Source organism: Cetorhinus maximus, chromosome 12, assembly GCF_964194155.1.
Source record: "Cetorhinus maximus chromosome 12, sCetMax3.hap1.1, whole genome shotgun sequence".
NCBI classification, from domain to species: Eukaryota; Metazoa; Chordata; class Chondrichthyes; order Lamniformes; family Cetorhinidae; genus Cetorhinus; species Cetorhinus maximus.
Window position 1 is genome coordinate 70,680,054 of NC_135890.1, and position 144,179 is coordinate 70,824,232.

Genomic DNA, 144,179 nt, shown 5'->3' on the forward strand with positions numbered 1-144,179 from the left:
CCTTCTCTTCTACAAGAAAAACAGCCCCAGCTTCTCCAATCTTTCCATGCAACTGAAATTCCTCACCCCTGGAATCATTCTCGCAAGTCTTTTCTGCACCCTCTCCAATGGCTTCACATCCTTCCTAAAGTGTGTGCCTAGAATTGAAGTTAAGGTCAAACCAGTATTTTATAAAGGTTCATCATAACTCCCTTGCTTTTGTGCTCTATGTCCCTATCTATAAAGTCCAGGACACTGTATGCTTTATTTACTGCTTTCTCACCCTGTCCTGCCACCTTCAATGAGTTGTGCAGATATACCCCCAGGTCCTTCTGCTCCTGCACATCTTTGAGAATTGTATCCTTTATTTTATATTGTCTTTCCTCATGCTTCCTGACAAAATATATCACTTCACATTTCTGTGCATTAAATTTCATCTGCCATGTGTTTGCCCATTCCACCAGCCTGTCTATATGCTCTTGAAGTCTATCATTATCCTCCTCACAGTTCACAATACTTCTAAGTTTTGAGTCACCTGCAAAATTTGAAATTGTGCCTTGCACGCAATAGGTAATTAGTATAGAATCATAAAATGGTTATTGCACAGAAAGAGGCCATTTGGCCTGCCATGTATGTGCTGTCCCTCTGAAGGACATTTTGCCTACTGCCACTCCCCTGCCTTTTCCCCGTAGTCCTGCAAATCTTTCGTTTTCGGATAATAACCAATTCTCTTTTCAAAGCCTCGATTAACACTGCCTCCACCACACTGAATTCCAGATCCCAACCACTCGCTGTGTGAAAATATTTTCCCTTATGTCATCATTGCTTCTTTTGCTAACTATCTTTATTCTGTGCCCAGTGGTTCTCGATCCTTCCACCAATGGGAACAGTTTCTCCTTATCTACTCTGTCCAGACCCCTCATGATTTTGAATGTATCAAATATCCTTTCAACCTTCTACATTTGAACATAAGAATTAGGAGCAGGAGTAGGCCACTCAGCCCCTCGAACCTGCTATACCATTCATGAAATCATGGCTGATCTGTTTGTAACCTCAACTCCACATTCTCACCTACCCCTGATAACGTTTCACCCCCTTGCTTATCAAGAATCTATCTACCTCTGCCTTAAAAATATACAAAGACTCCGCTTTTAAGAAAGAGAGTTCCAAAGACTCATGACCCTCTGAGAGAAAGAATTTCTCCTCATCCTTGCCTTAAATAGGTGACTCGTTATTTTTAAACAGTGACCCCTAGCTCTAGGTTCTCCCACAAGAGGAAACATCCTATTCACATCCACCCTGTCAAGACCCCTCAGGATCTTAAATGTTTCTATCAAGTCACCTCTTCTAAATTCCAATGGATACAAGCCTACCCTGTCTAACCTTTCCTCATAAGACAATCTGCCCATTTCTGTTATTAATGTAGTAAATCTTCTCTAAACTGTTCCTAATGTATTTATACCCTTCCTTAAATAAGAAGTCCAATGCTGTACACAGTACTCCAGATGCAGCCTCACCAATGCCCTGTATAACTGAAGCATAACCTCTCTACTTGTGTTCAATTCCCCTTACAATAAACAATAACATTCTATTTGCTTTCCTAATTACTTGCTGTAACTGCGATTCATATACTGGAACACCGAGATCCCTCTGAATCTCAGTGTTCTGCAATTTCTCACCATTAGGATAATATTCTTTATTATTCTTCCTGCCAACATGGACAATTTCACACTTTCTCACATTACACTCCATTTGCCAGATCTTTGTTCACTCACTTAACCTACCTATATTCCTTTGTAGTCTCCTTACGTCCTCGTCACATCTCACTTTCCTACCTATCTTTGTGTCATCAGCAAATTTAGCAAACATACCTTCGGTCCCTTCATCCAAGTCATTTATGTAAACTGTAAAGAGTTGAGGTCCCAGAATTGATCCCGGTTGCACACCGCTCGTTAGATCCTGCCAACCAGAACAGGACCCATTTATACCTATCCTCTGTTTCCTGTTAGCTAGCCAATCTTCTTTCCATGCCAATATGTTACCCTCTACACTGTGAGCTTTTCTTTTCCACAATAACCTTTCCTGTGGAGCCTTATTAAATGCCTTCTGGAAATCTAAGTACAGTACATCCACTGGTTCTCCTTTATCCACAACACATGTGACTCCTTCAAGGAACTCCAATAAATTAGTTAAACATTATTTCCCTTTAACAAAACCATATTGACTCTGCCTGATTACCCTGAATTTATCTAAGTGCCCTGCTATAAAGTCTGTAATAATAGCTTCTAACATTTTCTCTATGACAGATGTTAAGCTAACTGGCCTGAAGTTTCCTGCTTTCTGTTTCCCTTCCTTTTTGAATAAAGGAGTTATATTTGCTATTTCCCAATCTAATGGAGCCTTCCCCAAATCTAGGCAATTTTGGAAAATTGAAACCAATACAATAACTATCTCCCTAGCCACTTCTTTTAAGATCCTAGTATGAACTCCATCAGGACCCGGGAACTTGTCAGCCTGCAGCTCCAACAATTTTCTCAGTACCAATTCCCCGATGATTGTAATTTTCCTGAGTTCCTTCCTCCCTTCTCCTTCCCGATTTACAGCTATTTCTCTTCTCCAAGCAGAATAGTCCCAACTTTTCCAAGTTCCAAAATTAGTTTTGGAACTATATCACACTTCATTCACTGCCGCTGGGTCAAAATCCTGGAACTCCCTTCCTAACAGCACTCTGGGTGCACCTACACCACATGGACTGCAGCAGTTCAAGAAGGTGGCTCACCACCACCTTCTCAAGGGCAATTAGGGATGGGCAGTAAAAATGCTGGTCTAGCCAGTGGCACCCCCACCATCCCGCGAAAGAATAAAAAAAAGTTATTCCCCACTGTATACCATCCACCAATACACAATTTTCCTCCTTCAGGTACCATGCCATTAGAGGGCATTGGTGACCATGGACTTCCATTGGATAGGTCCATGGTTATGCTTTGTAAAGAACTGCAGTGGTTTGCTGTTGCCTTCTGCAGTATGGCCACTCTTACCCCTGCCATCAGGCGCATTGGAATGGTTTACAGACTGATAATCAATCTGTTTGGCTGCATTATGAACATGCCTTCCAAAGCCATCAAGCCCTGGAGTGGGACCCAGAGCTTCTGGCCCAGAGGTAGGGGCACTACCCACTGTGCTACCAGACCTCCACCACCCATAATCTAGTTAAATTCCAAGTATTCACCAGCATTCATTCTTTAACTCTTGGTTCCTTGGTCTCAGTAATATAGGAACCATCTTATTCCATGAAGTATTTATAACAACAACTTGTGTTCATATAGTGCCTTTAAATGTAGTAAAATGTCCCCAAGTGCTTCACAGGAGTGTTACCTGGTCAAAATTAAGGCATTAGAAATCCAAACTGATTTTTCAATCAGTAACCTTGCCCTGGACCACTGCACATCTGCCGAGTCCAGGTATCGGAATACTGAATGGCCCAGAGGGATTTGAGCCGCCATCCCCATTGTCAACTTGGAGCTACCACAACTCCAGGGAGCATGGGTTGGGCTGTCGTTGAGCAGACAGGAGGTACTGGGAAAACCTCCTGAGTGGGCACAGTGGGTGAGGGTGCAACTCATCATCAGGTGAGTGAATGTGCTGCCAAGACCCTCCTGACCACATCCCACAGCTACTCACTGTGGAGTTCAATTTGCATTCCACCCACCCACTCCCTTCCTTTACTCAAGGGCTGTTCGACCCAATGTTCCCATCCCACTCAACAGCCCCCAAGCAGTCAGATAACCAGGACATGACTGCAGAGGGGCAAGGCAACATCACATGTGCCAGTGAACTCAGCAATATTCCACTAGACATTTACCCATCAGAAGAACAGATAATGAGATAAACTTCATTATCTGTTTGTGGGACTTTGCTGTGCACAAATTGGCTGCTGCATCCCCCTACATTACAACAGCGACTAAACTTCAAAGGCACTTCATTAGTTCTAAAGACCTTTGGGATGTCCAGAGGATGCAAAAGATGCTATATAGATGCAGATTTTCTCTTTACATAAGAGAAGTGGGATCAGTATTGGTGCTAAGAGGAACCAATAAACACTTGGCTTTGTTTAGTTCTGTAGTTTTAAGTTTGTTTGCCGAGGCAGCCTATTTGCCTCCTGTTAGATTGTAGTCTTCAACCAGCAGGTTATTTGCACAAGATAGTTCCTAACCAACAGGTTTGTAAATATTCACATAAGGATTAAAACCCGAGGACAGTATCTCTTCATTGTCCTTTTTACTGCTTCATTTCCACGTCTTGTAATTTACTCGATTCTCTCCTGTTCTCCTCTGGCTGGGAATCTGGCTGTCTGAGATCCTGAAAGTATTGCCTTCCCTTGATATCCTAATCTCTTAAAATATATTTCAAATATAACAATTAAAATCAAGCACTTTGAATCAAACAACATAATTGGAACATACATAGTACTCACAAAAAGTACTTAGCAACCTACCAAGGCTCCTTAGGCAGCGCCTTCCAAACCTGTGACCACTACCATGTGGAAGGACAAGGGCAGCAGACACATGGGAACACCACAACCTGCAAGTTCCCCTCCAAGCCACACACCATCCCGACTTGGAAATATATCGCCGTTCCTTCACTGTCACTGGGTCAAAATCCTGGAACTCCCTCCCTAACAGCACCGTGGGTGTACCTACACCACATGAACTGCAGCGGCTAAAAAAGGCAGCTCACCACCACCTTCTCATGGGCAATTAGGGATGAGCAATTAAAATGTTGGCCTAGCCAGCGATGCCCACATCCCATGAAATAATAAGAAATTATGCTTGGGTTAATGGACAGGCATAGAAGAGTGAGCAGTTTGGGCTGAATTGTTAATGATATGTTAATTAGTGTCTTAAGTTACACAGGTGAAAGGCATTGATGAATTAAGAACTTAGAGCTAAGTGGAGAGATTGTCTGTGACTGGTGGGCACCGCAGGGGCTGGAGTGCGTTATCAGCCCTGGGAAGGTTATTTTAATTTGCTAAGTTCCCTCTGTAGTTTTATTTTAGTTACAGTGCCCCTTTAAATAATTGTTAATTTGTTAATTCATTAATTAGTTTGTTTTATTGGTACTCAAAAGAATATAAAGAGAGATTGCAGGGGCACTGGGCTGGTAGGTAGGAGGCAGACATATATAATGCTGCATTCTGTAAATAAACCAACCATCCAGAAAAGGATTTGTGTCTAGTTTCATGCTTCACCACCTGGCATGGTATCCATTTAAAATGTATTGTAGTTCTTTTTAAACCACATAACTGGTTTGCACCTATCTCTGGGCACAAATACTGAGGGAGTTCAAGGCCATGCATCCTTCCTGGTGTGTTTCCAGGCATTGCCAGGCTAGCATCTCTCAATGCTTTCTACCTGCCATCCTGGGGCCTCAGTAGACCGAGTACCATCCAAAAAGCAGGTGCTACATAGACCAATTTCAAGCCCAAAAGTCTCAGCCATGGTAAAGGGTGTAGATTTAACAAGCGGCCTTAGTGTCCATTCACAATGTGAAGAGGAACGTTAGTCAGGCTTCTGATCACTGACCTATACAGGGGGGGGAGGCAGGGTAAGTGTGGCCTGTGAAGGTCCTTACAGTACATCCCTACTGGTAATTATAGTCCATACTCACACATGATGAACGACCAACTTGAGAGCTCACTGAACTGTATCTCAAGAGGGGACAAAAGGCAGGTTCAAGATTTTCAGGGCTGCGCTGTTGCCCTGACATTTGGAAGAGACGTCAAACTGAGGTCTCGACTGTCGTCTCAGGTGGATGCAAAAGATTCCGCCGTGTTATTTCAAAGAAGTGCCAGAGAGTCCTCCCAGTGTCATGGAGTCATTCATACCACTGGACCAATCCAGTCAGTCCCATTCTCCTGTTCCATCCCAGGGGCCCTGCAGATTTATTTCTTCCAAGTAGCCATCTGATTTCTTTTTGAAATCATTGATCGTCTCCGCTTCCACCAACCTCATAGTCCCAGGTTATTTGCACTTGCCCTAGTCAATATTTATCCCACAGCCAACACCCCAAAACACACAATCCGCTCATCTATTTACTTGTTGGTGTTTGGCTGCTGTATTCCGAACATTATAACTGTGGCTACACTTCCAAACTATTTAATTGGCCGTGAAGCATTTGAGAAGTCCTGAGGTTATGAAAGGAGCTAAAAAAATGCAAATCTTTCTTTGTTTTCTGAAAACAACTGAACTGAAATGAGTGAAAATGACCATTTGAATAATATTTAGAATCTGACAATCATGAGGAAGAACAGGAGGTGAGATTTTATTATCTCTGATTCTTATTTTATTTTTTACAGCAGTGCTTTTGCACTTATTTTACGAATGTCATAAATTATCCCTGTTTAAAAAAAATTCTCTTCGGGGTTTCTTTCCTGAAGCCTCCTTGAGGCTGGAATCTTGACAGTTGTCTATTCCTAACCCGACAAACTTGTAGTCAAAGTATTTGTGTGCAAAGTGCCAATGCAGAGAAGGGAAAGATGCTTAGGCCTCAGGCTCCACCTGTGATTCTCAATATGACTTTTTAAAAGAATTCTTTTTAAAAACGAGGCTGCCAATTTTATTCTACTTTTTGATAAAAAAATGGGAACTATCAAGGCCTTATATTAGGAATGCCACATCTTAAAAGCACAAATCAGACAGTGCTGTGTTTAAATTGAGTCCAGTCCAGTAACAGAGAAAGTACCACAGCACGAATATGGGTTAAAGCAATTTGGAGAGGTTGGTCCTCAAGGGCATTTCTCTCTCTTGTTGAGCTATGCGTAGAATGCCCAGAAGAAGACGCAGACAGCCAGCAGAATGATGGCGTTAACGTTGACCACGTTTCTCCACAGGGGCACCTCCGAAATGTCGGTCAGCTTTTGCTTCAGGGCTTTCTGCTCCTCCTCGCTCAGCTTCTTGGTCTTCTGCTCGAACCCACAGAACCAGTTGTAGGCTTTCTTCCAGCAACTCACACCCTCGGGTGACTCTGAGGCAACAAGAACAATACAAAGCACAGGTTGTGAGTTCTACATCCTGGGGTTTGAATGGACACAGAAACAAGCCATTCAAATCTGCTCTGCCATTCAAATCGCTGACCGCTGATCTCTACCTCAACCTCATTCACACACGTTTGCTCCATAACCCTTAACACGTTCACCTAGCAAAAATCTAGCGATCTCAGTCTTGGAAATCCCATTGACCCCCCACCCCAGTACCCATAACCTTTTAGGGGAAGGGAATTCCCTATTTAACATAAGAAACAGGAGCAGGAGTAGGCCATTCGGCCCATTGAGCCTGTCATTCAATAAGATTGTGCTTGATCTGATTGCAGCCTTAACTCTACTTTCCTGCTTGTCCCCCATAATCCTCGACTCCCTTGAAGATCAAAAATATTTCCACTCTCCTTTCTATGAAAAAACGCTTCCTAATTTTGGTCCCAAGTGGCCTGACTCTAATTTTAAGATTATGTCACATTGTCCATGATTCCCCCACGTGATTGTAACCTCTGACCTCTCTGGCAGGTGCAATGTGGTGTCACACATTTACACCCTGACCCAAATGGGGAATAGGTTTCTGTTTGGGTATGCGGCACATAAAGTGCATTTTATATCCAAGACAAACACTCATCAGCTTTTAAACTTATTAAGCATTCACAGAGATGCGGGAGATAATCACTCATGTTATGTGTTTATTTATATACATATATACATACGTGTATATATATTTATGTATGCATGTATGTCTATAGTTATGTTTGTATTTGTGTGTATAGAATCATAGAATGATCCAGCCCAGAAGGAATCCATTCAGCTCATTGTGCTGGTGCTGGCTCTTCAATGGAGCTACCCAATTATTCCTACCCCCCTGCTTTTTTACCCATAAGCCCTGTAAATTTTTCATTCAAACATTTAATCAATTATCCTGTAAATGTTACAACTGAATCTGCTTCCTCCATCTTTTCAAGCAGTGCATTCCAAATCACAACTCGCTGTGTAAAACAAGGTTATCTCACGTGGCCTCTGGTTCTTTTCTAATCATGGCCAGGATTTTATGGCCCCGCCACGGTGTGTTTCCCCCCCGGCGGATGCGTGAAGCCATTTAAATCTCCATTCAGCTCAGCGGGGCCGTAATATCCCGCCGGGCGGGAGGGGCAATAAAATCCTGGCCCACCTTAAACCTGGGCCCTCTGCTTACTGACTCCTCTCCCACTGGAAACAGTTTCTTCTTATCGACTCTATCCACGCCCTGCATGATATTGAAAACCTCTGCTAAATCTCTTCTTAACCTTCCCTGCTCTAAGGAGAACAATCCCAGATTCTCCAGTCTCTCCACATTAACTGAAGTTCCTCCTCTCTGGTACTCTTCTGGTAAATCTTCTCAGCAGCCTCTCTCTAAGGCCTTCCTAATGCCTGGTGCCCAGTATCGAACACAATACTCCAGCTGAGGCTGAACCAGTGTTTTACAAAGGTTTAGCATAAACTTCCTTGCTTTTGTACTTTATTCCTCTGTTATAAGGATCTTATGTGTTTTTTAACTGGCTGTTTTTTTCACTTGTCCTATCATCTTCAAAGATTTGTGTCAATACACTCCCTCTTGCAGGTCCCTCCATTCTTACACCCGCTTTTAAATTTGTACCTTTTATTTTATATTGTCTCTCCATTTCTATCCACCAAGATGTGTCAATTCAGTTCTGTTGAAGGATCATTCGGACTCGAATTGTTAACTGTGTTCCTCTCCGCAGATGCTGCCAGACCTGCTGAGTTTTTCCAGGTATTTCTGTTTTTGTATCAATTCATACTTCTCTGCACTAAATTTCACCTGCCACATCTATAACCTTCTGACTATGCATGTTCGTGCACATGAGTGTGTGTGTGCGTGAGTATGCGTGTGCGTGCGCATGTGTGTTGTGTGTGTGTGTGCGAGAGTGTGTGTGTGCGTGTGTATGTGCATGAGAGTGTGTGCATGAGAGAGTGTGTGCGTGTGAGAGTGCGTGTATTTTTAAATCTTAAAAGAAATTATTCACGGGATGTGGGTGACGCTGGCTAGGCCAGCATTTATTGCCCATCCCGAATTGCCCTTGAGAAGGTGGTGGTGAGCTGCCTTCTTCAACCACTGCAGTCTATGTGGTGTAGGTACATCCACTGTGCTGTTAGGGAGGGAACTCCAGGATTTTAACCCAGTGACAGTGAAGGAACGGCGATATATTTCCAAGTCAGGATGGTGCGTGGCTTGGAGGGGAACTTCCAGGTCATGGTGTTCCCATGTGTCTGCTGCCCTTCTCCTTCTAGATGGTAGTGGTCATGGGTTTGGAAGGTGCGATTGAAGGAGCCTTGGTGAGTTGCTGCAGTGCATCTTGTAGATGGTACACACTGTTGCTACTATGTGTAGGGGGTGGAAGGAGTGAATGTTTAAGGTGGTGGATGGGTTGCCAATCAAATGGGCAGCTTTACACTGGATGGTGTCAAGCTTCTTGAGTGTTGTTGAAGCTGCACTATAATAAACTTGGAGGGTGCAGGACGGGTTTCTTATAAGAAACAGTGAACTTTATTAACAGACTTCAGAGGAGACTACACGCTTGTTCCTAGACTAAGGCTAAAAAGCTCTGCCCCTAAGATTCCCCACACTTAGGGCTGATTGGTCCATACAGTCACATGGTCCCCATAACTATAAGAAATTGTTTAACCTACAATCATTACATTCCTCCCCCTTTACTTTTGTTTAACCCTATCATTTACAAAACATCTTAACCCATATTATATACAATTATTTACAGTTCATGCCATTATAAATTTAGCCTTTGAGGAGGTTTTCAGATTCGGGTAGATCAACGCAACTCTACAGCTGGAGGTTCTTCCATCGAATTGACTTGCACAGAAACTGCAGCTTCAGGGACATCCCTAGACAATGGCAGCTCAAAATTATTTACTTCAACAGAGACATCGGGTATGTCTATACTATGTCGATCTGGCACTTCAGGGGCCAAAGTTTCGACTTCGATTTCAGGTGGACTGACTGGTTCTTGGAGGGTTTCTCAACTTCTGAGATGATCCACTGTTCCCTAACAATCCTGTTTTCCACTTCTACCTGATAAGATAACGATCCTGTTTCTGAGATGATTGTACCAGGGACCCATCTCGTCCCAGTTGCAAAATTCCATACAAAAAGCCTCTCCCACAGTAAACTCTTGACCTTTACTGTGAACATCATGATTCACTTTCTGACTCCCCTGGTTTCTCTCCCCCTTGCCCTCTAAATTAGGGAATATTAAACTCAATCTTGTATGAAGTCGGCAGTTCATTAACAATTCTGAAGGTGTTAAACCAGTGGCCGCATGAGGAGTTGTGCGCTAGCTGAACAGGAATCTTGAAATTTGTGTTTCTAATGTTCCCTCTGATAGTTTCTTCATGCCTGTTTTAAAGATTCGTACTGCTATTTCTGCCAAGTCATTAGAAGAGGGATGGTATGTGCTGTTCTGATGTGTTTAATCCCATTTACGTTCACAAATCTTTGGAATTCAGTGCTAGTGAAAGCAGTACCAATGTCTGACACAATAACTTCAGGTAAACCATGAGCACTGAAATTCTGGCGCAGTTTTTCAATGGTTGCAGATGAAGTAGGTGATCTCACTTCAAACATGTCCATCTATTTGGAATGTGCATCAATAACCACAAGAAACATGGTACCTAGAAATAGACCTACTTACTCTATATGTAGTCTAACTCAGGGTCGACCAGGCCACTCCAACGGGTGCAGTGGGGCTGAAATGGGCAACTTCTGCTGTTGCTGACAATGGAGACAGTGTTTCATCAATTTTTCTCTATCACTTTCTCTATCTGGCCACCAGATGTAAATTCGTGCGATCATCTTCATTTTCAAAATACCAGGATGCGCACTATGAAGTTCTTCCAATAATGGTTCTCTTCCTTGCACAGGGATAACTAAACTAGCTCCCCATAACAAGATACCATCTTAACAACTCAGTTCAGATCTACGGGTAAAGACTGGGTTTAATTCTTCTGGGACTTATGCATTTGACCATCGTTACAATACCTGTTCATAGACTCTTGCTAAAATTGGATCCCGGTTTGTCCAATTCTTTACCTGTCTCACGCAGACTGATGAGGAGTCCAGGAAATTTAATGCAAGTACTACCTCTTGAGGTACTGGAACATGTGTTATACCAACTGGCAAAGGGAGACAACTGAGGGCGTCTGCATTTGCTATACGCACACCCAGATGTTGCATTAAAGTGTACTCATATGCCGATAAAATTAAAGCCCATCTTTGAACTCTAGCAGAAGCTATCAGTGGGATTACCTTATCCTCACTAAATAATCCTAACAGTAGTTTGTGATCTGACACTATGGTGAAATGTCGACCGTGTAAATATTGATGGAAATTCTTTACTCCAAATATGATAGACAAGCCTCTTTTTCAATTTGCAAGTAACCTTTCTCAGCTTCAGAAAGGGTTCTGGATACATATCCTATCGGTCTTTCAGATCCATCTTGCTCCCACTCCATAGGGAGATGCATTACAAGTGAGTAGCAGACACGACGAGTATAAAAGCTTTTTGACTCTTGTGAAAGCTTCCTGTTGCTGTGCCTTCAAGGACCATCTGTGCTCCTTCTTCAATAATAAATGTAAGGGGACTAACACTAGATAGATTAGGCAAGAATCCACCGTAATAGTTTACCATGCCCGAAAAAGACTTGAGCTCTGCGACGTTAGTAGGAGAGGGCACTTCCTTGATTGCCTGGACTTTCTCCTCTAATGGATGAAACCCTTGGGCTTCCACTTGATGAAGCAGATATGTACCTTCCTTTGCTCGGAAGGTGCACTTTTCTTTTTTTTAAACGAGCGCCAGCCTCTAAAAATCTCTTCAGAACCTCTTCCAGGTTTGCCACATGCTCTGCTTCTGCAGATCCTGTGGTAAGGACATCGTCCAGGTACACTATAACTCCGGGGAGTCCTTGTAGTAAGCTTTCCATGGTTCTCTGGAAAATTTCACAGGCAGAGGACACCCTGAAGAGTAGGTGTGTATACTGGTACAGGCCCTTGTGCGTGTTTATGGTGACACAACTTCTTGATGTGTTGTCCGGCTCGAGCTGCTGATACGCATGACTCATATCCAGTTTAGTATAGGATCTTCCTCCAGTTACAACAAGTATTGGCAGCTGAGCTGTCTGTTGTCTGTATGTATGATACAGGTACACAGGTGATGCCTTTCACCTGTATTGCTTCACCTGTATATGTTTTTAACTGAGCAACGGTTTTCTCCAAACTCAATGGCTCGGTACCTTCTGTGAGGTATTTAAAGTTGTGTTCTCCCATCATTGTGGTTGATGCTCCTGTGTCCCCCTCCATGAGCAGAGGCTTCCCATTTACTTGAAGTGTAACAGTGATTGGTTCAGTTTTCCTGGCTTTCAGATTGTGTAGGGAATAAACATCAACTTCTGGCTCATCTATATTGTGCACTTCATTTAACTTGACCTGGTGTCTGAATGGCTGCCTTGATCGAGCTCTGCACTGTTTAACAACATGCCCTTTCTTGTGGCAGTGGTGGCATCCTGCCTCTTTAAATCTACAGACTTCAGGTGTGTGATTTCCCCCACGACGGTAACACTTTAACTCCTGGGTTACTGGTGAGCTGCTTCCAGCATCTCTTTTTGTTTTTCTAGCGGTAGGGACCGCTTCACTGTAGCCTTCCTGATCTTCGCGCCACGCCCAGTGGCAGGTTCCTGCCCTAGCTGCAGAACGACGCCATGTTGCACACTCTGCAGAGCCTTTGAGTCCCTCTCAGCACCCTCCATTGCTAGCGCTATCTCCATGGTCTATCTCAAATTCTGCAAACAAACGCCGCTGAATGGAGTCATCGTTTGTGCCTCAAGCCAAACAATCTCGCAACATATTGTTTAGAGTATCAATGAAGTCACAGTGCTCTGTTAACTGTTTTAACTTTGTGATGTACATTGCGATCAACTCACTGGGGGCCCTTACTCGAGAGTTAAACTTGAATCTTTGCATGATCAATGAGAGTTTAGGTTGAAAATGTCCTTTCTCGAGGTCGACTAGCTCGGTGAAGACCTGGAATTTGGTGCGTTTGGAGCTGTCACGCTACAGATTAGGTTATACATTTTGGTCTTGCAGACACTTAGGAGAATTGCCTTCTGTTTCTCCTCCACTGTTATTTCATTGGCTACAAAGTAGAAACCTAATCGCTCAATGTATTGACTCCAGTCCTTGATGGATGAGTTATACGGTCAATTCTGCCAAAGAGAGGCATTGCTGGTGAGTACACTTCTCTTTTCTTCCCTTAAAATATCGGAATATTCACAGTCGTGAGGTGAAGTGCTGCCTCGGCACTATCTATCCTCGTCCCCAGTTGTAATAAACTTGGAGAGTGCAAGATGGGTTTCTTATAAGAAACAGTGAACTTTGTTAACAGGTTCCTACGAGGCTACACGCTTGTTCCCAGACCAAGGCTAAAAAGTTCCACCCCTAAGATTCCCTGCACTTAGGGCTGATTGGTCTATATAGTCACATGATCTTCTTAACAGTCAGAAATGGGTTAACTTACAATCATTACATGCACTCATCCAGGCAAGTGGAGAGTATTCCATCACACTCCTGACTTGTGCCTTGTAGATGGTGGACAGGCTTTGGGGAGTCAGGAGGTGAGTTACTCACTGCAGGATTCCTAGCTTCTGACCTGCTCTTGTAGCCACAGTATTTATATGGCTGGTCCAGTTCAGTTTCTGCTCAATGGTAACTCCCAGGATGTGGTAGGACTGCAGAGCTTTGAACCGAGCCTTTGGTATAGGGACATTTGGCTTTGTCTATAACATGCTGCTTCCACTATACAGCTTACCTGTGTTGCAGCTTCAAGTTGGCATCTCATTTTCAGGTATGCCTGGTGCTGCTCCTGGCATGGTCTCCTGCACTGCAGGGTTGACTCCCTGGCTTGGTGGTAATGGTAGAGTGGGGGATATGCTGGGCCATGAGGTTATAGATTGTGTTCAAGTACAATTCTGCTGCTGCTGATAGCCCACAGCGCCTCATGGATGCCCAGTCTTGAGTTGCTAGATCTGTTCGAAATCTATCCTATTTAGCATGGTGGTAGTGCCACCACCAACACGATGGATGGTGTCCTTAATGTGAAGGTGGGACTTCATCTCCACAAGGACTGTGTGTTGGTCACTCCAACCAATACTGTCATGACAGATGCATCTGCAGCAGGTAGATTGGTGAGGGGAAAGTAAAATAGGTTTTTTACCTCTTGTTGGTCCTCTCACCAGCTACCACTGGCACAGTCTGGCAGATATCTCCATCAAGACTCAGCCAGCTCAGTCTGTAGTGGTGCTACCATGGCACTCTTGGTGATGGGCATTGAAGTCCCCCACCCAGAGTACATTCTGTGCCCTTGCCACCCTCAGTGCTTCTTTCAAGTGACGTTCAACATGGAGGAGCACTGATTCATCAGCTGAGGGAGGGCGGTATGTGGTAATCAGCAGGAGGTTTCCTTGCCCATGTTTGACCTGATGCCATGAGACTTCATGGGGTCTGGAGTCAATGTTGAGAACTCCCAGGGCAACTCCCTCCCAACTGTATAACACTGTGCTGCTACTGCCTCTGATGTGTGTGCAAATGTCTATGTGTTTGTCTATGTATTTGCTTGTGTTTATGTCTATGTGTTTGTGGGTGTTTGTGTGTATAAAGAGAAAGAAGAACCAAAGGTATTAAAGAGCAGAGATCAAGCAGAGATAGTTACAGGAAGGTAGATACAATCTTTTGTGAGAATGTCTTGTAATATCACCTTCATCCATGTCCATTTTGCTGTCATTATCTTCATTATTCCAGTTATCGTTATCCAAATCTACACGTTCTTCTTTGTTGTTCCGTAAGCTCCAACACAGACGGTAAAGCTGAAATGAAAATAACATTTTATTATAATTAAATTGTCAATGAAAAACCTACTTTCAAATCTTAGAGTGAGGATGATCCTACAATGGTTGTGCAGGGTTCAACATAAATATCGCAATATCTTCACTGTGGAGATCATCCACTAACATCCCAAATACACTGACTAACCCAAACATCCCAAAGACACTGATTATTCCAAACACACGGATCATCTCAAAGATCCCAAGCACATGGATCATTCCCAAACACAGATCATCCCAAACACACGGATTATTCCAAACACACGGATTATCCCAAACACATGGATCATTCCAAACACACGAATCATTCCAAACAGATCACGCTTTGCACTCTGATCACATTAACAGTTATAGGGTTGAATCTCCTCACTGTAATGAAGGCCACACTCACATGTATGTCATCTATTGGTTTTGTCAGGAAGGATATGATGAGCACCATCAGGCTGGTGGCTACAAAGAGGATGATTGCGAAGTACAGGTAGTGGATTCCACAAATAACCACGGGACAGTTGCTGGGATTCACACAGCTGCCAGTTCCAAACACAAACTCAGGGATCATTCGGGATAAGCCAGCAGCAAGGCCAAAAATCAACCCCCAAAACGCGCCCTGAAACAAAGAGATCACTTTAGTATATCTCAGAGAATCTATTTGGAGAGCAGCATAAACCGAGCAAAAACAAATCAGCCGCACGTTTTACACATTTTGTAGGTTCCAGAAGGGCGTCAGAAATAGGAGCTGGAGTAGGCCATTCGGCCCCTTGAGCCTGCCCTGTCATTCAATGAAATCATGGCTGATCCGCCTCAACTCCAATTTGTCGTCCCCTCCCCAAGTCCCTTAATTCCATTAGAGCCCAATTATCTATCAATCTCAGTTTTGAATATACTCAATGAGCAAACGTTCATAGCTCTCTGAGGAAGAGAATTACAAAAATTCACAATCCCCAGAGTGAAGGAACTTCTTCCCATCTCAGTCCTAATTGGTCGACTTCTTATTCTAAGACTAGGCCTCTTAGTTGTGGACACTCCAGTCAGGATGAAACATGCTGTCAGCATCTATCCTGTCAAACCCTCTCCGAATCTTAACTGTTTCAATGGAAACACCGCAGCCCCCCCCACCCCGCATTCTTTTATGGAGGAGAAAATTATTCTGAATATAAAACCAGTTGGTGATTAGCTATTGCCTAATGTCTTCTACCAGCCATGGGCCTGGATTTTCCCGATGGTGGGGTTTCCCTTCCCACCATCCAAAGACTGGGCGGAGGACACGTCCCTGCCGATACGGCCTGGCCCGCAGCGATTTAACACACCTACAAGTGTTAATTGGCTTCAGGCGGGACTCCCCCCCACCCCCCCCCCCCCTCACTCGGGAGGAAACCCTGCCTCACGGAGCTGCCGGTCAATCTGATTGGCCGTCAGCTGTCTCGTCCCTGCAGCGCCAGAAGCTGCAGTGGACAGGGCTGGGACTGCAGGCGGTATCCCAGAGTCCCAAGTCCTGGGAGTCCAGGAACAGGTAGGCTTTGGTGGTCTCAGGAAGGGGAGGGTGGGTGAGGCCTGGGGAGTTGGAGTGTCGGTCGAGAGGCTGGGGGCGGGGGGAGTAGCCCCCTCAGGGATAAGGCCTTTTGTGGGGGGGTAGGGGGGCACCCAATGTTAAACAAAGGCTGCTGATGGAGACGCCCCCCCCACCAAACCCCCTTCCTGCCCGAGGCCTGAACAGGGTTAATTTTTGGGTTCCTGCCTTGCCATTGAACTCCTCCCGCCAGCCTGAAAATTGAGGTTGGATGGAAAACAGCCCTTAAGTGGTCAATAATTGGCAGACCTCGCCCATCCCACTGTACGATTGCTGAGAGGTCAGCGGGAGATGTTGGAAAGACCATCTGACATATTTCAACATGAGCTACTTATGATGGAATCCACGGTCTCAACTCTTGTATTTTTGAGGTCAGACCCTAACCAAAAGGGAAACTGAACCTTCAGGTTTCAAGGAAAATGAAAACTGAAAATGAAACGGAAACTGAAGCTGAAACTAAAACTGAAACTGAAACCGACACTGAAACTGGTTGAAACCAGGTAAAAGGCACAGAGCTATCCGAGCCTCAGAGGACCCAGTGTAGTGCAGTGCAGGCAGGCTGCAGATAAAGAAGGCTGGATCCAGGAGCTGGCAACTGGCAAAGACAAGGTTGCTGCAGGTGATTCTGTTACTCAAGGTTATTAACTGACCAGACTTGGCCATACAATGCACGGGGTGGATACACACCATCAAGACAGTATTGAGCAGAGCTGAGGAGATTCTGCAGAAGTGCACCATTTTGGTGAAGATCAGGCCAATGGAACTCGAGTTTATTGTTCGGGAGCTACTTTTGGATGAGAATCGGTGGATAAATCCAAAAAGAAAAGGAGTTGGAATTCTACCTGAGGAACTTTATAGCTTTGAAGGACGTTGTGGCTGAAATTAGTGCCATATATGTGAAGTGGACTGTCCAGTAAATCCACAAGGTCTATCTTTGCTGCATCTGCTATTTAATGTGTAACTTATAGCTTATATTGGCTGCAATTTGCCTGTTAATTCACAATTAATTTATATTCATTTTGGTTAGATTGTAAAAGTTTTAAGAAGTGAAATCTTGTCCATTGGGTTTTCTCATTGGGATCATCCAATAAATTCGGTTCTTTTGGTTTGTTGGTCTCCATGGGGATCATAACAAAATTGGCGGCTCTTTCGGGATCAAACCGAATTAGCCTGTGAAAGGGGTTCACTGGAAACAAACAGGATCTCACGTTTATTTTTGATGCATTCACTGGGGTGTCAACATGAGTGACCTTGATGCCCAGGCCTTTCTAGAGAGAGAGGACTTGTTTCTTAGTGCCTTGAAACAGCTGACAAAAGATCATTTGTAGGCAGTAGCAGCTTAAAAGAAGGTAGAGATTGTTGAAGTATTGACTCATTATTTGAAGCTCAAGAAAGAAAAGGATAGTTCTGCTAGTGCTCAAGTAGAACTAGCTAGACCATGACTAGAAGAAAATAAATGTGAACTCAAAAGAGAAATGATGATGCGGGATATGATAGGGATAATTTTAATGTCCCCCCCACAAAAGAGGTTGGGTTTGGGTTGGATGTGAATTTTTTTGTAACTCCAAACCACCTCCAACTTCTCAGTTTCAGTTTTGACAGAGGCAGCACAGGAGGAGGGGGCTGGTTTTTTAAATGTTATAATGAGGCTGTGAACCTTATGCTAAACCTGCCCTATTGGGGTTAATCCTGACCAACTGGGTTTCCAGGCCTCGGAAATCCTGGAAGCTTGAGGGAGGTGAGGATAGCTTTGTGAAGAAGGTAACTGTCTTTACTGCACTTCTTGTGGGCGGGGGAATAGGAGTGCTTTCCTCCAGTGCACCATGTTCCCTTCTTCACTGACATTGGACACACCCCCAACACCCACCCATCGTCATTGAGCCACCTCCACCAAAAGAAACCCTTCCTCCATGGATAAGGGATCCACCCTCCCTCTGCCAGTGGGGTTTGGGGTTTGGAACCCTCACCTCAAGATCGAAACCAGACTTCCTCCCACCCTATGCTCCCGCTAATGCAGCAGCGGGTCCCTTCCCCCTCCTGTAGTCCCTTGTAGAGTGCTCCCACTTGGCAGGGAGCCAAGCCTGATTTTTCCAGTGGGGAACCCCATTAGGAAAATAAAGACGCATGTTGTGGAATTAAAGATTCACAGTATGTGGGGGAGCCCAAACTCCTGGCAGCAGTAATAATTTTTCCAGAGTTGTACATTCCAATAGATTGTCCACTTGCTACTTGAGCATAAAACCGGTGTTGCAGATAAACTGCCAGTTATAGGGCTCAATAGAAATAAAAATTGAACAAGCCTTTACAACTTATATTTACATAGCATCTTTAACGCCAAAACATCTCAAAGTGCTTCACAGGAGCATTATCAAACAAAATATGACACCAAGAGATATTAGGTCAGATGACTAAAAGCTTGGCCAAAGAGGTTGGTTTTAAGGAGTGTTCTTAAGGAGGAAAGCAAGGTACAGAGATGTATGGAGGGTATTCCAGAGTTTGGGGCCCACGCAATTGATAATGCGGCCACCAATGGTGGAACAGTTATGACTTGGAACGCACAAGATGCCAGAATTCGAGGAGCGTGAGCCAATGTAGGTCAGCGAGCACGGAGGTGAAGATCAGTGGCCAAGGTGTAGTGCTTGGTTTCACCTGCCAATCTAGTCCTATGCTTCAGTTCATGAGAGACCTGATTTGCTGCTGGAATCTGATGTTTACATGAGGATAGTGTTGGGTTGGAAGAGAAACCTGAACTGGAGCAGCCCCATCTCCCAAACCTCCAGGAATCAGGTGGATTGGAATGGGCGGGGGAGAACAAAGAGAAACAAGGAGGGACACAGGCGGCGAAATGTAAAAAACAACAGGAACTTACTTGTTCGTTGACACGCTTGACAAAGATGGCCAGCAAGAAGACCGAAGCTATGGGTGGGCCCAGGTAGCTGGTGATTGACTGGATGTAGTCAAAGAGCTGTCCACTCTGTGCTGTCTGAACAATTGGAATCCAGGCAATACTGATCCCAATCAGGACCAGGGTGAAGACTCTGAGATGAAGAATGAAAACAATGTCACTCTCTTCAAGTCCCATTTCTCAACAAAAATGAGAAACTGTAAGCTGCACCACAATGAGGTCAAAGTTTCCTCATAACTGCTCCAGCTTACATCTGAAATTATGGTGGTGGGGCGATACAAGAAAGTGTGTAAACTTGGTACAATTTAATAGGAAAAATGAATACAATGTAGCCCATTCGATAATGTGAGTGATTTGTTGACTGAGTTAAAGATATGACCAGTTAGTCGTGTCTTTGTCTGGGACGTACAGTGTGCTCCAAGCTATTAGACTATGTGTGAATTGCAGGCCCATCAGTCATTAAATCTGACATTCATTCCTTAGCTGAGGCTTAACTAGGAGGTCACTTGCTACATCCTAGTGAGCTTTAAGTCTGAGTGAATAAGCTAGGTTCTACAATGGTCCCAGGTGCGCTGTTTTTTCTGATATACCAGAGATGAGGGCCTGGGCAACTGAAGGCACAGTCATCAACGGTGGAACCATTAAAACTGGGGATGCTCAGAAGCCAGAATTTGAGGAGTGCAGAAATGTCAGAGGGTTGTGGGGTTGAGAGAGATTTCAGAGATAGACATGGGGTGAGGTCATGGAGGGATTGGAAAACAAGGATGAAAGTTTTAAAATCAAGATGTTGCTTGACCAGGAGTCAATGTGGATCAGTGAGTACAGTGGGAACAGTGACTAGGAATCGCTGCAAGTTAAGACACAGGAAACAGAGTTTTGGATGAACTTCAGTCTATGAAGGGTATAATGCAGGAGACAAGTAAGTTGGAATAATCGAGTTTAGAGGGAACGAAGGCATGAATGAGGGTTTCAGCAGCAGATGAGCTGAGACAGGGTGAAGTTGGGTGATGTTACCTAGGTGGAAATAGGCAGTCTTAATGATGGCATGAATAATAAGCCAGAAGCTCATCCTGGGGTCAAATATGGCACCAAGGTTGTGAACAGATTAGCTTAAATCTCAGACTGTCACCAGGGTGAGGGGTGAAGTCCAGTAGCTAAGAAACAAAGTTTGGAGCTGGGATCGAAAACAATGGCTTCAGTCTTCCCAATATTTAACTGGGGCAAAATTTCAGCTCATCTGGTACTGGATGTCGGATAAGCAATCTGATATTTAGCAACAGTGGAGGAATCAAGAGAGATGGTGGTGCAGTAGAGTTGGGTGTTATAAGTGTACACGTGAAGACCGACATTGTACTTTTGGATGATGTCTCTGAGGTCAGGAGCAGGGAGGGAACACATTGCAAGTGATATGCTGGCTACGATTAGATGGATAGGAGTGGAAGTATGTGAGAGCAGTCCCAGCCGGCTGGGCTACTTTGTCCTTGGGATGTGAGCATTCATTTTTTGCCCTTGAAGAATGTGATGGTGAGCCACCTACTTGAACTGATGCGTCCAGTTTTTTTTCAATTTATTCTTTCACGGGATGCAGGCATTGCTGGCTAGACCAGCATTTACTGCCCATCCCTAACTGCCCGTGAGAAATGCTTTCATCTGTAGTGGTTTTAGTATGACAGAGTGGCTCACTGGGACATTTCAGAGGGCAGCTAAGAGTCAACCACATTGCTGTGGGTCTGGAGTCACGTGTAGTCCAGACCAGGTAAGGACAGCAGATTTCCCTCCCTAAAGGACACTAGTGAACCAGATGGGTTTTTACGACAACCTGGCAGTTTCATGATCGTTATTAGTGAGACTGGCATTTTAATCCAGATTTTTTAATTAATTGAATTTAAATTCTCCCAGCTGCTATGGTGGGATTTGAACTCAGATCGTGGAGCATTAGTCCAGGCCTCTGGATTACTAATCCAGTGACATTATTACCATGCTTTTGTCCCCACTGAAGTTGGACGATGATGTTGTGGTCAACTGTGTCAAAGGCTACAGACAGATCGTGAAGGATGAGGAGGGATAGTTTACATGGGGTCCTTTGTGACTTGGATAAGAGCATTTTCAGTACTGTGGCTGGAGCAGAAACCTGACTGGAGGGGTTCAGACATGGAGTTCCAGGAAAGAGGGGAACAGATTTGGGAGGTGACAACACGCTCAAGGACTTAGGAGAGGAAAAGGAAGTTGGAGACTCTGTGGTAGTTTGCAAGGATGGAGGGATCAAGGGTTGGTTTTTTTTGAGAAGAGGGGTGATGAAGGCAGGTTTAAAGGAGAAAGGGACAACACCTGAAGAGAGGAAAGCCTTAACCTTATCAGCTAACACGGGGAAGTTGGGTGATCAGCAGTTTAGTGAGAATAGGCACGCGGGAGCAGGAGGTGGATGACAGGGCCAAAGTGAGCTCAGAGAGGGTATGAAGTGAGATAGGAGAGAAACTACAGAAAGATGGATGAAAATGGCCTGTTGGCCTTTATTGCAAGAAGATTTGAGTACAGGAGTAAAGAAGTATTACTGCAGTTGTACAGAACCTTGGTGAGACCACACCTGGAGTACTGTGGGCAGTTTTGGTCTCCTTACCTAAGGAAAGATATACTTGCCATAGACGGAGTGCAATGAATGTTGACTAAATTAATTCTTGGGATGGAGGGATTGTCCTATGAGGAAAGATTAAATAGACTGTGCCTTTATTCTCTGGACTTTAGAAGAATGAGGTGTGATCTCATTCAAACATACAAAATTCTTACAGGGCTCGACAGGGTGGATGCAGGAAGGATGTTTCCCCTGGCTAGGGGAGTCCAAAACCAGGGGACACAGTAAAAATAAGGGTTAGGCTGTTTAGGACAGAAATGAGGAGGAATTTCTTCACTCGGAGGGTGGTGAATCTTTGGAATTCTCTGCCCCAGAGGGCTGTGGAGGCTCAGTCATAGACAGGGATCGATAATATTTCTACATATTAAAAACACCAAGGGATATGGAGATAGTGCGAGAAAATGGCATTAAGGTAGATCATCAGCTATGATCTCATTGAATGGTGGAGCAGGCTCGAAGGGCTGAATGGCCTTCTCCAGCCCCTATTTCATACATGAGTTCAGGGCAGGGGCAGTGGGGTATCTTGAGAGTAAGTCTGGCCCAGGAGGCTAGTGGAAGGGAGGGACACAGCAGAGGTAGCTGATTGGATGGTCTCTATGTTAGTGACAGTAATACGGTTTAAGAAGATGGTTATTGAAATACAGAAAAGAAGTTTGGTCATCTTTGCATTCCAGAATGACCCTGGAATAATGAGCAGTTTTAGCAGAGAGCCTGATGGTATTTTGAGTGATCCTGTCAGATCTGGCAGAGGATGGCTAAACCAATTATCCATCGTGTTCTTTCAAGTCCCCTTGGACTTAAGGGAACGGAGATGAGGGCCATAATGGAGGAATGGTCAGGGTGAGAGAGAGAGTAATGTTTTTTTTGGGGATTAGAGCATCAAAGGTGGAGCTGAAGCTGAGGGTGTGGTTGAGCAAATCAGTAGCTGCAGAAATTTTGTGATGATCAGAGGGGTGAAGGCCAGAGAACTGGGATTTTGAATGTGCAGCTGTAAGTGAGTTGGGGGATGTTTTGTCCAGGGATGAATACAAAAGGGGGTAGTGTTGGGGTGTGGGTGGAGAGTGATATGAGGAAGTGATCAGAGGTGGTCTTATCCGTTATTGATACGATGGGACGAGCAAGACCACATAAGATGGCAACGTCAAGGGGGTGGCTGTGAATATAGATTGGGGAGTTTAGATGGAGGGAGAGACTTGGGGAGGATAAGAGGGCAGTGAACTCAGAGGAGAGAGAACGTGATGAGTTGAGATGGAGATTGAACTCACTGAGGTTGAGAAGTTGTTCAGTGCAAAGGCTGAGGGAGGAAAACAGTGAAGATATCTCGGTGAGAACATTTTTATTGTACTTGGGAGGGCGATAGAGAACGAGGATTTTGAATGAGAGGCGAGGATGTGGAATAAGATGACCTGCTCAGAGGAGGAAGGGCTCAGGGCAAAGTGATCTGGTGACAAGCACCACACACCATCACCGCGACTGTCTTGATGGGGCTGGTAGTTAAAGATATAACCGAGCTGGGAGGCTTCATTAGGGAGAGGGTATCATCACTCCTCAGCCAGGTTCCCATTAAGGCTGTGAAGTCGATGCAATCATCCACAATAAATTAATGGATGACAAGGGCACTTGTTCACAAAGTGAATGGACATTGCTGAGGGAGATGTGTAGACGGGGCGGTCAGAGCAGAGCCGTTAGCAGAGCCCACAGGGTCAGCAATGGGAGGGCTGAGTTAGACAGGAAGGACATTGACAAGGTTAACCCCAGGCGGGGCTTATGGAAAAGTGAAAGGGGGCATGATGATAGCCGAGAGTGGCCTAGGAAGGGTAAAGAGAAAAGAATGTAAAAAAAGAGCAAAAGTGGGAGTAGAGATACAGGCTCGGGTTCAGAGTGGCAGCCCCAGTGCACATGGGAATGGACTCAGGGGAAACTCAGGTTTCATAGGCCTGGTTACCAAAGTTACCCCATGAGGCTCTGACCAACTGGTTGTGTAGCTGTCAGCATTCACCAGGCAAAAACATAGTCTTCCCTAGTCCCACCAGCCCCTTTTAATAGAGGATTCATCTATATTGCCATTGCCATTGAGAATGCCTTGACCAATCGGAGTCAACCTGGCTGCTTTGAATTTAAACAAAAACTTGGCAGTTAACTGTTCTCTGGTGCATTTTTTATGGTAACACTTCTACCAATTAGAATCTACTTGCCAACCAATCAGCTCCCTCATCTCATGCAGTATAAACTGTTGTTCACTATTCTTGAAATCTGTCCTGATGAGTGCAAAATGAACAGATTTGACAGCATGTCTCTTTTTCAGTAATGCTCAAGTCTTACTACCAAATGACTATTTGTTTAACCGTCATAAATCTTATTTCTAGCATCTGCCTGTTGGGTTTCAAATGCCACATTAAAAAATGTCAAAAGTATGTAAAAAGAGAGGCATGATTTGGGCAGTGCGGATGGGGGCATCACACTGCATCTACCCCACGTTACTGTTTCTGCTGTTATGCGGAACTGGACAAGAAAATACTCTGCGCATACTTCCCTTCCCCTGTAATACTTTGGTTATGTTTTCTTCTGAAGTTTGAGGGTGTGGTTAATTTAACGTTAATTTTCAGATCAGTGTGATTCTTACCTTCCCGCTAACATGAGTTCTTTTTCTGAGGCCGTGGGCCTGATCTTGGTCCACATGTCCATGGTGAAGAGCGTACTGGCACTGTTAAAGATGGACGTCAGGGAACTCATCAAAGATGCCAACATTACAGACAGCATCAAGCCACGCAGACCTAACAGAAAACAAGTAACAGCTTATACAGTAATATATCACAGCTGTACAGACCTATTACTTTGGCGTCCACCCTGCCTCACCAGCATTATGAGAATATTAGGACAAGCTGAGACAGAAAGCTCCAGTTGCTAATGTATTTACTAGCTGACCTCCAGTAACGTTGCTCAAGGATCGTGGGAAGTGATAATGTCACTGGGCCAGAAACCCAGGGGCTCAGGTTAATGCCCTGGGGGGAAAGGGTACGTACAAATCCCACCACGGCAGCTGGTGGAATTTAAATGCAATGAACTAATCTGGAAATGAAAGCTAATCTCAGTAATGGTGACCATGAAGCTATCATTGATTGTTGTAAAAACCCATCTGGTTCATTAATGTCCTTTAGGGAAGGAAATCTGCCGTCCTTACCTGGTCTGGCCTACATGTGACTCCAGGCCCACAGTGACCTTAAGTGCCCTCTGAAACGACCTAGCAAGCCACTCAGTTCAAGAAGGTGGCTCACTACCAGCTTCTCAAGGGCAATTAGGAATGACCTAATCAGTGATGTCCACATCCCATGAAAGAATTCATTCATATAAATTTTATATTAATGTATAAAATTAATAATACTTGAAATAAAAGTGGAAACTTTAATCACATACAAAACCAGAATTACCTGGAAAAACTCAGCAGGTCTGGCAGCATCGGTGGAGAAGAAAACAGTTGACGTTTCGAGTCCTCACGACCCTTCGGCAGAACTGAAGTATAGTTAGGAGAGAGGTGAAATATAAGTTGGTCTAAGGTGGGGGGCGGGGGGAGAGAGAAGTTGAGGGTGGGGTGGTTGTAGGGTTAAGCAAGCAGTGATAGGAGCAGATAATCAAAAGATGTCACAGACAAAAGGATCAAAGAGGTGTTGAAGGTGGTGATATTATCTAAGAAAAGTGCTAATTAAGAATGGATGGCAGGATACTCAAGGTACAGCTCTAGTGGGGGTGGAGTGGAAAGACTAACAGTATTAGTTGTAGATTTAAAAATAATGGAAATAGGTGGGAAAAGAAGAATCTATATAAATTATTGAAAATTATTTAATCACATGCTTGTTATATTTAGTTGCTAAGATGGAGCTGTGTTTAAACTGACCTTTCAGGGCACTGAGCTACTAATTTCTGTGTGGACGTGGTCTTAATAAGTGTGGTCAGTTGAGGGTTAGCTGTAAGGGAGATTTTAAGCCTGATTATCAAAGTCAGGAAAACCATCAGGAAACGACTGGCTTTCTTTCTCTCTTTTTATATACTTTTGATGCTTTTTAGCTTGGCATCTGAAACCTGACAGGCAGATGCTATAAATAAGATTTATATATAAGTGAATCCTCTATTAAAGAAGGCTGGTGGGGCTAGGGAAGACTATGTTTCTGGCTGGTAAATTCTAACAGCTGCACAAGCAGCTGGTCAGAGCCTCACTTCTTGCCCTCTGTATTCTGGCTGGTCCCAAGGACCCAAGCATAGGCTCCAGACTCAAAAGAACACAAGAACATAGACTCATAGACGTTTACAGCACAGAAGGAGGCCATTCGGTCCATCATGTCTGTGCCAGTCACGAAATAGGAGCAGGAGTAGACCACACAGCTCATCGAGCCTGCTCCGCCATTCAATACGATCATGGCTGATCTTGGGCTTCACTCCCCATATCGCTCGATTCCCTGAGGGACCTCTGTCTATCTCAGCCTTAATGTATTCAATGATGGAGCACCCACGACCCTCTGGGGTAGAGAACTCCAAAGATTCACAACCCTTTGAGTGAAGAAATTTCTCCTCATCTCAGTCCTAAATGATCTAAGTCTCAATCTTATCCTGAGACTGTGCCCCCGTGTTTTAGATTCCCCGACCAGCGAGAACAATCTCTCTGCATCTGCCCTGTCAAGCCCGTTCTGAATCCTGTACATTTCATTCTTCTAAACTCCAGACAATATAAGCCCAATTTACTCAGTCTGTCATTATAGGACAACCCCATCATCCCAGGGACCAATTTAGTAAACATTCACTGTCCCACCTCCAATGCAAGTATAACCTTCCTTAAATGTGGAGATCTAAACTGTGTACAGTACTCCAGATGTGGTCTCACCAAAACCCTGTACAACTGTAGCAAGACTTCTTTATTATTGTACTCCAATTCCCTTGCAGCCAAGACCAACATGCCATTTGCCTTGCCAATTGCTTGCCGCACCTGCATGCTAACTTTCTGCATTCCTTGTACCAGCACACCCAAATCACTTTGAACATCAACACTTACAAGTTTCTGACCTTTTAAAAAATATTCTACTTCTTTAGTCTTACGACCAAAGTGAATAACTTCACACTTCCCTCATTACGCTCCATCTGTCATCTCATTGCCCACTCACAACCTATCTATATCTTTTTGCTGACTCTGTGTCCTCCCCACAGCTTAGCTCCCCACCTAGCTTTGTATCATCTGCAAACTTTGATACATTACTCTCTGTCTCATCATCTGAATCATTAACACAGCCCAGATCCTTGCGGCACTCCACTATTCACTGTCTGCCAGCTTGAAGAACCTGTCAGTAATACTGAAATGAGGGTGGCCTCCCCTTGGTCCCAGGAACATCAGGGATAAAGACCTTTGGCATCCAGTGAAGAGTTTCTGGGTCTTTGTGTGTGGGGTGGGGACATGATTTGGGCAGTGTGGATGGGGATATCACACTGCACCTACCTCACGCTACTGTTTCTGCTGCAATGCCGGAGGGTTCAAGCTGTCAGCCTCAGCTCAGTGGCTGCTTTGTTGCTCCTGAGTCAGAAGGTTGTGGATTCGTGTCCCACTCAGCTGATTTCCTACCCCACCCCTCCAACCCGCCTCCAACCCCTCCCTAGCTTGGAGGTAAATGCAGTGTCTGCACTGTGCAAGTATAGAATCGACTGGATGATCGAGTGTCCTACCTTTCCCAGAGAGGAGTGTACCTTGGGAATGTGTTGGTGGCTGGTGTGGTGGGTGTTGACACTCTTGTCATCAAGAGGGAGCTGGACTGGGGCAGAGATTGCACCATATAGAATGTAAGAATCTTTATAGATAGTACTTGGTCCCTGTGACTGGCTGGAGTGGTTTTTGCTTGCTCACGTGAGTCAGAGAGGAATTTCACAGAATTGTTACAGCACAGAATGAGGCCATTCGGCCCATTGTGTTTGCACTGGGTTTGCGAATGAGCAATTCCCTTTTCCCCGCTTTCTCCCCCTAACTGTACATTCTTCCTTTCAGGTAATCTAATTCCTTTTAGAAAGCCTTGATTGAACCTGCCTCCACCACACTCTCAGACAGTGCATTCCAGACCCTAACCACTCACTACACAAAATTTCCTCATGTTGCTATTGCTTCTTTTGCCAATTACCTTAAATCTGTGCCCTCTCGTTCTTCACCTTTCCACCAATGGGAGCAGGTTTCTCCCTATCTACTCTGTCCAGACCCTCCCCACAATTTCGAATAACCTCTATCAAATCTCCTTTCAGCCTTCCCTTCTCCAAGGAAACCAGTCCCAGCTCCTTCAATCTACCTACGTAACTGAAGTTTCTCGTCCCTGGAACCATTCTCGTGAATCTTTTCTGCACTCTCTCTAATGCCTTTACATTTGTCATAAAGTGTGCCGCCCAGAACTGGACTCAATACTCTAGCTGAGGTTGAACTAGTGTTTTATACAAGTTTAGCATAGTTTAACATTCATCACAGTATTAACTTAGACAGATCTCATGCCATCATTTAATAGTAATGACTCAGCTAACTGAGCACAGCCAGAGAGCTAACTTGGAGCCTCCTTGGTATAAGATGATTTGGAAGAATTATCAGGCAGTGTAAGTAGTCATCCGGGCAACCTCTACACTGGCAGACTTTATTAGGGTAGATTTTCAACTTGCCACTTGGGCATAAACATGGCACTGCAGGTGGACAGTCTCTGATTTAGAAACCGTCCAATTCTCATTTCAATTCAAATTGACAGTGATGAGAATTGGACAGTTTCTGTAACAGGCAACTTGTCCAGTGAGCCAGTTTTATACCCAGTTGGCAAGGTCCACACCCACAACCTTTCGACACCTTTCTTATTTTAAAGACTGGTACTCACCCATTGGCATTAGCTTTACCACCAACCTGGGATAGGCAATGTTGGTGCATCCAACTTCGGTATCGCAATACGTTTTGCAAATACTGGGCACAACACAAGCTATAACATCTGGCACAGAATGAGATCAAAGAAACTCCAATTAGCTTTCACCGATCCAAATACATCCAAAACGACTTACATTCCTATAGCACCTTTCACAACCTCAAGGTTCCAAAAGCATTTTGTAACCAATTAAGTACTTTTTTGGAAATGTTATCACGGTTGTAATGCTAAGCAGCAGCCAATTTGTGCACAGTAAGGTCCCACAAAGAGTCATGTGATAAAGACCAGATAATCGGTTTTGCTGATGTTGGGTTGAGGGATAAATATTGGACAGGACACCGGGGAGAACTCCTCTGCTCTTCTTCAAACAGTGTCATGGAATATGTTATATCCAGTGGAGAGAGCAGATGGTACCTCAGTCTCACAGTGCAGTCTTTCCTCCGCACTGTATTTAAGCGTCAACATAAATTTTGCGCTCAAGTCTCTGGAGCGGGATATGGACTAGGGCTGTCAATCTTCCAGTGGAATCTCTGGGAATTAAAGATTAATCTCCAGGACACTGCTCTGAGCATCGCCCAGGAGAAAGGTCCGAGGGTCATTTCCAGCCGGACTATTTGACTGATGCTCAAAGATCATCCATGATCATGACAGGTCTTCTTGCTTTCCAATGGTGCAGGAAGGCAGGGTGCCACGAGATGGACATGTCAGATGACCAGTGGCAAAAGGGACAGTTAGAGGTTGAGGGTCAAATGAATTAAACATCAGGATACAGTCAGCCAGAGTTGGCGAATGTAAACCAACCCTCTGACTCAAAGTCAAGAATGGTACCTTTGAGCCAAGGCTGAGATCTCAGGGAGAAGAAAAATAAGACTGAGGTGAGAAGAAATTACTTCATTCAAAGGGTTGCGAATCTTTGGAGTTCTCTACCCCAGAGAGTTGTGGATGCTCCATCGTTGAATACATTTAATGTTGGGATAGACAGATTTTGGGTCTCTCTGGGAATCGAAGGATATAGGGAGCGGGCAGGAAAATGGAGTTGAAGCTGAGAATAAGCCATGATCGTATTGAATGGTGGAGCAGCTCGATGGGTCGTGTGCTCTACTCCTGCTCCTATTTCTTATGTTCTTGAGAAAGAGCAGGAACTCAGATTGGAAGCTTGATGGTGTCTGATAGACCAAATAAAGCCTCCTATGCAATTCCAAGATAATCCCTTACCTGTGTACAGAATTCGGCTAATCATTCCTGGGAAGACCATAAGGTACATGGGCAGAAGCTTGAGATAGCCACACAGGATACAACCAGCCTTGACATGACTCAAATTCTTTGCTGAGAGACATCGTTGGACAATAACCTGGGAGGTACAATGAAGAGGATAAAACCACTGCGGGTACAAAGACTTAAACAATCTGAGTTAAATCTTGTAAACGGCCTATTTTGGAGATCACTATCAGCTTATTTTTGGGACGCTCATCCAGTAAAAATGTCCTCAAACATGGATTCCGATTGGGTCATTAGTCTCTGAGGAGTTGGGGTGACTGCTCTGCTCGTGTACTATAATGTTCATGATCAAGAGCCATAATCCCATGCCACAGCCATGAACCTGAAAGGTAGGGGGTGGGAGTGCTGGCGGTGGTGGCTGTTGTTGGGGGAAGGGAGGTAGATTGTGGCATAGTGGCTAAGTCACTGGGCTAGTAATCCAGCGGGCCCAGGCTAATGCTCTGGAGACATGGGCTCACAACCCATCAGGGCAGCTGGTGGAATTTAAATTCAATTCATAAAATCTGGAATATAAAGCTACTTTCATTAATGGTGGCCATGAAACTGCTATCTATTGCTGTAAAAACCCATCTAGTTCACTAATGCCCTTTAGTGAGGGAAATCTGCCGTCCTTACCTGGTCTGGACTACATGTGACTCCAGACCTACAGCAATGTGGTTGACTCTTAACTGCCCTCTGAAATGGACTAGTAAGCCATTCAGCTCAAGGGCAATTAGGGATGGGTAACAAACGCTGGCTTTGCCAGTGCCACCCACATCCCATGAAAGAATGAAAAAAGGATGCTGCCCAGCCAAGTCTGGTTGGTTGGCTGGCTGCTCGTTGAAGTCTCCAATTCTTTGAACAGGGTGACACAGTGAAGAGTGAAGTGGTGCTGTTTCATGGGAACATAGTACAAAGGAAAGGAGTTGGCTATTAGGTTCCTCAACCCTGTTCTGCCACTCAATGAGCGACCTAATTCCATATGCCTTCCTTTGTCCCATATCTCTTAATACCTCTGATTAATGAAAATCTATCGATCTCAGTTTTAAAACAAGTAAAAATGTAGAGTGTATACCCCTGCCATGCTGTGTTATCTCAACGTTATTACAATTGTGCAGCTCTTTCTCGAAGCTTTTCCCTGCCTGGTTGATGTTCTGTAACTACAAAGCCGAAAAGAGAAATCATTTTAACATCCCATCCCACTGAGGAGGCTTAAGGCGAATCCACGTCCAACAACCTACTCTGAAAACTCTGCTCACATTTTGACAGCTGTGACAAATTGCAGCTGAGACAATCCATAACATTCTAAATCAGACAACTCAACATTCTAAAAAGAAAAATCCATTTGCCCTATCTCTCAATGTTAACAGATCCTTTAAAAAGCTCAAGGAACTGGATTCGGATCCATATCAAAAACTAATCATTTCTTCCTTGGGCCATACCCTACCAGTGTACCAAGTTTTGTTGAAATTCATCCATTAGATTTTGAGATATATTGTTTACAGACAAACAGACTAATTAACGGGGTGAAAACATTACCTCTGCCCACCTTCAGCGATGGAGCTAATTAACAAGTGATCTATCATCAATTGCCTTTTGGGGAAGAGAGCTCCTACCACCCTTTGGGTGTAAATGTGTTTCCTAATTTCACTCCTGTAAGATCTGGCTTTAATTTTTAGACCATCCCTCCCAGTGAAAATAGTTTCTCTCTATCTACTCTATTCATCCAATCTTAGATCGGATCGGTTACTATGGATACCTCAGATGTCACCATTGTGCTTATCTTTCTTCTAGTTCTCAAAACCCTTTGTAATTATTTTACCCAACAAACTCTACACCTTGTTTTGGGATCTATGGACAGTGCTTTGGTGGGTGAGGTTCCCTCTCAGAAACAGAAATTTGGAATTTTAAAAAATTCATTCACGGGATGTGGGCTTCACTGGCTGGGCCAGAATTTATTGCCCATCCCTAAATTGCCCTTGAGAAGGTGGTGGTGAGTTTCTTTCTTGAACCGCTGCAGTCCATGTGGTGTAGGTACACCCACAGTGCTGTTAGGGAGGGAGTTCCAGGATTTTGATCCAGCGACAATGAAGGAACGCTGGTATATTTCCAAGTCAGGATGGTGAGTGGCTTGGAGGGGAACTTCTAGGTGGTGGTGTTCCCAATACCCTTTAAAGAGTCTGTAGTGCCAAGTAACGTGAGGTTCAAAAGGACTACAGTGATTTTAACCCTATCTTGAACCTCCTTGATCATGGACTGGCCACCACTCTTGGGTCTCCAGCTGTCAAGCTGCATGACCACTCTTGGGCACAGGATATATTTCTGCAGCACATCTGCACAGAAGAGAATCAGAGAATGGTTACAGCAGAGAAGGAGGCTATTCAGCCCATCACATGTATGCCAGGTCTCTGTAAGAGCAATTTACCTAATCCCACTGCCCCCTCCCCCACCATCTTTTTCCCAAAGCCCTGCAAATTCTTTCTCTTTAGATAATTGTCCAATTCTCTTTTGAAGGTCTAGATTGAACCTGCCTCCGCCACACTGTCAGGCAGTGCGTTCTAGATCCTAACCACTCGCTGTGTGAAAAAGTTTTTCCCCATATTGCCATTGCCTCTTAATTTACCAATTACCTTAAATCAATGTCCTGTGGTTCTGGGGATCCTTCTGCCAATGGGAGCAATTTCTACCTATTTACTCTGTCCAGATCCATCATGATTTTAAATTTCTTTATCAAATCTTCTCTTCTCCAAGGGAAACAACCCAGCATCTCCAAACTATCCATTTCACTGAAGTTCCTCATCCCCAGAACCATTCTCGTGCATCTTTTTTGCACTCTCTCTAAGGCCTTCACATCCTCCCTAAAGTGCGGTGCCAGAATTGAACACAATATTCTAGTTGAGGCCGAACCAGTGTTTCTCGCAGGTTTATTGTAATTTCCTTGCTTTTCTACTCCGTGTCCACTAAACTATATCCCACACTGTAGAGATCTTCTTCTTGTGTTCTCTGCCTAAAGGCAGTTCCTTTGGTGATTATTCACTGAACCACAGCAGGGTGCTGTGATTGTTTTTACTACAGGGCAGGGTGGGGAGGCTGGTTCCAAGGCTACCTCAGTTGGAGCCCGAATCGAACCCCGTGCTATTGGCATTAATCTGATCCACACACTAGCTATCCAGCCAACTGAGCTAACCGGCTCCCACCATAGACTTGTACCAAGTTAATGTGAATTGCCTCTGGCCTCCTACCCAGGGAAAGCATATTTAAAATGATACTGAACTAACATCTGGTCACTGGGAGCTGACAAACGGAGCTGTCCAGCACTGAGCCTAAACATTGTGAAATGACACTTGTGTTAATTTCATGCTTTGAGTAACAAAGAACATATTCCTCTGTTCAATGTTTAAAATAAATGGCTCGATGCCTTCGTTGGAAGAGCAGACAAGGGAACCTCATACATAAGGTGCTAATATTACAAGGCACTAATGTAACTGAGTGAATATTGATTATCCTCATCGTGACAGGACATAACCTCACAGCCAATTAGATATCAATGGCACCTGGGTTAGGTGGAACTGAGGGTGTTGGGTGAAGGAGATATGTTCTGTGGCCACAAGAGTGCAGGAGAGCTCAGTGTCTGTTGTCTTTCCCTGTCTGTTTTTCTCCCACGACAGTAATTTGCATTTATGTAAAGTCTTTAATGTAATCAGATATCCTGAGGCTTTTCATAGAAACGTTATAAAGCAACATTTGGCATTAAGCCACATAAGGCGATATTAGGGCAAATGACTAAAAGCTTTGACAATGAGGTAGGTTTTACAGAGTGCCTTAAAGGACCAAAGAGAGGTAGAGAGGTGTCGAGGTTTAGGGAGGGAATTAAAGAGCTTAGGGCCGAGGCAACTGAAGGCATGGCCACCAATGGTGGAGCGATTAAAATCAGGGGTGCTCAAGAGGCCAGAACTAGGGGAGCGCAGGTATCTTGGAGGGTTGTGGGCCTGAAGGAGATGCGACAGGGAGGGGGTGAGGCAATGGAGGGATTTGAAAACAAGGATGAGATTTTTGAAATCGAGGTTTTGTCTGACTGGGAGCCAATGCAGGTCAGAGAGCACAGCAGGGATAGGGGAATGGGACTTGGTGTGAGCTAGGACATAGGGAGCGAATTTTTCGATGATGTCAAGTTTATGAAGGGTAGAATGTGTGAATCCAGCCAGGAGCATGTTGGAATAGGCAAATCTAGGGGTAACAAAGGCATGGGTGAGATAATCTGAGGCAAGATTGGATTTGGACAAGGCTACAGGTGTGGGAGTAGGTGGTATCAGTGATCACACAAATATGTGGTCGTCAGCTCATCTCAGGATCAAATATGACACCAAGGTATGACACCAATCTGTCTCATTCAGCTGCAGGCAGTTCCCAGGGAGAGGGATGGAGTTGGGAGCTAAGGAATGGAGATTGTAGTGGCTGTACAGCTTCAACACGCTGCCTCTCAACCTGGAATCCCCCTTATTTTTAAAAACTTATTCTGAGGATGTGGGCTTCACTGGCTGGGCCAGCATTTATCGCCCATCCCTATTTGCCCTTGAGAAGGTGGTGGTGAGCTGCCTTCTTGAACCGCTGCAGTCCCTGTGGTGTAGGTACACCCACAATGCTGTTAGGGAGGGAATTCCAGGATTTTGACCCAGCAACAGTGAAAGAACGGCAATATATTTCCAAGTCAGGATGGTGTGGGGCTCAGAGGGGAACTTCCAGATGGCGTTCTGCTGATTTTGTCGCAGAATAAACACAGCTGAACTCATTTGTTAAAATCTATGCATAGTTTAAAAAGAACAATAATCTGTAAATTATATTGATACATTTATATTTATATGTTTCTTAAATATTTAAATGAAGAGCCCAGGTATGTACTGAACTTAACTGTCCAAAGAAGTTAATCCTTCTGGTGTATAAAGGCTAACTTCAATTAGAACAAAGCAGCCTTTGTGATTTTCATTCTAGCCAGAGTTCGTGTGACTATCTCTTACCTGGTCTGTGCACCAATACCAGATGGCCAAGATGGTTAGGCCGAAGACCAGGCCTGGCCAGGGTATATCCCCGGAGATGGGATTTCGGAACAAGTGGAACGAGTCTGGTCTGGGTGTGTAACAGGATGCGCTGATGTTCAGAATGGGATCTGTTGTCTGACTGGTAATGGCGTTCATGTATTTGTCCCTAATGGCGTCATAGCCACCAACTTCATTGAATGCTGCAACACAAAATGTCTGACCTTAGTTCCTGGCAATGCGCAAATGTTTGAAGAATTCTCTTGGTAATGGTGCAGAAAGAAATTCACAAGAGATGGGGTGATGGGTGGGGAGGAGGTGGGGTGGGGGGTTGCAGTTTTAACCCTTCCTGCTTGGTAGAAGCAAGAGGGACCTTCAAAATTAGACAATCAATCTTACATCTGGAGAGCCCCTATAACTATATAACAGGGAGCTATAACTGCTTACTGTAGCTCAGTGATAGTAGGTTGGAGCATTGTCAATTTAAGTGAATTATGCTCTGCCAATGGGATTGTGATGAAGATTTTAAAGTTGGCCCAAGCTGGAAATTTGCCGTGGCATTCCTACCTAAAGGCAGGTCAGAAGCGCTCTGGATACTCCTGTGTCCCAGGCCCAAAAGGAAATGAGGGCCACTTCGCCCTGGAGTCTTGTCCCCTTTTCTTCTGTGAGACCTTTCTCAATCTCCCACTCCATGAGTTACCCTCTTGCCAGCGAGCCTCCTTCTGGTGCCAGCTAGTCTCTGGCTGCCTGAACTCCCACTGACCAGCTGCTGATTAATTCCACTCATTTCGGGCAGGCATACAGATTGATGAGACCAGGTACCAAAATGTACATCAGTGAACAAAGTTCCATCCTACAACACATCAGAGAGCAGTGCTCTCCTCTAGAGCACATCAGAGAGCAGTGCTCCGCTCTAGGGCACATCCAAGAGCAGTGCTCCACTCTGGAGCAGATCCGGGAGCAGTGCTCTGGTCCAGAGCATAACAGAGAGCAGTGCTCTGATCTAGGGCACACCCGAGAACAGTACTGCATTCCAGAGCACATCAGAGAGCAGTGCTCCACTCCAGAGCACATTAGAGAGCAGTGCTCCACTCCAGAGCACATTAGAGAGCAGTGCTCCACTCCAGAGCACATCAGAGAGCAGTGCTCCACTCCAGAGCACATTAGAGAGCAGTGCTCCACTCTAGAGCACATTAGAGAGCAGTGCTCCACTCCAGAGCACATTAGAGAGCAGTGCTCCACTCTAGAGCACATTAGAGAGCAGTGCTCCACTCCAGAGCACATTAGAGAGCAGTGCTCCACTCCAGAGCACATCAGAGAGCAGTGCTCCACTCCAGAGCACATTAGAGAGCAGTGCTCCACTCTAGAGCACATTAGAGAGCAGTGCTCCACTCCAGAGCACATTAGAGAGCAGTGCTCCACTCTAGAGCACATTAGAGAGCAGTGCTCCACTCCAGAGCACATTAGAGAGCAGTGCTCCGCTCTAGGGCACATCCAAGAGCAGTGCTCCACTCTGGAGCAGATCTGGGAGCAGTGCTCTGGTCCAGAGCACAACAGAGAGCAGTGCTCTGATCTAGGGCACACCCGAGAACAGTACTGCATTCCAGAGCACATCAGGGAGCAATGTTCTGCTTTAGAGCAGATCAGGGAGCAGTGCTCCACTCTAGAGCACACCACAGAGTAGTTCTCTGATCTAGAGCACATCAGAGAGGAGCACTGCTCTAGAACACATAAGGGCGAGTTTGTTTTTATTCGTTCATGGGTTGTGTGTGTTGCTGGCTGGGCCACCATTTATTGCCCATCCCTAGTTGCCCTTGAGAAGGTGGTGGTGAGCTGCCTTCTTGAACCGCTGCAGTCCATGTGGTGTAGGTACACCCACAGTGCTGTTAGGAAGTGATTTCCGGGATTTTGACCCAGTGACAGTGAAGAAACGGCAATATATTTCCAAATCAGGATAGTGTGTGACAGGATTCCTAGCCTCTGACCTGCTCTTGTAGCCACAGTATTTATATGGCTAGTCCAGTTCAGTTTCAGGTCAATGGTAACACCCAGGATGTTGATAGTGGGGGATTCAGTGATGATAATGCCATTGAATGTCAAGGGGCGATGGTTGGATTCTCTCTTGTTGGAGATGGTCATTGCCTGGCACTTGTGTGGCATGAATGTCAGCTCAAACCTGCAAGTGCCGTCATCTGGCGGGGTTTGAGTGTCTGATTCCCATGCGGATCCAAGGTGTTTCTGGATCAAAATTTAAATTGAATTAATAAATCAGAAAATGAAAGCTAGTCTCAGTGGTGACAAACAGCTGGAGCAGACTGGCTTCTGGAGGTTGTCTCCATTTTGTGTGACATGGAATAAGAGAAGGAAAACACCAGAAAATGGAAATCAGTTTATTGGAAGATTTCAGCTTGGAGTGATTCAGAACTCCCGTGTCCGATAATCAGAAGCTGAATATGGGGGGTAATATTCTCCTGGATGAACATGGGGGGTAATATTCTCCTGGATGAACATGGGGGGTGAGGGTCTCCTGGATGAACATGGGGGGTGAGGGTCTCCTGGATGAACATGGGGGGTGAGGTACTCCTGGATGCAAGCTGCAGAAATATGGCATAACAAAGCTACTGGAATCAGAGAAATACCAGGAGAGAAGTAGGCCTTTCATCTCATTTTGCCGTGTGGGAGCAGTTCCTGCCTTTTCCCGGCTGTATTCATGGAATGATCCATAATGTGGCGATTACCCTACCATGACAGGAAGAAAGACTCGCACTTATATAGCACGGTTATGACCTCAGGATGTCCTAAAGCATCTTACAGCCAATGAAAGACTTTTGATGTCTAATCACTGTAGTAACACAGGAAAAACAGCAGCCAATTTGTGCACAGCAAGCTCCCACAAACAGCAATGAGGAATTAACCAGATAATCTTTTAGTATTGATGTTGGTTGAGGGATAAATATTGGTCAGGACACCGGGAGAACTCCTCCGTTCTTTGAAATGATGCTGTAGAACCTTCTACATCCAGCTGTGAGAGGAGACAGGGCCTCCGTTTAATGTCTCATTCAAGAGACGCTGATGGCTTCGAAAAGGCATCGCCTCGTGTACAGAGATGGTAAGGTGACTGTTGGAGACACAGAAGTATTGAGAAAAATAGGCAAGCCAAAAACTCCTATCTCCCTGCTCGTATTCCTGTATAATTTAGTGTTTACAATGTACACCAGCGACATTACATTCATCAGTGTACGTTGACAGACACTGTAGATTCTTTTTAAAATGTGTAAACCAGATAGCGAGCCTGTTACTGGGGGAAGGTGAACTATAAGGCTGATATTTTACCCACAATGCACTGTATAAAAGAGAAGCATTGGATCTATCTGGTGAGAATAAAAAAGCAACTTTGCTCTTCGATTTCTCTACCTCTCTTTGGCATGCAATTCAGAATACTCCGTTCAAAACTTTATTTCTGAACAAACTCCTGAGATTTGAGTTCTCCTTTGGTCAGTTTGAGCTGGTGGGGATTTTTGCCTCTTAAGGCATCTGATCCCTTTCACCAACACCCTGCCGCTGGGGGAAAGAGGCAATTGTAAAACACTTTAAACATCGTGGATGGCAAAGTATGAAGCACGGATTGACTTACCAAATCCCATTAGGATGAAGGAGCCCACCACCATGATGATGGTCTGCAACGTGTCGGTGTAGATCACAGCTGCCAAACCACCTGCCAACAAGACACAGAGTAACTTTCTATCAATACAGGTATGATGGTGTAAAAGAGGTCATTAGTGTTGACAAGTTTACAACATGTGTCCTAACAGGCAGGGCCCCAGACTTCAAGAAGATCCACACTTGACCAACTTGAGGAGGTGACCAATGGGGAATTGAAGTGGGTGTGGTGCTCATGGCCTTTCAGAAGGCTTTTGACAAGGTACCAAACAGGAGCCTATTGAAATAGATTAATGCGATATAAGATGAAAAAATGAGGATGACAGTAATTTGATTGATTAGAAGCAATGGAATTGTGAGTAGGCATTAAGGACAGTTCCTCAGAGGAGTTGGAAGTGGGCAGTGTGTCCAAAGGAGTTCTGTTCTGGTCAGCCATGATCTAATTAAATGGCCAACCAGGCCTGAGAGACTGTATGGCCTACTCGGACTAGTTTCCAAATTTGTCGATAATACCAAAATACAAGGCAGAGTGAATAATTCTAAGGACCATTGGAAGCTGCAAGATATTATCAATAAGATACTTCATGTCTTTCATTTGGAGAGTCAACCACTCTGTCAAGGGAGCGTGACCAGGAAAGAGGACATCTTACAACTCATTAACAAAGGTGAGGCAAGAATTCTTCAGCAAGTGACAATTTTTAAAATATTCGTTCATGGGATGTGGGTGCCGTTGGCTAGGCCAGCATTTATTGCCCATCCCTAAACTGCCCTCATTCAGAATGCATTTAAGAGCCAACCACATTGTTGTGGGCCTGCAGTCACATGTAGGGCGGACCAGGTAAGGACAGCAGATTTCCTTTCAGTGCATCAGTGAACCAGGTTGGTTTTTATTACAATTGACAATTTCATGGTCATCATCAGACTTTTAAATTCCAGATTTTTATTGAATTCAAATTTCACCATCTGCCATGGTCAGATTTGAACCCAGGCCCCCAGAGCATTACCCTGGGTCTTGGAATACAAGTCCAACGACAATACTGTTAATATGGCAGTCACCTTGTTTAACTAGCAATTAGTTTTAACAAGGTGAAGGGCATTGATTATCCCATCTAAACAGAATAAAAAGATACAGCTGGAACATTTTGTGTGGAAGCTACTTGGAAGTCAGTAGCACTGACGAGTTGTCTTGAAAATAAACCAGCTTGAATCAAAAGATCAGCCTGGATTAATTCTTCCACCATAACCTCTTACTCTGAGTAACAAATACCACCATGCCACTGCCTCCACTGCACCCCCCCCACCTCCGATGTGCACTTCCTTTCTGCTTGTTTATTGACCTTATTCAAATAATTAATGAAGAACTCACACAACTGCACCGTCTAATCGAGTAGTGAGTATTTTACCTTTTGCCAGATCTGGAGTTAGTCTGCTGAATGACCAGGGATATTGGAGACAAACAGTTCAGATATCAAGGGCGTAATGATCATTGCATGATGTATTATAATTACTTATTACATAGAATGTACTGCATAGAAACAGGCCATTCAGCTCAATCAGCCTCCTCTCCATTTAACCCTATCTTTTCTCATGTGTTTATCTAGCTTCTCTTGAATCAATGCCAATTGTCTCAATTACTCTTCGCAAATAGATAGTGATGTCATGGGATCCCCTCTAGGCCCAGCTCTTGCAAACATCTTTGTTTTGGGTTCCATGAGAAACGTGTCTTCGATGGAATGATGCCTAACCTCCTACCCCTCGCATATTTCCGATATGTGGATGATACGTTCGCTATATTTAAATCTGCAGCTGCAGGTAATAATTTCCTTTAGTGTCTTAATGGGCTCCATCCTGCACTCAAATTCATCTTTGAAATGGAGCAGTCAAACTAACCCCCTTTCCTTGATGTACTAGTTGAGAAATTTGCTGGGGTTCTCTACCACGGTCTACCGCAAGCCTACCTACACTGGTCAGTACATGCGTTGGGAATCTAATAGTTCCGCACGCTATAAATTGGTCTATCGGCAACCATGTAAATAGGGCCCGAGCCATTTGCTCACCATGCAAGCTTGATGCTGAAATAGGGGCATCAAAGGAATCCTGCGGGATAATAGCTACCAAGATTAGATCATTTCGAGCTGTATATCATGCAAACTCGTGAATAGGCCTAAGGCCATCACTTTAGGCCCTGAAAAGTGTGCAACCTACCTCAGATTACCCTGGAAGGGCAAGGTATCTCAAAAAATTTGAGCAACAGGTGAAGCTGGCTGTTTCACGTAGCTACTATGCAGTAGCAACAGGAGTGGCATTCGCCAGTAACAGAATGCTGCTGTCTGCCTATCACACAAATGAATAATGTGGTATATGAATTTCAGTGGCAGTGTGATGCTAGGTATGTAAGCCGTATGTCCCAAAGACTGGCAGACCGTATCAAACAGCATGTCCCTTCCGCTGTTCACAACAGGCAAGGCACAGACTGTACCCAACCAGCCCGTGCTTGCAAAACTCAAAGCACAGTGTACAACATTAGATGCGATTCTGAGATTGGACAACATTTGCTAAATAATCCTCAGGGCACTAAGAATTACACTGACAACCAATTTAAAATTGTCAGTCGGGCTCGCAGTGTGATGCATTTGCGTGTACTGGAAGCTACATATATTAATACACAGGGCCCTGTTCTTTGCAAACAGAAAGAACATGTACACAAATTGCACCTGTTTCAGCTAAACAAAATAAGTGACAGCCATTCGCTGACTCATTCCTCAGGGTAATGCCTAAGCCAATCAGCGTCAAGCTGCCTGGTTTAAAATTTCAAACATTGCTTGGCAGTTAACTGTCAAGTCACCATTAACTGGTGCATTCTCCACAGCAACGTCTCTACCAATCAGTGTCCACTTGCCAATCAATCAGCACTCTCTTCTCATGCAGTATAAAGTTGTTGCTTCCCCTGACATAGGTATTCTTGTGATTGTCCTGATGAGTGCAAGATGAAAAGTTTCAACAAAATGTCTTTTTTCAGCAATAATGCAATCTTTATATCCTAAGCTGCTTGGTGGTGTAGCAAAGAGTAACTGCAGCTGACAGAACCAGGAAACCAAACAAGGAACAATGGAGGTTTGGAGATTGATTGATTATCTGTCCCGTTCTATGTTTCAAAATGGCTGCCGAGCAACTGAGCTCCCCTCAAAGTCAGTGAGTTAGTCATCCCTGGGTGGCAGCTGATTGGAGCTTCCCACCCCTGGATAAAATTGGATACAGTTGGTAAATATTCCATTGAAATGTTCAAAGTAAATCAGCCAATTATGGTCAAGTACAAGACAGTTAAACAAGGGAAAATAGGAAGTCCTGATTCATCAAAGCCCATTCCTCCAGTATCCTAACTCTATCAACAAAGTCCATTCTTCCAAAACCTTCAGTCAACCATAGAGGATAAATTAAATATATTTTGAAGTGAAATCACTGTTGTAATGTAGGAAAAGTGGCAGACAGTTTGGGCACAGCAAGATCCCACAAATAAGAATGTGACAATGACCAGGTAATCTGTTTCTGTGATCTTGGTTGAAAAATAAATATTTGCCAGGACACTGGGGATAATTCTGCGGCATTTCTCCGTAACCGTGCCACGGAACCATTTACATCCGCGTGAGAGGGATAACAGGGCCTGGGTTTAATGCCTCACCCCAAAGACAGTACCTCCGATAGTGCAGCACTACCTCAGTACTTCACTGGAGTGTCAGCCTGGATTTGGGCTCGAGTCTCCAGAATGAGGAAAGACTTACATTTGTAAAGCACCTTTCACAACTTCAGGATGTCCCAAAGCACTTTACTATCAATGAAGTCCTTTTTGAAGTATAGTCAGCAATGTATGAAACATGGCAGCCAATCGTTACACAGTGAGGCTTGAGCCCAAACCTTCTGGCTTTAAACCATCACTGAGCCAAGACTGATGCTCTCTGGGCCAATCTGAGAGATGTATTGGTGAAAAAGAGACATGCTTTTGAATCTTTTCATCTTAGACTCATCAGAAGAGACGCAAGAATACCAAATCTGAAAGGGAACAGTTTATACTGCATGAAGAGGGTGCTGATTAGTTGGCAAGTGGACTTTTTTTACTCATTCACAGGATATGGGCTTCGCTGGCTGGACCAGCCTTTATTGCCCATCCCTAGTTACCCTTGAGAAGGTGGTGGTGAGCTGCCTTCTTGAACCGCTGCAGTCCATGTGTTGTAGGTACACCCACAGTGCTGTTAGGAAGGGAGTTCCAGGATTTTGACCCAGAGACAGTGAAGGAACGGTGATATATTTCCAAGTCAGGATGGTGAGTGACTTGGAGGGGAACTTTCAGGTGGTGGTGTTCCCACGTATCTGCTGCTCTTGTCCTTCTAGATGGTAGTGGTTGTGAGTTTGGAAGGTGCTGTCTAAGGAGGCTTGGTGAGTTGCTGCAGTGCATCATGTAGATGCCACACACTGCTGCCACTGTGCGTCAGTGGTGGAGGGAGTGAATGTTTGGTTGAGGTGTTGTCATGGATAATGAACCAGGGAACTGCCAAAAGTGGCCTCTTCAGACAGGCTTCTAGTGGGAAGACACGGCATCTTCCCCATTCAGGCCTTGGTTAAAAACACATTGGGCTCCTATTGACTTACAGGACCCCAATTTGCGTCATTTATAAGGCTCCTTTAGGTAGCCATCTTATTCGTCTGCAAAACGCTACAGGTCATAACCGGAAGCAGTCAGGATCTGAAGCAGGTATTTACCTCTTCATTTTTCCTGCCCAGTTTCTGCTGTGTGGCTCAGGTTAAGCTCAACCCCAGTTGTCTTTCAACCTACAGCACAGCCCAAGGATCAAGTGACATTTGATCTCACCTCTGAAAAAAGTTCAAGTTCCACTCCAGGGATTTGAGTACAAAATCAAGACAGCCACTCCAGTACAGAACCGAGGGAGTGCTGCACTATCGGAGGTGCTGTCTTCTGGATGTGACGTTAAACTGAGGCCTTGTCTTCATTCACAGGTGGAGGTAAAAGATCCCATGGCACTATTTTAAAGAAGAACATTCTCACCCGTGTCCTGGATGATATTTATGCTTCAACCGAAATCACAGAAACAGATTATCTGGTCATTATCACACAGCTGTTTATGGGATCTTGCTGTGCGCATGTTGGCTGCCCCGTTTCCTACATTACAGCAGCGACTACAAGTCAAAAACACTTCATTAGCTTCATTTCCTGTCATGATAGGCGTTTTATAAATATGCAAGTCTTTCTTTTCTGTGGCATTCCAGCCTCTTCAGAGAGTTCACCTCATCTATTATCAGCCATAAAAGCTAGGAGGGTTGTCTGGAATTCCTCCTAATGCTTTCATCTTTATAGCCCTGTCTACCCGAAACTTCTTCACACTTTCTATTTTGTCTCCTCTCCTGCAGAACGGTTCCATTGGCTGCTCACAATCCTCACCCAGATGGCCCATATAACTGTGTTAGTGCAGGATATTCTATAGTCTAGTCCTTACCTAATATCTGGACATGTGTGCTTCCCTGCAGCTTCAACTGGGTAGTAAAGATTAGGAACCCTGGCTGATTTGCCATCCCTGGTTGGGAAGCTGAGGTCAATTGTACCATCCATTCACGGGTCACACTGACTTCCTTCACACTACTATTGATGGCCGTGCCTTCAGCAGCCTAGTTCCTGAGCTCCGAAATTCCCTCCCTAAACCTTTCTGCCTCGCCACCCTCCCTCCATAAAGACAAAACATCTACCTCTCTGACCAAGCTCCTGTCCAAATATTTCCTTCTTTGGCTCAGTTTTTAAATTTGATAACGTTCCTGTGAAACACCTTATTGGGAGATTGAACAACATTAAAAGTGCCATTTAGATGCAAGTTGTTGTAGGTAGTAACTAATTCCAGATGGAATGGGAGGAGTTGAATTTAGAACCCTTGACCAGTGGGCAGCTTAGCATCACACCTGACTCTGACCCCCCATTAAATCTCTGGGCAGTGTTAACCCAAAGCTTCTGAGTAGAGGTTCATGGGGAGACATGATATAATCCCCTGGATCCTGATATCATTCTACAGCTTCATGAGTTACTCCCTGTTGTTCCCTGTTGGCAATGAGCCCTGATTTAGTCAGCCCCTGATTATACTGCTTCCTTTGCAATACTGTGAGCAACTGAATAACTTACATTATCTCTCACACTAGAATCCAAGATCAGTGAGAACACTCCTCCAGGATAAGGCAGGGCTTAACTGTTGCAACAAATGTGTGGAATGAACCCTTTGGAACTTAATTATTATGAGATTGTGAGAAAGTGCTTCAAAACTGCATGTGTATAGCCACACACACGCACGCACATAAACACACACAGAACCATTTAAACACACGCAAACACACACACACACACACACACACACACACAGAGAACCATTTAAACACACGCACACACACACACACAGAACTACTTAAACACACACACACACAGAACCACTTAAACACACACACACAGAACCACTTAAACACACACACACAGAACCAATTAAACACACACACAACCACTTAAACACACACAACCACACAAAATCACTTAAACACACACACACAGAACCACTTAAACACACACACACAGAACCAATTAAACACACACACAACCACTTAAACACACACAACCACACAAAATCACTTAAACACACACACACAGAACCACTTAAACACACACAGAACCACTTCAACACACACACACACACACACAGAACCACTTAAACACACATACATATATATACAAACACATACACACAAACACGTACAAACACACACACACACCTGCACACAGAACCACTTAAACACTCACACATACGCACAGAACCACTTAAACACACACACACAGAACCACTTAAACACACACACACAGAACCACTTAAACACACACAGACACACAGAACCACTTAAACACACACACACACACACACAGAACCACTTAAGCACACACACACAGAACCACTTAAACACACACACAGAACCACTTAAACACACACAATCACACAAAATCACTTACACACACACACAGAACCACTTAAACACACACAGAACCACTTAAACACACACATACACACACACACAGAACCACTTAAACACACACACACACCACTTAAACACACACAACCACACAAAATCACTTAAGCACACACACACAGAACCACTTAAACACACAAACACACACACAGAACCACTTAAACACACATACATGTATATACAAGCACATACACACAAACACGTACAAACACACACACACACATCTGCACACAACCACACAAAATCACTTAAACACACACACACACAACCACTTAAACACACACATACACACACACACACAGAACCACTTAAACACACACACACACACACACACACACAGAACCACTTAAACACATACACACACCACTTAAACACACACACACGCACAGAACCACTTAAACACACACACACAACCACTTAAACACACAACCACTTAAACACACACACAGCGAACCACTTAAACACACACTCACAGAACCACTTAAACACACACACACAGAACCACTTAAACACACACACACACACACACAACCACTTAAACACACATACATATATATACAAGCACATACACACAAACACGTCCAAACACACACACACCTGCACACAGAACCACTTAAACACTCACACATACACACAGAACTACTTCAATACACACACGTACAAACACACACATAGAGAACCACTTAAACATACACACACAGAACCACTTAAATACACACACACACAGAACCACTTAAACACACACACACACACAGAGGACCACTTAAACACACACACACATACACACCGAACCACTTAAACACACACACACATACACACAGAACCACTTAAACACACACACACATACATACAGAACCACTTAAACACACACACATATATACACAAGCACACACGTACACACACACACAGGACCACTTAAACATACACACACATATACAAACACACACACGCACGAAAACACACGCACACACACACACACGCATGCACATTCACACACACACACTTTCACACACACGTACACACACACACACGTACTCTCACACAAACACATACAAGCCACATGCATACATAGACACAAACACATATGGATACGACACAAAGCCACACACACACACACACACACACACACATATATAAAATATATATGGCCAGAAATTTACGTACCGTGGGTGGGCACACGCCCAACCCAAACAGGCATTAAATCATGTGAGAAGATGTCAGGCGAGCGTCCTGATGTCATCACACACTCGCGTGATATTTCGCTTGGCGGGTGCAAACGTCAGAAGAGCGCCCGCCGACAATTAAGCGGCAAATAAGCTCATTAACGGTGCAATTGTTAGCGATTTTTCGTGGTCCGTCCAACCTTACAGTTGGTGGATGAGCCAATCGGCCAGGCGGCCTTTACAGTTTTGATGAAACCTCATCCAAGGTTGGGATGGAATCTCCGTTAGGAAATAAAATAAAAAGAAATATCTGGGGACAGCTTTTTTATGGGGTACGCTGTCAGGTGCTTGATTGTGCTGTATGGACATTTCTTGCAGCTGTTTTGTGCTTTATTTTATTACATGGAGGACTGCAGCTCCCTGAGGCACCTGTCTGCCTTCAGGGAGCTCAGTGGAAGTGCTCACCAGCAGCTGCAGTGGTGGTGGCGCCCGCCCTCTTCCCGCTCCCACCCTGGCAGTGCTGACCTTTCTCAGGGTGTGTTTCATGCTGGCGGGATGTTAATTGGCCAGCCTAGAGTGAACTCGTGGTCGGGGGCCGATCGCAATCAGGGGACGGTTTCCCATTGGCTCACGGGCTGGCTGATTGCACGTGCCCAACGAGCACAAAATTCAGGTGTATGTGTGTGTGTACAAGAACCCGAATGAACACATATGAAGAGCGATACAGAATACAGCACACATAAACATATACAAACATAGACACGTGTGCGCATATATACATTCACAATTAGCCATTGAGTGGAATTTAATTGGAGATGCGGGTCACCCCAGCAGACCGGGAAATCAGCAGTGTTTCCAAGTGGGTCGGAGGTAGCCAGTCGACCATGATCATGTGGCAACCGGCCAATTAGCTTAGGTGACGGGGGCACGAGTCAGTGGGAGAATGCCGGCATCAGCTGATCGAAGTGCAGGAGGCTGCTGCCATTTTAGAATGATCGCCAGCCCCACCCTCAGACTCCTTCAAGGATCCTTGAGCGTTTCCCTGGAAGGTGCAGAGTTAGGGAGAGGAGCTGCTCCCGACAGCAGGCCTCAAATGGCTTCTCAGTGAGGAAATGGACACTCCAGAGTTCACAGGCCGATCCTGCACCCACAGAGGGCGGCATCGCGGACACAAGCTTCAGAATTTCAACGGTGAAGGGATGGTGCAGACCACGCAGAGGATAGCCCCACAGTTCAGCGATGCCTCCCTGCGTGACCACCTCCAGGAGCTTCAGGAATGGTGGGATGTATTGTTCCCAGCAGACGGAAGGAAGAGACCCTCTCGGCTAACCAAGGAGGCCTGGACAGAGGTTGCAGTGGAGGTGATCGTGGCCCTAGGGTCCAGCAACCGAGACAGGCTCCCTTTTGGAAGAAGGTGAGTGATCTACTCTGTACGCAGAGGGCGAGTCTGGGTAATTGAGGTGTGAACCGTGGATGAAAAGCAGGCAGGAACAGGTCAACACATCGTGAGCGATTGGATGGACGGTGATGTTTACACTGCCCCTCACCAGCTGCCTTAAGAATTTAAGCTGCATGTGGGTCACAGGTATCTGCATCTCACTCTTTACATTATCTGCCTTGTATGAGAGTGTAAGCTTGGGAGGAACGTGCAGACATGTCCCATCATGGGGCCTGGGGAAGTCCTGTGTTAAGGGATTCTCCTCATCAGCTTCTGGTGCCTAACTCACCTTCCCTTCTCCCAGGAGAAAAGGGCCCACAACAACAGGGAAAGGGCAAAGGCTGGTGGAGATGTCCCAAACATTCTCTCCTTGATCCCCATAGAGATGGAGGCACTTGAGTTGGCTAAAGAGCTGGGCCAACGATCTACCTCCGATGCTCACTCAAGAGGCTTGACACCATCCAGGACAAAGCAGCTGCTTGATTGGCACCCCATCCACCACGTTAAACATTCAGTCCTTCCACCACTGACACACAGAAGCAGCAGTGTGTACCATCTACAAGATGCACTGCAGGAACTCGCCAAGGCTCCTTAGACATCACTTTCCAAACCTGTGACTTCTACCACCTAGAAGGACAAGAGCAGCAGACACATGGGAACATCACCCCCTGGAAGTTCCCCTCCAAGCCATTCATCATCTTGACTTGGAAATATATCACCGTTCCTTCACTGTGGCTGGGTCAAAATCCTGGTGCTCCCTCCCTAACAGCACTGTGGGTGTACCTACACCACATGGACTGCAGCGATTCAAGAAGGCAGCTCACCACCACCTTCGCAAGGGCAACTAGGGATGGGAAATAAATGCTGGCCTAGCCAGCAATGCCCACGTCCCATGAACGAATAAAAAATACACTCATGAACCTGTGCTGCACCCCCCTAAGGCCAGTGAAGCAGTGCCTGGAACTGACTGCAGTGTGTCATGAGAAGCAGATTACAGCCACAAATTGCTTATGGCATATTGAACTTTATAAGAAAGACTTGTGTTTTTTTGAGCAAAGATACTGAGCGAAAGATGGCTGATAATGTAAAGTAAACACTCCCTGGACAAATTCCTATTATACTGACCCGTCCTGGGAGATTATGGAATGTCGCACCTGAGCAGGTGTCAAGGCCTTCTTCAAGCAGAGACACTTGAAAGGGAGATAGGAAAAATGCAGAAGGCTGAACTTTAATCTCCTGCGGTTGTGGTGCCAAAAGACTGATGACCACGTCTCTGCAGGCATCGAAAATCCATCTCCTGTTGATTCATATCTCAGAGTGTGTAATATGGTTGGAGATGAAAGAAAAAATGGACTTTGGGCCCAGACCGTGCCACCCGCAACCTCCCCCCCCCACTCCCTCACCCCCCACCACCACTGCGTCCCCAGAATGCAGAGGGAAAAATGGGTTACAAAGCTATCTGCAGAGCAGTGCAGTGTGTGCTAGTGTGCTGTGACAGTGACAGCAACAAGAAGACCAACCAATCATCTCTGAAGTTACAGGCAAAGTCTCTCTCTCTCTCTGTTGCTGGAGGCAAGGCTCAGCAGAAGCCACAACCAAAAAGGAAATAAGACAGCCTCTTCAGCTACCCTACAGAACTAAGAATCTCCGACCAACTATGAATCTGCCAAGGTCAGCTCTACTGGAATCACCCAACATAATGGCCGCAACATATCACCATCTATGCCTCACGTACAAGCAAAAGGACTGATTTGTATATTTTTAAAAACTTTTAATTGGCCTCTTAGCTTCTCATTTCTGAACTGCGTGTATATGTGTTGCATTTTTATTATTTTTCTCGGGTTTTAGTAACTAATAAACTTACTCTGTCAATGACTCAAGAAAGCCTGGTTGAAATGGCTCCTTCTGAAACATAAATACATTTGGACTGGGAAAAGGTATCCACTGGGAAAGGATTTTTAAATTAATCTTGTTGAGACCAACTAAGGGGGTTGAATGCAGAGCTCATTCCTGCTCACCTGTGATCGTAACAAAATTGGGGTCCTGCCCTGGTCGTAACAAATTGGGGACCTCATTTGGGGACCGGTTTTTAACAAGTAGTTAGTTATATAATGAGAGCTGTGGGCTGATAATCATTGGCCCCCTTGGGTCACCGAGCAAATGCTTTCTCAAGTCACACGCCAAGGCATTGTTTACCAATGCCTCCTCCCTCCGCACCTCCTCAATGTACACAATATTCAGGATGAGTTGGTTACGCCAGGATCACATCCGCCAGAGCCCTTGCTGCCTCTGCTTGGGTTTTAAGATGGCTTCAATCATCCTTGCCAATTACAAACAGGTCAAACAGTTGGAGAGCCAGCCTTTCCTGCTGAGCTCAGATGTGTTGCCCTTACCTGTCACGGTGTAGAGGGCCGTAATGGCAAGCAGTATCACCACGGCAACATACAGATTCAAACCCAGTGCCTCCCGGATAAATATGGCTCCTGAAAACATGTCAGCCTGGAAGAACAAGGTAACAGAACTGCACTCAATAAATATTTTGATACTTTTTGCTGGTGTGAAATGTTCCTTTGTGTGTATGACGGAGGACAATGTATAACATTTGGAGGAAATCGTCTCTCCCCCTCCCCATCCCACCCCAAACCAGCAGCTGAGACGCGCGGTGGGCGACTCTGGCTGGGCAATTCTTGGAGGTTTGACCATGTGACATCTGACCCCATTCTGTCAGGTCATGTGACATTCTGCAAATGTTATTGTATCTCTCGCCCTGCCACCTCAGTACCAGGGATTTACATGTTAAAGCTGGCTGGCACAGATTGACCTGAACCAAACTGAGAGATCACATAAAGGGCAACGTGGGGACTGGTGTTTAGGGCCCTTCATCTAGGCCACAGCCTAAACTCAGCCCAGCATTTCTAAATCATTCCCTAGGCTCCATAAAGGAGGTTTCATAGAATGGAGGATTCCTTCTAAAGGATATTTGACAAGTTCCTGAGGGGGAAAGTCCAGTTACAGAAGATCAATTGTTAACTTACTGCAGCTGTGAAAGGTTATAGGCCAGAATTTTCTGTTTGGCATGTGGGGGTGGGCCCCGCTCACCGATGCATGAAATATTGCGGGGTGATGTCGGGCGTGTGTCCCGGCATCATCATGTCATTCCGATTTTCAGTTCGGTGGGCGCGCACTGAAGTCGGCTGTCAAAGGCCTATTAAGGCCATTTAAAAACTAATTAAAATACTTAACGGAGCTGCCTGTCCAACCTTAAGGTTGGCGGGCAGGCGAAGAGCCCAAGCGGCCTTCACATTTATCATGAAACCTCATCCACAGGCGGGATGAGGTTTCATAAAGTGTTTATAAATTGAATAAAATTTTTTTATTAAAGTTCATTGACATGTCCCAGCTCATGTGACACTGTCACATGAGGAGACATGTCTGAATAATTTTTTTTTCTTTATTAAAATTTTTGATAATCAAACTAATCTCCCTGAGGCAGCTCTGTGCCTCAGGGAGACTTCTGCGCTCTCTGGCGTGCATGGTGAAAGAGCACAGGCCCCGACTCAGCCTACTCTCCCCGCCCGCACAGGGAGCGCTCAGCACTTCCGGGCGTGCGGCACGCTGGGTGGGCCTTAATTGGCCTGCCCACGTAAAATGGCGGCGCTCAGCCAATCGTGGGCAGCAATCGTCTGTGCGTCCGCCCATGCCCGGTCCCACTCAGCCCCACCGACGGGGAGAAAATTCTTCCCATAGGCTGCAGTGAACCTCAATTATCTTAAGAGAGGAATTCTTCCGAAAATTTTACTGATTGGGACACAGGCATTTTTCAGACGGCATAATTCTGTGGATGTTCTCATAGTGTAACCTCAGCAGGAACCCTGGCAAAAGAGTCTAAAGCATGATTTAAACCATTTCTATAGGAATTCCTCTGATTCACCAAAGTTAGAGTGGGCGAATTCCTCTTCCCGAGAAAGTAAAATTCTGGTTTACTAAGGGAAGAAAGTTATGCTTAATTCTGCAGAGTTTCGGTCTGACTCTATCTGGAGAGATATCTCAGCTTCAGAGAGGTTGCATTGCAAATGCACCAGGATAATACTGGACTTAAAGGGTTAAATTATGATGATAGGTGGTATAAGCTTGGCTCGTATTCCTTTGAATTTAGAAAACTGAGGGGTGATCTGATCGCAACATTTAAGGATTTATAGGGTAGTTTCATAGCAACCATTTCTCCTGGTGAAGGGGGAATCACCTTAAGATATGGCACCTGGAAGTTCCCCTCCAAGTTACTCACTAACCTGATTTGGAAATATATCGCCGTTCCTTCACTGTCGCTGGGTCAAAATCCCAGAACTCCCTCCCTAACAGCACTGTGGGTGTACCTACGCCACATGGACTGCAGCGGTTCAAGAAGGCAGCTCACCACCACCTTCTCAAGGGCAACTAGGGATGGGCAATAAATGCTGGCCCAGCCAGCGACACCCACACCCCATGAAAGAACAAACAAGAAATTGAAGTGGTTTTTTCAGGAGCAAAATCAGGAAACACTTTTTCGCACAAAAGTTGGTGGAAATTTGGAACCCACCCCCACAAAAGGCTGTGAATGTTGAAGTAATGAGAGCTTTCAAGGCTGAGATTAATTTTTGTTAGGTGAGGTTACTTGGGGTATGGAGCAAAGGTGGGATAATGTTTTGAGGTACAGATCAGCCATAATCTAATTGAATGGTGCAACAGGCTTGAGGGGCTAAACTAATGCTCCTCCTCCAGGTACCATGCACTTCCATTGGATTGATCCATGATTGTGTTCGGCAAAGTACTGCAGTGGTTTCCATTGCCTTCTGCAGTATGACTGACCAGGAAACTCTCCCACCTGCCATATTGTAAGGATTTACAGGCTGATAATCAACCTATCAGGCCACAGCTGCCAAGTCCTGAAGCGGGACTTAAACCCAAAGCCTCTAGCCCTGAGGTAGGGACACTACCACTGCACCACAAGACCTCCAAACTAATGTTACCATGTTTATTATAGACTATGTTAGAAATTTGATCATATATATAAAGAACTAGAATAGATTAGTCTTAGATTGATACAGGACATAAGGAAAAAAAGCAACAGGATTGGCAGCATAATGGATATGGCACAGTATTAGCAACCCAGGAATCTTGGCTAACAATTTGGAGATGCTAATTCAATTTGCATTGTGGCTGTTAGGGAATTTAAAATTTAGTCAATTAAATAAACCTTAATAAAAAAAAAACTAAGTTCAGTAATGGTAAGCATGATTGTTGAATGCAACTGGTTCACTTTATCCTTTAGAGAAGGAAATCTGCCACCCTTACCTGGTCTGGCCTACATAAAACTCCAGACCCACAGCAATGTAGTTGACACTGGAATCGCCCAGCAGGATGTTTGATTGTATCAAAACTGCTACCAAAAGTTAACCCCAACGAACTGTAGTGATCCAAGGAGGTTGCTTATCACCACTTTTTCAAGGACATTTAGGGATAGACAATAAATGCTGGCCTTGCCAGCGACTCCCAAATCCCATGAATAAAAAAACAGAGTAATGGGATTAGTTTGAGATTGGTACAGGGCAATGGGGAGAGGGCAGGGCAATGGGAATGGTTTTAAATTGACACAGGTCTATGGGGGAAGAGTGGGTGAGTGGATAAGGGGTCGCCCATTTAAGAGATTTTTTTCTCTCAGAGGGTTGTGAGTCTTTGGAACTCTCTGCCTCAAAAGGTGGTGGAAGCAGAGTCCTTGAATATTTTTAAGGCAGAGGTAGATAGATTCTTGATGAACAAGGGTGTGAAAGGTTATTGGGGGGTAGGCAGGAATGTGGAGTTGAGGTTATAATCAGATCAGCCATGATCTCATTGAATGGTGGAGCAGGCTCGAAGGACCAAGTGGCCTACTCCTGCTCCTAATTCATACGTTCATATGGATTTAGTTTTGGATTGATACAGAGCTATGGGTAGGGAATGGGGCAGTGAAATTCATTTTGATTGCTCTAGTAAAGAGCCAGCATAGACATGATGGGCCAAATAATCTCCTTCTGTAGCGTATTATTGGCTATCCTTTGCTAGTGAGGATAATTGTCTTCCATAAATCTGAAAATTGATGATGAGGCTGATTTGGATTTGCAGACTTTATGGCACGTAGGGAATTTGCTGTGACATGGGATGCCTGGTTGCGTGTTATCTGTACAGTTATCAGATCAACTGTTCGTGGCGTGAGTGAGTGGTGCACAGGGTTTCCCGATGATCTGTTTTATCCTTTCTCCATGATTTCTGCTGCTCTTCTGCTGGAGTTCCAGTAGACAATCAGGAAATTCACCCCTGGTTAATCAGGGGACACATACTAGACTGGACACATTGGAGCAAATCAGGAAACCCTTTCGCATTCTGCTCAGTCTCATTGCCACTGGACATTCAGCCTCCAAAATGGTACTGAATACTTATCCTTTGTTACAACAGGGAATACTCTTCACTCTCTGAAATGGAGGGACTACTAGAAACAATATACAGGAGTTGACCCAACACAAGGAAAGGGTAAAGACAATGTTAAGTCTGAGGGTGGGATTTTCTGGTCCTGCCCACTGCTGGGATCATCCAGTCCCGCTGGAAGTTAATGGACTTTTGGCTGGGCTGAATCTCCTGCGGCTGGTCCCACCACGACAGGGCTGGAAAATCCCGGCCCAAGGAGGTGTTGAATCTACTAAATCCAGTGTAGTCTGATGGGAAGAAAATCTCATTTCTAAGGTCAAGGAGTGAGCCCAGGCAAATCCTACTGGATATGGGCATGCTGCATAAAACTGGCAGAATTGGCACTAACTTGAGGGGGCAAAGCACGCCCGGTGCAGAGAATGGGGCCATCGCGAGGAGGGTCATTCTGCCATAGTCAGAGCTGTGACCCATCGCTGAGGCTGAGCAGAAGGAGCTTAGTGTAAAAAGTATAAATCCTTAGCCTTGAAAGAAGGTGAGTGAGATCCAAACTTTGCTTTTAGAGGGATGGAAGTTACTGAGGAGCAAGGAACACAATTCTAAGTTAAACCATGACTGCAGGACAGGGGCTGGTGGGGTGGGGGGTGTGGGGGGTGGGAGCATGTGGGATTAGCGCAATTTAGCCAAGGGAAAATCAGACCTGATTTTGGAACCACTTCCTCAAACTAAGAATGAAAGCCAGAACAGACTCAAGCAGAGACACTGGGATGAGGGATCGAAGAATGAAGTGGATGGGCCAAATGGCCTCCCTAATTTGTACCTAATTCTGGGATTGCTGCTCCGTAGCAGGATGTACAAAAATCTAACCTGGGAGAGCTTGGTGCTGACACTCGGTTGATGGAAGAGGTAAGCATCCCATTTTCCAGCACCACACCCTTCACCTTGATCAGTAAAGTGAGGCCAGAGGGTGAAGGTGAGAGTTAAAAAATATTGATCAGATATGACGTGTCCAACCTTCTCAGCTGAAGTATAAACCATCCCCCAGCCAATGGTTCAGGTACTGATAGTGCCCCATGTTTACTGAAGTCTCATTAAAAGTGAGATCTAATCACATGATATTATTATTACACTTGGCTATAATGCAAGAAGATGAAGTGGCCTCTGAACTCTCGCTTATGAAATTTTCTGTGTAATTGGTTTAACTAGAACATTCCATCTCAAAGTATTAAGTATTGTTATTGTATGCGTAGGCAAGAATGACAGCAATAAAGATCAATGTGGATCAGTAACACAGATCAACCTTCACTTCATGCCCCAGTGACTCAGTTTGTTGTATATATTCTAGGCGTGTGCACTGCTGGGCTAGCTGAGACCATTGCGAAATCTTGCTGAGGTGTCAGGCATCTCGCCTGCTGGCTAGAGAGCTGGCGAGAGACCCGTGCTCCCTCTTTTCAGGTAGGCCCGCCGAATCACATGCCAATCGGGCAGTGACGAGGCCACCATAGAAACCATAGAAAAGTTACAGCACAGAAGGAGGCCATTCAGCTCACCTTGTCCATGCCAGCCCGAGGACAGGTGCCCTTTCTAATCTTACCTTCCTGCACCCGGCCCATAGACCTGCAGCTTACAGCACTTAAGGTGCAGATCCAGGTACTTTTTAAAGGTGTTTAGTGTTTCTGCCTCTACCACCAACTTGGGCAGCAAATTCCAGACACCCACTACCCTCTGCGTAAAAAATTTCTTCCTCATGTCCCCCCTACACCTTCTGCCACTTATCTTCAATCTATGTCCCCTGGTTTTAGAATTCTCCACCAAGGGAAACAATTTTATCCTGTCCACTCTATCTATTCTCCTCATAATTTTGTACACCTCAATCAAGTCACCTCTCAGCCTTCTTTGTTCCAGGGAAAATAACCCCAATCTATCCAATCTCTCCTCGTAGCTACACTTTTCTAACCCTGGCAACATTCTTGTAAACCTCCCCTGCACTCTCTCCAAAGCTATTACATCCTTCCTGTAATGTGGTGACCAGGACTGCACACAATACTGCAGTTGTGGCCTCACCAGTGTTTTATACAATTCCAACATTATATCCTTACTTTTATATTCTATACCTCTGCCAATGAAGGAGAGCATTCCATATGCCTTCTTTACAACCTTGTCTACTTGAACTGCTGCCTCAGGGACCTGTGTACTTGTACGCCAAGATCTCTCACTTCATCTACCCCTCTTAGTATATTCCCATTTATTGTGTAATCCCTGTAACTGTTTGACCTCCCTAAATGTATAACCTCACACTTCTCTATGTTAAAATCCATCTGCCACTTTACCGCCCACTCCACCAACCCATCTATGTCCTTTTGGAGATTCTGGCTATCCTCCATACTATCCACTACTTGGCCAATCTTCGTGTCATCTGCAAATTTCCCAATCGTGCCCCCCACGTTCATGTCCAAATCGTTAATATATAACACAAACAGCAAGGGTCCCAACACCGAGCCCTGTGGAACACCACTTGAGACAACTTTCCATTCGCAAGGGCATCCATCGACCATTACCCTTTGTTTCCTGTTACAAAGCCAACCTTTTATCCAGTTTGCCACATTATCCTGAATCCCATGGGCTTTTACTTTCCTGACCAATCTGCCATTCGGGACCTTGTCAAATGCCTTGCTAAAATCCATGTACACAACATCCACTGCACTACCTTCATCAACCCTTCTTGTCACTTCCTCAAAGAATTCAATCAAATTTGTGAGGCAAGACCTTCCTTTAACAAATCCATGCTGACCATCCCTGAATAGTCCATGCCTTTCCACATGACAATTAATCCTATCTCTCAGGATTGATTCTACTAATTTGCTCACCACCGATGTAAGACTAACTGGCCTATAATTGTTTGGCATTTCCTTTGATCCCTTTTTAAACAATGGTTGCATTTCTCCAGTCCTCCGGTACCTCCCCTGTATCTAGTGAAGATTGGAAAATCATCAGTGGGCCTTCCCCTGGAATCAAGACCCAGGGACAGAAGTCTCACCCACTGAGAGCTGCCAGCCAATCAGAGGTCGGCAGCTCATGCACTCAGCAGCGCCACTGGGGAGGATGTGGCTGCTGCTGGAAGGACAGGCACCAGAGTCCCAGGATCACGAGGGCGACCTAGGCTACGGGTAAGTAATATGGGGGGAGGAGGGTTTCATGGGGTGGGGACTGGGGGGGGGAGAGGGGACAGAGGGGTCAGTAACAAGGGCAGGGGGGTAGCTCTCAGTGGGCACCCCCTCCCCTTTCCTGATGTCCAGTTCCTCAGTCAGGCACCGAGTGCCTTTAATAGAGGGACCAGCCCCCTGGAGGTGACAAACTGGCTGCATGGTTTGAGCTGTTGTGCAAGCCACATGGTGACAGGCCCGCCTGAGCCTGGTTAATCTCAGCGGCAGCGGGATGAGTCTCTTAAGCGGTCATTAATTGGTCACTTAGGAGACTCGATTGGCGGCAGGGCGGGAAAGTCGGCCATGGGCCTTCCCACCCAGAACTTAATTCAGGTGGAGGCGGTTAGGCGGTGGGGTTCAGGTATGCTACCATCTCACTTAATTACATGCCCTTCCAATCTCCAAGCTCACCACCAGCGAGAACAGAAGATTCCGGCACCTGTGGGTAAGAGTTCAAAGTCTCACCAACATTTAACAACAGGAAAGGAAGGTGGCCCATGAAACAGATTTTGAAGACATTTACAACAATGACAGTTAAGCACCTCTAAAATAGTTAAAAGTCTCAAGGTGCTTCCCAGGAGCAGTATCAAACAAGATATGACAGCAAGCCAGATAAGAGATTAGGGTAGGTGATCAAAAAGCTTGGTCAAAGGGTTAGGTTTTAAGGAATGTTTTAAGGGAGGAGAGAGGGGTGGAGTGGCAAAGAGGTTTAGCAAGGGAATTCCCCAGAGATTAGGAATAAAAACAGAAAATGCTGGAAAAGCTCAGCAGGTCTGGCAGCATCTGCGGAGAGAGAAACAGCATTAATGTTTCGAGTCCATGTGTGAAGAGTCATACGGACTCGAAACGTTAACTCTGTTTCTCTCTCCACAGATGCTAGCAGACCTGCTGAGTTTTTCCAGCATTTTCTGTTTTTATTTCAGATTTCCAGCATCCACAGTATTTTGCTTTTACCCTGAGGTTAGGGCCTCAGTAGCTGAAAGCACAGCCGCCAATGTTGGCACAAAGGAACTTGGAGATGTGCAAGAAGGCCAGAATTGGAGAAGTGAAGGGATCTTGGTGATGGGGGTGGGGCTGTAGGGCTGGAGGAGGTTACACGGATAGGTAGGAATTAGGCCATCGAAAGAATTTGAGCATTAGGATGAAGTAGAATTTCTTCAGAGTTTTATTCCTGCGTAGTATCATCATGAGGCCATACTTTTCTGGAATTTAGAAGAGTAAGAGGTGACTTGATTGAAACCTTTAAGATCCTGAGGGGTCCTGACAGGATGGATGTGGAGAGGATGTTTCCTCTTGTGGGAAAATCTAAACTTGGGGTCACTGCTTGAAAATAAGGGGTCGCTCATTTAAGACAGAGATGGGGAGAAAGCTTTTTGTCTCAGAGGGTTGAGTCTTTTGAACTCTCTTCCTCTAAAGGCAGTGGAAGCTGAGTCTTTGACAGCTTTCAAGGCAGAGCTAGATAGATTCTTGATTAACAAGGAGGTGAAAGGTTATCGGGGGCAGACAGGAATGTGAAGTTGAGGTTACATTCAGATCAGCCATGATCTTATTGAATGGTGGAGCAGGCTTGAAGGGCTGAGTGGCCTAGTCCTGTCCCTAAGTCGTGTGTTTGTATGCATGTTTGTATGTTCATATATCACGCCTAGATTGAGGTTAGGCCTTTTGGCCCATCAAGTTCATGCCTTCCATCGGCCACAAGCCCTATTATGGGTCTGAGCCCAATTATTTCATCCTCCTGAGAAGAGGTTCTGCTTAAAGATGTCCTGATTCCCAAAGGAAATGAAGTAAAACTCCAGAGTACTCAGCCCACACTCTTCTCTCCATGCTTTGTATTTTTGCATCAGGTATTATATACTGTATTAGATACTATTATTGTACTGTATTAGATATTACTGTTAAACATCTCCCAATGCTCAGTCTGCAGGGCAACCCTCATTCAACATCATATGGCTTTCAGGTTGAGGGGATGGAGCATATGTATTGTGATGTGCGAGGCAGTGGTATGGGGCACAATGGATGGAGCAGTGAGTCTGTTCCTGACAGTCATTGTGTGTTTGTGTGTTCCTGTGCTCCCAGTATGGAGTAGCACATGGTGGGAACGTGGGTTGGAGAATCTTTGCTATGATGTTGCAGCCCAATCTCATGGCTCGAGCTCCTGTCTAGTGACACTCTAGGCTGGACGTGCAGCAACCCATGATTTGTTCATCGGAGTACTTCGATCATTGAACTTACCCAAATTGTCGAGTACAAGAGCCCAGTGCTATTTGACTAACAGGACAGGCTTCTCTCCTGGCCCATGCTGGGCTCAAAGCCACTGCTAACTCACCGATATCTTGGTGAATATGTAGAGACACAGCGAGAGGGCAGATAGGTAAATCCTGATCCGATTGCCCCCGAATCGCTTCTTCAGATACTCAGGCATGGTCACAACCTTGAAGAGAGGAGACAGTCAGTGTCAGAATCCAAGCAGGAGGAGGTACAACAGTGGGATGCTCCACCAGCATGTGGTAAGGAAGAGGGCAGAAGATCAATGGGAGAAGTTACTTACCCCGGCTCTTATGTAGATTGGCACGAACAACCATCCCAGAACAATGACAATCACTAGGGCCTGTGAAATGAATAGGAGCGAAAGGTTATATCATATTGAAGTACGGTAAAATCTACAGATTACATTGATAATATGGAATCATAGAATGTAGTGGTTTCTGCCTCAACTGTTTCTAACAAAATAGTGGAAATATAGAGTTTGGAAGTGTTATGAAATGAGAGAATGTGATTTAAATAGCAGTAAAAATAAAGCACAGCCAATCACAGTGAACCTGTATGGTTCTTTACCATGTTCTTGTTGTACGGGGGCCGAGTTGTACTATTATTGATAGAGTTGATCTGCAGACACTTTCTGGGTGGAAACATTAAGTTTATTTACAATATACTCAGCAGCAACTACACCTGTGCTTTCAACTCCAACTCTTTCTCTACACTGGCTGCGGAGGTAGCCCACACTACTCTCCTATTGGTTACTTTAAAATCATGTGATCATCCTTAACAAGTATTATTCTTAAAGGTACATTACATGCTAAATAAAACCATATTTACCACATTCCTCTCCCTTTAACTTGGCTATACATATTATATTTACTAGTACATATTTTTCAAGACTACATAATATTTACACTGGGTGAGGAATTTACAAGTTCAGTCTTTCAGGTGGTTTCCTGGTACGTGTGGAACGACGCAGCTCCACAACTTCAGATTCTTTGTCAGGAATCTCCTTTTCCGGAGTTGCCTGAACATCAGGTGCTTTGGTGGAACTTGCAGTTCTGTATCCTCAACTCTTACAGGAACATCAGACATGTCTGTCCTGGGCTGAGTATCTTCAACAGGAAACGCAGACCCAGTCATGGTCACTGGTGGAACCAAATCTTGATGATTTGTCTCTCTTCCTTATATGGTCACATGTTTACAGATGATCCGGCCTTCCACCTCCACATGGTAAGATAGACGTCCAGTCACCGCACTTATTTCACACAGTAACCACTTTGGTCCTTCCCTGAATTTCTTCACGTATACCAGCTCTCACACGGTAAATTTCCTCTTGCGACTATCCCAGTCGTGTCTAGTTTTCTCACTTCCCTGACTCCTTTCCACCTTCCCCTCTAAATTCGACATTATTAAACTCAATCTCGTCCTGAGACAGCGTTTCAACAATAACTCCGCAGGTGGGACGCGTGTTGTTGTGTGAGGGGTGGTCCTGTAATGAAATAGAAAGCGTGCTGGCTTGGTTGCCAAGGATTCACCAGATAGTGTTTTCTTGCCTGCCTTGAACGTTTGAATTGCCCTTTCGGCCAGTCTGTTTGAGGAAGGGTGGTATGGTGTAGTTTTCACATGAGTCATACCGTTGAAGCTGATAAACCATTGAAACTCAGCACTTGTAAATGCCGTGCCATTATTGGAAATGACTACTTCTGGTAGTCTGTGAATGGCAAAACTCTGATGTAGTTTCTCAATCACAGTGGCCGACGTTGGTGGCTTCACCTCACATACATCCAACCATTTTGATTGGATATCAACAATGAGCAGAAACATTTTTCCCAGGAAAGGTCCAATGTAGCAAATGTGTAACCGCACCCAGGGTCTACCTGGCCACTCCCATAGGTGTAATGAAGCTGTCACTGGCAACTTTTGCAGTTGCTGACATTGCACACAGGGCTTTACTAAACTCTCTATTTCACCATCCATCCCTAGCCACCATAGATAGCTGCGTGCTATGGTCTTCATTCGGGAAATTCCTGGATGAGCACTATGTAGTTCAATTAAAAGAGGCTCCCTTCTCTTTGGAGGAACTATCACTCGTGCTTCCCACAATAAGATGACATCCTGGCTGGTTATTTCATGTCTTCTGTTGAAGTACGGTTTCATTTCGTCAGATACTGGCTCCTGAGACCAACCGTGTAGCACTTATTCTCGTACTTGAGATAGGACTGGGTCCTGACTTGTCCAGTCTCTGATCTGACGAGCACACATCAGCGAGGAATCTAAGAAATTTAACAGTAAAACAGGTTCCTGTGGAACTGGGACGTGCTCATCATTTTCTTGTAAAGGCAAACGAGTAAGGGCATCAGCGTTTACGACTTGGTTGCCAGGCCTATGTACGAAAGTGTATTTGTATGCTGCCAGAATTAAAGCCCACCGTTGTATTCTTGCTGAGGTTATGGGTAGTATAGCCTTTTCCTCACTAAACAAACCTAACAGTGGTTTGTGGTCTGAAACGATTGTAAAATGGCGTCTGTGTATATACTGGTGAAATTTCTTGACACCAAAGATGATGGACAGGTCTTCTTTTTCTATCTGCGAGTATCCCTTTTCCACTGGGGTGATTACCCTTGATACGTAACCTATTGGCCATTCCGAGCCTTCGTCCATCCGATGAGAGACCGCTGCTCCCATTCCATAGGGAGACGTATCACATGTCAGCACCAATTCTTTCGTCTGGTCATAATGCACTAATAGATTGGACGAGCGCAACAATTGTTTCACCTTTATTGAAGCTTCTTTCTGGGGTGCCTCCCAAGACCAACATTAATTCTTTTTGAGTGGAGAATGCAGGGGGGCCTGCACTGTAGGTAACTTAGATAAGAATCATCTGTAATAGTTGATCATTCCTAGGAATGATTTGAGCTCTGAGGCGTTCTTTGGTGCATGTGCCTCTCTTATGGCTCTCACTTTCTCCTCAACCTGGTGGAGGCCCTGTGAATCTACCCGGTGACCCAAATAAATTACCTCCCTCATTTGGAAAGTGCACTTTTTTTTTTGACACACTCCAGCTTGCAAGAAACATTTTAAGACTTCTTCTAAGTTTGCCAAATGCTCTCTTTCAGTGAATCCTGTCACCAATACATCGTCTAAATAGACTACAACCTGGGGCAGTCCCTGCAGTAAGCTTTCCATTGTTCTCTGAAAGATGGCACAAGCTGAGGAGACACCAAAAGGCAATCGTATATATTGGTACAACCCTTTGTGGGTATTAATTGTGACAAATTCCCTGGAGGCACTGTCCAATTCTAGTTGTTGATAAGTATGACTCATGTCAAGCTTTGTGTTCATTGTCCCTCCTGCCAGCTTGACATACAGGTCTGCCATTTTTGGAATGGGGTGCATGTCCAGTTTGGCTACTTTGTTAACTGTCAGTTTGTAGTCTCCACAAATTTGGACACTTTGGTCAAGTTTAAGGACGGGGACTATGGCTGCTGCCCATTCTGAGAACTGAACAGGTTGTGTAACGACCAGTTTCTCTAATCTGTTCAGCTCAGTGTCAACTTTTTCTCGCAAGGCATATGGCACCGATCTCGCCTTCATGAAGCGAGGGGTTGCTGCTAGATCCACATGAATCTTGGCCTGCAGCCCCTGGATTTTCCCCAGTTCGTCCTTGAAGATGGTGGCGTACTTTCTAAGTAGATCTGGTAGCCCACTTGCTCTCAACTGGAAAACTTCAGACCATTTTAGCTTAATCGTCTTTAACCAATTTTGCCCCAGGAGGCTTGGCCCTTCACCTGCTACCACCATATTGGCTTCCATAATGGACAGTTACTCTGCTTATGTCTTTTACTTGAATGCCTTCACCCGTATATGTTTTTAGCCTGGCAGCTGTTTCTTCTCAACTTAATTGATGTTCATCATTATTCAAATATCTGAAGGTATGTTCCCCAATTACTGTAGTGAAAGCTCCCATGTCCACTTCCATTCTAACAGGTTTGTCATTTACTTTCACTGTGACAAAGATTGATTCTGTCTTTCCAACTTTCAGATTAAATGAGTAAATGTCAGAATGTGTTGTTTCAGGCTCTTCTACATTGTAGATTTTATTGGGCTTCTTTTGTTTACAAGCCTGCTTTAATCTTTTCTTGCACTGCCTCGTCATATGTCAATTTCTGTGACAATAGTAGCGTTCGATTTTTAAAAAAATGCCAATCGCTAAAAGACTGATTGTTTCCACCTCTATTATTTTTCTTTATTCTTCAGCTAGTGGGGGCTGTTTCCTGCTTCTCGGTAGAGTCTCACTTTTTTGTGCCACTTTCGGCTGAGGTTTCCTGCCCGATGTGGAGGGCGGCGCCATTTTGCGCATCCTGTATTGCTTTTGAATCTCTTACTGCACTTTCTATGGCCAGCACTCTCTCTAGCACCTTCTTGAAATCCAGATTCACTTCAGATAATAATTTTTTCACACCACACACTAAGCGATCTCTGATCATGTCGTTCAGAGTTGTACTGAACTCACAATCTTCCGTTGGCTGCTCAAATTTGCCATGTAGCATGCAATGGTCTCACCCTGGGCTCTATTTCACGAATTAAACCTGAACCTCTGCATCGTGACTGAGGGCTTGGGTTGAATGTGACCCTTCACGAGGTCCACCAATTCATCAAAATTTTTGGAATCTGGGGCGCTGGGTGCTGTCAAACTTCAAATCAAGCCGTAGGTTTCACTCCCACAAGTACTCAAGAGGATCGCTCACCTCTTCTCTTCCCCCATAATCTCACTCGCTTGAAAAAAGTACGTGAGGCATTCTATGTATTGAGACCAATTGTCTGTGGCTGGTTCAAAAGGATCAATTCTCTGAAATTGTGGCATTTTAAGTGAGGATAACTTCTTCAATTCTAACGGCGCTTGCTACTTACAATCACTAGGCAAGGTACAATGCCGATTTATTTTTAACTTGATTTTTTTCTGTTCAATCCTGTTTACCCTCTTTGCCAGTTTGTTGTAGGGTGACCAAGTTGTACTATTAATGGTAGAGTTGATCTGCAGATACTTTTTTATTGCCAGTTTGTTGTAGGGTGGCCGAGTTGTGCTATTAATGATACAGTTGATCTGCAGACACTTCGTTAAGTTTATTTACAATATACTCAGCAGCAACTACATGTATGCTTTCAACTCTAACTCTACCTCTACACTGACTGCTGAGGTAGTCCATACTACTCTCCTATTGGTTACTACAGATCATGTGATCTTCCTTAACAAATAATTCTTAAAGGTACATTACACTCTAAATAAAACCATTATTACTACAGTTCTCTAGCCCCTAATGAAATATCAAAAGAGCTGCTTAGCCCAGCTGAGTGGTTGCAATATTTGTGGGAACTTAGTCCAGTGTCTGGTTTGTTTCATTGCTTGTTTTTTTCAAATGTGTGCCATAAACCCTCAGAACTTGTTTTCTGAATCTATCACCTTGAGAACTGAACTCTTCCCAATTTCTGCTGTTTATTTTGACCATTTCATATCCCGCTGTACATCAGTTTTCATTATTTATTTTCATACTGCAATTTACTCAGTCACCGTGGGCTATATCGCAGGCCTTTTATTCAGACCTTTTGTTCAGGCCTGTTGTTCAGGCCTGTTGTCTTCAGGCCTGTTTCTCAATCAGTTTTTGAGCTGTTTGTCTATTTTGGGCTCCGTGGAGGTGGAAAGGTGAGTGGGGCTGGTTTAAAGGTTGGGGTTTATCATCATTCCCAATTGAGGCTGGCATGTGTGGTCGCATGACTAGAAATAGGAAACAGCCAATCAGAAGCATGGCAATGTAATGAGTAATACTGTTACAACATGCAACCAATCCCAGGCCGTGCACAATTCTGAGCTGGCCAATTGGACAACTTTTGGACAACCATGGGCAGCGTGTTGCATAGAGGGCAACTGTGGGAACAGGGGAAAATCTGGGGCATAGAGGGAAAATGTGGGGCACAAGCAGAGGCTAAATATGAGGAAACAATCAGAGGGCAAACGTTTGGCAAAAATTGACTTCAGTGCTTAATGTCTTGCTCCTGCATGCTATTCCCAGTTATCTTGCTGAGAGATGTGGGCATGGACATTGGCTGGGGGCAGGAAGCAGGGAAAGCTTTGGGTGCGATGTGATGGTGTGAGCAGTTTACATATCCTGATCACCCCTGATTGGTTGGACTCACACTTGGAAAATGGTCACTTGATGAGATACTATAGGCATGAGCCACGGAACTGCACTCAACGTGAGTCTGCTTTCTGAAAGCAATGTTAAAGCGATTGAAAAGTATTTAATTCTTCTCTACATTGAATCTTAAAGCGTATTTGCTTGTTTGTCATAAACAAACTCAATGACTTGTTGTTCTCTGGAACCAAATAGCCACCTAAACTGCAATTTGTTACTCTCGTGTTCCAGCCTCTTGCCAGACTACCCATCACTGCGCTTATAGATACTGTCCTGTGCAATCAGATTAATGCAGGTTAAAATCAGATTAATACGTACATTCCATTCAAATCCTCCAGTAGCTATTCCACCAGCTGCACCATTACCAGCTAAACCCACAAAGTGACCACTGCCGATGTTACTGGCAAACAGAGAAGCTCCAATCTGAGGGAGAAAGAAACAGGGTTTAAATTCCAATCATATACCAGGAGGTACATTCCAGTCATATACCAGGAGTTATATTATAGCCATATATCAGGAGGTACATTCCAGTCATATACCAGGATTCACATTCCAATTATATACCAGAAGATACATTCACCCATATACCAGGAGTTACATTCCAGTCATATATTGGTAGGTACACTCCAGTCATATACCAAGATGTACATTACAGTCATATACCAGTGATTTGTAATTCAGCCATGGAGCATGTTCCAGATTTTTATCCTTACAGATAATGTCCCAGGCTCCACCATCACCATCCCTGGGTATGTCGTCTCCCACTGGCAGGACAGGCCCAGCAGAGGTGGCTGCACATTGGTATACAGTTGGGAGGGAGTTGCCCTGGGAGTCCTCAACATCAACTCCGGATCCCATGAAGTCTCATGGCATCGGGTCAAATATGGGCAAGGAAACCTCCTGCTGATTACCACATACCGCCCTCCCTCAGCTGATCAATCAGTGCTCCTCCATGTTGAACATCACTTGAAGGAAGCACTGAGGGTGGCAAGGGTGCAGAATGTATTCCGGGTGGGGGACTTCAATGTCCATCACCAAAAGTGGCTCGGTAGCACCACTACAGATCGAGCTGGCTGAGTCCTAAAGTATGTAGCTGCTAGACTGGGTCGGCAGCAGGTGGCGAGGGAACCAACAAGAGGGAAAAACATACTTGACCTCATCCTCACCGACCTGCCTGCCGCAGATACATCTGTCCATGACAGTATCGGTAGGAGTGACCACTGCACAGTCAATGTAGAGACGAAGACCCGCCTTCACATTGAGGATATCATCCATCATGTTGTGTGGCACTACCACCGTGCTAAGATCTAGCAACTCAAGACTGGGCATCCATGAGGCGGTGTGGGGGGCATTTAATTGCAGGACTTCCACCATTGGGGGGAAATCCTGCCCTGAGAGCTGCTGGCCAATCAGAAGCTGGCAGCTCGCTATTACCAGCAGCGCACTGGGGAGATGTGGTTTCTGCTGGTAATACACTTGGGCCTTCACCAGGGATCATCATTAGATCCTTGAGAAAGGGTAAGTGTGGGCAGGATGGGGGTCATGAGGAGGTGATGGGTGCAGAGGGGGTGGATCCAGAGTAAAGTGCATGGGTGGGTCTCTGCAGCACTCCCCCGACACTTACTGGTGCCAGGTCCCTCGATCGAGCATCGAGCACCTATGAACAAGGGTCCTCCCCTACAAGGGTTTGCTTGTCTATCTTCATTCGTGGCAAGTTCCCCAGCGGTGACAGGGTGAGGCCTTAGATGGGCATCAGTTGCCCACTTAAGAGTCTCAATTGGCGTCTGGGTGAGAAGCCTGCCCGGACTTAATCAGCGGAAGGCAGGGAGGCGGTGGGGGTCCCCACCCTGTTCCTTCCCACCCAATCAAACAGCGCCTCCCCCACCCCCTCGCTTCGGAACTTGCCTCTTGTGTGGGGGGGGGGGGGGGGGGGGGGGGGGGGGGCGCAGCGGGGGCTTTAAACTCCACCCCATGACTTCCCTTAACTCGGCGCCAGATTTAAACTGCTGTCAGCAAAATGGAAAACCTCCCCCCATAGAGTACACTGGATTTTGTGGGCTGCCTTCTTTGAGCTCAGCAGTGAGTGCCTTCACTTTCTACACCAACTCTAGCCATCTGTAATGAGTGAGATTTCAGTTGTATGATAATATACGACTGAAATGTGACAAGGTAAAAAGAACGATTGTTTCAGTGCAGAGTGAAAACCTACAAACTGAATGAGATACATGAACAGTTAATTAACTGTAACCTAGCTCTGTCTAATGGGACTGGATTATCTAACTCTGCTGTATGTGATCCAGGAGATCTTGATGATCTTTTTCCAGCACTGATAGTTTTCCACTTTAATGAGCAAAATATATATAGCACATTGTAAACTTGCAATACATTAATTTGTAAGGAAAGAATAATTAAAATGAAAGATACTGTCCCAGGACTGCATATAAACCAATAAACACATGATTAACAATTAATATTAGAATTAACTTTACCTCATTAATGTTACCAAATAAACCTTACATTCTCTGTTGACAGGGGATAATATATCTTGATTAGAGACCTATAATGATTCATAACATTTTATTAGTGGCACCGCCTGAACTTTTACTTTTGGAGATACTTTTTTGGAGTGAGCTTTGTGGGATTTCTTCATGCCATTCTTGATCTCAGTTCTGCTGATGCTGGGCTGCTGGATGTTGACAGGTTAGAAACCATTACTGCCTGGCATTTTGCTGAGTCGCAGGGATAGTGTCAGCGTCCTCGGCCACTTTAGGAGTGAAGGGCCAAGTTCTATACTGCAGGACCCTGCGAGGTTCACAAGAGTCAGAGAGAAAACAAGGCAAACCGAGCTGTGCACAACTTTAGTGTGAAGATTAGGGATTAAATGCCTGCAGGTTGCAGGTGGAAGGAGAAAGTGAGGGAGTCAAGAAACTGCACATGAAGGGACTCTGAAAGATCTTGGGGGAGATGGTGGTGTAGTGGTAATGTCTCTGGACTAGTAATGCAGAGGCCTACGTGAATATTCTGAGGACTTACAATGATGTTAGGGAGGGAGTTCCACGATTTTGACTAAGCGACACTGAGGCAGCTGGTGGAATTTAAATTTAATTAACAAATCTAGAATTGAAAGCTATCATTGATTGCTGTAAAAACTCATCTGGCTCACTAATAACCTGCCATCCTTACCTGGTCTGGCCTACATGTGATGGGTGCCAGATCCATGGCAATGTGGCTAACTCTGAAATGGCCTAGCAAGCTACTCAGTTCAACAAACGCTGGTCTTGTCAGTGACGCCCACATCCCATGAAAGAATATGGAGAACGAGTTGGAGTAGGAAGCTGTGCAATGAGCCTTCATTTCAATTTAGGCAAAGGTTAAAATGGAAGAAGACCTTGTACAAGAGCCAATGAGGGACAAGGCTGAACAGTTCAGAAGGGCACCGAACAATATGGAGAGAGAAGCAAAACAGTGATGGAGGGTTTGAGGCTAGAGATGAGGGCTCTAAAAGAGGCTGCAGACATAGTGGATGTGGCTATGACTTTCCAAAATTTCCTTGATGCAAGAATGGTCCCAATGGATTGGAAGTTGGCAAATGTAACACAGCTATTCAAGACAGGAGGGAGAGAGAAAACAGGGAAACCTACAGGCCAGTTAGCCTGACATCAGTTGTCAGGAAAGTGTTGGAATTTATTATTTTTTTCATTTGCAGGTTGGTGGCATCAATGGCCAGACCAGCATTTATTGCCCATCCCTAATTGCCCTTGAGAAGGCGGTGGTGAGCTGTCTTCTTGAGCCGCTGCAGTCCATGTGGTGTAGGTACATCAGGGAGGGGGTTCCAGGAATTTGACCCAGTGACAGTGAAGGAACGGTGATATATTTCCAAGTCAGGATGGTGAGTGACTTGGAGGGGAACTTGCAGTTGGTGGTGTTCCCATGGCCAGAATTTTGAGTTTGGCGGGCAGGCGCGGTCAGCGGGCGGGAAACGGCGCACTGCCGCGATCGGCCCCCAACCACAAGTTCACACTGGCGGGCCAATTGAGGTCCATGGAGCATGAACGGCGGGCGGCTCCCCAATGGTCAGGAAGGGGCGGGCGGGGCCGGGGGCCTATTGGTCATCGGGTCCAATGAGGATCCGGCAATCGGTTTAAAACCGGCACAGTCAGGCCCTGGATGGCTGCCAGTGAGGAAGATGCCTTCGGTGTTGTCAGTAGGAGAGTAAAGATTATGGACAAAAATGTAGCTGCAAACACCAGGCAGGAGGGAGGTCAGGTGGGCACTTGGCCCCCTGGTTTTCGGATGAGTGCCACACGGCCCTCCTGGAAGAGGTGGCTGCCAGGAGGGACACCCTTGTCCCCAGAGATGGGAGGAGGAGGCCACCACACCTCACAAAGAGGGCATAGGAGGAGGTGGCAGTGCAGGTCAGCAGCCACGATGTTGTGCGGTGCACCTGGGTCCAGTGCCGCACGAGGCTTAACGACCTGCTGCGCACAGGAATGGTGAGTACCGTGTTGGTGTGGTGAAGTGTTAAGGTCTGGCCGCCCCCCCACCACCTGTGGAGCTCAGGGGTGTTAAAGTCTGAGTGCCAACTGTCAATGACACCGGAGCTGGCCAAGGGGGTGAGCCCTGGCTGCTTGGACTGAGTGCCTTGTGGCTCGAGGGCCACGACTGGGATGTGCCCTGCGAGGTGTTCCTCAGCTGGGGTTGGCCAGGCTGCGATGGCGCTGCAGGTAGAGAGTGGACTAATCAATGCTCCTCTGTCCTTTCAGGAGAAGACGACTCATACCAGCATTAGTTCGTGGACCGGCAGAGGCCCCCTAAACCTCCAAATCCTATCCAGACATGAGCAGGACGTCTTGGAGCTGGAGAGGTGCCGCACGCCTTGGTCAACTGGCCACGGGGGAGGCTGGGGTGTCAGACGGAGGTAAGAGTGCAGTGCACAGAGGTAAGAGTTTCAGATGCTGTAAACATTGTTCTGTAGTCTCAACACTGATGGGAGCCTCCGGACTGGAGTCCCCGTTGACGACTGAAAGGCAATGGCACCATGATGCAGATCTCCATTGTCTCACCAGGGTGCCTGGCATGCACAGTGACAGTGTGATGACTGTAACTAATGACATGTCCTTCTTCTCTCTTAGCTTTGCCTCCACACACCCAATCGCAGGACCCCGAAGACCCACCGCTGATGCCAGAGGACTGCCAGGCTCCAGATGCACCTGCATCATGCCCACTCTCTGAACCAGGCACCAGCACAGATACCAGCACCTGGTGGGCATTAGATCTTTGGCTAGTATATCGGTGCACAGAGGTGAGGGAACTTCACAGTCACTTGAGGAGCTGGTGGAGGCAGAGAGTGCCCAGGGCGCTGGCAGTCAGAGGACTGCTGGAGGCCAGGACGGTGCTCAGTCAAAGGCAGATGATGAGCCTCTGGAGTCGTCCATTAGGTGGCAGATGCTGGATGTGCAGGAGGATCTGGTGGAGATCCATGAGGGTACATGTGCCATGGTCTCCATTATGGAGGAGTCCATGCAGAGCATAAGCACTGCGGTGACCCTCATGGCCGAGCACACTGCCTCCTTCACTGAGAGAGTGGTAACTCTCATGGAGAGGTAGCTCCAGGAACAGAATCAGGGGTTCCTGGGGTTGGCTCGGACCTGCAAGTCCTCACACGGGCACTGAGCTCAGGTGGTTAGTGTCCATGTGGGAGATGGATAAGACACCCAGTATCCCAGCGAGGTGCCCGTCCATCAATGGTGAGCAGGGAGGTCCAAAGCGACCTCACGTTGGTGCACAAGCTGCCTGTCGTCTCTGCGCGCTCCTCTCAGGACGCTCTTGATAGCGGCAGCAGCTCCCCTGCCCCTCTGCCAGTGACCGCGGCATCTGATGAGGCTGTGGCGACTGGGGAGATGCCAGCCAAGGCACTGGCCACTCCCTCCCAGGCAGGGCCAGAACAGGCTCCACGGGCCAGAGAACACCCGCCGAGGTATTCAAGGCCAACAAGGCAGCAGAGTTGGAAGTTTGTCTCCAATGTTGGTCCCAGCGAGGGGGGAGCACCAAGACGTAGCACTCGCAAGCGTAAGTTTAAGGCACCATGAGCACAAGGGGGACTGGTCACGGGTTATCTTCTATTGTGCAATGTTTTGTTTATTTTAACTGGTCTGGGGTTGAAGACCAGAGAAGATTCTGTTACTTTGTTTTGACTGTCAGCATGAGATAAATTTTCTTTTGTTGTAATGGCCTAAGTATGCTTCACCTTTTTTTATTTAATGTGGTGCAGGTTATGCCAATATGTAATACTGGGTGGCTTGAAAATTTATTGCACAGTGTTATGGCACAGCGGATGGTAAATGCTGAGCTGTTCAAATCCCAGAGGGAAACTTGAAACAACTGCCACAACTGTTTTATAATTTGTATTTATTTCAAGTTGCTTGCCTTCAATTCAGTAGTAATAAGACCAGAGTCTTATAGGTTTCTTAACAAACTAAATTAAACCTTTATTAATAAAAAAATGATTTTAAGCACATATATAGGTTTACAAATTACTACTATGATAGCTCCCCTAATTAATCTAACTCCCAGTTACACCTCTGTTAAGGCAACAGTAAAACACCTAGATTTAAACAGACCCAGGCAAAGTAACATGAAACTCTGAACAGTCATATTCAAAGTGAGTTTTCTTAAATTCAGTTTCTTGTGGACAGCAGCTTGAGGCTTATATGCTGGAGGCTTTTCACACTTGTGTTAGATCTTAAAATGCCTGCCCTTATACACAGCCGTCTCTCCTTTATATGTATTTTCCCCTTTGAATGCAAATTCCCATTGTTTCACTATGCCTTTGGACTTTACCTCTCTAATAATAAAAATCTATCATAGTACTAATTTTACCAGTAATCTTTGCGAAAAATAAACACTGTTTCTTAACTTCTTCTGGCTAGGTGTAACATTTCACCCGCTCTTTTGTATTCAAGCTACTCTGGTTTATTTAAAAATATAAATGTTCCCTTTACACCTCACATTCTAAAACTTCACCCATGTTTACCTATTAGCATTTCAAACCTAGCTTCTCTTCTAACATCAAAGCCTTCAGACCGGCTGCCTGTAATTCAATTAAATCACACACACACACACACACACACACACACACACCCCATTTTTACTCTACTTTACAATAAATTCCAAAAAAATTATGAAAATTATTATATCTTCCTGACACACAGGCACTGAGTGGACTTTGGAGTCAAAGGAAAGGGTCATTTCAGACATCTGGGATAGAAGCGGCAGCCCTGGTATGAGGTGGTAGTGTTTATTTGGTAACCTAGCTGAAGGAGCATTGGATAAAGATGTTCCTGGTGGTCTGAGGTACCGAGGTCTGCCTCCATGCCCTGACCGTTCTCCTCACCGTGCTCCTCTTCTGACTCAAAATTGGATTCACCATCTGTGGCCTGTGCAGCTGTGTCAACATCTTCTTCCTCCAGTGGGTCACCCCTTGCCAGTGCCAGATTGTGGAGAGCACAGCATGCAACCACTATTAGTGACACCTGCTCTGGGGGCATTGTAGTGCTCCGCCTGAAGGGTCCAGGCATTGGAAGCGCATCTTCAGAAGACCTATGGTCCTCTCTATCACCGCCCTTGTGGAGGCATGACTCCTATTATAACCCTACTCTGCCTCTGTTCTTGGGTGGCAGAGAGGTGTCATGAGTCACCTTTTCAACGGATAGCCCTTGTCACCCAGCAGGCATCCAACCAATTGGGCTGGAGCACTGAAGAGCCTTGGCACCTGGGAGTGTCTGAGGATGTAAATGTCATGGGAACTGCCAAGGTACCTTGCACAGACTTGCAAAATATGCTTCCTATGGTGACACACTATCTGCACATTCATGGAGTGGAATCCCTTCCTGTTGACGAAGGCACCGGGCTCACCTGCTGGCACCTTTATGGCCACATGTGTGCAGTCTATTGCACCCTGGACGTGGGGGAAGCCAGCAATGGCCGCGAAGCCTCTGGCTTACTGTGCCTGGCTGGCCTCGTCCATCTGGAAATGAATGAAAGTCAATACCTACCTGAACAGAGCTTCTGTCACCAGCTTGACACAGCTGTGGACAGCTGTGGACAGCTGATAGGGAGACTCCACACAGATCCCTCACTGAGCCCTGGAAAGAGCCGGAGGCATAGAGGTTGAGCCACTGTGACTTTCAGAGCCACTGGCATGGGGTGTCTACCCACACAGCCAGAGCTGATCTCAGGCCCAATCATCTGACAAATGGAGGTCACTGTCTCCCTTGAGAGGCGGAGCCTCCTTCGGCATTGCACCTTGGACATATTGAGGTAGCTACATTGCTGCCTGTAAACCCTGGCAGCAGGATAGTGGCATCTTCTGTGGCCCCTTCCGCCTTGGACTTCCTGTTGGCCCTGTGCCCCTTGTGCTGCGCCTCTCCACCCACAGGTCCCTCCCCTGGAAGCTGCATTGGGACACCTGGCCTCCTCTCCCTTCTGCCCCTCTCTTCCCCCTCAGAGGAGGTGCCTCCAGCAGAGACCACAATATCCATTACCAGGGTAACGGAAGGCTGTCTGATACCTGGAAAGGTCCACATGGTCTGAATCCTCCGGGGGTCTTGGAGACACCAACAAGTCGTGAAATGAAGCCTGGAAATGCTAACAATGAAGCCCCAAACAGAGATAAAGCAGGCATATACCGTTAAGTCACCAGCAGCAAACTATCTACTAAAGTCCTCACTACTCACACTGGCAATGCTGCTGACCCTTTTTACCCCGCCTGTGGATGAGGTTTTTGAAATTGGCAGTTGGCTGCCTGCCTGTTTTGCCCATGTGATGACCGCAAAATCTCACGGGCAACAAAAAAAATCGCTGTCAGTTGACATTTTAATGGCTTTAACTGGCCTCTTAATTAACGGCAGGTGCAGCTCCAGCGCCCATCAAGTGAAATATCGCACGAGTGCGCGATGATGTCAGGATGCTCACCCAACGCCATCACCGCACGCTATTTTATGCTATTTTACACTTGAGGGTGTTGGGTGTCCGTCCGTACACCGAGCGAAAAGTTCTGCCCTATATGTCGCTGCCCTTGTCCTTCTAGATGGTAGCAGTCGTGGGTTTGGAAGGCACTGACTGAGGAGCCTTGGTGAATTCCTGCAGTGCATCTTGTAGATGGTACACACTGTTGCCATTGTGTGTCAGTGGTGGAGGGAGTGAATGTTAAGGAGGTCTTAACAATGCACTTAGAAAATCATAGTTTGATCAGAGTCAACATAGTTTTATGAAAGGAAAATCATGTTTGACAAATTTATTTGAGGATGTAATGAGTTGGATAGATAAAGGGAAACCAGTTTCTCAGACCAACCTACCACCCATGAGATTACCATGGCACCTCTGGTGGAAGCAGTACCACAGACTGACCAGCAGCCTAAGAAGCCTCTACATCCAACTATGACAATGGTAAAGCTGGTCGACACATCAAACACTGTGCACACACTGCAACTTCCAGCCAGCATGACACAACCGCATCGGAAGCTGCAACTGGGTAGCAGTCTATCACCATCAACAACAAAAAGCAGAGGTGAGCACCTCACTCAACCCTTTTCTCATCTCAGGAACACTCTTCTTCAGTGTCAGAGGGCTTCCAGACGGCCGACACAGAAAAACAAGAAGAAAACACAGCGCCAAGGAGACAAATGCCATCTTTGTCCACCCCGCAAGGAACGACTGAGAGGAACAGCAACCATGCATCAACACAGCAGCCGAACCAACCAGGTGTGGGTCAACATAAAGCAATGAAGATAAGAATGAAAGCGTACCCAAATGGCAGTCCAACCACCTAACCACCAACAAGAACCAGAACGACCAGAGCCTGCCACTCTCCCGACAGAACAGCAACCGAGGTGTGGAAGGGTTATAAGGCCTCCAGGCCACCTGAACCTCTAACTTTAAGGACTTGAAGGGGGCAGATGGGGTAGTGAGAATGTTGTTAATATTGTTAATGTTAATACTGTAATAGTAATAACATTGGAATAGCATGAGGGTTGTAACAATAAGGTAAATGCATAAGATTTATAACAATGTAAGACTTGAAGTAAACTAAAGTAACTCTATATCCATGTGATAAAGACTCGGGGAAGGTGTAGTGGAAGGGTCTGGTACGTACAGGGTTAATGTGCGACTGAGTACAGCACAGCCCACACAGTGATGTAAGAAAGCGTATGACATAGATCAAGAGGCGGTGTGCTGTAGGCCAGAGACGTGACAAAACCTAGGATGGAAATAGCTCCATGTCTAGACCCTTTACTGTATATTTGTAAATAGTTACAAGCAGTTAATAAAGACTTCCTGGTAACATGCAGAAGACTGCGTGGACTTCACTAACAGGCATGTTCTGCACACAACTCCACCCCAATGTAACCCATGGCGACCTTACTCTGTCTCTCTATCCCATGGCGATATTACTCTTTCTCTCTCTCTCTCTCTATCCCATGGTGATACTACTCTCTCTCTCTCCCTCTCTATCTATTCCATAGTTAGCTCTCTCTCTCTATCCTATGTCAATATTACTCCCTCTCTCTATCTCTCTCTATCACTTGGCGATTTTGCTGTCTGACTCTCTCTCTATCTCATGGCAATATTACTCTCTCTCTCTGTCTCTCTCTATCCCATAATGATTTTACTCTGTCTCTCTCCCCCTCTCTCTCTATCCCATGGCAATATTACTCTTCCCACTCCATCGCATGGTGATATTACTCTCTCTCTCTCTCTACCCTATGGTGAAATTACTCTCTCTCCCTCTCTACCCAATAGTGATTTTACTCACTCTCGCTCTCTCGCTCTATCATATTGCAATATTACGCTCCCTCTCTCTCTCTTTCTCTCTATCTCATGGTGATATTACTCTCTCTCTCTCCCTCTCTCTATTCCATGGTTAACCCTACCTCTCTTTCCCTCTCTCCCGCTATTCCATGGTAAGCTCTCTCTTTCTCTCTCTATGCCAAGGTGACATTACTTTCTCTCACTCTCTCAAACCCATTGTGATTTTACTCTCTTTCTCTATCTCTCTCTATCACATGGCGATTTTGCTGTCTCTCTCTCTCTCTCTCTATCCCACAGTGATTTTACTCTCTCTGTCTCTCTCTCTATCGCATAGCAATATTACTCTCTCTCTCTACCCTATGGCGATATTACTCTCTCTCTCACTCTCTCTCTCACTCTCTATCTCATGGTGATATTAGTCTCTCCCTCCTCCTCTCTCCTTCTATTCCATGGTTGGCTCTCTCTCTCCCCCTGTATCCCATGGCAATATTACACTCTCTCTCTCTATATATCCCCTGGTGATATTACTCTCGCTGTCTCTCTCTCTCTATTCCATGGTGATATTAGTCCCTCTCTCTCCCTGTCTCCCTCTCTCTCTCTATTCCATGGTGATTTTACTTTTTCTCTCTATCCCATGGCAATGTTAGTCTCTCCCTCTCTCTCTTTCTCGCTATCCCATGGCAATATTACTCTCTCTCTTTCTCTCTCTATACCATGGTGAAATTACCCTCTCTATCTAATAGTGATTTTACTCTCCCTCTCTCTATCCCATGATGAAATTACCCTCTCTCTCTCCCTCTCTCTCTATTCAATAGTGATTTTACTCGCTCTCTCTATCCCATTGCCATATTACACTCCCTCTCTATCGCATGGCGATATTACTCTCTCTCTCTTTCTATTCCATGGTTAGCCCTCTCTCTTTTTCCCCTCTCTCCCTCTCTCTCTCTATTCCGTGGTTAGCTCTCTCTCTCTCTTTCTATCCCATGGCGATATTACCCTCTCCCTCTCTCAATCCCATAGTGATTTTAATCTCTCTCTATCTATCACATGGTGATATTACTCTCTCCCTCATTCTCTCTATCCCATAGCAATATTACCCTCTCCATCTCTCAATTCCATAGCGATTTTAATCTCTCTCTATCTATCACATGGCAATTTTGCTGCCTCTCTCTCTCTTACACTATCCCATGGCAATATTTCTCTCTCTCTCTCTTTCTATCCCGAAGTGATTTTACTCTCTCTCTCACTCTCTCTATCCCATGGCCATATTACTCTCTCTTTCTCTCTCTAACCCATGGCGATATTACTCTCTCTCTATCTATTCTATAGGCAGCCTTCTCTCTCTCTCTCTGTCTCTTCCATGGTTAGCTCTCTCTCTCTCTCTCTATCCCATTTCGATATTACTCTTTAACTCTCCATCCATGGCAATTTTGCTCTCTGTCTCTCTCCCTCTCTCTGTATTCCATGGTGATTTTACTCCCTCCCTTTCTCTCTCTTGCTCTTTCTCTACCCCATAGTGATTTCACTCCCTCTCTCTCCCCCATGGCGATATTACTCTCTCTCTCTCTCTATCCCACAGTGATTTCACTCTCTGTCTATATCATGGCCATATTACTTTCTCACTCCCTCTTTCTCTCTATCCCATGGCAATATTACTCTTTCTCTCTCTTTCTATCCCATAGTGTCGCAACTCACTGGGGATAGTGCGCTGTAATAACAAGCCGCACTGTTCCCCGAACCGAGACAAATGTGAAAAGTTTGATTAGACCACCAGACTGCCCAATTCTACCTAACTGTTTAATTTAGGTTAACAGAATACGAGCACCAGGTTTGTAAACTTAACAAGTAAATAACTGTTTATTAAACAAATTGTCTTTAACCACTGGCAAAAGAAAGAAATATGAACTGCTAACTTCTAACTCTATAAATTAAACTCTACCCCTTCTTACCCTCTATACACAAACACATACATACATAAGACATACAAAACACGGATTTTAAGGGTGAGATAAAATAGTTCAATAACACCAATCTGGAGTACGGGATTAGATCGGTTGATTTTGATTGATGTCTTCCAGATCCCCTGCAGTTCATTGTTAATGACACGAGGTGTAGTTCAGTGGTTGAAAACTTGCTTTTCAATGTCTCTACTGGTGATTTTCCCCTTTTCCTCTTGACAGGGGGCTTTTCAGAGAGAGAAGGTTACAGAGATATGAAGGAAAAGCCAACTAGCTAGCTTTCTGGATTTACTGGAATCTTACACACACAGGAGAGAAAGGTTTTAGGTGTGTTCTCTTTGCAGGCTAGGATCTTTCTGCCCACTGCTATCACACAAAACCTTGGTCACCTGATCAGGAGCCAATTAAAATGTTGTTGCTAGGCAGTTCCTTAGTTCAGAACCCCTTTCCGGCACCATTTTGTCCAACCTGGCACACACTGTTCCAGGAGAAAGCAACATTCTATATTCCTCATTCTGTTCCAGGGAACATGTCTTTCAACTGCAGCCGTGGTAGTTTTTACAGCCACAGTCCAAATTTTAAAACCACAGTTCCACAGAAATAAAGAAAAAGAAAAAGATATGTTCCTTACAATATTGATATTACTCACTCTGTCTATCCCATGCGATGTTTATCTATCTCATAGTTAGCCCTCTCTCTGTAGCTGTTCCATGGTTAGCTCTCTCTCTCTCAATCTATTCCATGGTTAGAAGTTTGTACTCTCTCTACATCCCATGGTGATTTTACTCTCTCTCTCTAGATCCCATGGTAATATTCCTCTCTCACTCTCTGTCTATTCCACGGTTAGCTCTCTCTCTCTCTCTCTCTCCCTCCCTCCCTCTCTCTATCCCATGGCGATATTACTCTCCTTCTCCCTCAATACCATGGCGATATTATTCTCTCTCACTCTCTATCCCATGGCGATATTACTCTCTCTCACTCTCTATCCCATGGCGATATTATTCTCTCTCACTCTCTATCCCATGGCGATATTATTCTCTCTCACTCTCTATCCCATGGCGATATTACTCTCTCTCACTCTCTATCCCATGGCGATATTACTCTCTCTCACTCTCTATCCCATGGCGATATCACTCTCTCTCACTCTCTATCCCATGGCGATATTACTCTCTCTCACTCTCTATCCCATGGCGATATTACTCTCTCTCACTCTCTATCCCATGGCGATATTACTCTCTCTCACTCTCTATCCCATGGCGATATTACTCTCTCTCACTCTCTATCCCATGGCGATATTACTCTCTCTCACTCTCTATCCCATGGCGATATTACTCTCTCTCACTCTCTATCCCATGGCGATATTACTCTCTCTCACTCTCTATCCCATGGCGATATTACTCTCTCTCACTCTCTATCCCATGGCTATATTATTCTCCCTTTCTCCCTCTTTCTCTATTCCATGGTTAGCCCCCACTCTCTCTCTCTCTATCTATTCTATGGGCAGAATTTTGCCCTCGTCGGGTGGGCTTGGCGGAGCAGGCAGGAGGCCGATCACTGCCTGCAATCGGGACCTGACTGTGATTTCACACTGGTGGGCCAATTAAGGCCGCCCAGCGTGAAATGCAGCTCGTTACTGGCCAGGAAAGTCCGAGCGGGGGTGGGGGGCCTGTCGGCTACCGGGTCCAATGGCGGCCCGGCGATCATTTAAAAATGGCCAAGGCAGCCCCAGAAAGGCTGCCAGTGAAGGATGTCTGTCTGGTGTTGTGAAGATGGACTCGAGTGCGGCAGCAAACGCCAAGCGGGAGGGCAGGTCAGGTGGGCCCCCTTTTTTCCAACGAAAGCCTCGCTGCCCTCCTGGAGGAGGTGGCTGCCAGAAGGAACACCCTTGTCCTCGGAGATGGGAGGAGGAGGCCACCGCACCTCACAAAAAGGGCATGGGAGGAGGTGGCAGCCTGGGTGAGCAGCCACGATGCGGTGTGGCACACCTGGGTGCAGTGCCGGAAGCGCTTCAATGACCTGCTGCGTACAGGAAGGCGAGTAACGTGTTGGCATGGGTCAGTGTGTTGAATTTTTAAGGTCTGGCCATTATCCCATGGAGCTCAGGGGTGTTAGAATCTGAGCGCCAACTGTCACTGACACTGGAGCTGGCCAAGGGGGTGAGCCCTGCCTGTTTGGACTGAGTGCCTTGCAGCTCGAGGGCCACGACTTGGTTGTGCCCTGCGAGGTGTTCCTCAGATGGGGTTGGCCAGGCTGCGATGGCGCTGCAGGTAGAGAGTGGACTAATCAATGCTCCTCTGTCCTTTCAGGAGAAGACAAACCATAACAATATTGAGAGGTCACGGACTGGCGGAGGACCCCCACACCTCCTCATTCTCTCCAGGTACGAGCAGGAGGCTTTGGAGCCTGCGAAGGGGCCATGCACCTCATTTAGCCAGCTGCGGTGAGGCTGGGGGTGTCAGATGAAGGTAAGAGCACAGTGCACTGAGGTGAGAGTTTCGGATTGTGCAACCATTCTAGTGCAGTCTCTTCATTGATGGGAACCTCAAACCTGGAGTCCCCGATGATCATTGGAAGGTGAGGGCACCGTGCTGCAGATCTCCATTGACTCACCGGGGTGCCTGGCATGCACAGTGACAGTGTGATGACTGTAACTAATGACATGTCCTTCTTCTCCCTTTTAGATTCACCAGCAGGCGGTCACTCTCTGGTCTCTGAAGGGCCACCCCTGACCCCGGAGGACCAGCACGCACCCCAAGCACCTGCAACACACCCACTTTCTGAAGCAGGCACCAGCACAGATACCAGCACCTGGTGGGCATTAGATCTTTGGCTAGTATATCGGTGCACAGAGGTGAGGGAACTTCACAGTCACTTGAGGAGCTGGTGGAGGCAGAGAGTGACCAGGTGCCGGCAGTCGGAGGACTGCTGGAGACCAGGATGATGCTCAGTCGAAGGCTGATGATGAGCCTCTGGAGTTGTCCATTAGGTGGCAGATGCTGGAAGTCCAGTGGGAGGATCTGGCGGAGATCCAAGAGAGTCTGCGTGCCATGGTCTCCATTGCGGAGGAGTCCTTGTGGACCCTCATGGCCGAGCACAGTGCCTCCTCCATTGAGATAGTGGTGACTGTCATGGACAGGCAGCTCCAGGGACAGAATCAGGGGTTCCTGGGGTTGCTCCTGGACCTGCAAGCCCTCACACAGGCAAGGACCTTAGCTGGACCGCCTAGGTGTAGTTTAAAGCACCTTAAGCACAAGAGAGACTGGTCACGGGTGATCTTTTGTTCCCACATTTTGTTTTTCTTTATTTAATGGTGTGACTACCAACACTAGTTTTTCTCCACTTAAGGCAATGAGAGTTCCAACATTAAATTACATTTGCTTTTGTGTTATTTGCCTGAGTATGCTTCATTTATTTTGTAGGTGCAGGGTAGGCCAGTATGTAGTGCTGGATGTGGGTAGCTCGAACCTTTATTGCACAGGCACTGAGTGTATCTTGGGGGTCAAGGAAAGGGTCATTTGTGCGATCCAGGATGGGGGCAGCAGCCCTGGCATGAGGTGGTAGCTCTTATTTGGCAGCCTAGCTGAAGGAGCATTGGATCAAGACATCCCTGGTGCCCTTGCCTTCCTGGAGGTTACCGAGGTCTGGCTCCATGCCCTCAGCATTGTCCTCACCGTGCTCCCCTTCTGACTCACTACTGGATTCATGCTCTGGGGCCTGTGCAGCTGAGTCAATATCCTCTTCCTCCAGTGGGTCCCCCCCTTGCCAGTGCCAGATTGTGAAGAGTGCAGCATGCAACCACTATCAGTGACATCCGCTCTGGGGGGTATTATAGTGCACCCCCTTAACGGTCAAGGCATCGGAAGCGCATCTTAAGACCTATGGTCCTCTCTACCACTGCCCTTGTGGAGGCGTGGCTCCTGTTGTACCGCTACTCGGCCTCAGTTCTAGGGTGGCGGAGAGGGCATGAGCCACCTTTTGAGGGGGTAGCCCTTGTCACCCAGCAGCCATCCATCCAGCCAGGCTGGAGCACTGAAGAGCCCCGGCATCTGGGAGTGTCTGAGGATGTAGGCATCGTGTGAGCTGCCTCGGTAACTTGCACAGACTTTCACACATACACACACACTATCTGCACGTTCATGGAGTGGAAGCCCTTCCTGTTGACGAAGGCACCAGGCTCACCTGCTGGCGCCTTTATGGCCACATGTGTACAGTCTATAGCACCCTGGACGCGGGGGAAGCCAGCAATGGCCGCGAAGACTCTGGCTCACTCAGTCTGGCTGGCCTCGTCCGTATGGTGATGAATAAATGTCAATATCTACCTGAACAGAGTTTCTGTCACCAGCTTGATGCAGCTGTGGACAGCTGATTGAGAGATTCCACACAGATTCTCTACTAAACCCTGGAAAGAGCCGGAGGGATAGAAGTTGTGCCACTGTGACCTTCAGAGCCGCTGGCATGGGGTGTCCACCCACAGTCAGAGCTGATCTCAGGCCCAATCATCTGACAAATGGAGGTCACTGTCTCCCTTCAGAGGTGGAGCCTCCTTCGGCATTGCACCTCAGACATATTGAGGTAGCTGCATCGCCGCCTGTAAACCCCAGCAGCAGGATAGGGACATCTTCTACATTCCCTACCGTCTTGGACTACCTGTTGCCCTTGTGTCCCTTGTGCCTGTGCCTCTCCTCCCACAGGTCCCTCCCCTGGAAGCTGAATAGGGACACATGGCCTCCTCTCCCTTCTGCCCCTCTCTTCCTCAGAGGAGGAGGTGCCACCAGCAGAGACCATAATACCCATTACCAGGGTAAGGGAAGGCTGTCTAATACCTGGAAGGGCCCACATGGTCTGAATCCTCAGGGGACCTGGAAGACACCAATAAGTCCTGAAATGAGACTTGGAAATGCTAAGAATGAAGTTCCGATCAGGGAAAACACTGCCAAGTTCCAATGAGCCACCAGCATCAAGTTATCTCCAAAACTCCTCACTGCTCACACTGGCAATGCTGCTGACCCTTTTTCATCCCACCTATGGATGAGGTTTTGCAAATTGTGGCCTGCCCGCCTGCCCGCTTTGACCGTGCGTCAAGCGAAAAATTGTAATGACAACGTTAAATTGCCGTCAATTGGGTTGTCAAGAGCCTAACTGGCCTGTTAATTAATGGTGGGAGCAGCTCCAACTGCTGCGCGTGCCCACCGAGCGAAATATCGCGCGAGTGCATGATGACGTCGGGACGCTCGTCTGATCTCATCACATGTCATTTCACGCTTAAGCGGGTCGGGCACGCATCCGCCCGCTCAGTGAAAAATTCTGCCCCATGTTTAGCTCCCTCTCTGCATTCCACGGTTAGCTCTCTCTCGATCCCATGGTGATATTACTCTCCCTCACTCTATTCCATGGTTAGCCCTCGCCCTCTCTATCTTACCATGGCAATATTACTCTCTCTCTTTCTATTCCATGATGATATTACTCTCTTTCTCCCCCTCACCCCCTATTCCATGGTTAGCCTGCTCCCTCTCTCTCTATCCCATGGTGATATTATCTCCCTTTCTTCCTCTCTTCCATGGTTATTTGTCTCTCTCTCCCTATTCCATGATGATATTACTCTCTCCCTCCCTCTATTCTGTGGTTAGCTTGCTCTCTCTCACCCTACCCCAGGGTGATATTACTCTCTCTCTTTCCCCTGGTTATCTCTCTCTCTCAATCCCGCGGTGATATCACACGTTTGTCCATCATCACAAATCTGAGAATTTAGGTAGAAAGCTTCTTACCGGCCACCATATCATGCTCCTGCCAGCAAGGAAGAAGCCTCCGACTGTGCCCCGGTTGCTCCTCACCATTGCCTGTGGAAACAACGACATGAATATTAGTGCGATTATCAGACTCTGCCTCTCCCCTCTGTAGGACCCCCAGCCTTTAAGGCTTATCCTGAACTCCATTAGAAGGACAGATTAAACTCCAGGACACTGCTGTGAGGAACCTAGCAGGAAAAATTACCAGAACCTTTAGAACATTTTAAAAAGTAACAAGTGTATCACATTTTACTTTCCAAAAGCAAAACCCTGCAGATGCTGGAAATGTAAACTGAAGCCAAAAAATGCTGGAAATACTCAGCCTGTCAGGCAGCGTCTGTAGAGAGAGATTTACTGAGTTAAAGTTTTGTGTCCACAATCTTTGAACAGAATTGGAAGATGGAAAGAGACGTGACATGTTCAAAGAAAGTACAGAGCTGGAATGGTGAAAATAGTAGAATCATAAAATGATAGAAATGATAAGCGGACTTGGACAGAGGGCAACAGGAAAACTGTTGAACTTGTGTAAGGAGAGGACACTGAGGGAAAATGGTCAGAAGACTTACTGAAGAGCACAATGATTCCACTGGAAGGGAAGGCAAACATCAGGAAACGTGAAGAGCATCATAGCATAATTTTGATCACACACGTAATGTTAAAAATCCTAGCAAATAGTTAAAGCAAGACATTAGATCAACTGTGATCAGTGGGTCTTAGGAAGGGCTGTGGAACTAGACAGGCAGGAGCAGTGATGAGACTGTTAAGCAAAAGCAGCATAGAATACCAACAACAAGTGTACACCTTTCTTTTTAACCATTCATGGGGTGTGGGCTTCACTGGCTGGGCCAGCATTTATTGCTCATCCCTAGTTGCCCTTGTGAAGGTGGTGGTGAGCTGCCTTCTTGAACCGCTGCAGTCCATGTGGTGTAGGTACTGTTAGGAAGTGCTGTCAGGAAGGGAGTTCCAGGATTTTGACCCAGTGACAGTGAAGGAACGGCGATATATTTCCAAGTCAGGATGGTGGGTGGCTTGGAGGGGAACCTGCAGGTGGCAGGGTTCCCATCTATCTGCTGCCCTTGCCCTTGTCCTTCTAGATGGTAGTGGTCGTGGGTTTGGAAGATGCTGTCGAAGGAGCCTTGGTGGATTCCTGCAGTGCATCTTGTAGATGGTACACACTGCTGTCACTGTGCGTCAGTGGTGAAGGGAGTGAATGTTTGTGGATGGGGTGCCAATCAAGTGGGCTGCTTTGTCCTAGATGGTGTCGAGCTTCTTGAATGTTGTGGGAGCTGCACTCATCCAGGCAAGTGGAGTGTATTCCATTACACTCCTGACTTGTGCCTTGTAGATGGTGGACAGGCTTTGGGAAGTCAGGAGGTGAGTTACTCATCACAGAGTTCCTAGCCTCTGACCTGCTCTTGTAACCACAGTATTTATATGGCTAGTCCAGTTCAGTTTCTGGTCAATGGTAACCCCCAGGATGTTGATAGTGGGGGATTCAGCACTGGGAATTACATTGAATGCCAAGAGGTGATGGTTATAATCTCTCTTGTTGGAGATGGTCATTGCCTGACACCTGAGTGGCGCGAATGTTACTTGCCACTTGTCAGCCCAAGTCTGGATATTGTCCGGGTCTTGCTGCATTTGGACATGGACTGCTTCAGTATCTGAGGAGTCGTGAATGGTGCTGAACATTGTGCAATCACCTGCGATCATCCCCATTTCTGACCTTCTGACCTTATGATGGAAGGAAAGTCATTGATGAAGCCGCTAAAGATGGTTGGGCCTAGGATACTACCCTGAGGAACTCCTGAAGTGATATCCTGGAGCTGAGGTGACTGACCTCCAACAACCACAACCATCTTTCTTTGTGCTAGGTATGACTCCAACCAGCAGAGAGTTTTCCCTCTGATTCCCATTGACTCCAGTTTTGCTAGGGTTCTTTGATGCCACACTCGGTCAAATGCGGCCTTGATGTCAAGGGCAGTCACTCTCACCTCACCTCGGGAATTCAGCTCTTTTGTCCATGTTTGAACCAAGGCTGTAATGAGGTCAGGAGCTCAGTGGACCTGGCATAAGCCAAACTGAGCATCAGTGAGCAGGTTATTGCTAAGCAAGTGCCATTTGATAGCATTGTTGATGACCCCTTCCATTACTTTACTGATGATCAAGAGTAGACTGATGGGGCGGTAATTGGCTGGGTTGGATTTGTCCTGCATTTTGTGTACAGGACATATAGGACATAGATGCCAGTGTTGTAGCTGTACTGGAACAGCTTGGCTAGGGGCACAGAAAGTTCTGGAGCACAAGTCTTCAGTACTATTGCCAGAATATTGTCAGGGCTCATAGCCTTTGCAGTATCCAGTGACTTCAGCCATTTCTTGATATCATGTGGAGTGAATTGAATTAGCTTACTGTTAAATTTCTTATATTCCTCACCAGTATGTGGTCGACAGATCAGAGACGGGTCAAGTTGGGACCCAGTCCTATCTCAAGTAGGAGAGCAAGTGCTACATGGTTGGTCACAGGAGTCCATATCTGACGAAATGAAACCGTACTTCAACAGAAGACATGAAATAACCAGCCAGGATGGCGTCTTAATGTGGGGAGCACGAGTGACAGTTTCTCCAAAGGGATAGGAGCCCCTTTTAATTGAACTACCTGCCCATCCAGGAATTTCCCAAATGAAGACCATATTAATGCAGCTATTTACGGTGACCTGGGATGGATAGCGAAATAGAGAGTTTAGTAAAGCACTGTGTGCAATGTCAGCAACTGTAAAAGTTGCCAGCGACAGCTCCATTACACCCATAGAAGTGGCCAGGTAGACCCTGGGCGCAGTTACACATTGTTCCCAGGAAAGGTCCAACATAGTTTCTGTTCATTGTCAATACCCATTCAAAATGGTTGATGACTTCACCTCACATACGTCCAATGTCAGGCGTTGCAATTGAGAAGCTACATCAGAGTTTTGCCATTCACGGACTACCAGAAGTAGTGGTTTCCGATAACGGCATGGCACTTACAAGTGCTGAGTTTCAACGGTTTATCAGCCTCAATGTTATCCCTCATGCAAAAACTCCACCGTGCTACCCTTCCTTAAACGGACTGGCTGAAAGTGAGGTTCAAGCATTCAAAGCAGACATGAGGAAGCTAACTGGTGATTCCTTGTGGTGGCAATCAAGCTAGCACGCTTTCTTTTTCATTACAGGGCTACCCTTCACACAACAACAGGTTGCGGAGTTATTGTTGAAACGCCGTCTCACGATGAGGTTGAGATTAATCATGCCGAATTTAGAGGGGAAGGTGGAAAGAAGTCAGGGGAGCCAGAAAACTAGACATGACTGGCATAGTCATGAGTGGAAATTTACCATGGGAGAGCCGGTATACATGAAAAACTTTGGAGAAGGACAAAAGCGGTTACCAGGTGAAATAAGTGTGATGACTGGACGTCTATCTTAACACGTGGACGTGGAAAGCCAGATCTTCAATAAACATGTGACCATATAAGGAAGAGAGGCAAATCACCAAGATTTGGTTCCACCAGTGATCATGACCGGGTCTGCGATTCCTGTTGAGGACACTCAACCCAGGACTGACATGCCTGATGCTCCCGTAGGAGTTGAGGATACAGAACTGCAAGTGCCCACTGAAGCACCTGATGTTCAGGCAACTCCGGAAAAGAAGGTTCCTGACAAAGAATCTGAAGTTGTGGAGCTGCGATGTTCCACACATACCAGGAAACCACCTGAAAGATTGAACTTGTAAATTCCTTACCCAGTGTAAATATTATGTTGTCTTGAAAAATTTGTACTTGTATATATATGTATAGCCAAGGAGGGGGGAGGAATGTAGTAATTAAAGGGGGAGGAATGTAGTAATTATGGTTTTATTTAGTGTGTAATGTACCTTTAAGAATTATCCTTGTTAAGGAATATCATATGATCTGTAGTAACCAATAGGAGAGTAGTGTGGGCTACCTCAGCAGCCAGTGTAGAGTTAGAGTTGGAGTTGAAAGCACACATGTAGTTACTGCTGGGTATATTGTAAATAAACTTAATGTTTCCACCCAAGAAATAAAATAAAATTTAAAATGAAATGAAATATCTTAACTGACTAAATAATTAAAAAAATAAACAAACAAAAACTGGATTAAAAAAGGGGTCAAGAGGGAGGAGAAGTTGTTGAACTCAATGTTAAGTCTGGAAGGCTGTAAAGTGCCTAATCGGAAGATGAGCTGCTGTTCCTCCAGTTTGCGTTGGGCTTCACTAGAACATTGCAGCAGGCCAAGGACAGACATGTGGACATGAGAGCAGGATGGTGTGTTGAAATGGCAAGCGACAGGAAGGTCCAGACCTTCATGCTTGTTGACTGAGCGAAGGTGTTCTGCAAAGCGGTCACCCAGTCTGCATTTGGTCTCTCCAATGTAGAGGAAACCGCATCGGGAGCAGCGAATGCAGTAGACTAAATTGAGGGAAGTACAAGTGAAATGCTGCTTCACTTGAAAGAAGTGTTTGGGGCCTCGGACGGTGAGGAGGGAGGGGGTAAAGGGGCAGGTGTTGCACCTTCTGTGATTGCATGGGAAGGTGCCGTGAGAAAGGGATGAGGAGTTGGGGCTGATAGGGGAGTGGACCAGGGTGTCCTGGAGGGAATGGTCCCCATGGAATGCTGACCGGGGGTGTGGGGTGGGGGGTGGGGGGGGTGAAGAGAAGATGTGTCTGGTGGTGGCATCATGCTGGAGTTGGCGGAAATGGCGGAGGCTGGTGGGGTGAAAAGCAAGGACAAGGGGTATCCTATCATGGTTCTGAGAGGCCGGGGGGGAGGGGTGAGGGCAGCCGTGCGGGAGATGAGTTGGACACAGTTGAGGGCCCTGTCAACCACCGTGGGGGGGGGTAGAAATTATGCTTTCAGACCACCTGTAAATAAAAAGAGAGGCTCCTACATGCAACTGAAGAGGAAAGAGCAAGACCATGAAACGTGGAGAGATGAGCAGTGGAACCTGTCCAAAGGGAGATCACCATACTGCACAGGGGCTGGGGGATGGGGGATGGGAGGAAAGAACAAAAGGAAAGGTTTGTAATATGGTGGGTGATAAAAATGATTTTATGACAACCATGCCTTCAGCTGCTTAGGCTTTAAACTCTGGAATTTCATCACTAATCCTTTCCATTTCTTTATCCCCCTCTAAGACACTCCTTTAAATACCTCTTCAGAAAGCTTTTAGTCACCTGACTGAATACCTTCCTACATGGCTCAGTATCAAATTTTATTACGTGCTGGAATACTCTGTATGAAGGCAAGTTATTGTTTGTCTCATTGCCCTTTGCTGATGACTCATTCTACAACTTTACTTTTGGCTGGCTGCAAAAGCTCTCCTTTTAACTCAATCCTTTCCCATTGCCACTGGACAACTCCATCAGACAATGACAGAATGTCTGCCAATTGGTTCTGTCATTAGTCCAAGGTCGGGGGACATCTCCCTGTCCCACAGCTTGGTGTTTCTCAGAATCAGTCGATAAACGAGCAAGTGTTTGAATAATGTGGGCTTTATTATCATGGTGACTGTATTCACACACTGTTACCTCCAGAGTTAATGTCAGAATAAAAAACATCTTTTGAAGATATATGATTCATTATTCACCAAGGCTCATGTTCTTAACTGGAGGAGGCAGAATAGTTGAGTTCAAGAGACAATCAAGGGAAGGGCTGGAAGGCTCAGGTAAAGGTTTGTCTGTGGAGGGTACCTCTGAAAGAGGGACATCTTGTTTGGATTTATAGATATCACATAGTCTACGTTATATCCTGGAATGGTTTTGATTAACTGAGGGGTTTGGAGAGGACTTATTTGGAGTATTTTCTTCTTTCATTGGCCTTGGATTATTCTCTGATTTGTTTGACTCTCCCAGGAGATTACATGGCTGAAGGTTGGGAGGGGTGGGGTAGATGGGCGTTGCGGGAGCGAGGGGGCACGGGGGGAATGGGGAGTGTAAGGGGGTGGGGAAATGGGGCAGCATCTCTCTGCTCCCTGATCTAAAATTTGCTCCTGTTCCGGCAATGACTCAATTTTAAAATTCTCATCCCTATTTTCAAATCCCTCCCATGGTCTCACCACTCCCTATCCCAGTGATCTCCTCCAGCCCCACGGCCCTCTGAGATATCTGTGCTTCTCCAATTCTGTCCTCTTCAACATCCCAGATTGTAATCGCTCCAACATTGGTGGCTGTTCCTTCAGCAGCCTGGATCCTGAATCCTGGAATTCCCTCCCGAAACCTTTCCACTTCTCCAACATTTTTTCCTCCTTTAATATACTCCATGAAACCCATCCATTTAGCCAAGTTTAATCCATGATAAGGCTATTTGCTTTGCGAAGTTCATTCCTTCTCAGTCAAAGCACAATTTACCCTTTCATTGGGCTGTAGTGGACCACCTGCTGTGTAAATAGGTCCTAATGCCTAAAGGAACACTCTAGGATATTAATCCATCTGTACATCTTCATCATTTAAGCCAGGACAGGTTTCTACTAGCCTCAACCCCACAGTGTATCCTGTCTCGCCCAGCAGCACAAGGCCTCAATTTTCCTTTTGATTGAATTGTTCCAATTTTGACTGACCAAGTGGTTTAAATCAGGAGGCGTTATTACAGCTGAAGAGTACAGTTAAGAAAATCAATTTTAAGATATTTAATATCCAAATTAATTAATTAACTAGAATAGAAATGGCTGGGCAGGTGATGCGTTGCAGCTGTAGCATGTGGGGCCTAGTGGATGCCAGTGCGATCCATGGTGACCACATCTGCAGCAAGTGTTGGCTGCTTGAGAAACTTTGACTCAGAGTTGATGAGCTGGAGTCTGAGCTGCGGACGCTGCGACACATCAGGGAGGGGGAGAGTTACAGTCACACCCCTTAGATTAAGTACATCAAATTTGGACCGTGGTCAGGGATAGGACAGTGTGTCTGCAAGTGAGGCAGGTATGGGGATCCAGAATTTAGCTTTGGAGGAGCCTCAGCCAGTGCCTTTGTCCAATAGGTACGAGGTTATTGCTCCCGGTGTGGACGAGGGCACAGAATGCAGGGAGGATGAGCAAACTGACCACAGCACCGTGGTACAGAACGCCATTCTAGTGGGGGAAGAAAAGAGAAATGTAGTAGTAATAGGGGATGGCATAGTTAGGGGGATAGACACTGTTCTCTGCAGCAAAGACAGAGAGTCTCAAATGCTGTGTTGCCTACCTGGTGCCAAGGTTAAGGAGACCTCTTCTTGGCTGGAGAGGAACTTGGAGTGGGGGGGAAGGATCCATTTGTCATGGTCCACGTAGGTACCAACAACATAGGTAGGACTAGGAAAGAGGTTGGACTACGAGCAGCTCAGGGCTAAATTAAAAAGCAGAACCACAAAGATAATAATCTCCGGATTACTACCTGAGCCACGTGCAAATTGGCATCGGGTATAGATTAGAGAGGTAAATGCTCAAAGATTGGTGTGGGAGAAATGCGTTCCAATTCATGGGGCACTGGCACCAGTGCTGGGGAAGGACAGAGCTGTTCCATTGGGACAGGCTTCATTTGAACCATGCTGGGACCAGTATCCTGGCGAATCGTATAACTAGGGTTGTGGATAGGACTTTAAACTAATTAGTGGGGGGAAGGGTTCAATTAAGGGAAGTTTAGAAAATCAAAACTAAACGAGGGAGCAGAGGTGCAGAGTAGTGAAAAGGCAAACAATAATCAAAGTGTGACAGGAAGGGGCAGAAAATATAAACAGTAGAGTGCAGCAGAAATTAGAACCAGAATGAGTAATAATGGTAAAAAGTCAAAGCTGAAGGCTCTTTATTTGAATGCACGCAACATTTATAACAAGATAGATAAGTTGACGGCACAAATAGAAATAAATGAATATGACTTGATAGCTGTTACAGAGACATGGTTGCAGGGTGACCAAGACTGAGAACTCAATACTCAAGGGTATTCGACATTCCAGAAAAATAGGCAAAAAGGAAAAGGAGGTGGGGTAGCTTTGTTAATAAAGGAAGGTATCAGTGCAGTGGTGAGTACTGATATGTGTGCAATAGATCGTGATGTGGAATTAGTTTGAGTGGAAATAAGGAATAGCTAGGGGAAGAAGTCATGGGTGGGAGTTGTCTATAGTTCCCCAAAGAGTTGCCTCACTGTAGGACAAAGTATAAACCAGGAAATAATGGAGGCATGTGAGAAGGACGTGACAATTGTCATGGGTGATTTTAATCTGCATATTGACTGGACAAATCAGATTGGCAGGAGTAACATGGAAGACGAATTTGTAGAGTGCATCAGGGATTGTTTCTTAGAGCAATACATTACAGAACCTACCTGGGAATAGACTGTTAGATCTAATAATGTGTAATGAGGTAGGATTAATAAGAGATCTCGTAGTTAAGGATCCTCTAGAGGGTAGGGATCACAACATGGTAGAAGTTCAAATTCAGTTTGAGGGCGAGCAACTCAGATCTCAAACCAATGTCCTCACCTTAAATAAGGGTATGAAGAAAGAGCTGTCTAAAGCGGCCCAGGAAAAATAGAGTAAGGGGAAGGTCAGTGGATGAGCAGTAGCAGACATTTAAGCAGATATTTCATAATGCTCAGCAAAAATTTATCCCAGTCAAAAAGAAGGACTCGATGAGAAGGATAAACCACCTTATGGTTTATCAGTGCCATGGTTAACAAAGGTGGTCAAGGAGAGTATCCAATCAAAAACCAAGGTATACAAAGCGGTGAAAACTAGTGGTAGGCCAGAGGATTGCGAATTTTTTAGGAACCAGCAGTGGATGACTAAAAAGCTAAGCGGGAAAAGATTGGTTATGAAAGTAAATTGGCAAGAAATATAAAAACAAACAGCAAGAGCTTCTATGAGTATATAAAAAGAAAGAGAGTAGCTAAAATGAGCGTGGGGCCCTTGGAGGATGCGACTGGAGAATTGATAACAGGGAACAGGGAAATGGCAGATAATTTAAACCAATATTTTGCATCAGTCTTCAGGGTGGAGGTGACTATAAACATTCCAAAGATATCAGATAAGCAAGGAGCTAATGGGAGGAAAGATCTTGTAACAGTCTCTATCACAAGGGACAAAGTATTTGGCAAATTAATGGGACTAAAGGCAGACAAGTCACCAGGACCTGATGGCCTGTATCCAAGGGTTTTAAAGGAAATGGCTGCAGAGATAGTGGAAGCATTGGTCGAAATATTCCAGAACTCACTGGATTCCAGGAGGGTCCCAGTGGATTGGAAAATCGCTAATGTGATACCCCTGTTCAAGAAGGGAGGGAGACAAAAAGCAGGAAACTATAGGCCAGTCAGCCTAACATCTGTAGTTGGGAAAATGCTAGAGTCCCTTAGTAAGGAAGAAATATCTGGACATTTAGAAAAGCTTAACACAATCAAACAGAGTCAACATGGTTTTGTGAAAGGGAAATCATGTTTGACAAATTTGTCAGAGTTCTTTGAGGATATAACAAAGAGAGTTGATAAAGGGGAACCAATAGATGTAGTATATTTGGATTTCCAGAAGGCATTCGATAAGGTGCCACATAAAAGGATATTGCACAAGATAAGAGCTCACAGTATTCGGGGTAACGTATTAGCATGGATTGAGGATTGGTTAACACACTGGAGACAGAATTGGGATTAATGGGTCTTTTTCAGGTTGGAAAGATGTAACCAATGGAATGCCACAAGGATCATTCCTAGGGCCTCAATTATTTACTATCCATATTAATGACTTGGAGAAGGGGGCAGAGTGTAATGTATCCAAATTTGTTGATGATACAAAAATAGGTGGGAGGGCATGTTGTGATGAGGACATAAGGAATCTGCAAGGGGATATAGACAGGTTGAGTGAGTGGGCAAAAACTTGCCAGATGGAGTTTAACATAGGAAAGTGTGAGGTGATGCACTTTGGTAGGAAAAATCAAAACACAGACTATTATTTAAATGGAGAGAAACTCCAAAAAAGTGCAGCACAGAGGGATCTGGGTTTTCTGTGCATGAAACACAAAAAGCTAGCATGCAGGGGCAGCAAGTAATTAAGAAGGCAAATGGAATTTTGGCTGGCATTGCTAGGAGGTTGGAGTTTAAAAATAGGGAAGTCTTGTTACAAATGTACAGGGTGTTGGTGAGGCCACACCTGGAGTACTGTGCACAGTTTTGGTCCCCGTATTTAAGAAAGGATATACTGGCATTGGAGGCAGTTCAAAAGAGATTCACTAGGCTGATTCCTGGGATAAAGGGGTTGACTTATTAAGAACAGTTAAACAGGATAGGCTTTTATTCATTAGAGTTTAGAAGAATGAGGGGTGATCTTATTGAAACGTACAAGATTCTGAGGGGGCTTGACAGGGTAGATGTTGAGAAGATGTTTCTGATAGTGGGGGAATCTCAAACTAGGGGACATAGTTACAGGATAAGGGGGCACTCATTTAAAACTGAGATGCGAAGGAATTTCTCCTCTCGGAGGGTAGTGAATGTCTGGAATTCTCTACCCCAGGGAGTTGTGGATGCTAGATCACTGAAAGTATTTAAAGAGGAGACAGATAGATTTTTGAAATATCAGGGAGTTGGGAGCTATAAGGAGCTGGCACGAAGGAGGAGTTGAGGCTTGGGACAGATCAGCCATGATCTTATTGAATGGTGGGGCAGGCTTGAGGGGCCAAATGGCCTACTCCTGATCCTTTTTCTTATTCTCTTATGTTCCTGGAGTAATGAATGATTTCAGTCTGTCCTGAGAATCTTCAATCGCAGGGAGATTCCAACAGCTCCTTCCTGAAAGAGGTTATTCACACACTGTCAACCAGTTTGGTTAGGAATCTGTCTCCAGGGAAATAAATAATTTAATCCCTAACCTCACTCAAGGTTGGTTCATTTTAAAACTGTAACCTCCAGTTCTGCAGTCACAGTCTGTATGTTAAATAGTTGGCTAACATCACCATCATCTACAAAGGCCTCATTGTAATTTAACAGAAATAGGCTGGGCTCTGCAAGTCTCATTATAATCTCTCAGCCTCAGTCCCAGAATCACCTTGGAGGCCTGGAGATGAATATTTTCACTAAGTTTAACCCTGACACACGCCCATATTTACTTCCCTCCTGTCTTGCCTGGCCTATCAAAGCCTCAATTTTCCGATTCTCACCTTGGTCAAATCCCTCCATGGCCTTCCCTCTCCCTATCTCTGTAACCTCCTCGATCCCGACAACCTTCCAGGGTCTCAGCACTCTTCCAGTCCCAACCTCTTTTGCATGCTAGGGTTGCCAACTCTCCAGAATTAGCCTGGAGCATCCAGGAATTGAAGATCAATCATCTCCAGGACACCACTGTGTGCAACCCTGGAGAAAAATAATCGGTTCATTAAAAAAGATAGTTTCAAGGAAATTCTTTGAACATCACTCTTTACTATACATAAAAATATTGAAAATAGGTGGTGGGGGTGGGGGAGGCGGGAGGCGGGGGTGGAGGGAAAGGGATAAAAAGCCTGTTTGACCGACAGTCAGCATTATCCGATTGGGTTCCGATTGGTGTAGGAAGGCAGTAGGCAGTACGTTACAAGGATGGATGTGTTGGCCAACTAATGGCTGGAATGTAGGAGCAAGTCATGTGATGAAACCTCCAGGAATACATTCAATCGCAAATGGCAATGTGTGCCCCACTTCCTTTGCATGGTGGCAGTCAACTGCCTAAGCTCTAGAATTCCTTACCTAAACCTTTCCATCTCTTTTGCCCCATTTAATACACCATTTAAAACCTATCTCTTCAACCAAACCTTTGGTCACCTGTCCTACTACCTTATTCTTTGGCACTGTATCAATTATTTGTGTTTGATTATGCTCCTGTGATATGTTTTAATATGTTTAGGTGCTTTCTAAATGCAAATTATTAGCATTGGGAAGAGACTGTCAGTTAAGATTGCCTCTCATGTCAGTTCTATTTAAATATGTTACACAAATGCTTTGACTCCACCTTTATCATTAAAGCCCCTGCAAGCCAGGAGTGAATACCTCCTTCACCCCGTGTGCTGATAGGTTCTGGAGCGATTATAAATCTGAATCAGTATAAATCAGACACCACTTCTGTTTTATTGACCTTTGGGAGCAATCAGTCATTGCTAGATGTTTGCCAACTCTCCTGTTTCAACTTGTTAGTTTGTTTAACAAAAACAGAGTTACCTGGAAAAACTCAGCAGGTCTGGCAGCATCAGCGGAGAAGAAAAGAGTTGCCGTTACCCCATTGTTAGTTTGTTAGTTTCTTATAGGAAACAGTGAACTTTATTAACAGACTTCAGAGGAGACTACACGCTTGTTCCTAGGCTAGATCACCACTCTCAGCTACCTACGTTACCAGGATCCAAGCTGATTGGTGAAGTCAAAACCAAGATACAGAGCTTTTCTCTAACAAGAGAGTTGATTGACTTGTTCAGTATCACAGCTCTCCTCCCATTTCACCCAGTGCCCCAACTATCCCCTATTTAGATTCTCTTTTTAATAAAATCAAAAATCAATAAAATGAGACTGAGGTCAGTAAACAAAGAGAGCACTAATGGAGCTGACAGCACTGTCAGAGCTACAGAGCCTGTCATGGTTTGTTTTCGGAGTTAAGGCTGAAGGTGGCTGACTTTCACAATGCGACAGTCACCCATGGTATTGTAGTATGCTGCCATTTAGTTCTCACACAGGGTGGACCATCAGCCCCCTGCCAAACTTCCGAGCGGAAGCCCAGGCACTTTCCCAACAGACAAAGGAACACTGGATGGAGACAAAGCCCAAATGTGCAACTGTACATCCAGGCCCCTGGAGGTAATGGGACCTCCCCATGACTCAGCAGTTAAAACACTCAGCCTGGTATGGTTCTGGGCTATTAAACAACGGATTCTAGTCTTGAACCCTATCCTGTAGTGAACTTGCTGGTCTTAGCTGGGAGTTGGGTGTGGGGGGAGTGAGGGGCGGAGACATTGGGTGTGAGGGTAAGAAGTTGGACGTGAGGGTAGGTTGGGAGTGGGGAAGTGGTGTAGTACAATCAGCCTGGGTGATCCTGGGTTAGTGAGTTGAAGCATCATCAGTGTTCAACCAGAGACACTGACTTAAGGTGATTTGCAAAGGAACCAAAGGCGACTAGAGTAAAAGCTATTTTCCACAGCGAGTGTTTTTTAAAATTCATTCATGGGATGTGGGCTTCGCTGGCTGGGCCAGCATTTATTGCCCATCTCTAATTGCCCTTGAGAAGGTGGTGGTGAGCTACCTTCTTCAACCACTGCAGTCTATGTGGTGTAGGTACATCCACAGTGCTGTTAGGGAGAGAACTCCAGGATTTTAACCCAGTGACAATGAAGGAATGGTGATATATTTCCAAGTCAGGATGGTGCGTGGCTTGGAGGGGAACTTCCAGGTCATGGTATTCCCATGTGTCTGCTGCCCTTCTCCTTCTAGATGGTAGTGGTCATGGGTTTGGAAGGTGCGACTGAAGGAGCCTTGGTGAGTTGCTGCAGTGCATCTTGTAGATGGTACACACTGTTGCTACTGTGTGTAGGGGGTGGAATGAGTGAATGTTTAAGGTGGTGGATGGGTTGCCAATCAAATGGGCAGCTTTACACTGGATGGTGTCGCGCTTCTTGAGTATTGTTGAAGCTGCACTGTAATAAACTTGGAAGGTGCAGGACGGGTTTCTTATAGGAAACAGTGAACTTTATTAACAGACTTCAGAGGAGACTACACGCTTGTTCCTAGACTAGATCACCACTCTCAGCTACCTACGTTAACAGGATCCAAGCTGATTGGTGAAGTCAAAACCAAGATACAGAGCTTTTCTCTAACAAGAGAGTTGATTGACTTGTTCAGTCTCACAGCTCTCCTCCCATTTCACCCAGTGCCCCAACTATCCCCTATTTAGATTCTCTTTTTAATAAAATCAAAAATCAATAAAATAAACTAATTAAAAGGGATTGACAGCCACTGGAGGGGCACTGTAACTAAAACAAAAATGTAAAAGGAAACTTAACTAAGCCAAAATAACGTTCCCAGGATCCCCTATTTATATGTGCTGAAAGTCAATTAATACCCATCACCTGTTTCTCCTAACCTTAAGAATGTAATTGACATCAACAAATCTTAGCAATGCAATTAACAAGACATTAATGGGCAGAATTTAGCCCTCGATGGGCAGGCAGGCCCCATCGGCTCGGCAGCAGGTGGGCAGCTGAATCTGCCGCCAAAACGGGCCCTGCTGCCATTTTGAGTGGGCGGGCTGCCCGATGGGAAGCGCTATGCACTTCCTGTGCGGGAGGGGGGGGAGGGGAGGGATTCCCCAACTGTCAGAGTTGCCTCAGGGAGAGCGCTGAAAGTTTAATAAACCTAAAAAATAGCAAAATAAAAAAATTATTAACATGATCCCCTCATGTGACAATGTCACATGAGATGGGACATGTTAATAAATATTACATAAAGTTTATTAAAGTTTTTAAAAACAGACATGAAACCTCATCCCACCGGTGGATGAGGTTTCATGTTTTTTCTATTGCCCGCTGGGGCTCCTGGCCTGCCCGCCAACCTTAAGGTTGGGTGGGCAGGTCCTTTAATTAGGTTAATGATCCTGTCAATGGCCTCAATTGGCCATTGACAGGTCGGCGGGCGGACAGCTGATTTCGCTGTCCGCCCCCCTTCCTGAATATTTAAATGAGGCGGGATGATATCGGGGGTTCCTCCCGATGTCATCCCGCGTCATTTTACTGTCGGCGAGTGGGCCCCACCCCCAACTTGCCAACGGAAAAATTCTGGCCAACATCAAGGACTCATTGGCCTTTTGCCAATTCCCTGAAAGTCTTAGAGCTCAATTCCTCACACCCTTACAAACATTCTCTTTCAAACATTTATCTTCTTTTCCAATTCATGTCGTGGGTATTGCCTCCATCACTTTCTCTGGAGGAGCATCATGGCCTTATATCTCGCTGCGCAAAAAAAGTTTTATCATTCCCTTTTGCTGCTGATCCGTGACCTTTGCTCCCCAGCTATCACATCAACAGAACACCCACACATGAGCCAAGCAAACAACAAGTTTCACAGAGGAACTGATTCCTTCAGTCACATAGCAGCAACAACTTACAATTTATACAGCATTTTAAATCTGGGGAATTGTCCGAAGATGCTTCATCAAAGTGTGATCAGATAAAAATGGATGCCGAGCCAAACAAGAAGATATTAGGAAAGAGTGACCAGAAACTTGGCCAAAGAGGTGGGTGCTGTATATTTTATATATCAGATCTATGCAGAGGTGACTATGTATGTAACAGGTTTTGTTTAGAGTGCTTTAAAATGCCTGCTCCATGCTCCAGCTCTGGTTTCCAGCTCTTTTTACAGTTTGTTTACTTTTGTCCCAGTCCACACCCAGGTTTAACTAATCAAGCACAGAGAGTTTCAATAGTAAACAGACTCGCATAAACAAACACAGAACAATGGAGCATTACAGCGGGTTTTAAGGAGAACCCTAAAGAAGGAGGCGGAGGGATTAGTGAGGGAGTTCCAGACAGGCAGCAAAACGCGGCACCAGTCCTTCTGCACTTTATTGGTTAAGTGAGGAGAGAGGGGAGGAGAGTTAAGAGGGGACACTTCTTGGAGAATAATAACTCATTAAACCAGGTCAGAGTTTGCTGTCAAAATAACGGTCAGGCTAGTGGCAGACATGCAGCTACAGGCAAATATAAGTTGACGTGCGAGGTCCATCACTTTGCCTTTAGCACCTCATTGTCTGCCTCAGCATTAATATGTATAATATTGAAAGAGCCAAATCTCCACAGTAGACAACAATAAACTTAACCTGCTTCAGATATTTATTTACTACCATAGATAACCTTTCAACAACATGCAATCGATTAATTACTATTAACCTCTCTGGCCTCAAACACCACATGTTACATGTGTGACGTGTCTCTTAATCCTTCAGGATTTGAACATTTTGGGGAGATTTTAAAAATGCCAATTTTTAAATTCTGAATCTTACTGTACCTTTCTGCTCCTTTACTCTCTCTCTCCATTCAATCTTTCCTCCCTCTCTTTATTTCTCTTTCAGTGTCTGAATTGACATTGAATTCATCCAGTCGAATTCACCTTCTCTCCCAGTCCTTCTGCACTTTATTGCCCTCAGTGGTTAAGGAGATGGCCCCTTAGTTTCCCTGTTCAGTGAGTCCTGTTCCTCCTATCAGTTAATCTTTCAAGAACACTGCAGGCAAACAAAGGAAGCAGGGGTAAGTCTAACCAAAAACAGACAATTGTTCAAAGTCCCGTTACAAGAAAATCCACTTGAAATAACCCAAATGTCCTCCAGGGGCTGGCGGGTAACAAGCTCCCAACACAGGCTGCTCGACAATGCTTGTGACTGACACCTGTCTCCTCTCACCATACTGGAGGAGCCCAGGGGTGACTGTGACAGACCCTCACACTCATCTGCCAGTATTAAATCACCTCTCAAACTCCTCTTCAAGTCTGAAAATGTCTCTGCGGATAAGAAAATGTGCAAAAAAGGTGCCAATAAATAGTTCCAAAGCTGTTACTGATAACTGGCAGCAAACTGGCATCAATGGAACGATTAGGAATGCATAGGAATACAGGTATCATTAATGATAAAAAAATAAATCTTTCGAAAATAAAGCCAGCAACAAAACATTCTTTACAAAGCAAAAATAACGACATTTAAACATACATTGAATATCGTTTCTATGCAGTTATAACTTGTGCAGAATTTCAACAAAAACTTTATTCCGTTAAAAGACTCCTATTACTGAAGTATGTTGGACCTTGCCCCCAGTTGAAACGCTTGCTGCCCCCACCCCCCGGCACTCACCCAGATCCCCACAGCCAGGACCACTAGGAAATAGATGACAATGACTGAGATATCCGCCGGGTTGTTCACAGCTATCCGGGAATCAGTGTCACCGGTAGCCGGAGTGGTGAGGCTCCCTGGCGGCACAGTTCCACTCGCCATTACCACTTCCGAAAAGATGTGCCGGACTAACAGACACAAACGGAGAGTGGAACAACTCCTTCAGCTTTTATAGCTCAGCAGCCGAAGGCGTGGTTCATTCTTTTACCTTCTGTTAATACTAAAACCAGGCCGCTTTCTGCAACAAAGGACGTTTTTATCTTTCCCATGAAGTGCAACTTTGTTCAGATCAGGAATTTAAGTAATAGATAAATCGTTAATCATCTACAAATACCTTTGTTCATGTTGGTAACACTCACCTCTCAGCCAGAAAGTTGTTAGTTCAAATGCCACTCCAGAGATTCGAGCACAACCACCTAGGCTGACTCTCCAGTGTAGTCCTGAGGGGGGGGGAGGGGGGGGTTTGCATGAAATGTTAACTTTAATGCCTCCAAGTGCCTCTCGTGATCCCATGACACTATCTGAAAGAGGGCAGGGAAGTTCTTCTGGGTGTCCTGGTCAATATTAATCCCTCAACCCCCAATATGACTAAAGCTTATTTATCTCATTGCTGTTTGTGGGACCTTCCTCTTTGCCAATTGTGCTGTGGGACACAGTGGGATGTCCTGAGGCCGTGAAAGGTGCTATATAAATGAAAATGTGTTCTTTCTCTCTTTGGATCCAATATGTGCTGCTGTATCACTACACTCTCAGTAAATTCCCAACAGAGTCTTTCCCTCAGTTATACTCTCACTCTCCTGCCCAAATAAGACAGTGTCAGTTGCACAACAGGCAGTATGACTCAGGTCGAAGATCCCCATCTAAAGTCTGAGCACACCTCCATCAGAAGCTGTCTTACACCAGTTTGGATTTGCCTGCAGTATAACTCCAGATCAACTGAACATGCTGGGAACTTTCACCCTGTGTCCAGGGAGTATAGCTCAGGATATCCAGGCTTGGGCTGACAAGTGGCAAGTAACATTCGCGCCACACAAGTGTCAGGCAATGACCATCTCCAACAAGAGAGAATCTAACCATCTCCCCTTGACATTCAATGGCATTACCATCACTGAATCCCCCACTATCAACATCCTGGGGGTTACCATTGACCAGAAACCATATAAATACTGTGGTTGCAAGAGCAGGTCAGAGGCTAGGAATCGCGTGACAAGTAACTCACCTCCTGACTCCCCAAAGCCTGTCCACCATCTACAAGGCACAAATCAGGGGTGTGATGGAATACTCCCCACTTGCCTGGATGAGTACAGCTCCCACAACACTCAAGAAGCTTGACACCATCCAGGACAAAGCAGCCCTCTTGATGGGCACCCCATCCACAAACATTCACTCCTTCGACCACCGACACACAGTGGCAGCAGTGGTACAGCACATGTACCATCTACAAGATGCACTGCAGAAACTCACCAAGGCTCATTAGACAGCACCTTCCGAACCCATGACCACTACTATCTAGAAGGACAAGGGCAGCAGGTACATGGGAACACCACCACCTGGAAGTTCTCTGAGGGATGGGAACCTGAGCAGGGAGACAGAGGAGGGGGAAACAAGGATAGAAATGAAAGATAGAAAAATAAAAAGCAAAGGTGGAAGGCAGAAAAAACAAGGGCGAAAAACAAATGGGGTCATAGTGCAAAATAAAGCTAAGATGACTAACAAGGTTAAAAAGACAAGCCTAAAGGCATTGTATCTTAATGCAAGGAGCATTCTCAACAAGGTAGGCGAATTAACAGCGCAAATAGATATAAACAGTTAAGACATAGTTGCAATTACAGAGACATCGCTGCAGGGTGACCAAGGATGGGAACTGAACATCCAGGAGTATTCAATATTTAGGAAGGACAGACAAATAGGGAAAGGAGGTGGGGTAGCACTGTTAGTAAAGGAGGAAATCAATGCAATAGTGAGGAAGGATATTATCTTGGAAAATCATGATGTGGCATCTGTTTGGGTGGAGATAAGAAGCACCAAGGGGCAGAAAACGTTGGTGGGGGTTGTCTATAGGCCCCCAAACAGTAACAGAGATGAACAGGAAATTAGAGACTATTGCAATAAGGGTACAACTGTAATCATGGGTGACTTTAATCTACATATAGATTGGACAAACCAAACTAGCAATAATACTGTGGAGGAGGATTTCCTGGCATGTGTACATGATGGTTTTTTAGACTAATACGTTGAGGAACCAACTAAAGAGCAGGCTATCCTTGACTGGGTATTGTGCAATGAGAAAGGATTAATTAGCAATCTTGTTGTGCGGGGTCCCTTGGGGAAGAGCGACCATAACATGATAGAATTATTCATTAAGATGGAGAGTGAAGAAGTTGAATCAAAACTAAGGTCCTGAATCTCAATAAAGGGAACTACAAGGGTATGAGGCGCGAGTTGGCAATGATGGACTGCGGAACCTTACTCATAGGGTTGACGGTGGATAGGCAGTGGCTAATATTTAAGGAACATATCAATGAACTACAACAATTATTCATTCCTGTCTGGTGCAAAAATAAAGCAGGATAGGTGGCTCAACCATGGATTACAAAATAAATTAGGGATAGTATTGGATCCAAAGAGGAGACATATAAAATTGCCAGAAAAAGCAGCAAGCCTGAGGATTGGGAACAGTTTAGAATTCAGCAAAAGTGGACAAAAAGATTGATCAAGAAGGGGAAAATGGAATATGAGAGTAAACTTGCAGGGAACATAACTTCTATAAATACATGAATATAAAAAGATTAGCAAAGACAAACATACGTCCCTTACAGTCAGAAACGAGGGAAATTATACTGGGGAACAAAGAAATGGCAGGAGAATTGAACACATATTTTGGTTCTGTCTTCACAAAAGAGGACACAAATAATTTCCCAGAAATGTTAGGGAACCAAGGGTCTAGTGAGGGAGAAGAATTGAAGAAAATCAGTATTAGTAAAAAAAATGGTGCTAGAGAGATTAATGGGGTTAAAGGCTGAAAAACCCCCAGGGCCTGATAATCTATATCCCAGAGTACTAAAGGAAGTGGCCATGGAAATATTGGATGCATTTGGCGGTCATCTTCCAAAATTCTATAGACTCTGGAGCAGTTCCTACAGATTGGAGGGTGGCAAATGTAACCCCACTATTTAAAAAAGGAGAGAGAGAAAAAACAGAGAATTACAGACCAGTTAGCCTAACATCAGTAGTGGGGAAAATGCTGGAGTCTATTATAAAAGACATGGTAACAGAACACTTGGAAAGCATTAACGGGATTAGACAAAGTCAGCATGGGTTTATGAAATGGAAATCATGCTTAACTCATCTACTGGAATCTTTTGAGGATGTAACTATTAGAATAGATAAGGGAGAACCAGTGGGTGTGGTGTATTTGGATTTCAAGAAGGCTTTTGATAAGGTCCCACATAAGAGGCTAGTGTGCAAAATTAAAGTACATGGGATTGGGGGTAATATACAGGCATGGATTGAGAGTTGGTTGACAGACCAGAAACAGAGAGTGGGAATAATTGGATCTTTTTCCGGATGGCAGGCGGTGATTAGTGATGTACCGCAACGCTCAGTGCTTGGACCCCAGCTACTCACAATATATATAAATGACTTGGATGAGGAAACCAAATACAATATTTCCAAGTTTGATGATGACACAAAACTGGGCAGGGCTGTGAGTTGTGAGGAGGATGCAAGGAGGCTTCATGGCGATTTAGACAAGTTGTGTGTGTGGGCAAACACATGGCACATGCAGTACAACGTGGATAAATGTGAAGTTATATGCTTTGGTGTAAAAAACAGAAAGGCAGAGTATTATTTAAATGGTGATATATTGGGAAATGTGGATGTACAAAAAGGGATCTGGGTGTCCTTGTACACCAGTCAATGAAAGCAAACAGGCAGGTGCAACAAGCAATTAGGAAGGCAAATGGTATGTTGGCCTTCATTGTAAGAGGATTTGAGTTCAGAAATAGGGATCTCTTACTGCAGTTACACAAGGCCTTGGTGAGACCAGACCTGGAGTGTCGTGTGCAGTTTTGGTCTCCCTGCCTAAGAAAGTATATACTTGCCATAGAGGGAGTGCAGCAAAGGTTCACTAGGCTGATACCTGGGATGGCAGGACTGTTGTATGAGAAGAGATTGGTTCGACTGGGCCTGTATTCACTAGAGTTTAGAAGAATGAGAGGGGATCTAATTGAAATGTATAAAATTCTAACAGGGCTAGACAGACTAGATGCAGGGAGGATGTTTCCCGTGGTTGGGGAGTCTAGAACCAGGGGCCACAGTCTCAGGATATGGGTCAGACCATTTAGGGCTGAGATGAGGAAAAATGTCTTCGCTCAGAGGGTGGTCAACCTATGGAATTCTCTACCACAGAAGGCTGTGGAGGCCAGGTCGCTGAGTATATTCAAGAAAGAAATTGATAATGTTTTGGATATTAGGGGCATCAAGGAGTATGGAGAGAAAGTGGGAATATGGCATTGAGATAGAGGATCAGCCATGGCCATATTGAATGGAGGAATAGACTCGAAGGGCTGAATGGCCTACTCCTTGTCCTAGTTTCTATGTTTCTATGTTCCCCTCCAAGCCACACACCATCCTGACTTGAAAATATATCGCCATTCCTTCACTGTCGCTGGGTCAAAATCCTGGCACTCCCTCCCTACCAGCACTGTGGGTGTACCTACACCACAGACTGCGACTTTCTCAAGAGCAATTAGGGATGGGCAATAAATGCTGGCCTTGCCAGCGACACCCACATCCCATGAACAAATAAAAACAAGACATGTATAAAATTCCTTTGGGCTAATCCACAGTCAGCACAATGAGTCACAGTGTAACTCCAATCTGTTGGCTTTAGTATCTGCTGGTTTGCAGTATAACTGTAACATTTTGATTTTTGAGTTTAATAATACAGAACATTGCGTTTAGATGACTTTTAATAACTTTTCTTGAAATCCAAAACTCTGCAGCCATATCCTAATTTGCACCAATCCTATTCATCCTTCATCCCTGTGTTCACTGATCTACATAGGCTCCCAGTCCACCAATGCCTCATTCTTGCCCTTGTATTGGATTCTCTCTGTGGCCTCACCAACACCCCACCCCCCACCTTCATCTCTGTAACCTCCTCCAGCCCTACAACCCTCCAAGATCTCTGTGCTCCTCCAATTTTGGTCTCTTCTGCTCTTAATACTTCACCCCACCATGGGCGGCCTTGCCTTCATCTGCCGGGGCTGTAAGGTCTGGAATCCCCTCCCTAAACCTCTCTATGTCGCTCCCTTCTCTTTTAAGACGAACCTTAAACTCTGCCTCTGACTAAACTTTAGTCATCCTGCCTAATATTTTCTTCTTTGGCTCGGTTTCTGATTACACTTCAGTGAAGCACGTGGGATGGTAATGTCGCTATATATATACAAATTGTTGATGTTGTTCAAATCCCAGGCTTTACATTTCACCAATGCCCAATTCGGGAAAACAGGACTCGGTTAAATATTTAGAAAACTCTTATCACAAATGGAATTCTAACTTAATGAATTGGTTACAACAATTCAGTCAAAGTTAATTATCAGCTTTGCTTCATGTAAACAATGATGGAAACCTGATGGCAGAGGCCAAGCTAATGAAGTAAAGATTGCGGACCCCATCAAACTCCTTCCCATCACAAGCAACCTCCAGCTGGCCTTATCATCCACTCCGTGGGCAGCATTTTACATTTCCCCATTGGCTGGTTTACAGGCAGTGTTGGGGGTGGACAGGGGACCCATAAAATTCTTTCCCACTGGGCTGTCGCCCGCCCTGACCTCTCTGTAATTTTACAGTGGGATGAGTGAGGCTTAGGCCGGCCTGTGCCGCCATTGCCCCAGTTGAGACCCTTAGACCTATTCCCATTCAAGCCTCAATTTTCCGGCTGGCGGGAGGAGTTCAGTGATTGTGGGGTGGGGGTGGGTGGAGTTGGGCGGAAGCCCAGAAAGTGACCTTGTTTAGACCTCGGGCAGAAAGGGGGGTGGTGTGGGGCACATCTCCATCAATGGCCTCTTTTCAACATTGGAAGCTTCCCCCCACGGTCTGGCTCCCACAGGTAGATCCTCACCCTTGGCCACTCTGCCAACACCCGTTGTGATATGGTGGCATGAACTTTAAGGGGGCGTATCACATGAGCAGAGACATGTTATTAATGAAAAATTAAAGTTTCTATTTTATTATTATCTGCTTTTGGAAACCTCATCCTGCCTGTGGATCATCCCAACCGTAAGGTTGGACGGGCAGTGAAAAATTTATTCTAATTAACTTTTTAATGGCCTTAATAGGCCTTTTAATTATCGGTGGGCGCGCTGCTGACTCTGGCACATGCCCGCCGACCAAAATATCGCGTGAGTGCGCGATGATGTCGGGATGCTTGCCCGATGTCATCGTGTGTCATTTTACGCTCGGCTGGGTCAGGCGCGTGCCCACCTGTCAAGTGAAAAATTTTACCCCTGGGGCTCGGAGTCTGGAGACTGCTTGCATTCCCAGTCCTGTCCACTGCAGCCCCTGGTGCTACTGGGACTAGAGAGCTACCAGCCAATCAGGTTGGCCGACAGCTCTCTGAGGCAGGACTTCCGATCAATTGAGGGGTGGAAGTCCCATCTCCAGCCAATTAACACTCCTCGTAGTGTTAAATAGCTGTGGGGTAATTTTAGATGCTTTACCTTCAGCCGTGATCCTGCAGCAGTCAAAGATCCTCAAGTGTTAGCTCTTGTTATCTCAACCTTTGGAAGTGGGGTACGGTCCTTCTTAGATGGATTTGCATTCAGAGTCCCTACAACACAGAGTGAGGTCAGCCAGCACAAGGTGATTTATTCCAGTGTTTATACTCCACACGAGCCTCTTCCTGCTTTAATTATCTCTTCCTATCTTGTCCCCATATCCTCTAACCCCTTCTCCTTCAATGTTAGCATTTAACCTTAAACGCATCAATGGCATCAGCTTCAACCACCCCATGCAGCAGCGAGTCCCACGTTCCCAACATTCTGCGGAAAAAGATTCCTGCTAAATTCTTTATTCGATCTGTTAGTGGTTATCATATATTGATGCCCTGATGTTCCAGACTCACCCACGGGTGGAAACACTTCCAACATGTCCTCCCTATCATTCACCTTCACCACGTTGAAGATTGCTATCAGGCCCCCTGTCAGTCTTCTCTCTATCAAAGCGATCCAAGCTGTTTAACCCTCCCTGATCATTGCATTCTCTTCACTCTGATGTATTTATTTAACTGCTTTCCAGATTACCTTGTTCCCTGACCACTAGACGGACTCTCTAGAGCAGTTCTAAGGGAGGGTTGCTCTGTCTTTTGCCCTTTCAGGTGGATATCACAGATCCTGTGGGTAAATTCTGAAGCAGAGCAGATGAGCTTCCCCCTGCTAACCTGGCTAATATTTATGGCCTCAACATGGCCTAAAACAAATATTAGCCAGGGTAGCAGGAGGAGCTCCTCTGCTCTGCTTCAGAATTATTATAAGCCAATTATTCCATCACTGGGATCTTGCTGTGCACAAATTGGCAGCAGCATTTCCCATGTTACAAAAGTGACTGCACTCAGGAACACCCTGGTTTTTTTTATTTGTTCATGGGATGTGGGCATCGCTGATTTGGCCAGCATTTATTGAACATTCCTAATTGCCCTTGTTCAGAGGGCAGTTAACAGTCAACCACATTTCTATGGGCCTGGAGTCACATGTAGGCCAGGCCAGACCAGGTGATGGGTTTACAACAAAGGTTTCATGGTCATCATCAAACCTTTAGTTCTAGATTTTTATTGAATTCAAATTTCATCATCTGCCATGGTGGGATTCCCCAGGTCCCCAAAGCTTTAGCCTGGGTTTCTGGAATACCAGACAAGTGACAATACCACCACGCCACTGCCTCCCTGTGATAACTCCACTATCTTAAAGCACTTTGGGATGTTCAGAGGCTGTGAAAGGAGATCCTGGAGGGAACAAGAGCAGGCATGAGAGTTTCAGGAGGAGATGGACTGAGGCAGAGGCGGAGAGCGGTGATATTCGCTTGGTGAAAGTGGGCAGTTTTGGCCATAGAAAAGGACGTGTGGTCAAGGTCGAGGTCGAGGTCGAGGCTGAAGGTAGTTTGGTTCAGTTTTGGGCAATGATCAGGGAGGGCAATAGAGTCAGTAGCTAGGGAATGGAGCTTGTATCAGGAACTCACCAAAGACAATGAATTTGATCTTTCTACGGTTTTATGGATGCTTCAAGAGCCTCACTTTAATTTTTTAATCTCTCCTATACAGCCCAGGCTTGCGAACCATCTCTGGCTGCCATTCAAATGTTACTGCGTCAAATGCAACAAAGTTCAAGTGACGTGATTGCTTTATCAATGTTGCTGAGAGTTAGCACCGAAGGAATGCAGTCCATCCACTTCTCACTACTCGATTTCGCTCCTATGACATTCCTCAACACCAGTGCTACTGGCCTGAAACCTGAGCTCACCTGGATAAATCAATGCCAGCATTGTACTTTGGATCTGGAGACGTATTGTCACTCAGGAATTGATGTCACTTAGGCCAGTTATTATGGTAGTTATTGCAAGATTGAGGTTTTGGGGATGTTAACAGGCATTCTTTCATAATCTCCCTCGGATAATAAAATAAAATTATAATAATGATAAAACAAAACCCATTGAATCTGAATTAACTGTCATCTATGGGGAACATTTGTTCAGCTTAGAGAAAGCATGTGCTATCTCAAATTAACCAGACTGGACAAAGTCCAACTTGAGCAGCAGTCTGGGCATCTAAAAGAAGCCTCTCCAGCAAAGGACTCAAACCAGGTAATAGCGGAACCAGAAAAGGGAGGGAGGTGTGTGGGGTGGTGGGGGTCATGACCCCAGCTTGAGGTCAGCTGACATGTCTTTGGAGGCCTGCCTCCCATCTCGTTCACTGGAACCTCTGGCACCTTACCCACAGCCTCTAGGTTCAACCGGATAGGCTGTGTTGATCCCGGCTTCGTCATTGGACTGGGAATGTCGCAATTCCCCAGTTCCCAGCTTGGTTCCGCTGCTGCCAAGTCATCTGAATCTCTGGTTCGACCATCACCTCCCCCAGTGAAACCAAGCACTGGCAAACCAGAAGTCCCTGCTGGTTAAAGAGAAAGGATCTCAGAGCAATGGAAATTCAACTGTGGACTACATGAAGTTGCCCCTGGTTGTAAAGAAGGTCTGGAGCTTGGTGAGGAGAGTAGATGATCCACAAGACATTGGCTAAATGGAGGAAGTATGGAACAGCGTGGATCCTGATGATGAGTAGTAAAAATAATTAATTGGAGACAGGGGGGGGAACTGATGAAGCAGTGAGATAGGAAAGGATCTGCCCATGTCAAGGAGTTTCCTCACTGACCTGCACTTTAAAGGAAGAGCCTGTTGTCAGAAAAAAAAGAAAGATTTGCATTTATATAGCACCAGACATGTCCCAAAGCACTCTGCAGACAAAGAAGAACATTTTGCAGTCCAGTCTTTGTTGTAACATGGGGAATGGAGGTGGAAAGACAGCAGGATGAAGAGGAAGTGAGAGAGGCACAGACAATAAGGATGCACTAAAAGTAGAGGTAATCTACGAGGAGGTAGCCCTCCACTAGTCTTGGCTTTGCTGGTTGCTCTCTCTCCTCTGAGCAAGAAGATTAAGCCAAGCCTGATACATCAATGCAACAGTGAGGGTGTGCTGCACTGTTAGAGGTGCCGTCTTTTGGATGAGCGTAAACTGAAGTCCTGTCTGCCACCTCAATGCTTCAAAGATTCCATAACACTATTTTGGAGAATTGCTGGGGAGCTCACTCTGGGTGTCCTGGCCAATATTTTACCCTCAACTAACATCACCAATATAAACCATGCAGTCATAATGTCACTGATAAATTATGGGAGCTTGCTGTGCTCAAATTGGCTGTCGCATTTCCTATATTGCAAAATTACTACACTTCAAAAGTAATTAATTAGCCGTAAAGTGCATTGAGACTTTCTTGCACTTGTGATGGACACTATATCAATGCAAGCTCTTGTTTCTTTGCACCAAAATCTACAGACCATTCTGCTCCTCCTGAAATGCATTAGGAGATAATTGCCTACAAAGGCCCTAATTCATTCAGGACTGTTGGAATTTCTGTAGAGAACAATAACTTATAAGAGATTTGAACTTCCAGTTACTAGCTGAAAGAATGACAAACAAGATTTCATGTTTTAAAACTTTTACTGTAACAAATGACTAAAAGTACAATTGACTAAACACTATTTTCCTTTGGTAGGAAACTTATACTTTAAACTACAAAGAGGAACATTTCCCTTTCATACTTATCACATATTGCACTCTCCAAGGAATTCCAGTCCTTATAACAAACAGTTCACAGTTACTATGAGCTTCCAAAGGGTTCCCATATACCCACTTCACTGAGTAGTATCTTTGAGTGACCATCCTCAGGTGCTTTCCTCAGTTTTTGGAGAGTTTCTTAAATCCATTACCAGCAGTAAAGCCTGTTCCAATGATTCTAGAATCGGAAGAAGGCTTCAGGATGTGTCCCTTCAACTAGAGACCACCTTGCGTACCCCCACCCCCCCCACCCCAATCCCACCTCTGCACCCAGTTGTGGTAGCTCACAACTTCAAACAGCTTTTTCTCTCTGCTAACCACACAAAACCTATCCATCTGTGATATTCATTGGTTTGTGGGGAAACCCGTAATCTGATTTCAAAACTGGCTTCCTCTGCCTTCCCTATGATCATATGATACACATTAACATTTTATCTAAGTAAAATGCTAATTAGTTATCCTTGACCCCAACTCCCCTTCATATTAGAAGTAAATGGATAGTTTACAGCACAATTGTTTACAACCTGATACCTACAGTACCTTTCTGGGACTTTGGAAGACTCAGAGTCTACCCATTGTAAACTCAGAGACTGCTGTCATTGTCTCCAAGGATAAATACCTTGCACTAAGATAAAAGCAAAATACTGGGATGCTGGAAATCTGAAATAAAAACAGAAAATGTTGGAAAAACTCAGCAGGTCTGACAGCATCTGTGGAGAGGGAAACAAAGTTAACATTTTGAGTCCATATGACCCTTCTTCATAGCAAAAAAGAAATTGAAACGTGATGAAATTTATACTGTTTAAGTGGGGTGGAGCAGGTGAAGCTGGATAGAAGGCCAATGATAGGTGGGGGAAAGGAGAGATTGACAAAAATGTCATGGACAAAAAGACAAAGGGAATGTTAATGGTAGTGGAAGGGGTTTAAAAAATGTGCTGGAAGTGGCATAAAGGTAAGAAAGCAGAAAGTATTAATAACAGGACAAGGGTAAGCACTCTGAAAAGGACAACATGGAACAAGTAACAGATGGCCCTTGTGGGGGTGGGGTGGGGAGAGCGGGCAATGGGTGGGGAAAAATATAGAAAATGGGATTAAAATGGTGGATAAGAAAGGGGATAAAACAATGAATAAAAAGAAAAATAAGTAGATATGAATAAACTTTAAAAAGGGATCAGAAAGGGGGTGAAGATAGAGGAGAGAGATCATAGTCTGAAGTTGCTGAACTCAATGTTAAGTCCAGAAGGCTGTAAAGTGCCTAACCGGAAGATAAGGTGCTGTTCCTCCAGTTTGCGTTGGGCTTGACTGCAGCATTGCAGCAGGCCAAGGATGGACATGTGGGCATGAGAGCTTTCTGGAAATCGAAGTACAGCACATCTACAGACTCCCCTTTATCCACTGCGCATGTTGCTCCTTCAAAAAACTCCAATAAATTGGTTAAACATGATTTCCCTTTCACAAAACCATGCTGACTCTTAAGCTCCTCTAAGTGCCCAGCTATAACCTTCTCAAGGATCGATTCTAACACCTCCATGACAGATGTCAAGCTAACTGGCCTATAGTTTCCTGTTTTCTGCCTCCCTCCCTTCTTGAATAGAGAGGTTATATTTGCTACTTTCCAATCTGGTGGAACCTTTCCAGAATCTAGCGAATTTGGAAAATTACCACCAGCGCATCAACTACCTCATTAGCCACCTCTTTTAAGACCCTAGGATATAGTCCATCGGGACCCGGAGACTTGCCAGCCCGCAGCTCCATCAGTTTGCTCAGTACTGCTTTCCCAGTGATTTCAATTTCACCAAGTTCCTTTCTCCCTTCCACCTCCTGATGTACAGCTATTACTAGAATGTTTTTTGTACCCTCTGTAGTGAAGACAGAAACAAAATATTTGTTCATTTCATCCACCATTTCCTTATTATCTACTATTAACTCCCCACTGTCACCCTCTGGAGGACCAACACTCACTTTACTTACTCTTTTCCTTTTTAAACATCTGTAGAAACTCTTGTTATGGGTTTTTACATTTCTAGTTAGCTTCTTCTCACACACTAATTTCTTTCTCCTGATTAACTTTTTAGTCATTCTTTGCCATTCTTTACATTCTGACCAATCATCTGACCTGCCACTCATCTTTGCAGTTATATTTTTTTCCTTAAGTTTGATGCTTTCCTTAATTACTTTAGTTAACCACGGATGGTGGGTCCTCCCTTTAGAATTTTTCTTTATAGTAGGAATATACTTATTCTGAATATTCTGAAATATCTCTTTAAATGTCTGCCACTGCTTGTCTATTGATCTATCCTCTAGCCTAGTTCCCCAGTTCAGTTCAGCTAGCTCAGCTTTCACGCCCATATAGTTGCCCTTATTTAAGTTTAAGATACTAGTCTTAGACCCACTCTTCTCCCTTTCAAACTGGATGTAAAATTCAATCATATTATGATCACTGCTACCGAGGAGTGCCTTTACCTTGAGATCATTTAATTAACTCTGTCACATACACAATACCAAGTCTAATATAACCTGCTTCCTGGTTGGGTCCAGAATGTGCTGCTCTAAGAAACTACATTGAAAGCATTCTATGAACTCTTTATCCAGGCTACTACTGCCAATCTGAGTTTTCCAGTTTATATGTAGATTAAAATCACCAATGATTATTGCCGTCCCTTTATCACAAGCACCCAATATTTCTTCTTGTATACTTTGTCCTACATTGTGGTTATTGTTCAGGGGCCTGTAGACCACTCCCACAAGAGCATTCTTTCCCCTACTATGCTTCAACTCTACCCAAACTGATTCTACATCTTGATCTCCTGAACCAAGGTCATCTCTTATTCTTGCACCAATGCCAGCCTTGATTAACAGTGCTACCCCTCCACCTTTGTCTAGCTTCCTATTCTTCTTTAATATCATATACCCCTCAATATTCAGGACACAATCCTTATCATCCTGCAGCCATGTCTCTGTAATTGCTATCAGATCATATTTATTTACTTCAATGTGAGCCATCAATTCATTTACTTTGTTATGAATGCTACGCACATTCAGATACAGAGCCTTTAGTTTTGTCTTTGTAATCTGTCTTTGTAATTTGTATTTGTTATCTTTGTAACTTCTAGTCTTGACTGTTTGTATATTCTTAGATTTTTTTCTCTCTGTCCCTTCCTGCCATTCTCTGACCCTCATTTCCCATGGGTAGAATCTTACCTGTGGCGGGCAGGCTGGGTGGGAGCGGGCGGGGGCGGGGCAGGGGCTGGGGGCAGAGCTGATTGCCGCCCGCGATCGGCTGTGCACTGCCATTTTACGGGGGCGGGCCAATTATGGCCCGCCCAGCATAACGCGTGGCCGATAGCCCTCAGTGCTACCTGTGCAGGTGGAGGGAGGAGGGAGAATCACACATGCATGGAGGACCAGAATTGCCCCAGGGAGAATAAATGGATAATAAGAGTTTTTAAAGAATAAAGGAAAAAATTATTTAAACATGTCCCCTCATGCGACAGTGTCACATGAGCTGGGACATGTTTGTGAAGTTGACAAAATGCTTCCCTAGTTATGCGCCTCACTAGAACACACGTCCCAGCACGGTTCAGATGTAAACCCATCCTAACATTACAGCCCCCACTTTCCCCAGTACTGGTGCCAGTGCCCCGCAAACCAGAACCTACTTCTCCCACACCAGTCTTTGAGCCACACATTCATCTCTCTAATCCTATTTGCCCTGTGCCAATTTGTACGTAGTTCAGGTAATAATCCAGAGATTATTACCTTTGAGGTTCTGCTTCTTAATTTGGTACCTAGCTTCTCATACTGACTGTGCAGAACATTCTTCCATGTCCTGCCTATGTCATTGGTACCTACATGGACCACGACAACTGGATCCTCCGCCTCCCACCGTAAGTTCCTCTCCAGCCCTGAGCAGATATCCTGAACCCTGGCACCGGGCAGGCAAAACAGCTGCCTGGACTCTCACTCTTTGCTGCAGAGAACAGTGTCCCCTACTGCCACTACATTCCTTTTTGCTCCCCCTGCTTGAACGGCTCCCTGTACCATGGTGCTATGGCCAGCCTGATCATCCACCCTGCATCCTTTATTTTTAAAACTTTTATTATCCACTTAATCTCCCTGAGGCAGCTCCATGCTTCAGGGAGATTGCTGGGCTCTTTCGCACGCATGCATGAAAGAGCACAGGCCCCGACTCTCCCTCTTCTCCCCGCCCGCAGAGGTATCACTGAGTGCTACCGGCTGTGCGTTACGCTTTCATCCACACAGGCTGTGAGCACCTCAAACCTGTTTGACAATTGCAAAGTCTGTGGCTACTCCACAACTATCTATAATAAAAGTGCAACTATCTGCTTGGCCCCTTTACCTGCCTCACTCACGGTCCCTCACTGCTGTCCAAAAGGAATGACCCTTTTCTAAGAGGAGTGACCGTCTTCTGGAACAAAGTGCCCAGGTATCTCTCCCCCTCTCTTATGTTGTGCAGTGTCTGCAGTTCAGCTTCCAGACCAATAATCCTAATGTGGATATCTTCTAGCTACTTACACTTTCTGCAGATGTGTTTGTCATGGATCACCTTGGTGTCCAAAAGGCCCCACATTCCACAGCTGCAACAGAACATCTGTCCTGTGATTTTTTTTTGTTATTTAGTTAAGTTCATCTAATTACTTTCTTAATTAACTTAGAATAATTCCTGTATATTCTACAATTTACTGTGTTCATTAAAAGCTAGCCACCACATACAGGTAAAAGTTATACATTACTTAATAACACAGCTTCTTTGTGTGCCTTTTCTTCCTGCTGTTTTTCCCGACTGCACATCTGGATGTTTTTCCAACTCTTGCTTTGATTTGCCAACTGTGGAATTGAGAGTTGTTATTTCCTCCTGGTGCCTCTGTGCCCTCTCTGAAATTTGTTTGCTCAGATGTTGAATGCTTGGTTCATTGCAGGCTTCAGTTTATCATGCATTTTCAAAGGCGTATACTCAGCTTGAACATAATGCTGCAAATCTTCCAGTTTGGTTCTGATGCGAACATTTTCTTGTAGCTTCATTTACATTTTGCACATTTTGCGTCCTTTGAGTTACCTCACATAGCTTTTCTTCATTCATAGCCATCTGCTCACTCTGTGTTGTCATCTGCCTCCCTCGCTTTGGGGTTTTTGTTACCCATGTTCTTGGATCTTTTGTTGTCTCCTCTCTGGGGTCCTCTGGTTGTCTTGGCACTTTATTGGAATTTGCTCTCTTTCTGGGGCCTCTTGTTGCTCTTGGTGAAGTTCCCCTCTCTCTCGGGTCTCTTCCAATATTCTGTCCATGGCTGCTTTCTTTCCTTGCAGTTACAGCTTCAAATTGCATTAGCTCTTTAAGACTTCCAGTGCAGTAACCATTTTTTTGGGCTGTCTGCAGCTGTCGGCCTTCTGTGCTGTGATTTTCCCGCACTTTTTCGGGTTTTGGCGGGTCCCCGGTAATCGTGGCTACTTCATTGTTTGGTAAGCTTTCAGACTTCTTCAAATAAACACTCAGCAGGTGTTCGTTTTGTTTACTCTCAGCGCTGTTTTTGTTTACTCTCAGCGCTATTTTTGTTTACTCTCAGTGCTGTTTTTGTTTACTCTCAGCACTGTTTTTGTTGGAATATCCCACACTTTGGGAGTCTAGGTAGATGCACGTCCCAATCGAGGGCCGTTTAAACACCACAGCACTTCAAAATAACAGCATTTCATTTCTGAGCGATTCTTTCTTACTATATTTTCTCTCTGCAGGGATGTTTTGGGACCTTCAACAGGCTCATGGTCCGATCCAGATGAATTTAATTAAACTTAAAGAGTCAGCATTTCTTTCTTAAGCTCTGTGGTCAGTGATTAGTGTCAGTGATTAGTGCCGATGGTTATTGTCAGTGATTAGTGTTGATGATTAATGTCAGTGATTAGTGTCAGTGATTATTGTCGATGATTAATGTCAGTGATTAGTGTCAGTGATTAGTGTCAGAGATTAGTGTCGATGGTTATTGTCAGTGATTAGTGTCAGTGATTAGTGTCGATGGTTATTGTCAGTGATTAGTGTCAGTGATTAGTGTCGATGGTTATTGTCAGTGATTAGTGTCAGCGATTAGTGTCGATGGTTATTGTCAGTGATTAGTGTCAGTGATTAGTGTCGATGGTTATTGTCAGTGATTAGTGTCAGTGATTATTGTCGATGATTAATGTCAGTGATTAGTGTCAGAGATTAGTGTCGATGGTTATTGTCAGTGATTAGTGTCAGTGATTAGTGTCGATGGTTATTGTCAGTGATTAGTGTCAGTGATTAGTGTCGATGGTTATTGTCAGTGATTAGTGTCGATGATTAATGTCAGTGATTAGTGTCGATGGTTATTGTCAGTGATTATTGTCGATGATTAATGCCAGTGATTAGTGTCGATGGTTATTGTCAGTGATTATTGTCGATGATTAATGCCAGTGATTAGTGTCGATGGTTATTGTCAGTGATTATTGTCGATGATTAATGTCAGTGATTAGTGTCAGTGATTAGTGTCGATGGTTATTGTCAGTGATTAGTGTCAGTGATTAGTGTCGATGGTTATTGTCAGTGAATAGTGTCAGTGATTATTGTCGATGGTTAGTGTCAGTGATTATTGTCGATGATTAATGTCAGTGATTAATGTCAGAGCTTAGTGTTGATGGTTATTGTCAGTGATTAGTGTCAGTGATTAGTGTCGATGGTTATTGTCAGTGATCAGTGTCAGTGATTAGTGTCGATGGTTATTGTCAATGATTAGTGTCAGTGATTAGTGTTGATGGTTATTGTAAGTGATTATTGTCGATGATTAATGTCAATGATTAGTGTCAGAGATTAGTGTCGATGGTTATTGTCAGTGATTAGTGTCAGTGATTAGTGTCGATGGTTATTGTCAGTGATTAGTGTCAGTGATTAGTGTCGATGGTTATTGTCAGCGATTAGTGTCAGTGATTAGTGTCGAAGGTTATTGTCAGCGATTAGTGTCAGTGATTAGTGTCGATGGTTATTGTCAGTGATTAGTGTCAGTGATTAGTGTCGATGGTTATTGTCAGTGATTAGTGTCAGTGATTAGTGTCGATGGTTATTGTCAGTGATTAGTGTCAGTGATTAGTGTCGATCGTTATTGTCAGTGATTAGTGTCAGTGATTAGTGTCGATGGTTATTGTCAGTGATTAGTGTCAGTGATTATTGTCGATGATTAATGTCAGTGATTAGCGTCAGTGATTATTGTCGATGGTTATTGTCAGTGATTAGTGTCAGTGATTAGTGTCGATGGTTATTGTCAGTGATTAGTGTCAGTGATTATTGTCGATGGTTATTGTCAGTGATCAGTGTCAGTGATTAGTGTCGATGGTTATTGTCAGTGATTAGTGTCAGTGATTAGTGTCGATGGTTATTGTCAGTGATTACTGTCGATGATTAATGTCAGTGATTAGTGTCGATGGTTACAGTCAGTGATTAGTGTCAGTGATTAGTGTCGATGGTTATTGTCAGTGATTAGTGTCAGTGATTATTGTCGATGATTAATGTCAGTGATTAGTGTCAGATATTAGTGTCGATGGTTATTGTCAGTGATTAGTGTCAGTGATTAGTGTCGATAGTTATTGTCAGTGATTAGTGTCAGTGATTAGTGTCGATGGTTATTGTCAGTGATTAGTGTCAGTGATTAGTGTCGATGGTTATTGTCAGTGATTAGTGTCAGTGATTATTGTCGATGATTAATGTCAGTGATTAGTGTCAGTGATTATTGTCGATGGTTATTGTCAGTGATTAGTGTCAGTGATTAGTGTCGATGGTTATTGTCAGTGATTAGTGTCAGTGATTATTGTCGATGATTAATGTCAGTGATTAATGTCAGTGATTAGTGTCGATGGTTATTGTCAGTGATTAGTGTCAGTGATTAGTGTCGATGGTTATTGTCAGTGATTAGTGTCGATGATTAATGCCAGCGATTAGTGTCAGTGATTAGTGTCAGTGAGTAGTGTCAGTGACTAGTGTCGTTGATTAATGTCAGTGATTAATGTCAGTGATTAGTGTCAGTGATTAGTGTTAATGGTTATTGTCAGTGATTATTGTCAATGATTAATGTCAGTGATTAGTGTCAGAGATTAGTGTCGATGATTAACGTCAGTGATTAGTGTCATTGATTAGTGTTGATGGTTATTGTCAGTGATTAGTGTCGATGATTAATGCCAGTGATTAGTGTCAGTGATTAGTGCCGATGATTAGTCAGTGATTATTGTCGCTGATTAGTGTCAATGATTAATGTCAGTGATTAGTGTCATTGATTAGTGTTGATGGTTATTGTCAGTGATTAGTGTCAGTGATTAGTGTCGATGATTAATGCCAGTGATTAGTGTCAGTGATTAGTGCCGATGATTAGTGTCAGTGATTATTGTCGCTGATTAGTGTCATTGATTAATGTCAGTGATTATTGTCAGTGATTAGTGTCATTGATTAGTGTTGATGGTTATTGTCAGTGATTAGTGTCGATGATTAATGTCAGTGATTAGTGTCGGAGATTAGTGTCGATGGTTATTGTCAGTGATTAGTGTCAGTGATTAGTGTCGATGGTTATTGTCAGCGATTAGTGTCAGTGATTAGTGTCGATGGTTATTGTCAGCGATTAGTGTCAGTGATTAGTGTCGATGGTTATTGTCAGCGATTAGTGTCAGTGATTAGTGTCGATGGTTATTGTCAGTGATTAGTGTCAGTGATTAGTGTCGATGGTTATTGTCAGTGATTAGTGTCAGTGATTAGTGTCGATGGTTATTGTCAGTGATTAGTGTCAGTGATTAGTGTCGATAGTTATTGTCAGTGATTAGTGTCAGTGATTAGTGTCGATGGTTATTGTCAGTGATTAGTGTCAGTGATTATTGTCGATGATTAATGTCAGTGATTAGTGTCAGTGATTATTGTCGATGGTTATTGTCAGTGATTAGTGTCAGTGATTAGTGTCGATGGTTATTGTCAGTGATTAGTGTCAGTGATTAGTGTAGATGGTTATTGTCAGTGATTAGTGTCAGTGATTATTGTCGATGGTTATTGTCAGTGATTAGTGTCAGTGATTATTGTCGATGATTAATGTCAGTGATTAGTGTCAGTGATTATTGTCGATGGTTATTGTCAGTGATCAGTGTCAGTGATTAGTGTTGATGGTTATTGTCAGTGATTAGTGTCGATGGTTATTGTCAGTGATTATTGTCGATGATTAATGTCAGTGATTAGTGTCAGAGATTAGTGTTGATGGTTATTGTCAGTGATTAGTGTCAGTGATTAGTGTCGATGGTTATTGTCAGTGATTATTGTCGATGATTAATGTCAGTGATTAGTGTCGATGGTTATGGTCAGTGATTAGTGTCAGTGATTAGTGTCGATGGTTATTGTCAGTGATTAGTGTCAGTGATTATTGTCGATGATTAATGTCAGTGATTAGTGTCAGTGATTATTGTCGATGGTTATTGTCAGTGATTAGTGTCAGTGATTAGTGTCGATGGTTATTGTCAGTGATTAGTGTCAGTGATTAGTGTCGATGGTTATTGTCAGTGATTAGTGTCAGTGATTAGTGTCGATGGTTATTGTCAGCGATTAGTGTCAGTGATTAGTGTCGACGGTTATTGTCAGTGATTAGTGTCGATGGTTATTGTCAGTGATTAGTGTCAGTGATTAGTGTCGATGGTTATTGTCAGTGATCAGTGTCAGTGATTAGTGTCGATGGTTATTGTCAGTGATTAGTGTCGATGGTTACAGTCAGTGATTAGTGTCAGTGATTAGTGTCGATGGTTATTGTCAGTGATTATTGTCGATGATTAATGTCAGTGATTAGTGTCGATGGTTACAGTCAGTGATTAGTGTCGATGGTTATTGTCAGTGATTAGTGTCAGTGATTATTGTCGATGATTAATGTCAGTGATTAGTGTCAGATATTAGTGTCGATGGTTATTGTCAGTGATTAGTGTCAGTGATTAGTGTCGATAGTTATTGTCAGTGATTAGTGTCAGTGATTAGTGTCGATGGTTATTGTCAGTGATTAGTGTCAGTGATTAGTGTCGATGGTTATTGTCAGTGATTAGTGTCAGTGATTATTGTCGATGATTAATGTCAGTGATTAGTGTCAGTGATTATTGTCGATGGTTATTGTCAGTGATTAGTGTCAGTGATTAGTGTCGATGGTTATTGTCAGTGATTAGTGTCAGTGATTATTGTCGATGATTAATGTCAGTGATTAATGTCAGTGATTAGTGTCGATGGTTATTGTCAGTGATTAGTGTCAGTGATTAGTGTCAATGGTTATTGTCAGTGATTAGTGTCGATGATTAATGCCAGCGATTAGTGTCAGTGATTAGTGTCAGTGAGTAGTGTCAGTGACTAGTGTCGTTGATTAATGTCAGTGATTAATGTCAGTGATTAATGTCAGTGATTAGTGTTAATGGTTATTGTCAGTGATTATTGTCAATGATTAATGTCAGTGATTAGTGTCAGAGATTAGTGTCGATGATTAACGTCAGTGATTAGTGTCATTGATTAGTGTTGATGGTTATTGTCAGTGATTAGTGTCGATGATTAATGCCAGTGATTAGTGTCGGTGATTAGTGCCGATGATTAGTCAGTGATTATTGTCGCTGATTAGTGTCGATGATTAATGTCAGTGATTAGTGTCATTGATTAGTGTTGATGGTTATTGTCAGTGATTAGTGTCAGTGATTAGTGTCGATGATTAATGCCAGTGATTAGTGTCAGTGATTAGTGCCGATGATTAGTGTCAGTGATTATTGTCGCTGATTAGTGTCATTGATTAATGTCAGTGATTATTGTCAGTGATTAGTGTCATTGATTAGTGTTGATGGTTATTGTCAGTGATTAGTGTCGATGATTAATGTCAGTGATTAGTGTCAGCGATTAGTGTCGATGATTAACGTCAGTGATTAGTATCGATGATTAATGTCAGTGATTAGTGTCGGAGATTAGTGTCGATGGTTATTGTCAGTGATTAGTGTCAGTGATTAGTGTCGATGGTTATTGTCAGCGATTAGTGTCAGTGATTAGTGTCGATGGTTATTGTCAGTGATTAGTGTCAGTGATTAGTGTCGATGGTTATTGTCAGCGATTAGTGTCAGTGATTAGTGTCGATGGTTATTGTCAGTGATTAGTGTCAGTGATTAGTGTCGATGGTTATTGTCAGTGATTAGTGTCAGTGATTAGTGTCGATAGTTATTGTCAGTGATTAGTGTCAGTGATTAGTGTCGATGGTTATTGTCAGTGATTAGTGTCAGTGATTATTGTCGATGATTAATGTCAGTGATTAGTGTCAGTGATTATTGTCGATGGTTATTGTCAGTGATTAGTGTCAGTGATTAGTGTCGATGGTTATTGTCAGTGATTAGTGTCAGTGATTAGTGTAGATGGCTATTGTCAGTGATTAGTGTCAGTGATTATTGTCGATGGTTATTGTCAGTGATTAGTGTCAGTGATTATTGTCGATGATTAATGTCAGTGATTAGTGTCAGTGATTATTGTCGATGGTTATTGTCAGTGATTAGTGTCAGTGATTAGTGTCGATGGTTATTGTCAGTGATTAGTGTCAGTGATTAGTGTCGATGGCTATTGTCAGTGATTAGTGTCAGTGATTATTGTCGATGGTTATTGTCAGTGATTAGTGTCAGTGATTATTGTCGATGATTAATGTCAGTGATTAGTGTCAGTGATTATTGTCGATGGTTATTGTCAGTGATCAGTGTCAGTGATTAGTGTCGATGGTTATTGTCAGTGATTAGTGTCGATGGTTATTGTCAGTGATTATTGTCGATGATTAATGTCAGTGATTAGTGTCAGAGATTAGTGTTGATGGTTATTGTCAGTGATTAGTGTCAGTGATTAGTGTCGATGGTTATTGTCAGTGATTATTGTCGATGATTAATGTCAGTGATTAATGTCGATGGTTATAGTCAGTGATTAGTGTCAGTGATTAGTGTCGATGGTTATTGTCAGTGATTAGTGTCAGTGATTATTGTCGATGATTAATGTCAGTGATTAGTGTCAGTGATTATTATCGATGGTTATTGTCAGTGATTAGTGTCAGTGATTAGTGTCGATGGTTATTGTCAGTGATTTGTGTCGATGGTTATTGTCAGTGATTATTGTCGATGATTAATGTCAGTGATTAGTGTCAGAGATTAGTGTCGATGGTTATTGTCAGTGATTAGTGTCAGTGATTAGTGCCGATGATTAGTGTCAGTGATTATTGTCGCTGATTAGTGTCATTGATTAATGTCAGTGATTATTGTCAGTGATTAGTGTCAATGATTAGTGTTGATGGTTATTGTCAGTGATTAGTGTCGATGATTAATGTCAGTGATTAGTGTCAGTGATTAGTGTCGTTGATTAACGTCAGTGATTAGTGTCGATGATTAATGTCAGTGATTAGTGTCGGAGATTAGTGTCGATGGTTATTGTCAGTGATTAGTGTCAGTGATTAGTGTCGATGGTTATTGTCAGCGATTAGTGTCAGTGATTAGTGTCGATGGTTATTGTCAGCGATTAGTGTCAGTGATTAGTGTCGATGGTTATTGTCAGTGATTAGTGTCAGTGATTAGTGTCGATGGTTATTGTCAGTGATTAGTGTCAGTGATTAGTGTCGATGGTTATTGTCAGTGATTATTGTCGATGATTAATGTCAGTGATTAGTGTCAGAGATTAGTGTTGATGGTTATTGTCAGTGATTAGTGTCAGTGATTAGTGTCGATGGTTATTGTCAGTGATTATTGTCGATGATTAATGTCAGTGATTAGTGTCGATGGTTATAGTCAGTGATTAGTGTCAGTGATTAGTGTCGATGGTTATTGTCAGTGATTAGTGTCAGTGATTATTGTCGATGATTAATGTCAGTGATTAGTGTCAGTGATTATTGTCGATGGTTATTGTCAGTGATTAGTGTCAGTGATTAGTGTCGATGGTTATTGTCAGTGATTAGTGTCAGTGATTAGTGTCGATGGTTATTGTCAGCGATTAGTGTCAGTGATTAGTGTCGACGGTTATTGTCAGCGATTAGTGTCAGTGATTAGTGTCGATGGTTATTGTCAGCGATTAGTGTCAGTGATTAGTGTCGATGGTTATTGTCAGTGATTAGTGTCAGTGATTAGTGTCGATGGTTATTGTCAGTGATTAGTGTCAGTGATTAGTGTCGATGGTTATTGTCAGTGATTAGCGTCAGTGATTAGTGTCGATAGTTATTGTCAGTGATTAGTGTCAGTGATTAGTGTCGATGGTTATTGTCAGTGATTAGTGTCAGTGATTATTGTCGATGATTAATGTCAGTGATTAGTGTCAGTGATTATTGTCGATGGTTATTGTCAGTGATTAGTGTCAGTGATTAGTGTCGATGGTTATTGTCAGTGATTAGTGTCAGTGATTAGTGTCGATGGTTATTGTCAGTGATTAGTGTCAGTGATTAGTGTCAGAGATTAGTGTTGATGGTTATTGTCAGTGATTAGTGTCAGTGATTAGTGTCGATGGTTATTGTCAGTGATTATTGTCGATGATTAATGTCAGTGATTAGTGTCGATGGTTATAGTCAGTGATTAGTGTCAGTGATTAGTGTCGATGGTTATTGTCAGTGATTAGTGTCAGTGATTATTGTCGATGATTAATGTCAGTGATTAGTGTCAGTGATTATTGTCGATGGTTATTGTCAGTGATTAGTGTCAGTGATTAGTGTCGATGGTTATTGTCAGTGATTAGTGTCAGTGATTAGTGTCGATAGTTATTGTCAGTGATTAGTGTCAGTGATTATTGTCGATGGTTATTGTCAGTGATTAGTGTCAGTGATTATTGTCGATGATTAATGTCAGTGATTAGTGTCAGTGATTATTGTCGATGGTTATTGTCAGTGATCAGTGTCAGTGATTAGTGTCGATGGTTATTGTCAGTGATTAGTGTCGATGGTTATTGTCAGTGATTATTGTCGATGATTAATGTCAGTGATTAGTGTCAGAGATTAGTGTTGATGGTTATTGTCAGTGATTAGTGTCGATGGTTATTGTCAGTGATTATTGTCGATGATTAATGTCAGTGATTAATGTCGATGGTTATAGTCAGTGATTAGTGTCAGTGATTAGTGTCGATGGTTATTGTCAGTGATTAGTGTCAGTGATTATTGTCGATGATTAATGTCAGTGATTAGTGTCAGTGATTATTGTCGATGGTTATTGTCAGTGATTAGTGTCAGTGATTAGTGTCGATGGTTATTGTCAGTGATTAGTGTCGATGGTTATTGTCAGTGATTATTGTCGATGATTAATGTCAGTGATTAGTGTCAGAGATTAGTGTTGATGGTTATTGTCAGTGATTAGTGTCAGTGATTAGTGTCGATGGTTATTGTCAGTGATTATTGTCGATGATTAATGTCAGTGATTAGTGTCGATGGTTATAGTCAGTGATTAGTGTCAGTGATTAGTGTCGATGGTTATTGTCAGTGATTAGTGTCAGTGATTATTGTCGATGATTAATGTCAGTGATTAGTGTCAGTGATTATTGTCGATGGTTATTGTCAGTGATTAGTGTCAGTGATTAGTGTCGATGGTTATTGTCAGTGATTAGTGTCAGTGATTAGTGTCGATAGGTATTGTCAGTGATTAGTGTCGATGGTTATTGTCAGTGATTAGTGTCGATGATTAATGTCAGTGATTAGTGTCGATGGTTATTGTCAGTGATTATTGTCGATGATTAATGTCAGTGATTAGTGTCGATGGTTATAGTCAGTGATTAGTGTCAGTGATTAGTGTCGATGGTTATTGTCAGTGATTAGTGTCAGTGATTATTGTCGATGATTAATGTCAGTGATTAGTGTCAGTGATTATTGTCGATGGTTATTGTCAGTGATTAGTGTCAGTGATTATTGTCGATGATTAATGTCAGTGATTAATGTCAGTGATTAGTGTCGATGGTTATTGTCAGTGATTAGTGTCAGTGATTAGTGTCGATGGTTATTGTCAGTGATTAGTGTCGATGATTAATGCCAGCGATTAGTGTCAGTGATTAGTGTCAGTGAGTAGTGTCAGTGACTAGTGTCGTTGATTAATGTCAGTGATTAATGTCAGTGATTAGTGTCAGTGATTAGTGTTAATGGTTATTGTCAGTGATTATTGTCAATGATTAATGTCAGTGATTAGTGTCAGAGATTAGTGTCGATGATTAACGTCAGTGATTAGTGTCATTGATTAGTGTTGATGGTTATTGTCAGTGATTAGTGTCGATGATTAATGCCAGTGATTAGTGTCAGTGATTAGTGTCGATGGTTATTGTCAGCGATTAGTGTCAGTGATTAGAGTCGATGGTTATTGTCAGCGATTAATGTCAGTGATTAGTGTCGGAGATTAGTGTTGATGGTTATTGTCAGTAATTAGTGTCGATGATTAATATCAATGATTAGTGTCAGTGATTAGTGTCGATGATTAACGTCAGTGGTTACTGTCGATGATTAACGTCAGTGATTAGTGTCAGAGATTAGTGTTGATGGTTAATGTCAGTGATTAGTGAGGATGATTAATGTCTGTGATTAATGTTGGAGATTAGTGTAATTGATTACTGTTGATGGTTATTTTCAGTAATTAGTGTCGATGATTAATGTCAATGATTAGTGTCAGTGATTATTGTCGATGATTAACGTCAGTGATTATTGTCGATGATTAATGTCAGTGATTAGTGTCGATGGTTATAGTCAGTGATTAGTGTCAGTGATTAGTGTCGATGGTTATTGTCAGTGATTAGTGTCAGTGATTATTGTCGATGATTAATGTCAGTGATTAGTGTCAGTGATTATTGTCGATGGTTATTGTCAGTGATTAGTGTCAGTGATTAGTGTCGATGATTAATGTCAGTGATTAATGTCAGTGATTATTGTCGATGGTTATTGTCAGTGATCAGTGTCAGTGATTAGTGTCGATGGTTATTGTCAGTGATTAGTGTCGATGATTAATGCCAGCGATTAGTGTCAGTGATTAGTGTCAGTGAGTAGTGTCAGTGACTAGTGTCGTTGATTAATGTCAGTGATTAATGTCAGTGATTAGTGTCAGTGATTAGTGTTAATGGTTATTGTCAGTGATTATTGTCAATGATTAATGTCAGTGATTAGTGTCAGAGATTAGTGTCGATGATTAACGTCAGTGATTAGTGTCATTGATTAGTGTTGATGGTTATTGTCAGTGATTAGTGTCGATGATTAATGCCAGTGATTAGTGTCAGTGATTAGTGCCGATGATTAGTCAGTGATTATTGTCGCTGATTAGTGTCGGTGATTAATGTCAGTGATTAGTGTCATTGATTAGTGTTGATGGTTATTGTCAGTGATTAGTGTCAGTGATTAGTGTCGATGATTAATGCCAGTGATTAGTGTCAGTGATTAGTGCCGATGATTAGTGTCAGTGATTATTGTCGCTGATTAGTGTCATTGATTAATGTCAGTGATTATTGTCAGTGATTAGTGTCATTGATTAGTGTTGATGGTTATTGTCAGTGATTAGTGTCGATGATTAATGTCAGTGATTAGTGTCAGTGATTAGTGTCGATGATTAACGTCAGTGATTAGTGTCGATGATTAATGTCAGTGATTAGTGTCGATGGTTATTGTCAGTGATTAGTGTCAGTGATTAGTGTCGATGGTTATTGTCAGCGATTAATGTCAGTGATTAGTGTCGGAGATTACTGTCGATGATTAACGCCAGTGATTAGTGTCGGAGATTAGTGTCGATGATTAACGTCAGTGATTAGTGTCAGTGATTAGTGTAATTGATTAGTGTTGATGGTTAATGTCAGTGATTAGTGAGGATGATTAATGTCAGTGATTAATGTTGGGGATTAGAGTAATTGATTAGTGTTGCTGGTTATAGTCAGTAATTAGTGTCGACGATTAATGTCAATGATTAGTGTCAGTGATTAGTGCCGATGATTAGTCAGTGATTATTGTCGCTGATTAGCGTCGATTATTAATGTCAGTGATTAATGTTGGTTATTAGTATCATTGATTAGTGTTGATGGTTATTGTCAGTAATTAGTGTCGATGATTAATATCAATGATTAGTGTCAGTGATTAGTGTCGATGATTAACGTCAGTGGTTACTGTCGATGATTAACGTCAGTGATTAGTGTCAGAGATTAGTGTTGATGGTTAATGTCAGTGATTAGTGAGGATGATTAATGTCTGTGATTAATGTTGGAGATTAGTGTAATTGATTACTGTTGATGGTTATTATCAGTAATTAGTGTCGATGATTAATGTCAATGATTAGTGTCAGTGATTATTGTCGATGATTAACGTCAGTGATTAGTGTCGATGATTAATGTCAGTGATTAGTGTCAGTTATTAGTGTCGATGATTAATGTCAGTGATTAATGTTGCAGATTAATGTAATTGATTAGTGTTGATGGTTATTGTCAGTAATTAGTGTCGATGATTAATGTCAGTGATTAGTGTCAGTGATTAGTGCCGATGGTTATTGTCAGTGATTAGTGTCAGTCGTTAGTGTCAGTGATTAATGTCAGTGATTAGTGTTGATGGTTATTGTCAGTGATTAGTGTGGATGATTAATGTCAGTGATTAGTGTCGATGATTAACGTCAGTGATTAGCGTCGATGATTAATGTCTGTGATTAGTGTCGGAGATTAGTGTCGATGAGTAACACCAGTGATTAGTGTGGGAGATTAGTGTCGATGATTAACATCAGTGATTAGTGTCAGTGATTAGTGTCGATGATTAATGTCGGTGATTAGTGTCCGTGATTAGTGTCAGTCATTAGTGTCAGTCATTAGTGACGATGATTAATGTCAGTCATTAGTGTCAGTGATTAGTGTCGATGGTTATTGTCAATGATTAATGTCAACAGTTAGTGTCAGTGATTAATGTCAGTGATTAGTGTCGATGGTTATTGTCAATGATTAATGTCAACAGTTAGTGTCAATGATTAATATCAGTGATTAGTGTCAGTGATTAATGTCAGTGGATTGGTGTCAGTGGTTAGTGTCGATGATTAATGTCAGTGATTAGTGTAATTGATTAGTGTTGATGGTTAATGACAGTGATTAGTGTCGATAAATAATGTCAGTGATTAATGTTGGAGTTTTGTGTAATTGATTAGTGTTGATGGTTATAGTCAGTAATTGGTATCGATGATTAATGTCAATGATTAGTGTCAATGATTAGTGTCGATGATTAGCGTAAGTGATTAGTGTCGATGATTAATGTCAGTGATTAGTGTCAGTGATTAGTGTCGATTATTAATGTCAGTGATTAGTGTCGGTGATTAGTGTCCCTGATTAGTGTCAATGATTAATGTCAGTGATTAGTGCCAGTGATTAGTGTTGGTGATTAGTGTCAGTCATTAGCATCGATTATTAATGTCAGTGATTAATGTTGGAGATTAGTGTCATTGATTAGTGTTGATGGTTACTGTCAGTAATTAGTGTCGATGATTAATGCCAATGATTAGTGTCAGTGATTAGTGTCGATGATTAGCGTAAGTGATTAGTGTCGATGATTAATGTCAGTGATTAGTGTTGATGGTTAATGTGAGTGATTAGTGAGGATGATTAATGCCAGTGATTAATGTTGGAGATTAGTGTAATTGATTACTGTTGATGGTTATTGTCAGTAATTAGTGTCGATGATTAATGTCAGTGATTAGTGTCGATGTTTAGTGTTGGTGATTAATATCGGTGATTAGCATCAGTGGGTTTTGTCAGTGATTAGTGTCAGGGATTTGTGCCCGTGATTAGTGTCAGTGATTAATGTCAGTGATTGATGTCGATGATCTGTATCAGTGATCAGTATTGGGGATTAGAGTCGGTGATCAATGTCGCTGATTATTGTCGCTGATGATTGTCAGTGATTAGTGTCGGTGATCAGTGATGGCGATCAATATCAGTGATTAGCATTGGTGATTAGTGTCGGTGATTAATGCTGGTTAATATTGTCGTTGACTAGCGAGAGTGATCAGTGTGAATGATTAGTGTGAGTGATTAGGGTCCATGATTAGTGTGAGTGGTTATTGTCAGTGTTTATTGTCAATGATTAGTGTGAGAGATTAGTTTCAATGATTAGTTTCAGTGCTAAGTATCAGTGATTATTATCGGTGATTAGTGTCAGTGATTGATGTCGGTGATTAGTGTCGGTGATTAGTGTCGGTGATTAGTGTCAGTGATTAGTATCAGTGATAGCGTGAGTGATTAGTGTGAGTGATTAGTGTCGGTAATTTGTTTGGGTCTTCAGTGTTGGTAATTAGTGCCCGTGATTGGTGTCTGTGATTACCGTCGATGATTATTGTCGATGATTAGTGTCAGCTATTGATGTCGGTGATCAGTATCAGTTATTAGTTTCGGTGATTAGTGTTAGTGATAATTGTCAGTGATTAGTGCCGGTTATTAGCGCTGGTGATTAGTGTCGGCTATTAGTCAGTGATTATTGTCATTGACTAGTCTCAATGATTAGCATTGCTAGTTAGTGTCGTACTTTAGTGTCAGTGATTAGTGTCGGTGATTGGTGTCAATGATTGGTGTCAGTGATTAATGTCAGTGATTAATGTCAATGATTAATGTCAGTGATTATTGTCGGTGATTAGTGTCAGTGATTGGTGTCAGTGATTAGTGTCATTGATTGGTGTCAGTGATTGGGGTTAGTGATTAGTCTCTATAATTAATGTCAATGGTCAATGTCAGAGATTATTGTCGATGATTAGTGTTGGTGATTAGTGTCCGTGATTGTTGTCAATGATTGGTGTCAGTGATTGGTGTCAGTGATTAGTGTCAATGATTAATGTCAACGATTATTGTCAGTGATTAGTTTTGCAGATTAGTGTCAGTGATTAGTACCTGTGATTAGTGTCGATGATTTTGTCAGTGATTGGTGTCAGTGATTAGTGTTGTTGATTGGTGTCTGTGATTAATGTCTATAATTAGTGTCAATGATTAATGTCAGTGATTAGTGTCAGTGATTAGTGTCAATGATTAATATCAGTGATTAGTGTCAGTGAATAATGTCAGTGATTAGCGTCGATGATTAGTGTCAGTAATTAGTGTCGACAATTAATGTCAGATATTAGTGTCAGTGATGAGTGTCGATGACTAATGTCAGTGATTAGTGTCATTGATTAGTGTCGATGATTAATGTCAGTGATTAGTGTCAGTGATTAGTTTTGATGGTTATTGTCAGTGATTATTGTTGGTGATAAGTGTCAATGACTAATGTCGGTGATTAGTGTCAGTGATTAGTTTCGGTGATTGGTGTTGGTGATTGGTGTTTGTAATTATTGTCACTGACTAGTGTCAGTGACTTGCTACAGTTATTAGTTTCGGTGATTTGTGTCTGTGATTAATCTCAGTGATTAGTGCCGGTAATTAGTTTAGGTGATTGGTGTCAGTGTTTAGTGTCAGTGATTAGTGTCAGTGATTAGTGTTGGTTATTAGTGCCAGGGCTTAATTCCAGTGATTAGTGCCAATGCTTAGTGCCAGTATTTAGTGTCAGTGATTGGTGTTGGTTATTAGTCTCAGGGATTAGGGCCAGTGATTAGTGTCAGTGATTAATGTCGGTGATTTGTGTCAGTGATTAGTGTCTGTGATTAGTGTCGATGTTTAGTGTTGGTGATTAATATCGGTGATTATCATCGGTGACTTTTGTCCGTGATTAGTGTCGGGGTTTTGTGCCCGTGATTAGTGTCAGTGATTAATGTCAGTGATTGATGTCGATGATCAGTATCAGTGATCAGTATCGGGGACTGGTGTCGTTGATTAATGCTGGTGAATATTGTCGTTGACTAGCGAGAGTGATCAGTGTGAATGATTAGTGTGAGTGATTAGGGTCCATGATTAGCGTGAGTGGTTATTGTCAGTGGTTATTGTCAATGATTAGTGTGAGAGATTAGTTTCAATGATTAGTTTCAGTGCTAAGTATCAGTGATTATTATCGGTGATTAGTGTCAGTGATTGATATCGGTGATTAGTGTCGGTGATTAGTGTCAGTGATTAGTATCAGTGATAGTGTGAGTGATTAGTGTGAGTGATTACTGTCGGTAATTTGTTTCGGTCTTCAGTGTTGGTAATTAGTGCCCGTGATTGGTGTCTGTGATTACTGTCGATGATTATTGTCGATGATTAGTGTCAGCTATGGATGTTGGTGATCAGTATCAGTTATTAGTTTCGGTGATTAGTGTCAGTGATTGGTGTCAGTGATTAGTGCCGGTTGTTAGCGCCGGTGATTAGTGCTGGTTATTAGTCAGTAATTATTGCCATTGACTAGTCTCAATGATTAGCATTGATAGTTAGTGTCGTTCTTTAGTGTCAGTGATTAGTGTCGGTGATTGGTGTCAGTGATTGGTGTCAGTGATTAATGTCAGTGATTAATGTCAATGATTAATGTCAGTGATTATTGTCTGTGATTAGTGCTGGTGGTTAGTGTCAGTGATTAGTGCCGGTGATTAGTGTCGATGATTGGTGTCAGTGATTAGTGTCTACAATTAGTGTCAATGATTAATGTCAGTGATTATTGTCGGTAATTAGTGTTGGTGATTAGTGTCGGTGATTAGTGTTGATGGTTATTGTCAGTGATTAGTGTTGGTAATCAACGTCAATGACTAATGCCGGTGATTAGTGTCGGTGATTGGTGTCAATGAATAATGTCAGTGATTAGTGTCAGTGATTAGTATTGATGGTTATTGTCAGTGATTAGTGTCGGTGATTGGTGTCAATGATTAATGTCAGTGATTATTGTCGGTGTTTAGCGTTGGTGCTTAGTGCCGGTGATTAGTGTCGGTGATTGGTGTCAGTGACGGGTGTTACTGATTAGTGTCGATGGTTATTGTCAGTGATTAGTGTCAGTGATTAGTGTTGATGGTTATTGTCAGTGATTAGTGTCGGTGATTGGTGTCAATGATTAATGTCAGTGATTAGTGTTGGTGATTGGTGTCAATGATTAATGTCAGTGATTATTGTCGGTGATTAGTGTTGGTGCTTAGTGCCGGTGATTAGTGTCGGTGATTGGTGTCAGTGATGGGTGTTACTGATTAGTGTCGATGGTTATTGTCAGTGATTAGTGTCAGTGATTAGTGTCAGTCATTATTGTCGATGATTAATGTCAGTGATTAATGTTGGAGATTAGTGTCATTGATTAATGTTGATGGTTATTATCAGTAATTAGTGTCAATGATTAATGTCAGTGATTAGTGTAATTGATTAGTGTTGATGGTTAATGTCAGTGATTAGTGTCGATGATTAATGTCAGTGATTAATGTTGGAGATTAATGTAATTGATTAGTGTTGATGGTTATTGTCAGTAATTAGTGTCGATGATTAACGTCAGTGATTAGTGTCAATGATTAGTGACGATGATTAATGTCATGTTTAGTGTCGGTGATTAGTGTCGGTGATTAGTGTCGATGATTAATGTCAGTGATTAGTGTCATTGATTATTGTCGGTGATTAGTTCAGTCAATAGTGTTACTGATTAGTGTCGATGGTTATTGTCAGTCATTAGCGTCGATGATTAATGTCAGTGATTAGTGTTGGTGATTAGTGTTGATGGTTATTGTCAGTAATTAGTGTTGATGATTAATGTCAATGATTAGTGTCAGTGATTAGTGTCGATGATTAACTTCAGCGATTACTGTCGATGATTAATGTCAGTGATTAGTGTCAGTGATTAGTGTCGATGATTAATATTGGCGATTAGTGTCGGTGATTAGTGTCGATGATTAGTGTCAGTGATTAGTGTCAGTCATTAGTGTCAGTCATTAGTGTCGATGATTAATGTCAGTCATTAGTGTCAGTGATTAGTGCCGATGGTTATTGTCAGTAATTAGTGTCAGTCGTTAGTGTCAGTGATTAATGTCAGTGATTAGTGTCAGTGATTAGTGTTGATGATTAATGTCAGTGATTAGTGTCAATGATTAATGTCAGTGATTAGTGTCAGTGATTAGTCTCAATGATTAATGTCAGTGATTAGCGTCGATGATTAGTGTCAGTAATTAGTGTCGACAATTAATGTCAGATATTAGTGTCAGTGATGAGTGTCGATGACTAATGTCAGTGATTAGTGTCATTGATTAGTGTTGATAATTAATGTCAGTGATTAGTGTCAGTGATTAGTGTTGATGGTTATTGTCAGTGATTATTGTTGGTGATCAGCGTCAATGACTAATGTCAGTGACTAGTGTCAGTGATTAGTATTGGTGATTGGTGTCGGTGATTGGTGTCTGTAATTATTGTCACTGACTAGTGTCAGTCACTTTCTACAGTTATTAGTGTCGGTGATTTGTGTCTATGATTAATGTCAGTGATTAGTGCCGGTAATTAGTTTAGGTGATTGGTGTCAGTGTTTAGTTTTAGTGAGTAGTGTCAGTGATTAGTGTTGGTTATTAGTGCCATGGCTTAATGCCAGTGATTAGTGCCAATGCTTAGTGCCAGTATTTAGTGTCAGTGATTGGTATTGGTTATTAGTCTCAGGGTTTGGGGCCAGTGATTAGTGTCAGTGATTAATGTCGGTGATTTGTGTCAGTGATTAGTGTCTGTGATTAGTGTCGATGTTTAGTGTTGGTGATTAATATCGGTGATTAGCATCAGTGACTTGTCGGTGATTAGTGTCGGGGATTTGTGCCCGTGATTAGTGTCAGTGATTGATGTCGATGATCAGTATCAGTGATCAGTATCGGGGATTAGTGTCGTTGATTAATGCTGGTGAATATTGTCGTTGACTAGCGAGAGTGATCAGTGTGAATGATTAGTGTGAGTGATTAGGGTCCATGATTAGTGTGAGTGGTTATTGTCAGTGTTTATTGTCAATGATTAGTGTGAGAGATTAGTTTCAATGATTAGTTTCAGTGCTAAGTATCAGTGATTATTATCGGTGATTAGTGTCAGTGATTGATGTCGGTGATTAGTGTCGGTGATTAGTGTCAGTGATTAGTATCAGTGATAGTGTGAGTGATTAGTGTGAGTGATTAGTGTCGGTGATTAGTGTCAGTGATTAGTATCAGTGATAGCGTGAGTGATTAGTGTGAATGATTACTGTCGGTAATTTGTTTCGGTCTTCAGTGTTGGTAATTAGTGCCCGTGATTGGTGTCTGTGATTACTGTAGATGATTATTGTCGATGATTAGTGTCAGCTATTGATGTCGGTGATCAGTATCAGTTATTAGTTTCGGTGATTGGTGTCAGTGATTAGTGTCTATAATTAGTGTCAATGATTAATGTCAGTGATTATTGTCAGTGATTAGTGTTGGTGATTAGTGTCGGTGATTAATGTCGATGATTGGTGTCAGTGATTAGTGTCAGTGATTAGTGTCATTGATTAATGTCAGAGATTATTGTCGGTGATTAGTGTCGGTGGTTGGTGTCGGTGATTGGTGTCGATGATTAGTGTCAGTGATTAGTGTCAGTGATGAGTGTCGATGACTAATGTCAGTGATTAGTGTCAGTGATTAGTGTCAAAGATTATTGTCAGTGATTAGTGTTGGTAATCAGCATTAATGACTAATGTCGGTGATTAGTGTCGGTGATTGGTGTCAATGATTAATGTCAGTGATTATTGTCGGTGATTAGTGTTGGTGATTAGTATCAGTGATTGGTGTCAGTGATTAATGTCAGTGATTAGTGCCGGTGATTAGTGTCGGTGATTGGTGTCAGTGATTGGTGTCAGTGATTGGTGTCAGTGATTGGTGTCTGTGATTAGTGTCAGTGATTAGTGCTGGTGATTAGTGTCGGTGATTAATGTCAGTGATTATTGTTGGTGATTAGTGTTGGTGATTAGTATTGGTGATTAGTGTGAGTGATTATTGTGAATGATTAGTGTCGGTGATTATTGTTGTTGATTCGTGTCAGTGATTAATGTCGATAATTAGTGAAGGCTATTAGCGTCAGTGATTAGTCTCAGTGATTAGTGTAGGTGATTAGTTTTGATGATTACTGTCAATGCTTAGGGTCCATGATTTGTGTGGGTGAATAATGTTGGTGATTAGTGTCGGTGATTAGTGTCATTGATTAGGATTGGTGATTAACGTTAATATTTAGTGTCAGTTATTGATGTCAGTGATCAGTATCAGTTATTAGTTTTGGCGATTAGTGTCAGTAATAATTGCCAGTGATTAGTGCCGGTTATTAGTGTCGGTTATTAATGTCATTTATTATTGTTGTTGACTAGTCTCAGTGATAAGTGTCAGTAGTTAGTGTCATTCCTTAGTGTCGTTGATTAGTGTCATTGATTAGTGTTGATGATTGGTGTTGATGATTAGTGTCGATGATTATTGTCGTTGATTAGTGTCGATGATTATTGTCGGTGATTAGTGTCGGTGATTAGTGTCGATGATTTGTGTCGCTGATTAGTGTCGATGATTATTGTTGGTGATTAGTGTCGGTGATTAGTGTCGATGATTATTGTCGCTGATTAGTGTCGATGATTAGTGTCGATGATTAGTGTCAGTGATTAGTGTCGATGATTAGTGTCGGTGATTAATGTCAGTGATTAGTGTCGGTGATTAGTGTCGGTGATTAGTGTTGCTGATTATTGTCGTTGATTAGTGTCGATGATTAGTGTAGCTGAATAGTGTTGTTGATTTGTGTCGATGATTAATGTCAGGTTTTAGCATCAACGATTAGTGTCAGTGATTAGTTTCAGTGATTAATGTCAGCTTTTAGTTTCAGTGATTAGTGTCGGTGATTAATTTTGGTAATTAGGATCGGTAGTTAATGTCGGTGATTAATTTTGGTGCTTAGTGACATTGATTAGTGTCGGTGATTAGTGTCACTAATTAGTGTCGGTGGTTAATGTCGGTGATTGGTGTCAGTGATTAGTGTCGGTGATTAGTGTCGGTGATTAATGTCAGTGATTAGTGTCGGTGATTAGTGTCGGTGATTAGTGTTGCTGATTATTGTCGTTGATTAGTGTCGATGATTAGTGTAGCTGAATAGTGTTGTTGATTAGTGTCGATGATTAATGTCAGGTTTTAGCATCAACGATTAGTGTCAGTGATTAGTTTCAGTGATTAATGTCAGCTTTTAGTTTCAGTGATTAGTGTCGGTGATTAATTTTGGTAATTAGGATCGGTAGTTAATGTCGGTGATTAATTTTGGTGCTTAGTGACATTGATTAGTGTCGGTGATTAGTGTCACTAATTAGTGTCGGTGGTTAATGTCGGTGATTGGTGTCAGTGATTAGTGTCGGTGATTAGTGTAATTGATTAGTGTCCATGATTAATGCGAGTGATTAGTGTCGGTGATTAATTTTGGTGCTTAGTGTCATTAATTAGTGTCGATGACTAATTTTGGTGATTTGTGTCAGTGATTAGTGTCAGTGGTTAGTGTCGGTGATTAGTGTCGGTGGCTAGTGTCGGTGATTAGCATTGGTTATGAGTGTCGGTGATTAGTATCGGTGGTTAGTGTTGCTGACTTGTGTCAGTGGGCAGGATTGTTATTTCTGTGGGCACCCACGATCTGTGGGCCCGACAGTGGCCGGGGAACTGACCCCCGACCGTGATTGCTTTCACATTAGCTGGCCAATTAACAACCAGGCAGCATGAAAAGTGCGCTGGAATGCTCGGTGCTGCAGGGGGTGGGGGCGGGAGGAGGGTGAGCGCTGAAAGCAGCACCGGCATAGGGGAGCGCAGAATGAAATTCAGAGAGCTGCCTCAGGGAGCTGAAGAATATAAATGTAAAAAATAAAGATTTTATGAGCTGGGAAAGAATGTCCATGCATCAGAATCAGTCACCGGAACAAATGGATGATGAAAGTTCTGTCCAAACATTTGTATTTTTAAAAATTAATATCAGAAACCTCATCCTGCCCATGGATGAGGTTTCCTGAAAAATGCAAAGGCCGCCTAGCAGATTGGCCGCCCGACAACCATAACATTGGACGAGCAGGGAAACATCTCTGTTAATTATTACTTTAATGTCCTTAATAGGCCTCTTAACTGTCAGTGGGCGCGCTTCCAACTCTTAGGCTCACCCACTGACTGAAATATCCTGTAAGTGTGTGATGACATCTTGACACTCTCCTGGTGTCCTCTCGCGCTATTTCACATTCGGGCACGTGCCTGCACACCGAGCAAAACATTCTGCCCAGTGATTAGTGTCGGAGGATAATTTTGGTGATTAGTGTTGGTAATTAGTGTCAGTGATTAGTTTCGGTGATTAATTTTGGTGATTAGTGTCAGTGATTGGTGTCAGTGATTAGTGTCGATGATTAGTGTCAGTGATTGGTGTCGGTGATTAGTGTCGGTGATTAGTGTCAGCGATTGGTGTCAGTGATCGGTGTCAGTGATTAGTGTCAGCGATTGGTGTCAGTGATCGGTGTCAGTGATTAGTGTCAGTGATTGGTGTCAGTGATTAGTGTTGGTGATTACTGTCAGTGATTGGTGTCGGTGATTAGTGTCGGTGATTAGTGTCAGTGATTGGTGTCGGTGATTAGTGTCGGTGATTAGTGTCAGTGATTGGTGTCAGTGATTAGTGTTGGTGATTAGTGTCGATGAATAATTTTGGTCTTTACTGTCAGTGATTAGTGTCAGTGATTAATTTTGGTGATTAGTGTCATTGATTAGTGTCGGTGATTAGTGTCAGTAATTAGTGTCGGTGATTAGTGTCAGTGATTAGTGTCATTAATTAGTGTTGGTGATTAGTGTCAGTGATTAGTGTCGGTGATTAGTGTCAGTGATTAGTGTCGGTGATTAGTGTCAGTGATTAGTGTCATTGATTAGTGTCAGTGATTAGTGTCATTGATTAGTGTCGGTGATTAGTGTCGGTGATTAGTGTCATTAATTAGTGTTGGTGATTAGTGTCAGTGATTAGTGTCGGTGATTAGTGTCATTGATTAGTGTCAGTGATTAGTGTCGGTGATTAGTGTCATTGATTAGTGTCGGTGATTAGTGTCGGTGATTAGTGTCCCCTTTGTGTCACGGGAGGGGTCTCCCCCTGCTTCGGGAAGCTGTCCCCACCTCGGCATCCTGAGTCCAGGGCACAGAGTCCTGAGTAATCCCAATGGGATTGGAAAGTGGGAGGTGCTGGGTGTTCAAATTAGCGAGTATGAGTTAACCTTGTGGAGGTGCTGCAGTGAGGAGAAATCGAATAACTCATACCGGGGTAACGGGAGGATTCTTTCTGAGCCTGGAGTTAAAGAGAGTGAAATTATTCTTCACAAGATGAAGAACATTTTCCCTGTTGACTGGGAGAGTCAGTGTGGACGCCAAGGGAACTGGATCTCCGTCTGTTTGAGAGGAGATTGATGCCAGTGTCACTGGAGGGAGGTGACAACTTTTGAAAACACACCGCCACTTTTTCCTGAAGCTATTACTTTTATTTTGTTTTACTTCATTTTATTTTATTTTACTTTCTTCCTGAAGCTATTTACTTTTATTTTACTTTTATTTATTTTACTTCTATTTTATTTTACTTTGTCCTGAAGCTATTTTAGTTTTGCACATTTACAGCGTCCAGATTCCACCCACAGGAGAAGATCATTATCAAGCAGCAGCAGGATTCTAAACATTGATTAATCGCTCCTTGAATCGCCTCATTTGTGTTCAGCCATGACTCAGTTGACAGCTGTCTCACCTTTGAGACGCAAGGGTGTGGGTTCAATTCCCACTCGTTCTTCTGTACCAAATCTAGACCAGGGCTGTGGCTGTGGTGCACGATTACAGATCCTGCCTGCAATAAACCCGCATTGTTTGGGAGCAACCATCCAGTCTCAGTTTGAAGTAAAAAATTCCCCTGTCATTATTTCGAAGAGCTTCTTCCTGCTGTCCTGGCCAATTTTTATCCCTCAAGTGACGTCACATAATACCAGATAATCTAGGCAGGGATTTTCCGGCCCTGTTGTGGTTGGGACCTGCCGTGGGAGTTTTGGCAGCCCAACCAAAAGCCCATCGACTTTCAGCAGGACCAGATGACCCTGGCGGTTGGCGGGGCCAAACAATCCGCCCTGGCCTCTGTTTCTGGGAGCTTGCTGTGCACCATTTGGCTGCCATGTTTCCTTCATTACAACAGTGACTACACATCAAGATGTATTCCCTTGGTTGGAAAGGGCTTTGGGGATATTTTGAAGTTGTGAAAGGTGCTATATAAATGTTAGCTTCTCTCTTCTTTTTTACAACTTTCCCTCCAGGTTGCTGAAGAATGTTTGTCCTCCTTTGGTTGAGTTGAGCGTGACGATCCACTAGAATCTGGCCGTGAGAAGAGAAAAATGGTCAAAGCCTCGATTATTCTAATTCACACCGAAAATACAAATGTCTAACAAAATGTGTGAATGAACAGGTGGCTTACATGTTTACACATTGTTGTCAGTATTGATAGAGAGACACACCTCCCTGATACACTGACACAACCTCATCACTCCTCATTTGATGCTTTTTCAAATACAAGGATATTATGCTCCATTTTTGCAGCTTATTGCTGCATTATGCTCAGTTTTACTGGGTTATATTTATCTGGGTCCCCAGTGCATGTGCTCCATAGCCCCTGGTGTTGAATCACCTGGGCCTGTCCCCAGCCGTCGACCTGCCAGACATTCAGCTGTCAACTCCCAGGAGGAGCCACATGGGGGCGCTCTAAGCATACATTCGCTCCACCTGACTACACCAAAGGAAATGTTTTAATGAAATATTTCTATATGCAGAGGTCAGCCTTTGTTATATGAGTAACATTCACAGCTCTGAGGCAGACAGTACACAATCAGGAAATTAGACCCACAGTCCAGACTGAACCTTCAGTGAGGTACTGAGGGATAGCTGCACTGTCAGAGGGTCAGTACTGAGGGGGAGCTGCACTGTCAGAGGGTCAGTACTGAGGGAGTGCTGCACTGTCAGAGGGTCAGTACTGAGGGGGAGCTGCACTGTCAGAGGGTCAGTACTGAGGGGGAGCTGCACTGTCAGAGGGTCAGTACTGAGGGGGAGCTGCACTGTCAGAGGGTCAGTACTGAGGGGGAGCTGCACTGTCAGAGGGTCAGTACTGAGGGGGAGCTGCACTGTCAGAGGGTCAGCACTGAGGGGGAGCTGCACTGTCAGAGGGTCAGTACTGAGGGGGAACTGCACTGTCAGAGGGTCAGTACTGAGGGAGCACCGCACTGTCAGAGGGTCAGCACTGAGGGGGAGCTGCACTGTCAGAGGGTCAGTACTGAGGGGGAACTGCACTGTCAGAGGGTCAGTACTGAGGGATAGCTGCAGCATCGGAGGGTCAGTGCTGAGGGAGTGCTGCACTTAAAAAGGGTCAGTAATGAGGGAGCACTGCACTGTCAAAGGGTTAGTACTGAGGGAGTGCTGGTGCTGCACTGTCAGAGGAGCAATAGTGAGGGAGCGCTGCATTGTCTAAGGATCAGTACTAGGGAGCGCTGCACTGTGAGAATTTCAATACTGTGGGAGTGCCGCACTGTCAGAGGGTCAGTACTGAGGGAGCACTGCACTGTAGGAGGTTCAATACTGATGGAGTGCTGCACTGTAGGAAGGTAAATACTGAGGAAGAGTTGCTCTGCTGGACGGTCAATAATGAGGTAGTAACGCGCTGTCGGATGAGTGGTATTGAGGGAGTGCTTCACTGTCAGAGGGCCAGTACTGAGGGAATGCTGCACTGTATGAGGAGCAATATTGAGGAAGCACTGCACTGTCGGAAGAACAGTGCTGAGGGAGTGCTGCACTGTCAGAGGAGCAATACTAAGGGGGCGCTGGATTGTTGGAGGGTCAGTACTGAGGGGGTGCTGCCCTATCGGAGTGTCAGTGCTCAGGGAGCGCTGAACTGTAAAAGAATCAGTACTGAGGGAGTGCTGCACTGTCGGGATGTGAGTACTGAGGGAGAGCTGCACTGTCAGAGGGGCAGAATTAAAGGACTGCAGAAATGTCAGAGGAGTGATGCTTATTGGGTGCTACATTGTTGGAGGGTCAGTACTGAGGGAATGCTGCACTATCGGAGGATCAATGCTGAGAGAGTGTTACACCATAAAAGGCTCAGCACTGAAGGAGCGCCGCTCTGTCTGAGGATCAGTACTAAGTACTAATGAGGGAGTGCTGCACTGTGTAAGGTTCAGTGCTGAGGGAGTGCTGCACTGTCAGAAAGTCAGTACCGAGGGAGTGCTGCACTGTCAGAGGGTCAGTATTGATGGGGTGCTGATGGTCAGCGCCGATGGAGCTCTACAACGTCGGAGGGTCAGTACTGAGGAGGAACTGCACTATCTGAGGGTCAGTGCTGGGGGAGTTGTGCACTATTGGAGGGTAAGTACTGATGGAGTGCTGCACTGTCGGAGGAGCAATACTAAGGGAGTAGTGCACTGTCAGAGGAGCAGCATTGAGGGAGTGCATTACTGCCACAGGATCAGTACTGAGGGTTTGCTGCACTGTCAGAGGGTCAGTACAGAAGGAGTTCTGCACTGTAAAATAGTCAGCACTGAGAGAGTGCTTCTCTATAGATGAGCAATACTGAGGGAGCGCTTCACTGAACCAAGGGAGTGCTGTATTGTCAGAGTACCCACAGTACTGACCCTCTGACAGTGCTGCAGTCTCTCGCTACTGACCCACTGACAGTGCAGTACTCCCTCATTACTCATCCTCTGATAGTGTAGCACTCCCTCAGAATTGACCCTCTGATAGTGCAGCAATCCCTCGATGCTGATGCTCTGACATTGCAGTGCTCCTTTGGTATTGCTTCTCAGAGAGACGTTC

The 144,179-nt window shown here is 44.2% G+C and overlaps 1 protein-coding gene across 1 annotated transcript; it reads right to left on the reverse strand.

Moving 5' to 3' along the window:
- Positions 1–6,298: 6,298 nt before the first annotated feature.
- On the reverse strand, positions 6,299–102,262 carry slc5a1 (solute carrier family 5 member 1). The gene is made up of 15 exons (XM_078553856.1): positions 102,083–102,262; positions 85,214–85,285; positions 67,000–67,104; positions 60,777–60,836; positions 60,555–60,659; positions 50,984–51,089; positions 38,902–38,982; positions 35,250–35,470; positions 30,193–30,328; positions 28,936–29,043; positions 24,684–24,834; positions 19,396–19,564; positions 15,351–15,566; positions 14,833–14,941; positions 6,299–7,002 (listed from the first exon to the last, which is right to left on the reverse strand). The coding sequence occupies exons 1-15, from the start codon at positions 102,221–102,223 to the stop codon at positions 6,791–6,793; spliced, it is 1,992 nt and encodes a 663-aa protein (XP_078409982.1). The 5' UTR covers positions 102,224–102,262; the 3' UTR covers positions 6,299–6,790.
- Between the last annotated feature and the right edge of the window lie 41,917 nt (positions 102,263–144,179).

Bases quoted from the DNA above. Each gene is read 5' to 3' on its own strand.
- slc5a1 (XM_078553856.1), bottom strand. From the start codon at position 102,223: ATGGCGAGTGGAACTGTGCCGCCAGGGAGCCTCACCACTCCGGCTACC. The intron at 24,835-28,935 runs GTGAGTACCAGT...GTTTTCTGTTAG, and splicing joins GGTAAAGCTAATGCCAATGG to GTCTGCGTGGCTTGATGCTG. The intron at 7,003-14,832 runs GTGATATTACAA...TTGTTGCCTCAG, and splicing joins CAAAATGGACATGGATGAAG to AGTCACCCGAGGGTGTGAGT.